This window comes from Vipera berus (assembly GCF_964194415.1).
Source record: "Vipera berus genome assembly, chromosome: 12".
NCBI lineage: Eukaryota > Metazoa > Chordata > Lepidosauria > Squamata > Viperidae > Vipera > Vipera berus.
The window spans coordinates 11,891,160-12,015,037 of NC_138215.1; the positions used below are offsets into that span (position 1 = coordinate 11,891,160).

At 42.0% G+C, this 123,878-nt stretch overlaps 2 protein-coding genes across 3 annotated transcripts; one reads left to right on the top strand and one right to left on the bottom strand.

Moving 5' to 3' along the window:
• Nucleotides 1-52,706: 52,706 nt before the first annotated feature.
• ACAN (aggrecan) lies at nucleotides 52,707-91,682 on the top strand (the record flags this gene model as incomplete). Its single annotated transcript, XM_081337313.1, has 17 exons — nucleotides 52,707-52,776; nucleotides 55,085-55,471; nucleotides 57,650-57,824; nucleotides 59,344-59,471; nucleotides 61,115-61,408; nucleotides 61,679-62,164; nucleotides 63,880-64,054; nucleotides 65,847-65,974; nucleotides 66,775-67,068; nucleotides 67,804-67,983; nucleotides 71,386-73,578; nucleotides 75,373-75,486; nucleotides 84,772-84,930; nucleotides 86,167-86,249; nucleotides 87,023-87,167; nucleotides 88,307-88,489; nucleotides 91,606-91,682. The coding sequence occupies 17 exons, from the start codon at nucleotides 52,707-52,709 to the stop codon at nucleotides 91,680-91,682; spliced, it is 5,271 nt and encodes a 1,756-aa protein (XP_081193439.1).
• Nucleotides 91,683-94,914: 3,232 nt separating this feature from the next.
• Nucleotides 94,915-113,982, bottom strand: HAPLN3 (hyaluronan and proteoglycan link protein 3). 2 transcript variants are annotated; one of them, XM_081337325.1, is made up of 6 exons: nucleotides 113,902-113,982; nucleotides 112,123-112,236; nucleotides 101,053-101,165; nucleotides 99,468-99,836; nucleotides 97,828-98,133; nucleotides 94,915-96,497 (listed from the first exon to the last, which is right to left on the bottom strand). In XM_081337325.1, exons 2-6 carry the CDS (start codon nucleotides 112,158-112,160, stop codon nucleotides 96,217-96,219), a joined length of 1,107 nt encoding a protein of 368 aa, XP_081193451.1. In that variant the 5' UTR covers nucleotides 112,161-112,236; nucleotides 113,902-113,982; the 3' UTR covers nucleotides 94,915-96,216. The 2 variants fall into 2 exon arrangements, with proteins under 2 accessions (XP_081193451.1, XP_081193452.1); XM_081337326.1 differs by lacking the exon at nucleotides 113,902-113,982 and adding an exon at nucleotides 112,597-112,651 and having other exon boundaries at nucleotides 112,123-112,231.
• Nucleotides 113,983-123,878: the final 9,896 nt, after the last annotated feature.

Here is a 123,878-nt window from a genome sequence, read left to right on the forward strand (position 1 = left end):
TCTGTTGCATCCAGTAGCACAGTGAGGAAGGCAGGAGAAGGAAATTGTTTCATCAGCCCAGAATAGGTCTGTTAGCAGAAGAAATGGACGTTTGAGCAGAGGAGTACACGAAATGCACTTTATGAGTCTGTGTTTCTCTTTTAATTTTTGCCAGGAAGGCAAACTGATGCAGAAACTAAACAGAAGGCATGAAAACCGGCAGGATGTGAAAATAAGCTTGGAAGCCATAGTTGCATCACCTTTGTTCCAGCCAAAGGAAAATGCAAAAAAAGATGAAGCAAAGGGCCAGGAATTCTTCTAAACATCTTTTTTCCCCTCTTCATCCTCATTTGCTGCAGATGTCAAGAGAGCCTGCTCAGTCTAGTGCTTAAGGCACCAGGCTAGATAGCAAGAAACCATGAGTTCAAGTCCCACCTGATCCATGAAAGCCATCTGGATGATCTAGGGCCAGTCACTCTCTCTCAGTCCAACTCACCTCACAGGGATGTTGTTGTGGGGAAAATAAAAGGAGGAAGATTTATTGGATATGTTAACTCTTTGAGTTATTTGTGAAAACAATAAAGATGGGATATAAATGAATGAATGAATGGATAGATAGATAGATAGATAGATAGATAGATAGATAGATAGATAGATATAAATGATCATAGATAGATGATGAGAATAGAGTAGAGTAGAATAGAATAGAATATAGAATGGAGAATAGAATATGGAATGGAGAATAGAATAGAATAGAATAGAATAGAATAGAATAGAATAGAATAGAATAGAATAGAATAGAATAGAATAGAATAGAATAGAATAGAATAGAATAGAATAGAATAGAATAAATAGAATAGAATACTGTAGAATAGAATAGAATAGAATAGAATAGAATAGAATAGAATAGAATAGAATAGAATAGAATAGAATAGAATAGAATAGAATAGAATAGAATAGAGAATAGACTACCTGGAATGGAATGGAATGGAATGGAATGGAATGGAATAGAATAGAATAGAATAGAATAGAATAGAATAGAATAGAATAGAATAGAATAGAATAGAATAGAATAGAATAGAATAGAATAGAATAGAATAGAATGGAATGGAATGGAATGGAATGGAATGGAATGGAATGGAATGGAATGGAATGGAATGGAATAGAATAGAATAGAATAGAATAGAACCAAACCTTGTAGGTCATCTAATCCAACCCGTCCACCCAAACAGGAGACCCTAGATAGATAGATGATTGATAGATAGATAGATAGATAGATAGATAGATAGATAGATAGATAGATAGAAGAAAGGAAGATTCTTCCATGGATGGCGCCACTAACTGATATTAATTCCATATGATTAGACTGGTTGTTAAATGGTTGTTTTTGAAGTGTGAATTTGCAGGCTTTAAAGAGCTCTTGGCTTCCTCTGAGGAGACTCTTTCTGCTCATGGAAACAAAGCCCAAGAGTCCATCGTTGATATAGAGACACTTATGAAGCAGCAACTGCTTCCTTGGACAATTGACCTGTTTCGCTAGCCCAGAACGGAACGGAAAGAAAATCATTTTCTCCATAGATGAGGGTGTGCTGAAGGCAACTCTTTTTTTAGATGATGGGGAGAAGGCAGCCTTGCACCTTCTTCAGTGAAGGGGCAATTGAGAGATGCAGAATATTATCAGAGGAACTAGGCTAGGCATTTTGGGTCTTTCATGGGACCAGGATGTACTGTCTAAGGGTTAACCTTATGGTACGGAGAAGTGAAAAAGCCTTCTGTTCCATTTTGACATTTTGCTGTGGAGCAGTTCAAGGATGAGTAGATAGGGTTATGAAGAAGTGGTCTACCCTAATATACCTCCATAGCAACTGAGCCACTACAACTTGTTGAGAACTGCTTCTGCTACCATCAAAAAAATGTGTCTTGGGCTGGACACACCAGAACTCATTCTGCACAGCCTCTTTGGAACCTTGATCTGGGCTTGAGAAGGAAAGAAAATGCCAGGAAAATCTTAATATATTTTTTTTGAATATATTTTTTTATTTTATTGAAATCATCCACAACTACATCATAACAATACATCTTAATATTAATCTTATATGTGTCAGCTTTGCTGGGTGGATTGCTTATGTAATCAGAAAGAATAAATACAAGGATTTCTTGTCATTCAGGGCTTCTCTCTTTTACAGGAGCCCGTCTTTGTTCGGCTGAATAAAAACGTAAAGCTTAAAGGCAGCTTCTGGTTTCCTGTATTTTTTTTAATCAGGCAAAACCTCAGAACCTGCACAGCAATTCCTCCTGGGTCCTATACAGTTGGCCGAGCCTTCTTTTGGAAGCTAACCATGGATACCTTGTGTGCATCCAGAGTGCTCCTCCTGGCCTTTTTGGCACTCCAAGTGCTCCAGTGCCGTGCAGCCTGAATAGTAAGACTCTGTAACTTCTCAAGAGTCTTCCAAAGACTGTCTTGTTCTTTGGAGAAATGAAACAGTGTTCCTCTAGTGCCAGTCTCTTGGGCTTTTTCCTGCAAACATGTGATTATGTCATGCCTTTTGTGAGATGAGGCATGTATTCCTAATGTTAAAGAAACTTCAGCTGTGTCAGCCTCCTCTTCCAAGGTCAGTGTGAGTAGCATACGATGTTACACTTCCCGAATTCCTGAAGGCTGAATGTATGTGTGTGAATCTATCTCCCACTGCCTTTTTTTCCAGGCTGACCTTGAAGTGTATGTACAACCATCAAAAAAATAAAAATAATCCGCTGCCAAATCTATCTCAAATATGATATAACCCCTCATGCTTTTTACATTTTTCGGGCACGGGAAGGAGTGGCAACAAGCTTCCTCTTTTCATAGCGTTTTATTTATAAATAGGAAAGTCTTTGGTAAACATCAGAAATTCTATAAATGCACCAGTGCCAATAATCACTGATAAACAACTTGATTCATACTCCCAAATCGAGAAATCAACCTCTCTTGTTCCCTCACTGTCCGGAGTCAGTTGGAATAGGGTAAGGTCCAAATTAAAATAAGCAAATAAAAAATTCAGAGTGCTTTTAACTTCTTGTTCTTCCTGATACTGACTGGTATAGAGTGGAGATTTAAAGGAAGTTCTGTAACATATTGAAAGCAATTGGAAATATATTCCATCTCACAGCTACTAAGATTGTTGGCCGAGCACATACAAAAACAGCCAGGGAAATGATTGAAGCCTGGGAAATGGACCCTTTGTCAGTTAACAGGACTGCTGATTTACCACCAGCTTATTAGGTACTTAGGAGCTGAGAGCTTGGCAGCACAAGGAACCAACAATCACCAGCCATCAACACATTGATCAACCAATAGGAAGGTACCGCATAAACACAACTCACAGAACAGTCCAAAGCACATATTCCAGTACAGAGAAGTTCCTGAAGATGGGATCCAGCATGAGTCCAAAAGCTCAGAAGAGTAAACCTTGTGACCAACTAGATTTGATTTTTGCAATTGGATATTATTCAGATTCACCAACATGGGGTAGAAATGATTCAACCTGGTTAGGTACCTTTGATAAAGGCATCAATGATACCTTCAAGACTACGAATCAAGTAATTAATCTAAAAACCAAATGCTCTCTTTCAACATCTGTTCATATCCTATCAACCTATTGTTGTGGAGAAAATAGGAGGATGAAGCTGTATTAGATGTAAATAACTGAAGGTAGTGAACAAAAAATAGTAAAGGTGGGATATAAATAAAAACATAAAATTAAAATAAAATAAATATTTCTAATAGAACTGTCTTGTACCAAAGAAGGAAAATACTTGTAGCTCAGGGTTGAAATGAAGAGTCCTTGGTGCTTTCTGAGCTTGGTTGTTTTCTTGCAGATGTTTCATTACCCAAACTAGGTAACATCATCATACCACCCAAACTAGGATAATGTTACCTAGTTAGGGTAATGAAACATCTGCAAGAAAACAGCACCAAGACTCTCTCTCTCCCCCCCCCTCTCTCCCTCTCTCCCTCCCTCCCCCCCTCTCTCTCATACACACACACACACACACACACACACAACTCTCTTGTGCATAGCTGTGTTAGTCTGCCTGCATAAGCCATCCAGGCTTAGAAGCAAAAGGAATAGACAGGGATTATGCTCTCTGGGACCAAATCTACCTCTCTTGCTACCAAATTTTCTTTGAAGGACCACCAATTTTTTTTTAAACTGTTCTTGCTACTGAGATTATGTTTTGGACTTTTCTCTTGGAATTTTCCAGGTGGGGTGAAGGATGAATACCTTGACAGTTTAGTACGAGTGAAACCCAAAATGTCTACTGAGGGAAACCTTACAACTGCCCTGAAAAATATCGTCTGTTCCATTGAAAGAAGAAGAAGAAGAAGAAGAAGAAGAAGAAGAAGAAGAAGAAGAAGAAGAAGAAGAAGAAGAAGAAGAAGAAGAAGAAGAAGAAGAAGAAGAAGATGCTCTGTCCTGTACAGAGGAAGATGCCCAAACCCCAACCCAACATGATTCATTGCTCGCGTTTCTGCTAGGAAGGACAGCATAAATCCTGCAGTGCAGGCAGAATAAGAAAAGAAGAAGGGGAGAGGCTCTTTTATTTCTTCATCTTTCAACAGAAGGTCTCAGCTTACATTTTGAACACGCCAAGCCCAAACTGGAATCCTTTGGCCAGTCAGTGACGTCTGAATTCCTGGTTCTGATTTCCCAACTACAGCACCGCTAAGACTACAGGAGGCCCATCTGAAGGCAGGGACCTGGTTCCTTTGGGCTCTCTGGAGGTTGCTGAAGAGTCCCTTCTGGACAGGGGGGGGGAAATTGTCATTTTTTTAAAGGTACCAAATCTAGTGAAGCAAACAATAACAACAACAATAATAATAATAATAGATACGTAGATGGCAGTGCCTGGAGACAGCAGACTAGACGAGAAAGAACTGGAGAAGATAACAAAATACAAAGACCTACAAATAGAAATAGAAAGACTGTGTCAAAGGCAAGCAAGGGTAGAACCAATAGTAATAGGCGCCTTGGGTGCAATCCCAAAACAACTGGAGCACCACTTGAATACCATCGGCATTGACAAATTCACCATTAGTCAATTGCAAAAGGCGGCCTTACTGGGAACTGTTTCCATCCTGCGATGATGTCTGTAATACCATCAAACATCCACATCTGCCTATCCCAGGTCCTTGGTAAGGACTCGATAAGTAGACAAAAATGCCAAATCCAGTCTGAACATCTGGCTTACTGTGCAATGATCAATAATAGAGTTGGAAGGGACCTTGGAGGTCTTCTAGTCCAACCCCCTGCTCAGGCAGGAAACCCTATACCATTTCAGAAAAATGGCTGTCCAGTCTCTTCTTAAAAACTTCCAGTGTTGGAGCATTGACAACTTCTGGAGGCAGGTTGTTCCACTGGATAATTGTTCTCACTGTCAGGAAATTTCTCCTTAGTTCTAGGTTGCTTCTCTCCTTGGTTAGTTTCCATCCACTGCTTTCCCTCCCCCCCCCCCCATTTTCAGAAGGGCATTTAATAGGCTTCTTGAAGCCGAAGAAAATACAGGAACACCTGAACCACTTTTAGTACAATATTGAATTACATGTGAGTCTTCCAGTTTAAAAGAAAAATATAAACAAACGTTTTTTTCAAGAACTTGCAAGCTTTGGGTTCTAGGTACATGTTGGTGAACGTGTTGCTAAACCTGCTGAGAAACACTCCATTAATTCCTAAGTACCTGCTTTAAGTCACTTAATCAACCAAGCTTGGCAAGCAACTTGCTTGGTAAGTGCCAAAGGGATTGAAGCCATAGCAAGGTCACTTGTGGGAAGTATCAACAGGATTACATTAGTTTCCACCCGTTGCTTCTTGTCCTGCCTTCAAGCGCTTTGGAGAATAGCTTGACTCCCTCTTCTTTGGGGCAGCCCCTGAGATACTGGAACACTGCTATCATGTCTCCCCCTCGTCCTTCTCTTCATTAGACTAGACATTCCCAATTCCAGCAACCGTTCCTTATATGTCTTAGCTTCCAGTCACCTGATCATCTTTGTTGCTCTTCTCTGCCGGATGCATCACGAGGAAACTGCGCCCACTCCATTGCCGGCAATGGGGAAAAAGTTCCGATATGTCACGTGACATCACATAACGTCACGACTTTGACATGTCTGTTCTAGAGTCTCAACATCTTTTTTTCCATCGTGGTGACCAAAATTGGATGCAAAGTTGCATACGTGAATTGTCTATGGAGAGTCACAGCCATCCAGGTCATAGTTCTCCCAAAGGTGCTTTTTCAAGGTGCTTTTTCAAGAGGCAACTGGACTTTCTTGGTTTTCCCTTCAAGACATTTCGCTTCTCATCCAAGACAATTCTTCAGAAAAACGAAGCCCAGTTGCCTTTTGAAAAAGCACCCTTGGGGCCACACATGAACGATTTCTTAATTGCTCATCAAAACCATCCACGTCGTTACCATCATATCATTTCTTACCGAATGCATTTCTAGGATCTAAATATAAATGGTTAACTTAAGTGTGGGATATTAGAATTTTTTTCAAGGGGAATGTATTAGAAAGTCAAGAGAATAACTAGTAGCAGAGGTTCTCTTTTATATAATTATTCTAAAGGTTTAAAATAAATGTATGGTTCTGAACACTGAGGACTGAATTTGAAACAGAAATCCTGTAATTGCCAAATGTATGACATATAATTGCTAAAAACATGTCATTGCTAAAAGGAATAAACGTTTCTTGAAATATAAAATGGAAGAAAAAGTGAAAGAATGTGTAGGAAAATGGAGCAAACATTTTGGATACAATGTACAATGGGAAACTATGTGATTGAAAGGACTGGAATTACATGTTATAACCCTAAAGAGATTTTTTATATATATAAAATGATGTATTATTGGTACATGTCAACAGAAAAATTGTCTTGAATGTATAAAGGTACTTCACATTTCTATGGAAAACGTGAACAACATGAAGGGACATTTTATCATCTTTGGTGAACATGTAAAACAGAAAACCAGAAAATTTAGGCTATAAATGCATATACTGCTTCAAAAAATTTCAAAGATTGACATGCAATTGAAACCGTAGATTTTTCTTTTGGAAATGGATGGGAAAAAGTTGTGGAGCTTTGTATTTACACATAACACCTGTGAGATTATTGTGAGATTCTTATAGACACAAAAATGGAAAGACTCACCACGAAGGAACGGATGGTGTGTATGGAGAGATTTGCAGAGATGGCTAAATTGATTTCTTTGATTAGAGAAAAGTCAGTATCTACATTCATCATGGACTGCAAGCCACTTGTAGACTTTTTTTGCATCAAATTGAAAAAAAGTGAAGTTATCACTTAGGGTTTTGATGATTATAAAAAAATGGATAATGGGGGGAAAATGCAGGGTTTATTGTAGAGAAATTATATACAGCAGGAGGTAATTTTGTATGTAAAGGAAATTGGAAGCCCCTTCTATTTATAGAATAGAATAGAATAGAATAGAATAGAATAGAATAGAATAGAATAGAATAGAATAGAATAGAATAGAATAGAATAGAATAGAATAGAATAGAATATTGGAGGAATAGAATAGAATAGAATAGAATAGAATAGAATAGAATAGAATAGAATAATAGAATAGAATAGAATAGAATAGAATAGAATAGAATAGAATAGAATAGAATAGAATAGAATGGAATGGAATGGAATGGAATGGAATGGAATGGAATGGAATGGAATGGAATGGAATAGAATAGAATAGAATAGAATAGAATAGAATAGAATATGGAGGAATAGAATAGAATAGAATAGAATAGAATAGAATAGAATAGAATAGAATAGAATAGAATAGAATAGAATAGAATAGAATAAATATGGAGGAATAGAATAGAATAGAATAGAATAGAATAGAATAGAATAGAATGGAATGGAATGGAATGGAATGGAATAGAATAGAATAGAATAGAATAGAATAGAATAGAATAGAATAGAATAGAATAGAATAGAATAGAATAGAATAGAATAGAATAGAATAACAGAGCTGGAAGGGACCCTGGAGGTCATCTAGTCCAACCCCCTGCTCAGGCAGGAAACCCTATACCATTTCAGGCAAATGGCTGTCCAGTCTCTTCTTAAAAACCTCCAGTGTTGGAGCATTCACCGCTTCTGGAGGCAGTTGTGAATCATCATTTCTTTTCTTTTCTTTTTTTTTAGACTTCTAGCCTTTTCTCTTTTTTTCCCTTTTTCTCCTTCCTTTTCCCTTCTTCCTTTAAGAGTAGTCCTTTATCATTTTTTTTAATCTTTTGCTTAAAATCCTTAATTTAAAAATAATGCATCTCTCAGTTCTATACATCTACTTTGTATGTGTGCCAGAAAGAATAATGAAATAATAACGCATAATCTTCCTTCCTTCCTTCCCCCTTTTTCTTCCTTTGTCTACGCCTGCCAACAGACCATGTCACATCTGGCTTTAGTAATAAAGGAGAGGATCCAGTGACCACATCTTTATGGCCCGGTTAATTTCAATAAATTTCACTAAACATACTAGTTGTGTGGTTTGAAGCACATGCTCAGAATTCATTGTTAGTAGCCTGAAGTCTGTACGCTTTTTAACTGTGGTCTTGTCAGATTTTCTTTGATGGAACAAGGGCCTGGCAACTGGAAGCCAAAGCTATAACTCAGAAAGCATAATGATTAGGTAAGATTCCATGTTTTTCCCCTTGAATCAGCACTCAGAGATTAAAGTTACAGTTTTCACAAATGTTAGCCTTTGGCAATAGATCTAGAAATCCCAAAAGACAGGTCAATTCAAAGGAGATAAAATTTATGCTGAGTCTTATCCAAAGAATCAAGGGATTCATCTCTGGGCAAAGTTAGAGCATTGGCATCTTTAAAAGGATTTAAAAAAGAAAGAAAGAAAAATTTGCAAAACGTTAAGAAGCAGAGCTCTCATAAACTTCGAAGGCTAATGTAGTTAACATAATATGCCAATTAAATCAATCCGCTCTATATTTAATCTCTATATCTAACCAAAATCCTGTTAGTCAAGTGCTGAGTTTTGACCCAAAGTCAATCAAGTTAGTGGGAAATTTAATTTTCTTTTTAAAAATAGGCCAACTGCTAGTGAAACCTCCTCTTGCAGTCTAAATATAGTTTAAATATCTGAAAATACATGTAACTTTTACATGATGCTTCCTTATTTTCTGCCAATTCATTTTCTACTCTTCTATCTCCTTGCCAAATATGGTACTTTGATGCAGTACATATAATGTCATAAAGAATAAAATCAATAACTGACTATTGGTAGGTATACCCAACATTAACAGTGGGATGGAGAGAGTATTTGTAAAAAGATTTTCTGTCTGTGTATTTTTGTTAATCTCAGACATCACTCATCTAACCTCAGCAATAAACCAGCTTCTACACCAGGTTGAATAAAAAAAAATTGCCTAAGGAAAACAGAGGAGAAGAAAGCCAGATTTCCTTTGGAAGGGAATTTCAGAGTCTAGAAAAAGTGACTAAGAAAGCTTGCAATTCATTTATACAGTTTCTCCGTCATCCAGGTCATGGTTATCCCAAAGGTGACATTCTGATAGTAAGAACGGAAGAAGCTTCTTGGATGAGAAGTGAAACATCTTCAAGGAAAAAGAAAAACAAAGTCCAGTTGCCTTTTAAAAAAGCACTTTGGGACTTTCTTGCCTTCCCTCCAAACAACGCCTATTGGAAATACTGGAAATCTTTGGAAGCTATTCCAATAGTTTTCCAGCTATTGGAAAACAGGATGCTGAAGATAACAATAATAGCAGCCTTTTCCATGTCCATTAAGCCCACCTGAGGCCTGGCTGTACCCTTCCATGCTTTGCTCTTCTGCTTTCTAAAACTAGCATTCTTTGCATCGGACACGTCTGAAAATCTCATGCGCAATTGAAGATTTAGAATCATTGGCATAAGCAAGGCCTCTTTTGTCAGGACTCCCTCCTAAGCAGCAGATTCTGCATGCTGCTGACCGTGAAAGGACTAGCAGTTTTACACTTTGCTAGTAAATGGCTAGCCAGGACACCTGGGCCACTTAGAAGAGCTGAGAGATGTAGTTGAGGGACACTTGTATCCCCAATCCTCATCCTCTCTCATTCCAGTGCACTACTTGTGTTCTGATTATCCCAGAGCATTTCCTGCCCTTGAAAGACAATCATGATGCATAATTTTCAGTGGAAGAGCAGAAGGGCTAAGACGAAAGTCAGGTCTAGAGTAAAAGGGGAGAGAGAAAAGAGAGAGAGAGAGAGAGAGAGAGAGAGAGAGAGAGAGAGAGAGAGAGAGAGAGAGAGAGAGAGAGAGAGAGAGAGAGAGAGAGACTCTCATCATATTTAGCAATAGCAATAGCAGACTTATATACCGCTTCATAGGTTTACAGTGGTTTACAGAGTCAGCACATTGCCCTCACAATCTGGGTCCTCATTTTACCGACCTCAGAAGGATGGAAGGAAGAGTCAACCTTGAGCCAGTGAGGATCAAACTCCTGGCAGTGGGCAGAGTCAGTCTGCAATACTGCATTCTAATCACTGTGCCACAATAGTCCATATTTATAGACTCTTTAAAATTCCTCTGCGCTCTCTCTCTCTCTCTCTCTCTCTCTCTCTCTCTCTCTCTCTCTCTCTCTCTCTCTCTCTCTCTCTCTCTCTCTCTCTCTCTCTCTCTCTCCCTCTTCATAAGCTCTTCTTCCCAAAAAGCTTTTGAAGGGATTTTTTCTTCTCACACGGATATCTATTCCAGCTGGGAAGCCCATTGCCAACACCACAGAAGTTCCATGTGGAGGACAAAAGAGAGGCCGGCTTTCAGCTGCTGACTCCTTTTGATTCATGAAAAACACGATATAGATCCTAATGCTAGACTGACAGTTCAGAAGAAAAATGGCCACATTTCATTGCTACAGGCGGCCTTTCATAGTGGTTGAGGCCAACGGGCCAACAGCCTTCCCAATTAGAATGGTCTTTACAAACAACTCCTAAAATAAACAGTTCCTGCCCAACACGGAGCTCAGAGTATCATTTGGAGTTACCTGAAAAATAAGGATGGCTAATTTTGGATTCTAGAAAACAAAATAGGAGACCTATTAATATAACTGAACATAGGCCTCTTTTTTTGAAATAAATGTGAATGAAATTTTGTGCAAGCGATGTAATAGACATATCTCCAAAGAGTCTCAGTCAAAATAAAGTCATTGACATATCCTATGGTGAAGTCCAGCTAAATTGCTCTGACGGGTTTTGCTCAGACCTTGAATAGCATAGGGAACTACAAGTAGTCCTCAATTCAGGACCATAATTGAGTCCAAAATTTCCATTGCTGGGCCAGACAGTTGTTAAGTGAGTTGTATTCCATTTTATGACCTTTTTTGCTGCAAATCACTGCAGTTGTTAAGCGAACTATACAGTTGTTAAGCTTCCCCTATTGACTTTGACTAGAAGCCCTGGTGTGACAGTGATTAGAATGCAGGCACTATTGCAGGCAAACTCTGCCCACAACCTGAAGGTTGATCCTGACCGACTCAAGGTTGACTCAGCCTTCCATCCTTCTGAGATCGGTAAAATGAAGACTCATATTTTGGGGGGCAATGGGCTGGCATTGTAAACCATCCAGAGAAGGCTGTAAAGTACTATGGGGCAGTATACAAGTCTAAGTGCTATTGCTATTGCTATTTGTTTGTCAAAAACCACCTGGGAAGCTTGTAGGTGGTGATCACGTGGATCCCACCACTGGAGGTTTCCCATTCTAGCTAAAAAGATTAACTGCATTTTTCCTCATCCAAGTCAGGAACACAGGCGTTCCCGGCTTCTGTTACACAATGATTTAACTGATTTTTCCCATTAAGTCATTCCTTGTAAACCTGACAGTTTATCTGAGTCAAACAGCAGGAATCACCCATTTTTTCCCCCACTAATGTTTCACTGATACTTGAGTTATTCAATGTGAGTGCGCACATTTTTAGAACAGAATCAGCATACGCACATCGACCACAACTGAGCCCCAAATTTTTCTCGTGAAGTGAGACGTTTGTAAAGTGAATTCGGCCCCATTTGATGACCTTTCTTGCCACATTTTTTAAGTGAATTACCAGAGTTGTTGTTAAGTTAGTAACACCGCTGAGAAGTCAATCTGGCTTCCCCCCCCCACCCGTTGACTTTGCTTGTCAGAAGGTCACAAAAGGGGATGACGTGACACCCCCTCCCCGGAACACTGCGACCGTCGTAAATAGGAACCAGTTGCCAAGTGTCTGAATTTTGATCATGTGACCCTGGGGATGCTGCAGTGGTCATAAGTGTGAAAAACAGTCATCGGTCACATCTTTCAGTGCCATTGTAACCTTGAACAGTCACTAAACAAGCAGTTGAAAGGGAGGGGATCAAAATAAATATAGATATTTGTAATGAGTGGGAAGGGTGAGTGAATGGATACGATTTATTTTGTTCTCCTGAACTTCTATTATTATTGTTGTTGTTATTTTGTTGTTGTTATTGTCATTGTTGTTGTTGTTGTTATTCACACAGCCAGATGTTCAGACTGGATTTGGCATTTTTGTCTACCTTTCGAGTCCTTACCAAGGACCTGGGATATTATTATTGTTATTGTTATTATTTTATTTACAAAAGGAAAGGGAAGTAACCCAATTAAAGGGACCACCCATGCCACAGATATGTTTATAGCCTTGGAAATCAATGTAGAAAGACCCCTAATATCTTTAAGACAGAATCTGCAGACTATCTTAATCCCTCCATGGTGATAAAATCTATTCCTAACTTGCTAAATTCCTTCTCTTCTCTGCCCACCCCCGCCCCATCTGAGAGAGTCAACTTTACTTCTGCAAAGAAGGTTCACGCCTTGATTGCATTCCAGAGACTCTCCTCAGCCTGAAACTGGAAATGAAAATAAAGTGAAAAAGCAGAGCAATGGAGCATGAATGTTGAACCTGGTCAATGGAGCCGAGTAATGTGCCACAGGGACAACTAATACGCCACAGGGTTTTGATTTAGCTAAATGCCTCCTACCAACACAGACCTTTGTGCATTCCACAAGGGTGAGGAAGGCAAACTCCAGGGCCAATGTTCTTATTTATTACTGTATTTATTGGATACATTACATTTCTATCAGACTTTTCTGCCATAGTAGTTTGTAGTCCAATTTTATTTCCTGTAATAAAAGCCCAGGGTGATAGGTCGGATTTATAAGGGAGAAATTTTCTAGTGAATAGAAGAATTAGGGGAGACATGGTAACAGTGTTCCAATATTTGAAGGGCTGCCATAAAGAAGAGGGCGTCAACTTATTTTTCAAAGCACCAGAAAGCAAAAAAAAAAGAAGCAATGGATGGAAAGTGAACAAAGAGAGAAGCAACCTAGGACTAAGGAGAAATTTCCTGACAGTAAGAACAATCAACCAGTAGAACAACTTGTTTTCAGAAGTTGAGAGTGCTCCAACACCTGAGGCTTTCAAGAAGAGACTGGACAACTACTTGTCTGGAATGGTATACGGTTTCCTGCTTAAGAAGACCTACAAGATCCCTTTCAAGTCTGTTATTCTGTATACTGTATTCTGAAATGACCCAAAGACTATCATTGCTGAGACTGGGTTTTTACCTGTATTTGTCATCCAATGTCTTAACAATTAACCAGTGGAACAACCTGCCTCCAGAAGCTGTGAATGCTCCAACACTGGAAGTTTTTAAGAAGAGACTGGACAGCCATTTGTCTGAAATGATATAGGGTTTCCTGCCTGAGCAGGAGGTTGGACTAGATGACCTCCAAGGTCCCTTCCAACCTTACTATTATGGTTATGATTATGATCTTAACCACACTGTATCTCAACAAAACACAATTCCACCCCATATGCAAATGGTTTTAAGAGAATTCCAGTTCTTTAGAAATGTTTGGCCATTGAAATATCCATATATTTCTGATCTCAGAAGGTACATTTTTTTAATTTAAGCGACTCTATCTAATTTGGAAGTAATTAGATAGATATTAATCCTAATGGTGAGAGCAATCAACCAAGGCAACAGCTTGCCTTCCGAAGTTGTGAGTGTTCCATCACTGGAGGCTTTCAAAAAGAGACTGGACAGCCCCTTGTCTGAAATGGTATAGGGTCACCTGGTCGAGCAGGGGGTTGGACTAGAAGACCTCCTAAGTCCCTTCCAACTCTATTGTTATTCTATTTTAAATATTCAACACACAGGTGATTTGATCAATCACTATACTAACCATATGTTGGCAGAAAAAAAATATAAGGGTCAGAAGGCTTTTGTCTAGTTAGCAATAGTCCTGCTCTTTTATATAGGAAACTCATATGCTTGGGGTCAGATAGTTGGAAGCTCATCTTTAAGCTAAAATGATTGATTGCAATTGGGGAAAAAGTATTGGGAAGAAATAGGCGACGAACAAGAAGTGCAGACAGCAATGTGCAGAGAGCACGTTCTAAGGTCCTACAACAAACATTCATTGTGAAATAAGCATTCCAGAACTTCCAGTACTTCTCCAAAATGTTGTCCTAGGGGGGTTGCTGCTTGCCTGCCAGATTCTTGTGGACACCAACTTCCTGGCTGAAGCACCTAAAACAAGATGTCCCAAAATACGTCTCTCAAAATGAAGAGCTATGGGACCACAGAAGCCATACATTGCTTTACAACCTTCAGAAATTGCCTTAATGGAAACACACGTAGAGTAATGCTTTCCGTGATGACATGAAGCCTTCTGTGACAGTATTTCTCAAGTTTTGGCCTGCAGAAACATAATTCTTTGGGGTTTCTTTAAAAACTCATTTATCCTTACAGCACAAGGAGTTTGCTTTCTGGTTGGGATTGCACAACCTGTCTTAGTGGCACAGTATGGCAAATGCTCTTGTTGTAAAATTCTACCACTTACTCCATAATCCTTAGCATCAGAATGATAGTGGATTTAACATTAATCAAGATAAGTCTCTCTTCACCTGGTCTAACTTTTTTCCTCTCTTGGATAGACTTCTGGAAAATAACAGTTCTGCAAAATTTTATGGCAAAAGCCATCTGCAACCAGTTCTAGTTGTCTACCTCCTGTGCCATCACCAACATACGCCCACGCAGTAGGAAATTGTCATAGCCAACATGCTAAGATATTTTCTGCTTCAGGATTTAGCATATAAGAGCATCATGCATATGGAAAACTACTTACTGCCAGACAAAGTGAGCCTGGGACTAGAGCCCAGGAGAAAATGCTTAATATGAAAATAGATGCTACTGTTATAATGATGGAAGTGGTAATGTGTGGGAAAGATACATATGAACCTAGAGAGAAATTATTTTATGCAAAAACAAATGCAAAGGAAAAGTTTGCTAAAGCAAGAGACAGTGTGAAAAAGATTGGCAGAGGGATCCACAAGGGTCACAAATTATATAATTTGCATGATAGCCTCACATTGTTCATAATAGCATTGTGGTTTCTAGGGTGCATCTGTGGATGAATTTCAGTGCAATCCACTTTGTGGATCAGTAACATGGAGCTGTCCAAAGAGACAAATATACAAAGGATCTCTGAAAGGATAATTCTTATTTTCATTTATATTACAATTTTACATTTGCTTTTTCCTTTCATTTTGTCCAGCTGTGCCTCAAGATGGAAGCAAATGATGCAATTTAGAGAAAGAATTGGGTTTGTCAATACTGCAGCCATTTGAATGTCTGACTTTCAGGCAGGGACAAAGCACACAGTCTCACTTTGCAACCTACCTGGATGGCAAAACATACAATGTGCAAAAGGGTGCTGTTTCTTTTGTTTTTGCTTTCTGCTTTTTCTCCTTCTTCTTTGATTCATCAGAAGTATTAGCAAAGTTGTCTTCTACTTGGCAAATCTGGCTAATCCGAGAAAACTAAGCAGAATTGGATGCGGTCTGCATTTTGAGGAGAAACCACCAGGAAAACGCCACAACTGTTGATTAGACAGGAAAGAAAATTTGAACCAGTGAAGAAAGCAATGTCAAACTATTTTATTTTGTTCCCAGCATGGTTGTATAAGGCCACAGGTCAGGTTTACGGTATTCCATTGGGGCGTGATGGCTCAGCGATTAAAGATGCTCAGCTTGTTAGCTAGAAAGCTGGGTTTGAGACCCAAGACTCGTGTGATGGGGTTGAGCTCCTGTTCCTTGCCCCAGCTCCTGCCCATCTAGCAATTCAAAAGCGTGCAAATGCAAGTAGATAACTAGGTACCATTTTGGTGGGAAAGTAGGGATGTTCCATGCTCCTCACCATACAGTCATGCTGGCCACATGACCATGGAAGTATCTCCAGACAATGCTGGCTCCCTCCACTAGGAAATGGAGGGAATCAGACATGACTGCACAGGAGAACCCTTTACTTTTACCTTTATTTGTTATAAAGAAGCAGATATGAATTTGCACATGTTAGACTAGGCTGTAATCTGTAATTTACTGAACTGTGAAATTCAGCTACATTATCTTAGTGCAGGGGTAGGCAACCTTGGCTCTTTTATGACTCGTGGACTTCAACTCCCAGAATTCCTGAGCCAGCATAAAAGTCATAAAAGAGCCAAGGTTGCCTATCCCTGTCTTAGTGGGTTGCATGAACCAAGATGTCAAGCTGAGCTTTAATTCGATTTGTACTTGTTTGCTTGTTTGGTACAGCACAGGAATTCAAGAAGTACAGCACGGGCCTCCCAGTATTCTGGATTTTTGCAATCCAGGTGTGGGGCTCCACCTACGATGAATAAGAATTGCATATCTTCGCCATGACGCGTACCTTATCCGTGGTTTGTGAGAGCATATTCTCCTCTTACTTTATCAATGATCACACTGCATTTTAAATACATTTTTTTTTAAAAAAATGTAATGTCATTATTTTCCTTCCATTGTCAGGCCTCTTTGAGGCTTGTTCAAGGCCAGCCTGTGGTTCAAAGAAGTCCTCAAGCAAAAGACAAAAGCACTTGACAAAGGCACTTTGCTGAGGTCTACTTGAAATTAGCCTTGAGCAGGTTTCTAGTTTGCTTGACAAGAACAAAAAATTACCTCCTATTCTGTTTTAAGGCAGGGTAGAGACTGATCAAAGCCCAGGGAGGTGGAATTCTCTTTGTAAAGGTTACTGCTCCTCCTTCCCAGCTGGCTTCTCAATGGAGCATCCAGGAAATGTTTCCTATTATTCCCACCTATACAGTTGTCTGTGGAGATTCTCAGTCATCCAGGTTCCATGCTTGTCCCAAAAGTGCTTTCCTTCAAAAAGCAACTGGGCGTTCTTGTTTTGCTTGGGACAAACATGGGCCTGGATGACGGAGAATTTCCTTACATATTTAGCTATGCGCTTTTGGATGAACACCCTTTGAATGTTGCAGGGGTATGAACGGTATTCCAGAAAGAAGAAGAAAAATTGCAGACTACAGGATTCAGGGGGCCCTGAGGGCCCAGCTAAACCTCCAAGTGGCCTCAATGACTCTCAGAAAGAGTGCTAACAACCAGAGGACTGCAAGGAATATAAATCCTTCCAGCCTTCAGCCTTCAGTCAGAACTGAAGACGTTTCTGGCCTGAGAAGTGAAACCTCTTCAAGCAAGACTAGAACGTTCAGTTGCCTTTTGAAAGATTTAGGCCAGGAGATTTTGGAGCTGTGACCAAAGACAATGAGATGTCACCAGGTTGTCTAAGGCTGTTTAAAAGCTGTTACACAAGACATGATACCTCTGTTCCAGCCAGGCTAACAATGAATGATTCCACCTTCAAGGCTGGGGCTAACCAGAGCAGCTGGGTAGCTACTTGCTGAAACAGGCAACCTTGGGTGAATAGGGTCACCCTTTTGAGTTCTTTTGACTCCAAGGGCTGCAGTGGATAAAGAATTGTTGTTGTTAGCTGCGAAGTCATGTCCGACCCATCACGACCCTATGGACAATGTTCCTCCAGGCCTTCCTGTCCTCTACCATCTTCTGGAGTCCATTTAAGCTCACGCCTACTGCTTCAGTGACTCCATCCAGCCACCTCATTCTCTGTTGTCCCCTTCTTCTCTTGCCCTCAATCTTTCCCAGCATTAGGCTCTTCTCCAGTGAGTCCTTCCTTCTCATTAGGTGGCCAAAGTCTTTGAGTTTTAGCTTCAGGATCTGGCCTTCTAAAGAGCAGTCAGGGTTGATCTCCTCTAGGACTGACTGGTTTGATTGCCTTACAGTCCAAGGGACTCGCAGGAGTCTTCTCCAGCACCATAGCTCAAAGGCCTCAATTCTTTGGCGCTCAGCCTTTCTGATGGTCCAACTTTCACTGCCATACATTGCAACTGGGAAGACCATAGCCTTGACTATACACACTTTTGTTGACAGGGTGATGTCTCTGCTTTTTAGTGTGCTGTCTAGATTTGCCATGGCTTTCCTCCCGAGGAGCAAGCGTCTTTTAATTTCTTGGGGATAAAGAATAATGACATACAAGTAGGAAAGGATGGGGTTTCTGGGTTGATCTAAGGAGCTGCAAATCTTTGTTCTGTGTTCTAACCAAGCCACTGGAAAGAAGTAGCTTGTAGGTTTAGTTCAGGTTTGATTTTCAGTGCAAATTAATAGGAAATAATGCCCTTGTTGAGATCCCTCTTGGTGTAGAGAGGGTAGGCATCTATGGCCTCTTTTATGACCTCTGGACCTCTATGGCTGGCTCAGGGATTGTGGGAGTTGAAGTCCACAGGTCATAAAGGAGCCATAGGGCCCACCCCTGGCAAAGAGGTTAAGGCACCAGGCTAGAAGCCAGGAAAACATGAGTCTTATTCCGATCTTAGACACAATGCCAATGGAGCAACCTTGGGCCAGTCACTCTCTCTCAGCTCAAAGGTGGAGGCAATGGCAAACCACTCCCCAAAAAACTGGCCAAAACTGAAACAACCCTTCAGGGTTTTGTCCAGGCATCACCAACAGACTAAGTAAAAAAAAAAAGATCCCCTAGCCAGGGTTACCATTAACCACAGTTACTATGTTGTCCGAACGCATCTGCTAAATCTTCACCAGACCCAGCTAAGCATATTTTGTGAATGGAGTCATAGGGAATGCCAGTTACGTTATAGTGCATCGTATCTGACGAAGGAGCCTACAAAAATGGATAATGCCTCATTTTGTGGTCCAGTACTACACAAAGAGCAGTCTTTTGTTATTCCCACATAAACATTACGGAGGAGTCACCTTGGCAAATGTCGTTCCGTAAACCTGGAAAAACATGTTGTGGTCCATTCTGGCTCAATTTCTCCCAACACCTGGAAGTCCTGCCTTGCTTCTGAAGGAGTTCTTTCTCAAAGCATGAACCTTCCACATTGTCCTATTCCATCACTTGCAGCCTGGGGGCTTTCAACAAATTGCTGAAATTAAAAGACAGTGTTTCCCTTGTTTCTGCTTTAACATTTCCAGTAAGGCCATTTTTTGTGTGTATAATGCGTTCAGGTATTATAATTAGGTGTGAAATAGTTTTCCTCTATAAATGAAGGAAAGTGAGGGGGAAAAAATTAACATACTGGGGTCCTTTCTGTTGACAGATCTTGAGGGATGTGACCAAAAGAAAGAGACAAGATGTATTGTGTCCCAGCCTCCTGTGGACCTTTGCACAATATAACCATAAAGCTGGTTATGCAAGCTGAAGTTCTGGAAAATTACTGCCAAGGGATTCACTATATTCATTTTCTTGCTTTTTATATCTTACTGGTTAACATGTAAGATTCCAAGATTATTTTACGGATCCAAAGAAACATGGTAATTCCTTGCCTTGGATCTGCATCTAAACAGGCATGACATGGAATAATAATAATAATAATAATAATAATAATAATAATAATAATAATAACAACAACAACAACAACAACAACAACAACAACAACAACAACAAGAACAGTAATAATAACAGTAATAACAGTAATAACAATAACAACAACAACAACAACAACAACATAATAATAATAATAATAATAATAATAATAATAATAATAATAATAATAATAATAATAATAATAATAATATAACGTTGGAAGGGACCTTGGAGGTCTTCTAGTCCAAACCCCTGCTCAGGCAGGAAACCCTATACCATTTCAGACAAATGGCCGTCCAATCTCTTCTTAAAAACTTCCAGCGTTGGAGCATTCACAGCTTCTGGTGGCAGGTTGTTCCACTGGTTAATTGTTCTGTCAGAAAATTTCTCCTTAGTTCTCTTTGGTTAGTTTCCATCCGTCACTTCTTGTCCTGTCTTCAGATGCTTTGGAGAATAGCTTGACTCCCTCTTCTTTGGGGCAGCCCCTGAGATATTGGAACACTGCTATCATGTAGAACGACTGATGGATGGACAGACAATAGACACAAAGGTTCCTTGAGGTAGTTAGCTACCACCTAAAGACCCTTGCTGATGATGTTGCCACAGACCCCAACATGTGCCTCTTTTCATGCCTAACTGCTCTAAACCCTTCTCTTTTTATTATGTACATATTTGAATTTATTAGCCACCTAACTCCAGCGGGCTCTCTAAATGGGCAAAAGATTAAGGATGTTGGGGAAACAGAGGGAATCTTCTGAGCAGATCATTCATTTTATAATATTCACCCAAACAAGATTTACTGATGATGCTGTTGGATAAGAACAGAGAAAGAAGTGAAATTAATTCATGGAGGAGATTATTATGTTGCTTACTATTTGCTATAATGGCTAGAGATGAAAACCATCAGTTTAGAAACAAAATATTGATGATTAATTATGTCAGGCAGTCAGGAGAACATCAGAAGGCAACTGCTGCCTGCATGAGTACCAAGATATCTAGAGACTTGCAACGGAAAACAGAGATAATGAGGCAGATCAGTCTTAATCTTATCCACAAGACTTTTGCATTCTTCTAAGGCTATCTATAACCAGTTAGACTGCAGCACTGCTATAAAATTATCCCTTCTGAGTCTGGAAGACACAGGTTAATTGTCCTACTTGGCAGAAGAGAGTCCAATATGAGCGAAGGCTGTCCAGACTCCACTCCAAGACTGGTATAAAAAGAATGAACCACATGAAGATTCTGAAGTTGCTATACTTGGCATCCAAACAGTTGGCTGAATAGGCACACAATTCACGCTAATCTTCCCCATTATGGATAAGAGGGGACTGTATTTATATTTAAATTCCACTAGTTATTTTGGAATGTTCGTCTACCCCTGTAAATCAGCCCACAGTAGATCCATGTAGTCCATCTGTTTGTTTTGCAAAAGTGGACAGCAAGGTGACCTTAGTTGACCTACATGGAGTAGTGGTGAGGGTGGCATTTTTAGGGCAGGGATGAGGGGGTGAGACTAGATACTCTTTTCTAAGCTCCCAGCTGATGATTCAGCATCTCCAGGATTCTCCTGGAGCAGTTCATTTGTATAAGCCCTAGCAGTTAGGACAGCCCATCCCTGTTCACAAATATTGACACAACAGTCGCCATGTCCAGTGCTAGGAATAACATTTCTAGGGTGGCTTCATCAGACCAATCTTTGCAAAAGCAAAAGGAGGTGGAGGGAACTTGTGCTATCAGTCATTTGGACATGTTTTTAGGAACACAATCAAAGAAGGCTTTAAACCAAGTCATGGCAAGTTTTGACTCTGCAAATACTGTTGAAGTACAGTTTGAATATCAGTCATACTTGTCCAGGCTGGTTTTGATAGCTAAGAGTGATAATTTAGTGACACCCCCCCTCCCCAAAAGGCCACAGTTTGCCTAATCTTAGACCAGTTCAATACTGGTGATGCAAGGAAGTTGGAATACAGATATTCCAAGTAGAAGCCATTTCTCCTACGGTGACATCTTCATACCCTCACCCAACCCTCACTGAACTGATACAAAGGCTTTGTAATGGATATAATGGTTTAAATGTGTTTTTACTGTCCCAAAATGCTGGTATATTATCTAGACTAAGGTAAAAATAAAGGCTTCCCCTTCCAGTTGTCTCCATCTCTAGGTGCTCACCTGTTTCTTGGCCAAGGGAGCCAGCATTGTCCGAAGACATTTCTGTGGTCATGGGGCCAGCATGACTATACCCCGAGGTGCACGGAATGCTTTTACCTTCTTACTGAGGTAAAGGTAAAGCTGAGGCAGAAATAAGAGCTCACTTTGTTGTACAGTGCTTGAGTCTCGAACCCAGACTGTCAGCTTTCCAGCTGACAAGCTCAGTGTTTTTAACCACTGACCTATCACAGGAAAATACAGAAGCAAATAAATAAGCTATTTGGGCGTAGCAATGCTTTATGCCTCTCAAAAACCCTGTACGTCACTAGTGGAAAAATAATAGGAGCCGGGGAGCGATGCTGCCTCAAGAGGGAAGAGCGTCGGGCGGGAGCCGGCAGGGCAGTCCTGCACACGCGCGCACTCCCCGGCTGCTAAGGAGTGCTCCTTAACAGCCGGGGAGCGCGCACTGCCGGCTCCCACTAGATGCCAGCCTGCCCTGCTTCCTCCACAGTGAGAGGGGAGGGCGTGCCTTCCCGGGCTCGCTGATTTTCCAGCGTATAAGACGAAAAATCTTGAAAATCATCTCAAAAGTTGGGGGGTCGTCTTATACGCCCAGTCGTCTTATGCGCCGGAAAATACGGTACTCCATGTTGTCCTAAGTAAGATGATTTCTCCACTAACAACTTGAGAGCATCATCTGGAGTCATTAGACCTTTGTTGTGATAAATGAGCAGTGATTTAGCCACTGTGGTGGGATTCAGCCACTTCGCACCACTTCAGCAGAACTGGTAGCTAACGTTTTGTTGCCCAGGCCCAGAGTGGACTTCCGGAAGCAGCATCCACACAGAGAACCAGTTGTTCACATATTTGAATCCCACCACTGTTTAGCCACCCAAAGTTGCCTCGAAATGTGAGATGGGTGGCATATAAATTTAACAAGTAAATAAAAAGAAATAAGGATAAGCTTCATATCATTTCAGCAATGGTTGGAAGATGCTATGAAGACCAGTAGGGAGATGAACTTGGAATGCTTCATGCTTGAAAAACAATTTACAAGTCCAACCCCTGTAAACATAAATAACTTGGCTGATGAAAGATATTTCCTTCCCCTTCTTTCTTTTTTCTTGTTTCCGATGTACCTATTTTCTGATGCTTAAATATATTAAAGGAAACTGTGGTTCTGGGGAGAAGGGAAGGTATATCCCATTACTTACATCATTACTGTTCCCAAATAGCATGTAAGAAAAACAGAAATAACTGCATGAGGCATGCAACGATTTTGAACAGGATCTTTATTTGGAAAACAAACACGTCAACAAGTGGATTCTTCAATCAAAGTTCACCCATCAACTTACTGGCTAATTCCTCATTCGGTTTGTAGGAGGACAACACCCCACCCCCACCCCAGAGAAATAAATACTTTGGGGAATATTAAAAAAGGAGAATATATTTGCCTAAAGGAATAATAGAAAATCTTAGGCAGAAACCACCACCCCCTCCCCAAGTCTCTCTGCCCCAAGCAGAAACCAGGTCTGTAGAAATGCAGATTTGATAATCCTATTCAGAAAGGTTGGAGCCAGGAAGCTAGAAGCTGATGAGATTAGAAAGACAAAGACCCCTAAAATCTACATACCCCACCCAAACTGTAAAAGACATGACCTTTGCGACATAATGCCGCTTGGGTGTGTGTGTGAAAGCCCTAATAAGCAGGCATATACATAGAATGAAGGCTACTGCTAAGCTTGTAAGCCGCCCTGAGTCTTCGGAGAAGGGCGGGATATAAATGGGATTAAAAAAATAAATAAAAAAATAGGATTAACCCACCACCATCAGAAAACCAAAAGGACATGCTCAGAACCTGAGGTCAAAGTTCATGACACCGGAACAGGAAACAACCTCAAAAGCCCCAAAAGGTATAAAAATGCATCACTCCCAGCTACATGTGATCAGCTTTCCCAGAGCCACCTTTCTGTCTGGCTCTCCTCTTCAGTAAACTACAACCTTCTTTCTAAAGCAGTCTCCATTTTGTTTGTTCCCGGCTTGGACTGAACCATGATGAAGACTTTTCCTTCAACAGGTTCTTTGTCCTCAGTTCATCGTCTTGGTTTGGAACAGAGGCATTTGCAGTATTTTCTCTGGATTTCAATTCCAGTTGTCACATGTAAAATTAAGTATATACTTGGTTTGTCAAGCTTTTCTGGCATTATGCCTAATAAAAAAAGTTCAGATTTAAAATCTCCGTGTTTTCCCAACAAACACTTTGATCAAACCATAGGGCTTTAAAAGCAGGGACCAATTTGCTGGGGCAGTCATTTGTGGAGTAAGAGAACATTCGGTGGAACATGTTTACCTCGCCATTTATTTTAAAACAGAAGCTCTAACAAGTCCATCCTCTCTTTCTCTCTGTGTACATTTCATAATATCAAATCAACTCAGATTTTTAAAAATGTCTTCTTTAATCATGATGTGGGAAGAATCCAGAGAAAGAAATATTTTGGGAAATATTAAAAAGGCAGAATATATTTCCCCAAAGGATCTTAAAGGCAGAAACCAACACACACACACCCCAAAGTCCCTCTGCCCCAAACAGAAACCAGGTCTGCAGAAATGCAGATGTGATAATCCTGTCAGAAAGATTGGAGCCAGGAAACTTTCCGCAATACATTGGTCTGACTTTGATACAAAATTCAAAACTAGCAGTAACTTCTACAGCATTTAAATGAAGTGAAAAAGCAGGCTCCGAGTCTTTTGTTGAGCTGGCTTCAGCAGGTTTTGCAAATGCTGTTTTAGAGTGAACGGGGTAAGATGGGAGCCTCTGAATAATAGGAACAATGGTCTGTGTTTCAAGCCTCCTCGCTCTTTTACCTTTGCAGAGGAGAAGAGAAACATTTCATGAGAACCAGCATTGCCATGAAACGTTCATGGGAACCCATAGCACAGCAACCATCACTCACCTGCGGTATTCCCTCTGTCCATCTGCAAGGTCAACAGAGCATTATTTGCAAAGAGCTGAACTCACAAAGTTCTAGCAGAAAAGTCAACCCAGGAGACATTCTATATTCACTCACACAATAGTTACAACATTCTTACATTGCCCAGTTTCATCTAGCATCAGAAGGAACGTACAATTCATTCAGCTTTCATTTATTTGTCCATATTGACACCTTCACTTTTTATTTGTGCTGCATATTTAGCCCTGTGATTAGCAGAGAAGTTAAAATGCGAGGGATGGTCAGCTAGAAAAGAGCGATGTAGTTGGAGCTGGGATGTGTGCATTTTACATAAAACTTCACTTCTTTGTTCTCATTTTTGAAACAATGGCTGTATCCACCTACACTGCATAAACAAGAGACACTAAAGTTAGAGAGTGTTAATCCTGGTTAGCTTTTTGTGGTTTAGGGTGTTGTTTGAACCCAACCTATACAATTCTTTTAAGACTCAATGTATTGTGCATATCCAGAAAATGGGTAAATCCAGCAATCACTTGAAATGTGTTGTATGAATGCAGCCAGTGGTTAAGCTGGCAACTCAAGCATTTCTCAGATAAGGCTTCCAGATGCATTTACAAAGATGAAAGATAAAAAAAAAACTTGGGCTATCCAGGAAGAAAGCAAAGAGATAACTGTATTGAGCAAAGCAAACAAAAATAAGATTAAGCAAGCTTTCTTTAGTCTATAGCAACTCTGCTCAAAACAGTGTCCTCTGAGGTTACTTCCTTTAAATGAAGTGGATCAAATCTAGAGTTTCTGACATTTCCTTATTTGGAATCTGAGTGTGCCATCTTTCAATCAAAGCTGCCAAAGTGGCAGCTGGTATTTACTGTCGTGTGTAGGTTGCTCTACTTCCTGAGATGTCCTTTTTTTAAAATAAAAAGGCCCAAGCATTTCGTGCATCAAATAACAGGGATGCCTAAAGAAAACGTCAATATTATCTAGTAACAGCTTCAGGACTAGAATTATAGTTCAGATTTAACGTTTGTGTAGCATTTTCAAACTCTCAAAGCTGCATTTTGCCAAAAATGTTGTAGCCTTTGTTTAATTGTTATGGCTGATTGGAATGGAGACCCAATTACTTCTTCCTTCCCACTCCCCAGAGAAGGAGGGAATTTCACCAAATGATTTGAAGTAGAATTCTTGCATTAAAAGTTTTAGGAGGCTGGGTCAGCATCCTGCACAGAATACAATTTTTCTTCGCTAGGATTTATTCAGAGAGCTATAAGAGTTACCTCTCCTTCTTTGGGGCTTTGTATTCAGCTAGTGGGCTAAGTAGTGGTGCAATGGTTAAAAGTCACAGGTATCACAGTGATAAGAATGCAGTATTGAAGTCACTTTTTTTCCTCTTCCGTTGTAACTTTAAATGGTCATTAAACAAATAGTTGTAAATTGAGGACTACCTGTAATGATTGATACTATCCACTTCAGTAGAAGGCTGAGAAAGATTCCCCTGTAGCCATCCAATGCATTCACAGAAAAAAAGTTGGAACAAGAAATCAGTTAATTAAATCACAACTGCAGTGGTTTGATTACTGCAGAGCTGTGCTTGGGCATTGGTTAGAATACAGTACTGAAGGCTACTTCTGCTGACTGCTGGCTGCCAGCAGTTCGATCCTGACTGGCTCAAGGCTGACTCAGCCTTCCATTCTTCCAAGGTCAGTAAAATGAGGACCCAGATTGTTGTGGGGGGGGGGAGATACTGACTCTGTAAACCACTTAGAGAAGGCTGTAAAGCACTGTGAAGGGTTATATAAATCTAAGTGCTATTGCAAACTCTGCCCACTGCCAGCAGTTCAATCCTGACAGGCTCAAGGTTGACTCAGCCTTCCATCCTTCTGAGGTTGGTAAAATGAGATTGTTGGGGGGCAAGATGCTGACACTATAAACCACTTAGAGAGGGCTGTAAAGCACTGTGAAGCCGGTATATAAGCCTAAGTGCTATTGCTATTAACAACCAAGGCATAGAAAGGTGCAAAATTGGATATGACTGTAAAATTGGGCGTGATGCATAATGTAGTTGTTATGTAGTTGTTACATGGAAAATCTAGTATTTAACTTTTTAACTTAGTTTCTTAGCCTCATTGGCTCAATGCGTCCTTCTTTCTGGCTGGTCTGATGAGTAACTGGAAAGATACAGAAGGGGTTATAAAGAGAGCTGGGTTGGATAGCATTTCAATAGAGCTCACTTTGTAAGGCAGTCCCGTCCTTTTTGGACATGTCTGCTGCTATTTTTGCCAGTTGATGAATAAGCCACAATGTTTGGGGCTAGGGAGTGTAGAGGAGGGGGAAGAAGGCTTGTGCCTGTTTATGCCTAGCTAAGTAAAGGGCCTAGTCTGCACCATCTGCCTGAGAAGGAGCCTCTTTTACAGCCAACCGCTGCAGGCTCAATAGACACATTGTCCCAGAAGCTACTGGCTAACAGCAAAGTGGTGTTAACAACCTTAAGGCCCAACCCACCTGTGGCTAGCTAAGAGGGACCCATCTGTCCCAAATGTGAGCATAAATCTGTTGAAAGTGTCATGACATGGAGATTTCAGCTCTGAGTTCAGCGCATGCAACCCAAGAAGTTGAGAAGAATCCAATCAGATCGGACCCAAACCCCTGATGGTCTTCTATAAGGACTCGCCAACTCAATTTACAACACCTTTGGCCTCATAAAATATCTGGGAAATACTGGTCTCTTTTTTTTTACATGGGACTACTGTTAGGAGTATGAATTAATTTCTGAGTGTGGCCAAATTCTGCCATAGGTAAAGGAAAGGAGTCTCTGCAGATTTTACTCTGCCAGTCATTGCTGACTATAGACTATAGATGCTCATCTCTACTTCAAGGCCATTGAACCAGCACTGTCCGAAGACATTTCCACAGTCCTGTGGCCAGCATGATGTCACCAAGTGCTGTTACCTTCCCATCCAATTGGTACCTGTTTATCTACTTGCATCTGCATGTTTCCAAACTCCTAGGTTGGCAGAAGCTGGAGCAAGGACGGGAGCTCACCCTGTCGTGTGGGGCTCGGGTCTTGAACCTGGACTGCCAGCTTTCCATCCGACAGGCTCAGCATCTTAACTGCTGAGCCACTGTATCAACCTGGTTCTGCTATTCTGCTGTGCTGCCCGTAAAATTAGGCAAACGTTAACCACCCGCTGTTAATCCACCACCAATTGCAATATATTATTCTGTCTTTTCCTTTTATTTTTTTAGTGTTACTATTGTTCTAATGCTTTTATTTTATTTTATTTTAATTCCATTTATATCCCGCCCTTCTCCGAAGACTCAGGGCAGCTTACAAGCTTAGCAATAGCCTTCATTCTATGTATATGCCTGCTTATTAGGGCTTTCGGCCCCCCCCCAGCGGCATTATTACAAAGTCAGCTTATTGCCCCCAACAATCTGGGTCCTCATTTTCCCTACCTCGGAAGGATGGAAGGCTGAGTCAACCTTGAGCCTGGTGGGACTCGAACCTGCACTAATTGCAGGCAGCTGGTGTTACTTAAGGAGGCATTAGCCCACTGCTCCACCAAGGCTCTGGTCTGCGACTGTAATAAAAAAATTGATTGATTGATTGATTGATTGATTGATTGATTGATTGATTGATTGCTGGCCTACTATCTTGGACCTTTACATGGATGCCTACATATGAGTGACCCACGGCGATAGAAATCTGGTTTTCTCTGGACCACCTTTTTTTTTTCTTTGGGGCACTACCAATAATAAAGATGAGCAGGGCGCCTATCATAAATGAGCTTCATAAACTATCAATGGTGACACCAGGAGGCTGTCAGAATAGGTGGAATAAACTATTTGGCCCCCCACTTTTCCATTTCAGGGAGAGGAAGATGAAACAAAGCAGCTATACAATTTTTGGCTGAATGAAAACAAGACCTAAATTGTGCTGCTGGGAGTTAATTTTCAACGGCACCAAACTGGAGGGTCCTGGAGTCTGCAGAAATAGAGAGATGGGTGTCACGTTGCTCATTCCTGCCCATTCCTGCCCAAGGGACTCTAATATTTAGGAAGCTTATTGACCCTGAACCAAGCAGAGCTAAGCAGCCAGCCGTCATTCACAGAGAGAGCCTGCATGCCACTTTTAGCGTATCTGTCCCCCCTCCCCGCAATTCTCATCTCTGGAATTCATCAAAAAAAAAACAAAAAAATCAAAAGAAAAAAAACTTTCTTAAAACTTCACTGCTTATAAAGGCAGATAGATATTCTTCCTCTGCTCTCTGCTCCCTCCACGGTCATTGCATCATCAACATCTCTGTGTTAGTTTTAACAATTCAGAAAGAAATGAAGCTCTACTCTTGTAGGGCAAATTCCAGATAAGCTTCAGGACTAAGAGTCGCTTAGAGACTTTGTCCCTCTTCCTAAAGTTGTTTTTTTGAAAATTACCCAAGTTGGCATCGCTTTGGAAAACTTACGTGGAAAATTCCATCAATGTCACAGAATGTGCTATGAATCTGTTAAACTTTTCCAAATTATTCCCATTTCCTTGCGAAGCAGGATTCTGGATTTTTTTTTTCAACCTCCATTCTCATCCTGTCTCAGAACACTTTGTCTGATTATTTCATGGCGATTTGGTGGTGATTTCCTCTTACAGAGTGATAGAAGGGACAGATTTGTTTGCCATTTTTTTCTGCTGGGAATTACTTAATAGGTGACTATCGGGGTGAAGGGACAGGTGAGCTAGAGCAAACAATGGGTAGGTAGGATTGTCTGCAGGAGAATTAAAAAAAGAAGTCAGGATGATGGTTGCAAATGTACAGAGTCCCACCCCTTTTAACATGCTTGGTATGACACACATACTGTAAAAAAAAACACAACAGGAAGGATTTCAGACAGCTGCAGATGCCATGTTAACTAAGTACCCCATCTGGGGATGGCCCTGATATGGAACCAATATCTGGAACTCCTCTTCTCTTCTCTTCTCTTCTCTTCTCTTCTCTTCTCTTCTCTTCTCTTCTCTTCTCTTCTCTTCTCTTCTCTTCTCTTCTCTTCTCTTCTCTTCTCTTCTCTTCTCTTCTTTTCTCTTCTCTTCTCTTCTCTTCTCTCCTCTCCTCTCCTCTCCTCTCCTCTCCTCTCCTCTTCTCCTCCCCTCTCTCCTCCCCTCCCTCTTCTCCTCTCCTCTCCTCCCTTCCCTTCTCACAGGTGGTCCTCATTTAATGACTAGCAATTGTCCAGCAACCATTCAAACCTATGACAGCATTGAACTAGAGGTAGTTATAATCAATGCAGTGTCCCATTGCTTTAAAGAGTTGGAGAAGGATATTACATTCAGTGTCCCCACCACCACCATGCACGCTCTGAAGCATCTTTATTGGATCTAATTTAAGTGTTGATCCAGCACCCTAGTGTGTAGTTTAAAGCATACTGTTCAAATACGGCATTGGCCATCAGTCCATAAGGTTTGAAAAGGAGGCTGGATACACTGATGGTGTCTCACACTAGCATGGATACTTGTTTTGGTGCCTGCCTACAACTGTTGAATCACAAATTGCACCCCATAAATAACATCTTAGAGAGAGCAGAAGTGGAGGCTGTTATCTTCCTTTCAATGCTTATGACCTTCTTGGCCACTCTGTCTGTGTGTGCGTGCGTCTGTGCAGGCGTATGTGTGTGCAGGTGTGACAAGATGCCAGATCAGGCAGGCCTTTAGTCTGATCCAGCCTCAAAGTTCTAAAGTTCTTAAAAGAAGAGGCCATAAAAAGATCAAAGAATCAAAATGAAAGTTGCCATCAGCATTAATGTTGTTGTTGTTAATTGCGAAGTCATGTCCGACCCATCATGACCCCATGGACAACGTTCCTCCAGGCCTTCCTGTCCTCTACCATTTTCTGGAGTCCATTTAAGCTCACGCCTACTGCTTCAGTGACTCCATCCAGCCACCTCATTCTCTGTCATCCCCTTCTTCTTTTGCCCTCAACCTTTCCCAGCATTAGGCTCTTCTCCAGTGAGTCCTTCCTTCTCATTAGGTGGCCAAAGTATTTGAGTTTCAGCTTCAGGATCTGGCCTTCTAAAGAGCAGTCAGGGTTGATCTCCTCTAGGACTGACCGGTTTGATCGCCTTGCAGTCCAAGGAACTTGCAGGAGTCTTCTCCAGCACCGTAGTTCAAAGGCCTCAATTCTTTGGCGCTCAGCCTTTCTTACGGTCCAACTTTCACAGCCACACATTGCAACTGGGAAGACCATAGCCTTGACTATACGCACTTTTGTTGGCAGGGTGATGTCTCTGCTTTTTAGTGTGCTGTCTAGATTTGCCATGGCTTTCCTCCCCAGGAGCAAGCGTCTTTTAATTTCTTGGCTACAGTCCCCATCTGCAGTGATCTTGGAGCCCAGGAAAATAAAATCTGTCACTACCTCCATTTCTTCCCCATCTATTTGCCAGGAATTGAGAGGGCCAGATGCCATGATCTTGGTTTTCTTATCAGCATTAATACCAGCTGCTAAATGCATGGCCACTGCACAGGTTACAAACACATAGACGTCCCTAGTTTAACTAGATATATTGTAGTTGTGTTCATATGTACCATTATTTCTATGCTTGCATGCTTTCCTATGTGCAAATTACTGGATGCCTAATGGGATACAACATGGCATCCTTCTTGGGGAGAAATTGTTCTTCAGAAGTGATACCACTTATCCATTCTGAAGTCAACCAAAAGATCTGAAATTCTGCTAACTTTCCTTTAGTCTACCTTTTATCGATCAATCAGAATAGAGCTGAAAGGAACCTTGGAGGTCTTCTAGTCCAACCCTCTGCTCAAGCAGGAGACCCTATACCATTTGAAATAAGTGGCTGTCCAGTCTCTTCTTAAAAATATGCAATGATGAAGCACCTACAACTTCTGGAGGCAAGCAGTTCCACTGGCTCATTGTCCTCGCTGTTGGGAAGTATCTCCTTAATTCCAGGTTGCTTCTCTCCTTGATTCATTTCTATTCATTGTTTCTTGTCTTGCCTTCTGGTGCTTTTGACCTCCTCCTCCTTGTGGCAGCCCCTCAAATATTGGAATACTGCCACCGTTCTTCATATGCTTTTGTCTCCAGGCCCTTAATCATTTCAGTTGCTCTTCTTTGCACTTTGCCCAAAGCCTCAACATCTTTTTTCTTTTTTTTCTTTTTTGTAATGTGGTGACCAAAACTGGATGCAGCATTCCAGGTGTGGTCTTACCAAGGCTTTATAAAGTGATACTAATACCCCATGTGATTTTGATTCTGTGCCTCTGTTTATAGAGCCAAGGATAGTATTAGCTTGCCTGATTTGAGCCACCCCCTATGTAGGATGCGCTGAATATTTATTTCAAAAGCTTATAGCCAGCTTGCAGTAATATCGACTGCATTGCAGACGCTCTCCTTTTCACTCATCCCTTCTTGGTCACAGATTGAGGTGAGATATAGCTACTTTTTTTCTTTTAAATTAACCCGTGGTCCTCTGAGTCTTATTCCTTGGATCGTACCTTCTTTTTTCAGCCACTTGTGATGTAGAATCTGGCTGGTTTTCCCTCCAGAGGATCCCGGTTTTTGGAAAAAAATCCTTCATTTTTTGCCCAAGAGCTTTATTTCTTTCCCTCTTTCTTCCTTCCTCCAAGAGGTTTGGCTCCTACTTTTTCTCCTATTCCTGCCTCCCTCCTTCCCTTCAACCCCCCCCTCCCCCCCACAACTCCAGCCCATGTTTTATTTTTCCTGGATCTTTGCCTACCTGACTCAAAGTTTCATAGGACGATTCCACCAACTATAGCTAGAGGTATCTAAAGAAGGACAGGAGGAGTCTCTGCATCCAGTTGCAGCTCAACGTGGACTGTTACTTCACTCCTTTCCTCATTCATTTCAACTTTCCTTCTAATATTTAACCCTGCTGCTGTTTTTGCTGCTTTCTGACTGAAAAATTTGACACACCAATACCAGGAGCTTCCTTTTGGGTGAGTGTGAGGGGGGATAGAGGGATAGATCAAGATCAAGGTCACACACACACACACACACACACACACAGAGAGAGAGAGAGAGAGAGAGAGAGAGAGAAAAGCAGGACATCTGGAGGCTGTGAAGAAGACTTGGCAGGGCTTGTCAAAAAGTTATCCTGTCTTCCTGAAGTGCCACAGACACAACTGCAAGACTTCTAGCGTTCAGTTGGGCATATGGGACTTAACTTCTCGAAGCACTGATTGGTGAAAGGTAAGGCGCAGCCTGCTCTTCCCGCTTTTAAATGTCAAGGTGTATGCTTGATAAGTGTTTCTGTAATGATCCTGGGAAGTTGGGTGCCTCTTTTCTCCCTGCTAGACAGCCTTGGGATCCTACAGTGGGAGTGAATGTCTTCAGGTCGTGTTGGAGGCGTCCCAGGTGAAATTGCTCCTCTGAAAAGGGGATGCTGGGCTAAACAGAAGACGCCTTAGCCTCCTCCATCTAACCATGCAGAATGTCTTTTAATGCCTACCTTGAAGGGGGGGTGGCATTTTTTTTTCTTTGCCAACTGTTCCAATTAAGCGGCATCCATGAGCCTTCGCCTGCCGCAACAGAAAAAGTTTGTTCATGATGGATGGATGGATGGATGAATGGGTAGAGGGATGCTGATTGTTGCCAGGCAACCAAGTAAAGGAACAAAACTTACATCCAACTTCTTTCATTCATTTTGTTTTGGGGGTAGTAGGGATGGATTTGTATACTGAAAGAAATGGATAATTGGATGATATTGCTTTACAAGCAAAGTGAAGTCCCATTAAACTGTGCTAACAGAGTACCGGGTGGGTGTATGCGTGGGGTGTTGTTGTTGTTGTTGTTGTTCTTTAGCAGCAAACTGATTTGGTCCAGCTCTAGGACCAATCCACCAGGAAGTTATGCTGATTATTGCAGATTCTTATCATTATTATATCGCTATTTCTCCTGCTCCTTTAATCTACTTACAAAGATTTACAAAGGCACCACAAATGGGTCCTTTCCCAAATAATCTACATCTAGACTAGGACCGCACTAAGCACTAGTTGCTTTAACTATGGTTTGCTGGATAAAGTATTCACTGGTTCCACCCAATGCATTAAACCATAGTTTACAAATCTTGGTTTCGCAGACCATCAAACATCATAGCTTAGCGTAATGTAAAGTGGAGAAACAGAGATGGAGCCAGGAATGTTGCTAATTACAACGGATGGTTTGCAATTAGATCTCTCAAGAGAAGGTAAATATTTATTGGAGTAAAGAAGTTAACAAGTTTGCAAATATGCAACTCTGATGCAGGCACACCTGCATTTTTTTTAAAAAAAATGGCTTCGGCAGTGTGATAGCCACTTGCACCATTCACGAGCTAAGGAATCAAAGTAGCCCTAATTTTATGTCATTACCAAGCTTATCAATTGCACAACTACCTCATCTTTACTGTCTTAAAGAATCAGAAATAGATTTTCCCCCTTTTCCTTTATTACAACAACCCTGTGAGGTATGTTAGACTAAGAAATGACTGCCTTGGCATAACAAGCTTATTCAGGTCAAGTGGAAACATCAGAGCTGAATAAGGACATCATATTAAGATGTAGCAGTGTTAATTTTGGTTTTTCTAAGTGCTTTTGGTTTACCTGGTTCTGCAAGTTCACCTCACCTTTTTCATTTATCATGAGAACCTTAAAAATGGGTTAATCCACCAGCTGGGTCAAGGAGTCGTGCGAATATAGGCAGCAATGTCTGATCACCTAGGGGAAGCTGCTATTAACAAATGAGGATTTAAATAATCTTCCCAATTCAGTGTCAAAGTGCTTGGTTGTTATTCGTTACTAAGGCTGGGTATTAAAAAATTGTGAAATTACAGATTTATATCTGCAAACCAAGAGTTCTACTGTCCCTTATGCTATGGCCCTGTAATATTTAGAGATTTGTTCTTAGAATGTCGTTATTCGATCTTACTTCGGCCTGTAAACTGTCTGGAAAGATGGTATATTTGGCAAATGTAAAAAAAAAAACATATACAAATGATGAATGAAAGCATTAAGGGCTGGGGGAGAACATTGGCCTTAGATCCTGCTTTTTTTTAAAAAAAAGTTTCTGGCTGTGAAACATTGATCCTAAATCCCCAGTGAAATCTTACAAGGGTAAAAGTGACTAGGGCTTTCTTTTTTTTTTTAAATCCAACAGATCAGCTTAGAATGGCTAAAGACCTACTTTCTTTTTGAATGAATGCACAGAACTCTTTTTTTTTTTTCGTCAATGTGGTTTCATTTTAAAAGAGAATGTGTCATTTCTTCATGGAGTCGGCTTTTTCAAACCCTCCATTAATCCTGAATGCTTGTATTTTCTGCCTGATGCCAAACCCCTGAACTTTAGCCTTAACCAATTAGAACTATGCTTTGCCCAAAGAGAAAAATGTGACCACATATTTTTTTTAAAAAGAAAGAAAGAAGAGTGGACATGCATGGATTTGTTCCTTTATTCTGAATTAGCCTGATTCTTTATGTGTTCTTTAAACTTTTTAAAAATTGCTAATGGGTAAGATCCAGGATACATGTAATCGTTTATTTATAGTTAAAGGAGATTACTTTTCTTCAGAAATAAATCAGTTCGCACCAACCATATTTTTATGGTTTTAAAAATAAGAAATGCTGCCACAGTTTCAGGAAAAGTTTGACAAGCTTTTTAGAAGTAGCCCAAACCACCCACAGGGCACAGTTTCATAGAAATCAGCATTTATATGAATAAAACAACAACAGCAAAGGTTTACACCTCTGGCATAATCACATTTTGGTTCAGTAGATATTCAAAATGTGTATCCTTCTCATGAAAAGAATACCATAGTTCTCACACAAGTCTCAGACTAAAGTATAGGGACACTTCCTCATTTGTTAAAAAAACCACCCTCTTACAAAAGGGCTTAAAATGTTTGCTGATTTCCTATAATCTGATTTTACAAAGAAAAATACCCACATCCAGGTGTGTATAATCTAACACACTTCTAAAAGTTGCTGCTGTATTGGGATTTTTCAATTTGCTGGGGGGGGAGGTAATTGTTCAAATTGCTGTTGAACATTTTTGTGTGTGAGTGTATTTGTCCCTGTTGGCTCCTCGTAACTGCCTTGACAAGTCCTTGCGGTTTTCTTGGCAAGCTTTTTCAGAGGTGCTTTGCCATTGCTTCCCTCCCAGGGCTGAAAGAAAATGGCTGGCACAAACTCACCTGGATGGCTTTGTGCCTATGGTGAGACTAGAACTCACAGTCTCCTGCTTTCTCACCTGGTGCTGTAACCACTACACCACATACGAAAGCAAAGAAGCTCTTGAATCTGATGACTTCAAGCATGGATTCATTCGTGCAAAAAAATACAGAAATAGTTTGCCCTGCCCTTCTCAGTTCTGCCTAGAGCCCTGGATTTCTCCAGTGATCTCCCATCCAAAGACTGGCCAGGCACAGCCCTGCTTAGCTTACAAACTCAAAGTCAGCACTGCCACATCCAGAGTTGGTCAGCTGATTTTGTCAATTTTAATGAATTGATGTTTAAATGAATTGACTTTTTTTTTGTCCTTATTTGACTTCTCTTATTAGTATTCCACACAAGGCTCGGTATTCCCTTCAATTGCAAATTGTGCCTCTCAGTTTTAAATAAAAGTCTCCCAAGTCCATCTGTTACTGTAGACTTATCTCCTGCATATCCTTTAGGGACACACCTCCATTTTTTTTCTCTGCACCTATTGAAAACCTACCAAGCCTTTTAACATCATAATGTCTTGCATCCCATTCCAACTTCTGATATTGGAAGGCGCCATTCTTACTGTCCCAGCATGGCAGGTGATGACCTGGCCTCAAACTGAAGTATCCTGAACCCAAAACAGCAGCGGAAATGGTCTGAGGGTAGATTTGAACCAGGATCTTCCTTTTTACAGGCCTCCGAAACACTGCATCATGCTGCCTTGATCTAAAGGCCTGTTACAGTTAGTCCATTTAACTGTAAAACGTCCTAAGAGATTAGGAAAGGAAGGGCTTTGTCCTTTGGGATGTAGGGACCGAATTATAGGCGATAAACCAGTAATTTTATCAATCCTGACGAAAAGCATTGGAAGCCGGGGGATATTTAAACCCTCAACTCTAAACATGCGAGACACTGCGCAAATTTACAAGTTTTTTTTATGCTGTAGCTAGGGTCACAGTCTAGCTGGTGGATAAGGACAAAGTGCTGCTGATGAAATGACATTGAATGGCTGAAGGGTTTGTAGCGGTTGCCTTTTCATTGTCGCTGAGATGAGAAAGACTGAGATAGCCTGTTCATTCTGGCAGGACTCCAGACAGTGTTTTCAGTACAGAAGGCTTATTTCCACTGTTACATCCAAAACGAAACAGCAAAAATTATTCAAGGAAAAATTTTTGCACTGTCATCTGAGGCGAGCCTCATAAGGTCTTGGATTCCTCTACAATCTGCAACCCTTGCATTAATGTGAGGATCCCAAGCTCATTTGCATCGTCCACAAAATGCTCCTAAACAGGCATGCAAACCTCAGCAGCAAAATGACCTAGAGAAGAGAAGAGAAGAGAAGAGAAGAGAAGAGAAGAGAAGAGAAGAGAAGAGAAGAGAAGAGAAGAGAAGAGAAGAGAAGAGAAGAGAAGAGAAGAGAAGAGAAGAGAAGAGAAGAGACGGGATAGTATAGTATAGGATAGGATAGTATAGGATAGGATAGGATAGGATAGGATAGGATAGGATAGGATAGGATAGGATATTGTCATTGTCATTTTTTACTATGAGCACACTGGCACACATTAAAAATGAAATTCTGTTGCCTGCTCTTAAAAGAAAGTATATATCTACCTATACACATACATAACACACACATATATGTGCTATATAGATATATTTATGTGTTTGTGTATGTATATGTACCTTCACACACACACACACACACACACACACATATGTGTGTGTGTGTGTGTATATATATATATATATATATATATATATATATATATATATATATATATATATATATATATATAAAGGTAAAGGTTCCCCCGCACATGCGTGCTAGTCGTTTCCAACTCTAGGGGCCGGTGCTCATCTCTGTTTCAAAGCCAAAGAGCCAGCGCTTGTCGTAGTGGTCCCTATTTTTCTACTTGCATTTTTACGTGCTTTGGAACTGCTAGGTTGGCAGAAGCTGGGACGAGTAACAGGCGCTCACTCTGCTACGCGGCACTCGGGATTCGACCCACCAAACTGCCTGCCCTTTCTAGTTATTTTTCTTTGCTTGCTTGCCTGCCTGCTGACTCTCAATCTGGCCTGAAATAAAAGACAGCAGAATTGGAGCCCCCCCCTCCCCCCAAGGTTTAAAATCCATTTCGACTCCACTAAGTACAACCCCTTGGCTGGAAACAGTTGAGTTGCCCAGCCCTGTTTTAAGGGAACAGAAAGCTCTGATTTAAGAAGGAACCGTAAAGCTTTGAGACTTTGCATTGGCTGTGCCAATAGAGCATGAATGAGCCAAACGGGCAGGTTTCCAGCTCTTTATGTCTCTAGGAAATTAAGTGACAAATTGCACCTGCTGAAGCTCCTCTTTCTACACATCTGGAAAAAGAAATATGAACGGATTCTTCTCTAGTAGCTTCCTTTCCCACAATTGGATCTCCCATTTTTGTTTGTTCCAACACCGTCTTGTTCCAGCGCCACCTTCATCGGGGGTTCCAAGCCTAATTCATGACCTTCTGGGGATTCATTTTATCTAGATCCACTCATGGGGTTCACCTATATCATCGTTTTATGTTTTTATATTCTGCAAGCCCCTGCAAGTTGCATCATATGTGAGCACAGGATTGTGTTGACATGCATATACCTGTAACTCCTTTTCTTCACCTGCATGTCCCTCTCATGCATTTCTCTTCTACCCTAATGTTGCTCTTGCATACAGGTAGTCCTCGACTTACGGCCACAACTGAGCCCAAAATTTCTGCTGCTAAGGGAGACATTTGTTAAGTGAGTTTGGCCCCAATTTGATGACTTTCCTTGCTACGTTTGTTAAGTGAACCGTTGCAGTCCTTCAGCTAGTAACTCGGCTGTGAAGTGGATCGGGATCCCCGCCTTGACTTTGCTGATCAGAAGGTCACAAAAGGGGGATCCCATGACCCCAGGGCACCGCCGTAAATATGAGTCAGTTGCCAAGCATCTCAATTTTGATCAGGTGGCCATGGGGCTGCTGCAACGGTCGTAAGTGTGAAAAATGGTCACAGATCACTCTTCCCAGTGGCCATTGTAACTTTGAACAGTCACTAAATGACCTGTTGTAAGTAGAGGACTACCTGTATTAACCTTGATCAGGCAGGGAAAGCGACAAAGCTTTATCTCCCTTATCGTAGAGGAGTTGGTTTTATACTGCCATTTGATGTGAAAGATCAGCAGTTTTTTTCAACGTAGCTTTCCAATTAAGCCCTGTAGAATTGGCTAACCTGGTTGTGATTCCTTATCTGGTTTAACTTAGGTAGGGCCAACCTCAGTCTTGCAAGTTTAAAAGTTCCTCTTACCTGTCTCCTTTACAGCCTGAGAAATAAGGAAGGTTTCCACCCACCCACTATACAATTGCAGGCTACGGTGTCTCTTAGCTGACCGTTCCCTTGGCAGCAGCATTTTGCCCTGTCTCTCATGGTCCGTCCTACATAACATTACAGAAATAAAGACAGGATTCAATTATATCTCTTGGGGGGGGAAGAACAGGTAAAATAGCAGGTGAAATATTCCATCCTACCACGACAGATTAAAAAAGAAATGTTTAAAAAATTCCACAACCCTGCAGGATGTAACATCCATCGAGAGCTCTGGTGGCACAGTGGTGAGAATGCAGTATTGCAAGCTAGCTCTGCCCACAGCCAGGAGCTTGATCCTGACTAACTCAAGGTTCACTCAGCCTTCCGTCCTTCCGAGGTCGGTAAAATGAGGACCCAGATTGTTTTTGCAGCAACATACTGACACTGTAAGCGCTATCATCTCAGCCACCTGCAGCCAATTTTGGTCACCATATCACAAAAAAAATGTTGAGAGTCTGGAAAAAAAAGTTCAGAGAAGAGCAACTAAGATGATCCAAGGCCTGGAGACTAAAACATACAAAGAACGACTGCGGGACTTGAGTTTGGCTAGTCTAAAGAAAAGAGGAAATAGGGGAGACATGATAGCAGTGTTCCAGTATTTGAGGGGCTGCCACAAAAAAGAGGGGGGGTCACGTTATTCACCAAAGCACCAGAGGGCAGGACAAGAAATAATGGTTGGAAACTGACCAAAGAGAGAAGCAACCTGGAATTAAGGAGAAACTTCCTGATAGCGAAGACAACTAACCAGTGGAAAAAGCTTGCTTCCAGAAATCATGAGTGTTCTATCACTGGAACTTTTTTAAAAAAATAGTCACTTGTCTGAGATGGTATAGTTTCTCCTGCTTGTGCAGGGGGCTGGACTAGAAGATCTTCAAGGTCCCTTCCATCTGTATTCTATTCTACTTCTACTTCTACTTCTACTTCTACTTCTATTCTATTCTATTCTATTCTATTCTATTCTATTCTATTCTATTCTATTCTATTCTATTCTATTCTATTCTATTCTATTCTATTCTATTCTATTCTTACAATGGATGAGAGTAAGAGAATAGAATAACAGAGTTGAAAGGGACCTTGGAGGTCTTCTGGTTCAACCCCCTGCCCAAACAGAAGACCATATGCCAATCTGACTGGCACAAAAGGGATAAATCTTTACCACCCAAGGAGGTACTTACAACTACTGTATGTTATACCACCATAATCTGAAAATCTGCCCTATTCGTACATTGGCTGAATTTTCACATAAAATAGGACAGAGTCATCAATGTGTTATTGAAATGGGCACTACGGCCTAGTTCATCCAGTTTTGGTCACCATAATGTAAAAAAAGATGTTGAGACTCTAGAAAGAGTGGAGAGAAAAGCAACAAAGAGCATTAGGGGACTGGAGGCTAAAACATACAAAGAACGGTTGCTGGAATTGGGGATGTCTAGTCTAATGAAGAGAAGGACGAGGGGGGACATGATAGCAGTGTTTCAGTATCTCAGGGGCTGCCCCAAAGAAGAGCAGGTCAAGCTATTCTCCAAAGCACCTCAAGGCAGGACAAGAAGCAACAGATGGAAACTAACCAAGGAGAGAAGCAACCTAGAACTAAGGAGAAACTTCCTGACAGTTAGAACAATTAACCAGTGGAACAACCTGCCTCCAGAAGCAGTGAATGCTCCAATACTGGATGTTTTTAAGAAGAGATTAGGCAGCTATTTGTCTGAAATGATATAGGGCTTCCTGCCTGAGCAGAGGCTTGGACTAGAAACCTCCAAGGTCCCTTCCGATGATGATGATGATGATGATGATGATGATGATGATGATGATGATGATGATGATGATATCATTATTTTAACATATTGGATGTTTTACGCCATCATGCCCTTTTTCTTCATTTAGCTATCCCATTTTCTGTGAATGGAGTCGTCCTGTTTTGTTCATCCAGATTTAGAATTTAGCATGTTGCTTCAACTGAGCTCCTGGGAGCTTTTCTAATTGATTCCTAACTTTCCAGTACTGCCAGTCCTAAAAAAAAATCTGGCACATTTCAGACACAATAATTCTGTCTCTGCAACAGTGCAAATGTTCATGGGCACAATGCTTGCTGATGTTATTTTTCAAGACCTTTGAATAAGCAAACTTAGTTTCTCACACACCAAACCAAGACAATGCACTGCACGGAGCAGACAAAGAACTGGGGCCAAAACAACAGGATGCACTTTTATGCTCTAATTTATGTAACACCACCCATGGACTTTTATAGAAACATCATTCAATTCAGGGTTCCTCCTGCCGAATTTATAGGCTGTGTTTTAAAATTGGGGTTACTATTAATCCAGCCTCCTATTCCCGTGCTTGTTTTGTCCCAATCCAGGAGAAATTCAAATACAGCCAGACAAATGGAACAGGGTGATTTGCATCTATCCCAGCCTCCATTATTTGCTCACTTTATGTGGGAAGCACTGCATAAGTTTCTTTGGTGCTTGGCTTAAAAATAATAATAATAATATTGGCACAGCCTAGCCTTTTTTTTTTTACAAGGTGGCACATTGGTATGCAGCTAGAATTCACCCTCCAAGCGTCTTCAGCGTCTTCATCTCATTTTAGAGGTCAACGGGCAGGTTCATTGGCTTTAAATAAGACATTTCTTGATTCTCCAAATCTGTCTGTTGCTGCTGCGTCTTTTTCTTTCCCAGAGTTGCATTGGGGGTGAGTGTTTGGCTGTTGCAAAGTTTCCCCTTCTCACAATTTGGTCGTCTCCTCAAAGGCCTCCACCACAACAGCCGTGTTGCCCATCATGCCAGAAGACATGATGAAAACTCTTTAATTTCACAACATATGGACAGACTTAACCATAGCTCTAATTGTGACCATCCTAGATCAAGTCAAGTCCAAAAACCTCAGGGAATATCTAGAAACCTGGCACTCTTGACAAATTAGCCATCAACAGACACATAAAAACAATGATGACAACTTTCCTTAATGATCTTAAAGTGGAAACTATCACAGAATGAGGTGTACGGCAAGACGATACAATATCACCTATCCCTTTTTCTCAGCCTGTCTTGAAGACATATTTCACAAACTAGACTGGGCAAAAGATGGACTAAAAATCAATGGCGCCTATTTAAATCACTTCAGATTTGCAGATGATGCTGTTCTCTTCTCACAAGACCCAGAAGAGCTACAAAGACACATACAAGGGCTCCACGAAACAGGAGAATCATTTGGCTTAAATATAAACCTGAAAAAGAGCCCTAATAATAAATTTACTAAATAAAGAATATATGTATATATATTTGGCTAACGGATCTCAATGGCATATTAAATGTGGTTGGGAGGCATTTGACAAGCTAAGCATAATTTTCAAGAAAAACCTCCCCTGATGCCCAAAGAGAAAGATTTTCGATCTAACATATGCTGGTGAAACATGGTCACTAACCTCACAATTGATACAAAAGCTAGGAATGGCGCAAAGAACCATGGAACGCTACATGTTTGGCATTGCAAAATAAGATAGAAAGACTCGCACATGGATTAGAGAACAAACGAAAGTATACGATATCACCAAGAGAGTAAAAGAATTGCATTGGAAATGGCCTGGTCACATAGCAAGAACTGAGGGCAGGTGGACCAAGGCAGTCATACGTAGAATGGATCCCACTTGATCAAAAGCATCTGTGAAAGTGATCTAAAACAAGATGGACTGATGACATCAGCAAGTATTGCAGGCCCAATTGGCAAAAGAAAGCTCAGAACTGCAAGGGTTGGAAACATGTGGAAGAGGCCTTCATCCTGCAGTGGATAGAGAATGGCTAAAATGATGATGATGATGATGATGATGATGATGATGATGATGGTGATGATGATGGCGATGATGATGATGATGGCGATGATGATGATACATGTAGACATTAACAACCTCTATAGACTATGCAAAAGAGACAATCAACCAGCCCAAAAGGGAACAAAAGACCCAAGCACTTCTCCACCAGCAATCAGCATAGATTTACTCCAAGAACAATATCAGACCAACCATCAAGTAAACAAAACCCCAATCAAGGAATTGCCAAACAAGCCAGCAGTAAAGAGAACCTCTAAGACCACCCCCACCAACACTGACAGGGCAAGCCACTAGAACAGGGGTCCCCAACCCCCGGTCTGTGGACCAGTACCGGGCCACAGCATGCCAGCAACCAGGCCACACAAACAAGCAAAACCCCATCCGTGGGATGCAATCAGCACACAAAACCACATACCCTCCGGTCCATGGAAAAACCTCTCTCCACGGAACTGGTCCCTGGTGCCCAAAAGGTTGGGGACCTCTGCACGAGAATATAAAGAGAGGGTGAACCCCACTCCTTACTAGCACTGATGGTGTTACCTAGTTTGGGTAAGGAAAGATCTGCAAGGAAACAAGCAAGTTCAGAAAACAGCGAGGACCCCTCATGTTGTGCTTTCCACAGCCAACGTCTCTGCAACAGCAACAAACGTTGTGTTCATCTCATGGTCCATACACTGCCAGCTTTTGGCTGCTGTGGAGAAGCAAAGACCCTTTAAAAATTCTTTTTAAAAAGTTTCACTCTCTTTCTGAAGAAGGCAAGAGAGAAGGGTGGCAGGCTGGCTGGGACGGTGTTGAAGTGGAGTGAGCGAGTCCTTACATATGAAATTAACCCAAGCAAGATGCAACAGCGTGGAAATCGTAGCATTTGCTTTTGAAATAACTCCCTGTTCACCTTGGAAGGGAGAAGAACAGTTCACCCTATGTGTGCATAACGAGAACTACTCCGGCCTCCATCCATCTGTGTGTGCAAAAGGAACGGGTGTGAGCAGCTGTTTCTGCCCATCTTCCCTCAATAGACTTACAGTGCAGACATATAGAAGCTTTTTTGTTGAGCCATGGAATACATGGGGCCTTTTTTAAACTCCATAATAGGGATCATCCAGCTTTTTTTTACAAAAAAAACCCTGTTCATAGCAGCTGCGCATGCACACACAAACTTCTGTGTTTGAGAGTGTGTCTCATGGAAATTCCCTCCTGTTCTGCACAAATGGGTGAATTGTGTCTTCTTTAGATTGTGTGCTGTTATACATTAAAGAAATTCAAGAGGTAGTTCCTGTGCTTGCCATAGGCCAGCTATCTTCACATGGAACACCAGGTTGTGTTCCAATGGGACTGGGTTGCTTGGGGTTTAGTACACTGTGAGATCCTTGCCATGGTCTAAGAAGGAATAGGTGGAAGATCATGAAAAAGAGGTCCAACTTGGAACCAAAGAGAAGTTTCCTGAGAGTGAGAACAATTAATCAGTGGAATGGCTTGCGTCTGAAATTGTGGATGCTCCCTCACTAGAGATTGTCAAGAAGAATTGGAAGCCATTGCTCTGGAATGGTATAGAGCAGTGGTCTTCAAACTTGGCCCTTTTACGACTTGTGGGCTTCAACTCCCAGAAGTCCTCAGCTAGCGTGCCCGGCTGAGGAATTCTGGAAGTGGAAGTCCACAAGTCATAAAAGGGCCAAGTTTGAAGACCTCTGGTATATAGTGTCCTGCTTGAGCAGGGAGTTGGACCAGAAGACCTCCAAGGTCCCTTCCAACTCTGTTATTCTATGTTCTATGGTCTTAGCTTTATGGGTGAAATAGGTAAACATAATGTTTGCTAGTCTAGTTTTTATTTCAGTTTCCTGACGCTGGACTCAATCTTAGGCTCTGATTTCCTTCGAGTATCTATCCTGTTGTTTGGAGTTTATCTCTGACCTAGGTCTGCCTTCTAATTGAGTATTCAGCTAATTGTGAGCTTATTTATCTCTCTTCACTTACTATAGGTGCAACAGGACATTTTCCTCCTTGACCCAATGATTGGCATCAGAAGCATTGGAAAAGATAATTTTCTGAGTGGCCTTGATGGCTGTTAGGGCACTGGAAAAACTATATTTCCTCTAGTAACAGAAAAGTGATTACCTCCAGACTCTGGAGAGCTGGAAAGAAACACACACACACACACACACACACACACACACACACACACACACACACACACACACACCAGTAAAATGAAAGGAAGAAGAGCAGCTGAGCTAAGGAGTGAAATTCCAGGAGAACAGACATTTCAAAGCAAGTGTTGTCTTTTGACAAATTTTAGGAATGACGTTTAGAGAAATACGATATTACAACTGAAATCCTATTGGTTCTAGTAGTCTGATGCCAGAACATCACAGAAGTCCACTTTCTACTTGTATATACTTCCATGGAAAAGCATCTAAAAACATTTTCACAGAGGATAACAGAATAACAGAATTTTTTTAAAAAAATCCCATTTATATCCTGCCCTTCTCTGAAGACTCAGGGCGGCTTACAATCTAAAAAGCACAAATCAATGTGCTTAGCAATAGCCTTCATTCTATGTATATGCCTGCTTATTAGGGCTTTCGAGGGGCCCCAAGTGGCATTATTACAAAGTCAGCTTATTGCCCCCAACAATCTGGGTCCTCATTTTACCTACCTCGGAAGGATGGAAGGCTGAGTCAACCTTGAGCCTGGTGGGACTCGAACCTGCACTAATTGCAGGCAGCTGGTGTTACTTAAGGAGGCATTAGCCCACTGCTCCACCAAGGAAGGGACCTCAGAGGTCTTCTAGTCCAACCTCCTGCTCAGGCAGGAAACCCTATTTCAGACAAATGGTTGTCCAATCTCTTCTTAATAACCTCCAGTGTTGGAATACCCACAACATCTGGAAGCACGAAATGGCCAGAGAAAATATTTCTAGTGATACCAAATATGTATAAATTATGTGCTCGCTGGACAATTTGTACAAATTGTTACTCTTTGGTTTAAGATGTGTGGGAAGGGTGGCCAGGAAAGGGTGTGACTTTATCTAAAATTTGATAAATGTGATGCCTTTCAAGGCACATGGAAGAGCTAAAGTTGTCGTAAAAAACAAGGAGTCAGACAAGTATCTGCAAGATGAGAAATGCAGAGAGGTGTGAAATTTCTACGACAAAGGGGTCTTTAGAAAGAGTACCCAGGGCAGGGCGCTTTGGGATCCACCCAAACCACAGCCTGGACTGGGCAAGCAGACAGAAGCTTCTTTATGAAGCAGAAAACCTTCGTGTCTGTCTCCCTGTTAAGCCACGAAAAAGTCAAGTTGGGTTTTAATTCTAGGCGTGGCCATCTCCAGCCATTTCGTTCATCTGTGGTCTTGTTTAAATGCAGTTGTGACTCATTCCACTTTTTATCCAGAAGTCTTACCACTGGAAAATAATTTATTCTTAAAAAAAAACAAAAACTCTGTAATGAGAAGGTTGTTCCATCCACTTTCAGTGTTGTACAAAATGGTTCTTCTAAGCATCTCTATGAGTCATTTGACATAACAATGGCCATCTTGTTTTTGGAAATGGTGAAGCTGTCCATGGTGCTCTTCTTCATCCTGGAGACTCCCAGATAGATAAATTTCATCTCCCATAATTCTCAGCCCTTTGGGGCAGCGTTAAACATTCTGGAATTAAATTCTCCACAAACTCTACACATTCAGAGGTGTCCTAGTTGAGAAAAGCTATTCAGGAGAAAAGGTTTCAGCCTAGTTCAAGGCAATAGATCCAGATCTAGACTGCAGTCTAGATAATAAATTAGCCAAGTAACAAACATAGTTTCAAGTATCAGAAGCTTAGAGCTCAGGGTAGTTAGTTTGGAATTTTTGTGTTTGTAAAAGTGTAGAGGGACGCGGTGGCTCAGTGGGTTAGGACGCTGAGCTTGTCGATCGGAAGGTCGGCAGTTTGGCGGGTCAAATCCCGAGTGCCGCGTAACAGAGTGAGCGCCTGTTACTCGTCCCAGCTTCTGCCAACCTAGCAGTTCGAAAGCACGTAAAAATGCAAGTAGAAAAATAGGGACCACTATGGTGGGAAGGTAACAGCGTTCCGTGCACCTTTGGCGTCCAGTCATGCCGGCCACATGACCACGGAGACGTCCTCGGACAAGCACTGGCTCTTCGGCTTTGAAACAGAGATGAGCACCGGCCCCTAGAGTCAGAAACGACTAGCACCCATGTGCGGGGGAACCTTTACCTTTACCTTTAAGAGTGTACTTATTCAGTATTAGTTATGGAAAGGTTAGTGATATTGTAAGTAATAATTTAAATATCAGAATTACAGACCTCAGTGATTTATGATTAGTTCCTTTGTAGCAGGCAAAGGATGTCATGCTTCAACTAATTAATAATTAAATTTACATTGCCTTGAACTCTTCGTTATTAGTGTTGTGTTTGAATAAGAATGCACTCATTCAGTGTTAGTTATGGAAAGATTGGTGATATTGTGCTGAAATGATATTCACATTGACTGGCGCAGCTGTGTTTTTATTGTTTGCCTTCCATAATGACTGGTTGCTGCTGTTTTTATATTACTATTGCTTTTGACATGGTTGTTTTGCTCGTAATCATGTTCCTAGACTGCTTTGGTAGTAACCATAGAAGCTGAAATAAAACGGAACAAAATGAATGAAGATCTCACTGGAAGCGAGGGTGATTTAATTATTTTTTTTTAAAAAAGAAGGTCTAATGAACATTTGCAAATGGCTTAAGAATGCGCAGTTAACACAATTCAAATGCGAAAGCAACAGATTCACAGCTAGGAAAAAAAACCCCTCAGTGCTTAGTTTATTTGTAAAATGTCACTCTTTTGCATATCTCCCTTTAAGAAACGGAATGTAAGAAAAAAGTTGGCTTCCCCAAGCTGCAAGTTAATTTACTGAGTGAACTCTAGCCAGACTGGTGGCACTTTTCAAGGCAATGCTTCATTCTGGGCCTTAGCTGACAGATCAGTAAGGAAGGACATCCCCCAAATAATTGAGGCACCTGATGTACTTTTCCTTCCATGACCCAGAACAAACAGCTGTCAACTTTCTTAGTTTTGACTTTGGCTGTTTTTGTGCTCTAACAGTTTGATTGATTCCAAGAAGGCCCAGTAAAGAATAGTAGCAAAACAAGGAAAGATTTCCCCCCCCAACCCGCCAACTCCACCTCCCCACCCCACCCCATGCCCCTCCTCCAAAAAAAGAACAGGCTTAATCCAAAGTAATTATTTATGTCCTGGGTCCATGGATAGAAAGAGGCAGGACTAGCTGGAATACACTGAGTTCAGCAGACCTGCACAAATTTTGACTTGCTAAGTGGGACATATGGAGGCAGCCTTTGGGGAACACACTAAACCTGTTTCTTGACTAACTCCTGTTCTTCTGGGTTTGTAAAATACACTGAGCTGTAAATTAACCGACTGAGCAGGAGCTTTCTAAAAAAAGCTCTAAGCAACAAGCTGAAGAAATCAAGTTTAAGTCTGGCTAGACATGCCATGATGCTGTAAATGGTCTTCCCAGTTGCAATGTATGGCAGTGAAAGCTGGACCATAAGAAAGGCTGAGCGCCAAAGAATTGAAGCCTTTGAACTATGGTGCTGGAGAAGACTCCTGCGAGTCCCTTGGACTGCAAGGCGATCAAACCGGTCAGTCCTAGAGGAGATCAACCCTGACTTTGTAATAATAATAATAATAATAATAATAATAATAATAATAATAATAATAATAATAATAATAATAATAATAATAATAATAATAATGCCGCTTGGGGTGTGTGTGAAAGCCCTAAAAAGCTTGCATATACATAGAATGAAGGCTACTGCTAAGCTTGTAAGCCGCCCTGAGTCTTCGGAGAAGGGCGGGATATAAATGGAATTAAAAAAAAAATACTTTGGCCATCTAATGAGAAGGAAGGACTCACTGGAGAAGAGCCTAATGCTGGGAAAGATTGAGGGCAAGAGAAGAAGGGGACGACAGAGAATGAGGTGGCTGGATGGAGTCACTGAAGCAGTAGGCGTGAGCTTAAATGGACTCCAGAAGATGGTAGAGGACAGGAAGGCCTGGAGGAACATTGTCCATAGGGTCGCGATGGGTCGGACACGACTTCGCAGTTAACAACAACAACAAGAAGACATGCCATGTCATTAGGAATGAACCAATTATCTGATTTTGTTATATTGTGCTGCAAAATATAAAATATAAGGTGTTTTCCATGCATTTATCTTATCACAATGTGCAGCCAAAATGGGCCAACTTGCCACACCCAACTTGCTGTGGGACAACTCGCCTGGGACAATTCAACAAATACAAAAGCTAAATTAATTTCAGCAGAACTGTGGCCTATAATAATAAAATAAAGACTGATTAGTGATTGATGGTGTGCCATCAAGTAGATGTTGAATCTTAGCCAATGTATAGATAGATCTTCTCCAGGATGTTGTCAACCTCCTCCTTCTGGGAGGAGGTTTTGAAGTATTTCTAGCAGGACTACTAGATTCTGCAACAGCTTTGTTCCTTATGCAATCCAACTTGTAAATTTGCAGATTCTTCTTCTCTCTTTTTTTTTTGGCCATGTATATCTATATATCCAAACTAAACTGTGCTGTTTCTCTATGTCGTGTGTGTGTGTGTGTGTGTGTGTGTGTGTGTGTGTGTGTGTGTGTGTGTGTGCATGGGTATATCCATAATCTTTTGTCATGTTTATCAAGTATATACTGGAGGTAGTTACTTTTTGAGAGCTGAATGCAACAAAATTTCATCATTTTAATGTATGGTGATTAGTGTACATTTAAAGTGACAATGAAGTTGTTGTTCTGTTCTATTCCTATTCCTATTCTTACTTCTATTCTATTCCTTTCTATTCCATTCCATTCTATTTCCTATTGCCCATTCTATTCCATTCCATTCCATTCCATTCCATTCTATTCTATTCTATTCCCTAACCTGGCACTTCAAGTCCAATGGTGCAACAAATCATCTTGTGGCTGGTTGGCTTCTTCGTTTTTTTCATTCCACCTTTCTCAGACTAGCATCTCTAGACAGTGGATAGAATAGAATATGAACTGGAAGGGACAGGATGCCTAATCAGATACAACATGGCAACCTTCTTGGGGAGAAATTGTTCTTTAGAAGTGATACAATTTATCCATATCAGTAGAGTCTAAACCCAACCAAAAGATCTGAAATTGTGCTAACTTTCCTTTAACCTATCTTTAACCAATCAATGAGAATAGAACTGAAAGGGACTTTGGAGATCTTCTAGTCCAGCCCCCTGCTCAAGCAGGAGAACCTGTACCATTTCAGACAAGTGACTGTCCAGTCTCTTCTTAAAAACCTCCAGTGATGAAGCACCTACAACTTCTGGAGGCAAGCAGTTCCACTGGTTAATTGTCCTCACTGTTAGGAAGTTTCTCCTTAATTCCAGGTCTTTCTATAATTCATCCAGGTTTGGTCATTTGTGCTGGATTAAATTGAGGATTAGTTTATTCTATGATCCATTCATTTTCTCTGTGATCAAGAAACTGATTGTGGTGGATATAACAGGCTTGGCAGAAGAAGAAAAAATCTCAGTGGTAAAATGTTTGGAGAATTTCATTTGTATTTGGGGGAAAAAAATCATGCAATTGCTTCTACCTTCTCCGCCTTCATTCCCCATCTGACCAGAACTAAATTGGAGAATTTTGAAAGTTGATTTCTATATTTTTTATGGGCCTTCCTAGAAATCCAATAATGTATGATTTGGTATTTTAAATATACTTTATTGTCTGGTTCAGGTTGACCTCCATTCTATTCTCCACTTATGCTCTTAAGCCAATTCTACTTTAATATCAACTTATGCCTCATTAGGTAACTGGATATGAAGCCAGCTGAGCTCCTGCTGGTTTTTATAGTGAAATTTCAGCTCACTGGGAAGAAAATGTTTTTTTCTGAATCACTTTTGATTTTCTGATCTAATGGGATGCTTTCTTGTGGACATAATCAGAATAGAGCTGGAAGGGATCTTGAAGGTCTTCTAGTCCAACCCCCTGCTCAGACAGGAATCCCTATACCAGACATGTCAAACACAAGGCCCGGGGGCCAGATCCGGCCCGCGAAGTGGTTTCATGCGGCCCGTGAAGCCATCCTGGAAACAGTGAGGGAACGGCCCCCCCTGCCTTGGCCCTGGCCCAGAGACCCTCCTCCTGCCAGAGACCCTCACATCTGTCCCACTCCTGCCCAGGCCCCCATAGGCACCCTTGATGCGAACGATGTAGAGCTGGCCACGCCCACCCAGTAGGCCATACGCACTCTAGCCACGCCCACCCAGTAGGCCACGCCCACCCAGGCCACACCCACCCGGCCCCCTGAGGGCAACCGCAATGCTGATGCGGCCCTCAATGAAGTTGAGTTTGACACCCCTGCCCTATACCATTTCAGACAAACAGCTTTCCAATCTCTTCTTAAAAGCCTCCAGTGATGGAGCACCCACAACTTCTGAAGGCAAGTCGTTCCACTGGTTAACCGTGTTAGGAAGTTTCTCCTTAATTCCAGGTTGCTTCTCTCTTTGGTCAGTTTCCAACCCTTGTTTCTTGCCCTGCTTTCTGATCCCTTCCAGTGCTGTTATTCTGTTAAGATGTTTCACTTCTCATCCAAGAAGCTTCGTTGGTTCCAGCAGGATGGAAAAAAACCACAACAAAGCTTCTTGGATGAGAAGCGAAACGTCTTCTTTTTCTTCCTCAAGGAAAACAAACAGTCCAGTTGCCTTTTGAAAAGGCACCTTTCAGACAACTATGACCTGGATGACTGAGAATCTCCACGGGCATTTTATATAACCTGGCTCATCTTATTAAGTTATAATATCATTTGCTTGGGCATAGCACGTTATCGTTATGTGAATCAAGCAATTATATCTTGGCAGCCTGGTCTTTAGATTTATTGTATTGTGTGAACCCAACCAATAAGTACCACTTGTGGCCTCATTATTTCCCCTTTTCCCACATCTCGCTCACTTTATTGTTATGCTTCCATGATGGATTAAAACACAGTTTCCATTCTATCTGAACTGGATAAATGTTCTGACTAAACCATGGTTGCAAGTATAGTTTGTGCCACCCATAAGCCAATCTCCTTGTTCAGATGCATCAGGAAACTGTGATTTAATAAACTTTAGCAGCAATAGGCATCTGCTAATCAGGAGGTGACGATGTCCAGTTTACAGCTGTGACCAAACACCCAATTTTGAACATTGTCACCTCTTAATTTAAAGTCCGTATTGACTGTAATAGGCAGCACATCCAAAATATTGAAACGCAAAGTATTTTTCTTCCTTGCCAGCTAGAGAATGTGAAATCCTAAAGACGCTGTTGTAAAATATTGTTGTCTGTCTAGGTGCTTGATATGGACTGAACCACCTCCTGCTAAATTGACATTAGTTATCGTTTTGCTCATCCTAGCAAAAATACTAATTCACTATCCTCTATTTGTATTTCAGGAAAAGCATGACCACTTTACTACTAGCATTTGTGTGTTTGCATGTCATCGCTGCAGCCACCTCTGTGGAGGTTTTAGGTACGTCACACCAGGGGTTCACCTTTAGTATGAATTGTAAAGTAAAAAAAAAAACAGAAGCAATTCTGTTGCTTGTCTGGGAAGTAATTGACAATGTAAAAGAATTCTCATGCTGCTTCTTCTACGTTCTAAGTCAGGGGTCTTCAAACTTGGCCCTTTTATGACTCATGGACTTCAACTCCCAGAATTCCTCAGCCAGGCACGCTGGCTGAGGAATTATGGGAGTTGAAGTCCATGAGTCATAAAAGGGCCGAGTTTGAAGACCCCTGTTCTAAGTTATCAGAGTTTCCATCTTCGGATATTGAACGGCTTCTGAAGCAAGAAGGAATGTCATATGATCTTCCACATGTTGGCAGCTGCAGTCTCCATCATCCTATACTATTAAGCACATTGGTTGAGTTTATGGAAGTTGTGGTTTAGCTACTAATGTGCATCCAGAAGATCCCATGTCCTCTGCCCTTTTCTTAAGAACTCTCTCAGCATTTTACAGATGGTTAAAATCACCGCAGTAGAAACTAAAGAAGAAGGATAAAATATAGTAAAGAAACAATAAGCAAAGTAACAATAAGTGGGCTCAGTCCCCAAATGCTCTACAAAAGAGCTCTGTTTTAAGTCTTCTTTTTTTTTTGCTGAAGGCCATTAGAGAGAGAGAGCCAAACTAATGTCAACTGGGAGGCCTTTCTAAAGGGGCGGCACGACCACAAAGAAGTGACTTCCCAGAATTGAAGAACCACAATCCCTTTTGCCTCCTGGAAAGAGAGAGAGCCAAACTAATGTCAACTGGGAGGCCTTTCTAAAGGGGCGGCACGACCACAAAGAAGTGACTTCCCAGAATTGAAGAACCACAATCCCTTTTGCCTCCTGGAAGTGAGGAACCACAAGCTGCTTCTTCTGGAATAATTGTGTAGCTCCAGCTGATTCTAACTGGAGAAAGCCGCCTTGAAAGCAACCAAGTGCCAAGCCATAGAGGGCTATATTGATTGAAACCAGTACTTTAAATGGAACCTAGAAGCTTATTGGCAACTAATGTAGGGTTGTAGCACATGCATAATGTGCTCCCAATGACACAAATTAGGCTGCTGCAATCTGGACCTGCTGCGGCTTCCAAGTAGGTTTTTTAAACAGTCCCAAGTAGAGCAAGCTAGAGAGGGCTAGTAAGGATAATGGGAAGGGCGTGAGCCATTTTAGCAAAGTTCTCTCACCCCAGGTAGAGCCATTGCTAATGTACCAACCAAAGCCAAGCCAAGCCTCCATGGCCATAGTCTCCACCTTCTCCTTGAGAAGAAGTCCGAGGGGACCCTTAAGTTGCAAACCTGCTTCTTCGTGGGTAGCAGATTCCCACTAAAAGACAACGATGGATTAGACAAAGAGCTCTGGTGGACAATAATCATTCTGTATTGTTTGGATTCAACTGAACCCGTTCTGACTATTCAGATCCTCACTTTATCCAGGCAGTAAGACAAGACTTTGATGGCATCTCCAGCACTATGAAATCACATAGACTGCTACGGTGCATTTAAACTTTTTTTCCTCAGAATAGAATAGAATAGAATAGAATAGAATAGAATAGAATAGAATAGAATAGAATAGAATAGAATAGAATAGAATAGAATAGAATAGAATAGAATAGAATAGAATAGAATAGAATAGAATAGAATAGAATAGAATAGAATAGAATAGAATAGAATAGACCTTGGAGGTCTTCTAGTCCAGCCCCCTGCTCAAGCAGGAGAACCTGTATGGTCACAGACAGGTGAATGTCTAGTCTCTTCTTAAAAATCTCCAGGGATGGAGCTCCCATGATTTCTGGAGGCAAGCTGTTCCATGGGTTCTTTTTAAAAGTTGGGTTAATGTTTGAAGAAGAAGGGGACGACAGAGAATGAGGTGGCTGGATGGAGTCACTGAAGCAGTAGGCGTGAGCTTAAATGGACTCCAGAAGATGGTAGAGGACAGGAAGGCCTGGAGGAACATTGTCCATAGGGTCGCGATGGGTCGGACACGACTTCGCAACTAACAACAACTAATGTTTGACAAATTGAGGAAAGCTGCATATTTCTGCTGAGTAGCCCCACCGAGAGCTTGGGCAGCAAACAAATTTAACAAACAAGCATTCCACTTGTTTTCTGCTTCAGACGGATCAAAAATCCTACTGCTCTGAGTTACGTCCAAGGGCTGGCCACCTTTTCCAGAAGGACACAGGCAGTTCTTCAAAGGGGCCTGGTTTGGAAATGATTCTGTCCGTTCAACAGGGATGATCCTGTGGTACTGATATTTCCTTCTTCTTTTCTCTTTTCCTTTTGGGCATCAGTAGACCACAGCGGCACGCTCAGTGTGAGCATACCTTTACGTTCTCCCCTGCGTGTTCCCTTGGGAAGAACGCTGACCATTCCCTGCTACTTTATCGACACTTTGGGGCCAGTCACCACAGCTCCCAACACCCCTCCGGTGTCTCCAAGAATCAAATGGAGTAAACTATCAGAAGACAAAGAAATTACCCTTCTAGTGGCCATGGATGGGCAGGTACGGATCAACACTGCCTACCAGGAGTCTATCTCTCTACCCAATTATCCTTCCATACCAACTGATGCTACTTTGGAAATCAAGACACTCCGGTCCAATGATACTGGGATCTACCGCTGTGAAGTAATTCATGGTATTGAGGACAGCCAGGACACGGTGGAGGTGAAAGTTAAAGGTAAGAAAGCAAATCTTCTTTACTGTTTTGGAGCTGAATTTTGATTGGGGATGTCCTGCAAATTTCCCCTCCATTTTTATGAGGGGTCCTTGGTGCTGACATTGGTTGTTTTCATCAGTGCTAGCCCTGATGACATTACCTAGTTTGGCGAATGAAACATTTGCAAAAACACAACCAGACTCAGAGAGCAGCAAGGACCTCTCACGTCAACCTTGTGCTACAGCTGTTCTTCTTTATTGGTACCTCCCTGCTTATTCCTACTTGTGCTCGTTGATTTTTGAAGAAAGGGTATATGCTTAATTGTGAATCAGAAGATTAAGTTATATGTCAGAAAGTATGAACCAGTGTCATTTAGAATGCTCCGAGTGAACATCCAAAAGTTGGTGGCTGTTATGTGTTATGCTTTAGTGATAATAAAAGATGTACAAAGCTACCATATTCTCTGATCCAGCATGAGAAAATATTCTGCCAAATAGCCTGAATGGATGGGTGGGAATGAGATGAGGTAGTACAGAGAACAATGAGTCATGAACAAGTATAGTAACTGGGGGATATCGGCATTGAGTTGTTTACAGTGAACATGTCTTCGTTTGAATGTGTGACAAAGAAGCAAATATAAATCTAAAGGCATTACTAATGTATTGTTTATGATGAAGGTTAGAAAGTTACAGTTCTTGTTTGGCAAGATTCTGTCTATTGGGTATAAGGATCAGATTCAATTGGATCTCACTGTCTTGTCTCTTGACTTGGGCCTGACATCAATCTTGCCAAATTAAAGTATAACTAGATATATCCTGAAAGATTCTAGAGTGTATTTACCCTGGACCTCTTTCCCCTCCTGCTTCCATCTTGGGATTGCACAGTCCCGGGTCTCTATCTGGGGATGCTGTATGTGTGTGTTGCCCAAATCCTCCCCCTCTGTTGCTGCAAGTCCACAGTCTATTACAACCATATTCATTAGTCCAAAAGGAATTAGCATATGCACAGTCAAAGGATAACGCGACTGCTTTTGGTATAAATTAGATGTACTTTTAATGGGTTTCCCTTCCTTTGGCTTCTGAGGTCACAATGCTCTTTGGGTGATCTGATTTCATTGAGTGAAGCCAAAACTATTCATCTTTTTTTGTGGGGCATTAAATGTCAAACTCGAGGTGCTAAATGAAGATCACATTTTTCTCATAGGAAGATGGCAGTGCTAAGAAGTCAGCCATTTGACCATTTTTACCTGAAAAGGATTTTAGATTTTGTCATTCATCTCTATGGATATGAATGGCTGAACTACAAGCACACATTATACACAGTTAGGCTAGTTTTGGGGAAACTAGCACCTTGTAGACACCCAATCCTTTTATTAACCTAGGCATTAAAACATTGCACCAATCCATAAGGTGGGTGTTCTGACCCGACTCCCCGAACACAAAAGACACACCGATAAATTTCCAATGTTCCTTTTATTCAGGAATGCCAGCAGTTTCACACAGCCGTCTGTTACAAGTCTTTAGTTGCCTCCAAACAACGGAGCTTGCTCCCTTTTCCCCTGCAGGGGTCTCCCAAAACCGAGAGTTAATCTCAGTCTCTCATACACTTGCCAGCAACAGTCCTTCAGGCAAGCTGGCTCTTTTCCAACATGCACACGCTCAGAAGGCACTCCCAGTGCCACAGGATCTGAGGAAAACTCCGGCAAGTTTACAAACCAGAGTCAGAAATTCCAAATAGAAGTGGCTGACCGGTTGTCTGCCACATCTATTCGTCTCTGCCCCTGCCTTTTATCCACAGCTGAGGGTGGGGGTCCGTTAGCAGTGGTGATTCTTCTGCCCCGAAGACCGGCCCATACATAGCCTCTCGCTGTTCTCCTCTTCTCAGCCTCCACCATGCCCATGCATCAATCACTGGCCTCATGCGATCCTTCTCTCCTGAATCACTTGCCTCAAGGCATGGAGGTCTCCAGCCTTTCCATCTGGGGGCTGGCGGACGGCCCAGGCTCCACCTCTGTCCCTGCCTGCGACAGTTCCATTCCTTCATCCCCATCGGAGCTTTCAGATGGCCCCGATGCCCACTCCCGTGCTTCCTCCTCTGAGTCAGCCGCGGAGTTGTCCGGCGGCCAACAGACCACAACAGTGGGTTAGTTCATTAGCCAAGTGAAGCCTGTTGTGTAAACTGAACCAATGTGTTTTCCAGGGATCGTGTTCCATTACAGAGCCATCTCTACCCGCTACACTTTAAACTTTGAGAAGGCAAAGCAGGCCTGCATCCAAAACAGTGCAGTCATTGCAACTCCTGAACAGCTCCAAGCTGCCTATGATGATGGTTTTGACCAGTGTGATGCTGGTTGGTTGTCTGATCAAACAGTCAGGTGAGCAATTGCCAAGGGGGTTTGTATACCATTTCCTCCAACTCATCTGTCAGATGCAAAGAACTGGGACCACACATTAAGTTCCAGCTAAAATGATTTATTGCTCATGTCTATACACAAGAATCTAGTCAACAAACAGTCATCACTATGTTGGTGCTAGATAAAGAGTCTGTGGAATTCAAGAGGGGATGGACTTAGAACCATTTGTGGGAACATAATGACTCTAGGCTGATTCCATTCTTGACGCCACCCGCTGGCTCTTCCTGCTCTTCTGCTACACCATCTGGGTAAACTAAAATTTGTTTCCATGTTCCCCAGCCAGAGTGGTCAGTGTGGAGAGACCAATCATGGTATAATATTAAGTGGTGCTGCAGATCAGCAATTAGAGAAAGGGTAGGAAATTACGTGACTCGGCTATCTCCCTCCTGCTCATTTAATGAGAATTGAAGGCTTTATAGCTGGCAAGGAATCAGGTTTGTCTCTCCACACAATTCTGTTGGCCTGGATAATATTAGTGGAAATTCAGGAAAGAAAAGTAAAATTTTTAAAAACATGGGTGCACACCTTCAGGGCAGGTGTCACTGAACTACTTCTCCCAGCTTCCCTCACAGATTGGCTTGCTTGCTGTGAGTTGCAGTTAAGTGACTTCCAGATGGTTAAGTTTTGTACAACTACGCAGCAAGGCAGAGATGAGCAACTTGAGGTCTCATCACTGGGTTTTACAGCTCCAGAATCCAGTTGTCATGGTTTCCTATCCATTGAATGATGGTAAAAGCCCTAGGAAAGGCTTAACTGTTGAAAAAAAATATCTAAAAGTCTCTCCCTCTCAAATAAATAAATAAAATCTGGTCCTACCCACACGACTCAATCATCGCTGTCCTAGGCACCTTGACATGCTACATACAGCACCTGGCAGTGAAAATGTCCCCCATTTGTAAGCCTGGTCCCACTTGTCATCTTCAGGCTGGTGTCTTCAGCTTCATGCTTGTGCAAGCACGAAGCCGAAGACACCAGCCTGAAAATGACAAGTGGAACCTTGTCGAAACGTCGCCAAGACACTCTCAATCTTACACGGGAAAAGACCTGAATACGCCAAGACCTACATACCTGTACCTTTGAAAATCTACGAAACACACACACACACACACACACACACACACACACACGAGAGAAAAATTTCTATCAGAGCTTGGGTCAAGAGCTTCCCTGAGGGAGAAATTTCTTATTTTTGTGAGCAAAAATTTATGGGATGGACAATTAAAAAAAAGAAAAAGAAAATGAAGATTGAAAACAGTGAGAAGAAGCCAGAGAACTGAGTGGTGGAACTCAGTGGTCCACAAGTGGAGGTTCTCCATGTTAGTTTTCCAGTTAACGTAAAAGCTATAGTTCTGAATGCTCGATCATCTTTTTGATTTTTCTAGAAATTATTCCTATCCTATCCCAGAATATACTGTTTCCCTTCTCCATCCTTTTCCCTTGAAGATACATTTTCCTTTCCCTAATTCTTTTATTAAACTAGGTACCCAATGCACCATCCTCGAGAAGGTTGTTATGGTGACAAGGATGGATTTCCTGGAGTGAGAACATATGGCGTTCGAGATACAGATGAGACATATGATGTCTATTGTTATGCAGAGGAAATGGAAGGTAATAGTTTCTTGTTATACTTAACACACTTCTATTCTTCAGCTAGAAGGCATTAATGATACTTGTGCGGGGTTTAAAACATTGCTCAGTGATTTAAGCAGAAAAATAAACACATGGATTTGATGTGCTTTGAGATGCTTTTTAGGGTTATGCGATCTCAACCCAACGTGTACAAAGATTATTAAATGGGAATTCTTGTCCTCTTAAAATATTGGAAAAATCCACAATACTCAGGAAGAGTACTGTGGATATTTTAATCAGCACAGTTAAAGGCAATAACAAAAATTAAGCTGTTCAAGGTCAATCAATGTGAGTACTGAGAAGACTACTTGAAGTAGTGGCAGAGCAGCTGTTAAAATCAACCAGTTTGATCCACCAACAAAGCAAAGATTCATCTTGTTCCCCTTATCCATCCACAAACGCCTTTTGAAGAGTTCCACAGAAACTCTTCAGTTCAAAACTAGGGTCACGTCTTAACTTGATAATAATGATATCAAAACCTAATTTCTGGATGACTTCTCCAAAGAGCGATATGGTTTGCCTTCAGAAGTTGTGGGTATTTCCAACACTGGAGGTTTTCAAGAAGAGATTTGACAACTATTTGTCCAAAATGGTAGAGGAATTCCTGTTTGAGCAGAGGGTTGGACTAGAAGACCTCCAAGGTCCCTTCCAACTCTGTTATTCTGTTCTGTTTCTTTGCCAGAGGGGGAAGGAGCACAGGGAATTTTTGAAGCAACTGACCACCCTTTTCTGAATTCTGAAATTATTTTGGACAATGAGCTGCCTCTAAAGTTAAAGAAAACGCTCTTTAATAAGCATTTGGGGGGGGTCCATTAATATAGATTTTACAAGTAAATTTGTTTTGTAGTAACTGTACCATCAATCCTATTCAAAGCATTTTCTAGATTTATCAAAACTCTTATTTTCTGACTTTTTTTAAATCCTGCACTCAAGAATCTGAAAATAGCAGATCTGGTACCCTGCTTCTAATTTAATCCTCTCAGCACCCCATGGAGATAAATTATGCCGAAATTGTAGTGGGTGGCTGGTGGATTTGATAGCTTAATATTCTGGATTCATCTTTAGGACTGAATGAAAAGGTTGAACTTGCAGGGAGCAAGGGTGGGGAGGAGGAAGCAATTTGCAGACTATTCCCAGGGGTGACATAATTCTCTTCTACGATGTAGCGTCTGAGTAGTTAATGAAGCTGTATTATAAGCGAAAGAAGGAACAAGCTGAGGAAGGAAAATCTTAAAGAGAAAAAGATAGAGGATGCCTGTTATTCTTTTTAAATGAATCCAACAGGGAGTAACCTCCATCCTTATACACATTTTTCATGGTGCACCTGACTGATAAAATGGGTGGGGTTGTCTTAAAATGATAGGGGCTGTAATTTTTCCATGGTCCAGTTCTTAAGAAATCAAGAGTTCAAATTTCGATTCGTTCATTCTCAGAAATGTGTTTTCTAATCCATTTTCACACACACACACACACACACACACACAAGTGTTTTCCTCTGGACTTTTCAGTCCCTGTGCGTAAACAAAGATAATGGATGGAAAAGTCTAATGAAGCTTCTCAATGAACGGAAGGGGCATCCTTCGGGAGCTAATCAGTGGCATGATTGTGCATTGTGATTGCAGGCAAAGTCTTCTACGCCACCTCCGCTGAGAAGTTCACTTTCTCAGAAGCAGCGGAGAAATGCCATAGTCTCGGTGGACGTTTGGCAACAACGGGAGAGTTATATCTGGCCTGGAAGGATGGGATGGATGTCTGCAGTGCTGGCTGGCTGGCAGACCGCAGCGTCCGCTATCCCATCAACAAACCAACTCCCATCTGTGGTGGCAACCTGGTGGGAGTACGTACGGTGTATCTTTATGTCAACCAGACAGGGTATCCTTACCCTCACTCTCGCTATGATGCCATTTGCTACACCGGTGAGTAGAAACAGAGACACTGCGCTATTTTTATTTTTATTTTTCATTCTGTCTCAGTTTTGGCGGTTCTTCCTTCCAATGTTTCGTGGTATTTTCTGCTTCCCGCCTTTTTTAAAAAAAAACAAAAACAAAAATCACAGATGTGTATTTCTCTTCCTCTCAAATAAGCATTTGATGACAGTCCTGGAACAGCCTGAAAAAGGCGAGTTCCCTATTGTGATTTGCTTTACCAAAGCCAATAACTTTACAGTTACCTTCTTTGTGCTTTAGGCGCTGACTTTCATGTCCTCCGTGAGAATGTCACAGATGACTCTGTCGATGAGCTGGGCAGTGGCTTCACCATCCAGACATTCACGGAGTCAGATATTGAGCTGGAGCTTCCACGCAACACAACCGAAGAAGAAGCTCGAGGAAGCATTGCCACCTTGGAACCGATAGACCTGACCACCACCTCCTTAGAGGTGGATGAAGGCATCACAGAAAGTCCAGGTCTCTTTCCAACAGGTTTCACTGATGAGGCAGAGAACAGGACTGAGGTCGGGATCTGGGAGGAGCTAGGAAATTGCACTGCCTCAAGCCTGGATGCGCTCTTCCCCACGGCTATCCCAGAAACCACCTCAGAGGAATACAGTTCATGGCCCACTGCCGCCACAGAATCCGAATCAGCCTCAACATTTACGGCAGAAGAGCAGATTGTGCCAGGGACAGCTGCTCCTGATGTGGATCAAGTCCCTCAGAAACCCACATCTCCCACAGGTAGAGAGCCAAGGGTATCCTCTGTTTTTCAATGAACAGTGCACCTTCCTATATGTTAAGGTGAAGTATCAAGCTAATTAATAGACAAAAACGATAGAGAATTCAAAAACTATCAGCAAAAGCACTGAAGTAATTAGTAGCTTGTTGTTGTTGTTTTGTTGTTTGTTGTGTTGTTGTTGTGGTTGTGGTTGTTATCCTGCATGGCTTGGCATCAGGTTATTTTTTTTTTATTTTTTTTTAATTCCATTTATATCCCGCTCATCTCCGAAGACTCAGGGCGGCTTACAAACTTAGCAGTAGCCTTCATCCTATGTATATGCCTGCTTATTAGGGCTTTCACACACCCCCAAGTGGCATTATTACAAAGTCAGCTTATTGCCCCCAACAATCTGGGTCCTCATTTTACCTACCTCGGAAGGATGGAAGGCTGAGTCAACCTTGAGCCTGGTGGGACTCGAACCTGCACTAATTGCAGGCAGCTGGTGTTACTTAAGGAGGCATTAGCCCACTGCTCCACCAAGGCTCAAAAACTATTTGAAGGATAGTTTTTTCCCAGTCACATCTACCTGGCCCACCAGAGTAGGGAAGCAGGGGATGTTGCGTGCCCCCTTCCCTAATGAGGTATATCTGGTGAGACCCAGAAGAAGGACCTTCTCCATTATCCCCAGGGAAATTAGTTTGCCCCCCCCCCATTTTGACACTCTTTTGCAATGTCTTGAAGACCTGGCTTGGACAACGGACCTAAGGAACCAAGAGTGGCATAGAGCCCATCAAGTGGCTGGTTTGATTGGTTGTAGCCAGGGAGGTGAGAGGGGGTTATTTTTATCTATATATTGTTTGTTGGATTTTTTATTTCTGTACGCTGCCCAGAGTCACTGAGAGTGAGTGAGCAGCCCAGTGATGGGATTCAAATATGTGAAAAAACCGGTTTTCTGTGTGGATGCCGCTTCCGGAAATCCATTCTGGGCCTGGGAAACAAAAACTTAGCTACCGGTTCTGCCGAAGTGGTATGAACCGGCTGAATCCCACCACTGGGGCAGCCATATAAATTCTGTTTAACAAACAAACAAACATTATTCAAAAGCATGGCCAGAGAGAAAGATTTGGGGGCTTTGCTTGAAGGTTCAGACTGGGTGCAATGTCCGTGAGAATGCATTTCATGATTGGAAGAGAGATAGGAGATGATCCTGCCATGTGCATGGCAGAGAGAGCATTTCTGAGGCAGATTTTTAACAAATATGAAACCCCTGCACTAAGCCATGGAAACAGCTTTCCCAAACTGCATCACCTCCTTGAGAACCATGTTGTGTGAACATGATTTCTGGGCTGTCTTCCTCACCTCCAGAGCATCTTCTAACTTTCTCTGTGCTTTTTCCCTTCTTCTCTGATACCTTTTCTCTCTTCAGCTTTTCAACATAGGTGGGCACACTGTAGGGCACACATACAATCTTCTCGATCCTTTCATGAGACACGATCTCTGCTGAGTTTGGGAGGAGCATGATTTTAAACAAAACTTTTCCGAGTGTTTGCACCACACTGGAACTCTACCCTCATCCCGTGGGTCATGTGAATCAGATACCAAGAACTGTATGGAGTACGGGAATAACTCCCAGCAAAAAATATTTTATCTTGTTTTTCTTTCCTTAACTACCACCCGTGCATCCTATTTCTTTTTCAACCTACTTCCTACTTGTGTTGTGTTGATTTCTCTGCAGGTGTCGTTTTTCATTACCGGCCATCCACCAACAGATATTCCCTGACTTTTGTCGAAGCTCAGCAAGCTTGCCTAGATAATCATGCTGTTATTGCTACTCCAGAGCAACTACAGGCTGCCTATGAAGAAGGCTATGAGCAGTGTGATGCTGGCTGGCTAAGTGACCAGACGGTTAGGTAAGAAGGCTCTGGGCTGATGGCTAAGGAAGGAACATACCATGCAGAGGAATTTTCCTGTCTGCAGAACAGATTTTCCTGTCTATTTTAATCAGCCTCTGGGGATCCCCATTAAGCAGGAGTACCACTAATTTCTATAGATTCTGTTATTGGGATGCCCAATTTTTTCCCCTTACATTATCTACTGAGTATAAAAACAGGGGCTGCATGCAACACACATCACCCAGATGCTAAACTAATCCATTTTTGCTAGGTCCTCATGATGTCTTGGACTTTAGACTAGCCAAATTGGTTGAGCTTGCAGAAACAGGCAAGCTGTCCAAAAGACTAAACAGCATTTAAAATATATGGTGTTGTGTATAAGCGACCAATGTGATCTTTAGTGCCCCTGGTATTCCTGTTATGGGAGCCCAATCAAGGCTTAATTGACTGTGTCTAGTTGATCTGACTATAATTCAAAGGTAATTAATCACATTTAATTTTGTCCTGGCATCCCCAAATACATTTCTTGTATCTCACTTAAAAACCAAAGCCAGTCCTGAGTTTGGAAAGGTTTGTGCACACCTGGATCTGTCTTCTGTGATCCTAGAAAATGAGAAGGTTTAGCCTTCTGTCTTATTTGCCATTTTTCTAGGCACAGAGATTGATTTCAATGGAAATTTCCATCAGGAGAGTTTCCACTGCAGATTAAAATAATACAATTGAAATTCAAGTTTATAAATTGAGTTGGATTTACTCCAAGAGGTTCTTCCTGGAAAATGATGCTTGAAATTCTAAGTAAACCCCTAATACTTCTAAAGCCTAAAACAAAGCTTTGAAGCACAGATCTGGGTCTCTGTTCACCTCAGAGTTATCAACTCACCCTTTTTTTTCTCCAGAAAAATATTTACACTGAACTTGTCAGCTCACAGGAGTGTTTCAAATTCTTCAAACTGCAGTGCAGAAACTGCCAATGACGTAGTTTGCAAAGCTGAGAGGAAATGTGTTGTTCTAACTTAAACATTTTCTTGATTACGAACTACATTTTCTCTCCCCCACAAATTTGGAAGCCTGCTTTTATTTATTTTATGTGTTGTGTTAAATTTATAAGGCTGTTTAATGAATGGCAAACAACTCAAGGTAGTTCACAATGGGTTTAAAGACATATTATAGAACAAAATAGAAATCAGGAATCATGACAACAGCACACACGGAAGAATACAAAGCTTAAAATTAAGGAGCAATGCAAATTTTGAAATCATGCAGAGTTGTTGTCGCATTCTTTTTCATTTTGTTCAGTGAAGAGATTATTAATACCACGGTGTGCCAGCTGAGGAACCTAGTTCAGATCTGCCCATTGTGACCTCACCAAGTACACAGAGCTGAAAGCTTTGGGTGGTCTCTGAAGTATTTCCAAAGGTTATCAGCAAAACTACAGCTTTTAACATTTTCTCCATTAAGTACACATGCAGTGGTCGTAAAATTTATTCAGTTAATTAAATATAAATTCATGAAATAGTTTTAGCCTGAGCTACTTTGGGAATATAGCTTCCAACACATTTCCAAAAACCTAAGTGCAATCCTTACATTGAAAACAATTACATGATCCTAGTCCAGGGGTCTGCCAGACTTGTGGACTTCAGCTTCCAGAATTCCTCAGACAGCATAGCTGGCTGAGGAATTGTGGGAGCTGAGGTCCATAAGTCTTAAAGTTGTCAAGATGGCAGACCCCTGCCCTAGCCTACCTAAAGCATTCTTCAGCTATTAGTGAAAAATTCTGAGATCTTTGATGAGATCCATCCTTGTCGGGCAGGTATCCCATTGTTGTTCCACGCAGTAAATGTGCAGGAGACAAGGAGAGCTTCCCTGGAGTGCGATCATATGGTATGCGCCCAGCATCGGAAAAGTTTGATGCCTACTGTTACATTGAAAGACTGAAAGGTATGTTTACATTTATGGGATCTTCTGGAGAAGTGCTTTATTTATATCTGGGGTAGTCATGGAAATACGGCTAGATGACATTTTAGTTTCAATCTCCAAAGGTGAAGATTGTAGGTGTCTGCCACATCTTAAGATGCTGAAGGCTGAAGTGCTCTTGTGTGAGACACACACACACAAAAAAAACATTCTACAGAGCAGGAATCTGACCTGAGCAAAGATTGGTCAAGCAAGCTTCATTGCAGAGAGAATATTTATTTACAGGAAAAGCATTGTACAGATAGACACAGCCTAGACTCTAGCTAACCACAGCCCACTAGGAGGAGAATCAAAAGCATGAGCTTTGTGGTACATGTGTCCTGGAAGAAAGAAAGACTGAAGTAAGTGACTTCAGATCAGCAATCACGTAGACCAGCATTTTCTAATCTTGGCAACTTCAAAACATGTGGACTTCAATTCCCAAAATTCTCCAACCAGAATCCTAAGAGTTGAAGTCCAGCTATTTTAAAAGTTGGCCAAGAAACACTGACTAAGAGCAAACGAAAGGTGAGATAAAGAGGAAATACATAATCCATACACCCCGTTGTTGTCAGTAGGTCAGGAAGTGTTCATAAATCAGGGCCATTGGATCTGGACCTCCAGCAAAAGCAGCTACATCCACTTATGGGATTTTTCAGTTGCTTGGAGGGGTTACAGATAGGTGCTAGATCCATGCTCCGTAGGGTTTGGGAGAAATTGAAACCCAATTGCTGCATAGCTCTAATGGAGGTAGGACCTCACCACCGTTCATCATTTTTCTATAGGCGAGGTCTTCTTTGCAACTCAGACAGCACAATTCACCTTCCTGGAAGCCCAGAGATACTGTGAGAGTCAAAACGCAACCATGGCTTCCACTGGACAACTCTATGCTGCCTGGAGGTTGGGCCAAGATATCTGCCAGGCCGGCTGGTTGGCTGATGGCAGCCTCCGATATCCCATAGTTAATCCCCGCCCTACCTGTGGTGGAGAGAAGCCTGGTGTGAGAACGATTTACTTGTACTCCAATCAGACAGGATTCCCTGACCCCCAATCCAGGCATCATGTCTTTTGCTTCAGAGGTAAGGAACTGCTCATCTTTCTGAACTGGAGGGAGCAATCTTTTCCACTCAGAATTCAACTTTTTTTTCTTCATTCCTTTGTATCAGGGGGTCTCCAAACGTGGCAACTTTAAGACTTGTGGACCTCAACTCTCACAATTTCCTAGCCAGGATGAAGTTTGGAGATCCCTGCTTTATATCATGTGTTAGGAATTGTTGTGCAGAGGTCTCCTTGTGCTACCAAGGAGTTGCACAGACAAGGAAGGGTACTGAGAGCAGTAAGAGTCACACAGTAACCACAAGAGTACACTGAGTTGTGAAAGCAAAAAATACTTTACTTTTGAGGTGGTGTAAAGAACAAAACTGCACGGTCAAAAATAAACAGTCCAGGTCATACACAATAGCAACAGTCCAAGGAGTATTCCAAATGCAAAGTCTTCTTACCGGTCCAGAGGTCAATAAACAGTTCAGGTTTATCACAGTAGTAAACCAACAGTACAGCAAAAACAATAATAGTAGAGAGAGCAGTGAATTCAGAGAGAAAGAAGCTACGTTCCTAGCTCCCTCTTATGGCCATGAGAACACTTACACATCCATTGGCCAATTAACATCTTAAAGTCACAACATCATAGTTTATATATTTTCAACCCAACTATGTAGGCTATCACCATATGCCTAACATCATGGAAACTTCATTCTATATCTACCTCGAATTTCCCTATTTGGGTATTCTCAACAATGATTTCTGTCTTTTAGCAACACCGTCTTTGCATGGGGAAATAGAAGAAGACTTCATTACAGTCCAGATGGTCCCCGGTGTAGAAGAAGTTCCTTCTGGGGAAGAAACAACTGTGGAAGTAGAGTTTGCCACTGATTCTGATAATCAAACTGAGTGGGGAACAGAAGTATTTCCAACTGACACATCACTGTTATCTGGTAAATAACTTCCATTGGTTCAACTCCAGAATAAACTGTTGCAACTGCAACATTTTTCAGATGTGCTCGTGTAGGAAACTGTATGAGTATATATGTAACGGTAAGAATATAGTAAAACCTCATCTTAATATTTTATTCATATTTCATTTTAATGTATGCCAATTAGCGTACATTCAAAGTGCCAATAAAATTATTGTTCTATTCTTCTCTTCTCTTCTCTTCTCTATTCTATTCTTCTATTCTACTCTACATTATTCTATTCTATTCTATTCTATTCTATTCTATTCTATTCTATTCTATTCTATTCTATTCTATTCTATTCTATTCTATTCTATTCTATTCTATTCTATCTATTCTATTGCTTCCACTCTTCTCTTCTCTTCTCTTCTCTTCTCTTCTCTTCTCTTCTCTTCTCCTCTCCTCTCCTCTCCTCTCCTCTCCTCTCCTCTCCTCTCCTCTCCTCTCCTCTCCTCTCCTCTCCTCTTCTCTTCTCTTCTCTTCTCTTCTCTTCTCTTCTCCTCTCCTCTCCTCTCCTCTCCTCTCCTCTCCTCTCCTCTTCATTCCACTATTCTATTCTATTCTATTCTATTCTATTCTATTCTTCTAATTCTCTCTTCTCTTCTCTTCTCTTCTCTTCTATTTCTCTTCTCTTCTATTCTATTGCTTCCACTCTTCTCTTCTCTTCTCTTCTCTTCTCTTCTCTTCTCTTCTCTTCTCTTCTCTTCTCTTCTCTCTTCTCCTCTCCTCTCCTCTTCATTCCACTATTCTATTCTATTCTATTCTATTCTATTCTATTCTATTCTATTCTATTCTATTCTATTCTATTCTATTCTATTCTATTCTATTCTATTCTATTCTATTCTACTCTTCATTTCACTATTCTATTCTATTCTATTCTATTCTATTCTATTCTATTCTATTCTATTCTACTCTTCATTTCACTATTCTATTCTATTCTATTCTATTCTATTCTATTCTATTCTATTCTATTCTATTCTATTCTATTCTATTCTATTCTATCTATTCTATTGCTTCCACTCTTCTCTTCTCTTCTCTTCTCTTCTCTTCTCTTCTCTTCTCTTCTCCTCTCCTCTCCTCTCCTCTCCTCTCCTCTCCTCTCCTCTCCTCTCCTCTCCTCTTCTCTTCTCTTCTCTTCTCCTCTCCTCTCCTCTCCTCTCCTCTCCTCTCCTCTTCATTCCACTATTCTATTCTATTCTATTCTATTCTATTCTTCTAATTCTCTCTTCTCTTCTCTTCTCTTCTCTTCTATTTCTCTTCTCTTCTATTCTATTGCTTCCACTCTTCTCTTCTCTTCTCTTCTCTTCTCTTCTCTTCTCTTCTCTTCTCTTCTCTCTTCTCCTCTCCTCTCCTCTTCATTCCACTATTCTATTCTATTCTATTCTATTCTATTCTATTCTATTCTATTCTATTCTATTCTATTCTATTCTATTCTATTCTATTCTATTCTATTCTACTCTTCATTTCACTATTCTATTCTATTCTATTCTATTCTATTCTATTCTATTCTATTCTATTCTATTCTATTCTATTCTACAACTCAACTCTAGTAGACTTTAAGGGAATTCCCATTTAGCAGATTTTAAATTTCATGAATGAAATCTAGATCCAGGCTATTCTCCCCTCTCCCCGAAGATAGCCAGAGATCAGATAATCTCAAAAAGTGTTTTTTGCCCATCTGTAAAAAATTATTTGCATTGTTAGCATATATCTACTACCTTTGTTTCATTAAGTCACGGACTTTATTCACCTGTAACTATGTAGTGATACAAATGACACACATTTATGCTACGTAACTCTAGATTTAGAGTTTAGCATGTGACATGAACCCAGCTCCAGGCTCTTTTTGGTGCCAGTTTTATATTTAAACTAAATGGCAAACCACTTTAGAAAAACCGTGCCAGGAAAACTGCAGGGATTTTCTAGGCAAACTAGATAAAGAGAGAATTAGATAAATTAGATAAAATTGAAGAAAATTCCCTAATTATAACTTATTGATATCTGCAGCTTTCTGAAACAGGTCAAATACTTTGCCTAAAAACCTCTCTATGCTATGTTTATGCAAATTGGCAAGGCAAACCAAAAAACCATAGAGGATTGTTAATGGAATAAATACAGCAATATGGCCTAATTTCAGGTTATCAGATCAATAACAAAAATCCCCCAAATGTTGGCATAGACTTTAGCAGAGAAAGAAAAGCCATATCTGCATCAAGTAATGGGCATTAACACCACCACCAAAAAGTTAAACTCTTGGAAATCTATTTGTCAGAAATAATAAGAATTTGGTTTAAAATACTTATTTACACAGTTGCAGAAATATTATAGCAGATGTTTTCAGATGCGAAAAATTAAACCTTTTCTGGTTAGGAAGAATTGCCGCTATCAAAATGAATATTTTACCAAGACTTAATTTGCTTTTCTGTATGATTCCAATACATATTGAAAAGGTATTAAGCAACTAGCATAAATGAGTAATGAAGTGCATATGCTCCAATAAAAAATCAAGGATTAAATTCAAGATGTTGCAGGATTCAAAAGAGTAAAACAGATTAAAAAGAATAAGGACGGCATTCATAACAGTTGATATTTCTGGGCTGATACAAACAGAAACACTGCAGAATACATTATTACAGTAATAAGTAATATATTAAATTTCTGGGATAAATACAAGAAAATAATAAGTCCTGATTATTCCCCTGTTGTTTTGTTATTAACTGTTTATTTTTATGATGAGCCAAACACTGAAGTTCATTCAGTGGAGAAAGAACAATCTGTTTAGATTGCAATATTTGATTACTAACACGACAAAGATAAAATCTTTTGAGACTCTTCACAATGGTCTAGTACACTTGACTGAGTTTATCTTTGTATAAATAGCATAGTACAAAAATAGCTGCAGAAACAAAGGGGAAAACAAAGAGATTCAACTGAATTTAAACATTTTATAATGTATCACTCAGAATACCTGTGTGGCCTTGTTTATAAACTGATGAAGTATGATTCAGAAACAATCTGAAGATTATGCAGTAGAATTAAAAGGATCTGGAACTTATAGATCAGTAACAGGTGTGCGGCAATGAAAACTTCAATGAAAGAATATGAAATTTACTCTGAATATTACATTTAGAGAAGAATTATAAATTTCACTCTTGGTATATTACTCCAGTTTTGATCACCAAAATGGAGATACCATTTTCTTAAGATATGAAATACATCCTTGCTCCGTAGCCTGATATCTGCATGCTAATATATACTTCATGCATTGCAGGATAGTGTTTTTTTTTAAGGAAGGAGTTTTGAACATAGGCTAAAGTTGATCTTTTTTGCATTGCTTGAGAATTCACCCTTGCATCTCTGCTCTTTATTTCTCTTTCACGCAAGTGAGTCCACCAGCTGTGAGTCCATCAACTGCTCTTCCCATTGATGCAATACCAAAGGAAACAAGTTCAGACACTCCAATCACAGAAACATCTGCTTCTGGCTGGACCTCTGGAGCTCCAGAGATAACTGGAACAGTTGAGCCTAGTGAAAAGCCTTCAGGATTTGGGGAATTTCCCTCTGGAGTCCCTGAAATAAGTGGGCTGCCTTCTGGAGAGAGCGGGCTACCCTCCGGAGACATAAGTGGCCTGTCTTCTGGCGTTATTGAAGTCAGCACCTTACCTTCTGGAGAAGAAGAACTATCAGGGATTAGTTCAGGAACCCAAGAACAAATACCTGGGCCCCACGAAGGCAAAAGGGTCCCAGAATTTAGTGGGTTGCCTTCTGGATTTAGTGGAGACCATTCTGGTCCTGATCTCAGTGGATCACCCTCTGGAGAGTATGATTATAGTGGTCTCACATCTGGATTTCCTACCGTGTCACTGGTGAATGCCACTTTGACGGAAGTTGTGACCACAGCAACAGAAAGGGAAATGGAAGGGAAAGGGACAATTGGAGTCAGTGGAGATGGAGATGTGTCAGGTTTCCCCTCGGCCGATTGGGATGTGAGCGGCACAACCAGTGGATTGCCCTCTGGAGTTGATGTGTATGGAACCAGTGACATTAGTGGGTTTTCTTCAGGAATCGATAGCAGTGGAGAACTATCTAGCACACCTGATATCAGTGAATTACCATCAGGACTTGATGTTAGTGGACAGTCATCTGGCCTGTTAGATATCAGTGGATTGTCCTCAGGAATTGACATCAGTGGAACATCTGTTGGGCCATCTGATCTCAGTGGCTATGTGGACTTAAGTGGCCAACCTTCAGGTACTGATGGGAGTGGTGAACCTTCAGGGGTTACCTTCGTTGATGTTAACTTGTTTGAAGTGACAACTCCTTCATCTAAAGAAGAAGAAGGGAAAGGATTTGTAGAAATAAGTGGATTACCTTCAGGAGATGAAGATCTATCAGGCACAACACCAGGAATTTTAGATGTGAGTGGCCAGCCTTCTTCTGGACAAGTAGACTTCAGTGGGTGGGCTTCAGGAGTTACTGAAGTCAGTGGGCTTCCAAGTGGACAAACAGACATTAGTGGAGGAAGCTCTGGTGTTGATCTTGTCAGTGGCACTTCATCCGGAACGTATGATTATAGTGGTCTCACATCAGGGTTTCCTACAGTTTCCCTTGTGGATACAACTTTAGTGGAAGTAGTAACACAGCCATCTGTTCCGCAAGAATTAGGAGAAGGGACATCTGGGATATTAGAAATAAGTGGGCTTCCTTCAGGACAGGAACAAACATCAGGAGCATTATATGATGTGACAACATCTAGTGGAGTATCATCTGAGAAAGTTGACTTCAGCGGGACCTCCTCAGGCATTCCATATTTTGGTAGAGAAACTGATGATGTAAGTGGTGCATCTTCAACCACAGCCAGTGCTAGTGGCGATGTCTCTGGAATCTCAGAAATTGTCTTAGTAACTGATTCCATAGAAACAGTGACAAGACCAACAGTTTTACAGCAACTGATTGGAGGAACAGAGGTAACACATTTCCATTTTCCTGAACCAAGTGGAGAAGGACCCACATCTGATGCAGAAATTTCCATATATCCTGAAAGTACCATAGCATCCCCAGAATATCCTGAAATCAGTAGTAAGGCATCCACATTTCATGAAACTAGTGTAGGAACACCTTTTATTAATGAAACAAGTGATGAAACCTCAGTCTCAACAAAAAGCCACCTAGAAACGTCAACCCATTATGAACCAGGTGGAGAAACATCTTCATCATCTGAAAGCTACTCAGAAACATCTGGGGTACCATTCATCACTGGCTTTCCCTCTGGGACTTTTGATGAAAGGAGTCAGGTTAATGGAGATAGTTCAGGTCCAGCACCTCGGACAGTGTCAGATACACCAGAGAAAGTCTTTTTGCCAGGTGTCCTACTTAGTACCAGCAGTCCAGATGTTGAATTAACTGAACACTCAAGGCATCTAACAGAGACTCAGCCTGAAACAGAGGCCAGTGCATATCCAACACCAGAGTTGGAAACAGGAGATGCTGCTGCTCCAGGGATTCCACGACCATCACCAACAGCTACCGATCTCCTCCCATCAGAGATGACTGATGGGATACAGCTTATTACACAAGGTAAATTCAGAAATACATGTATGCAATGGAACTTCCAATAGACACTCTCCTGAATTTTCACACTGGCTGATCTTTGCCTCATTTCTCCCATGGCATAGTGACTTTCAAAAGTAGAATCTCAGGAAGGTTAATCTGACTGGTTGATTAGCTAAAGATTGTGAATGTTCATTTGGACAAATTTGTCCCTCTCTCGTATTGTTTAATAATGTTTTAAAGTATATTTTTATCAATTTTTTAACAAACAACATCAGGTAACTCCATTAATATAAATTTATAATACCAGGGAAGGGGGAGGGCAGAAAAATAGACAAAATGCCAAAGAGATTTACTACAATGAGAACAGACTGGTACTGCACATTTAAAAACTTGCCAGGTGCTGTATATATGAAGTATTCCAGATTATAGTCTATTGCCATTGAGATAAACCATAAATAGAATGAAATTGTGGTTCCTGCCTCTGATGTCTCATTCATTCAATTTTTTTATTTTTTTTTCTAATGCAGTAATTGAAGAGGCCTTATTAATTCAGAATTCAATTGTTACATTATCTAGAGTTTTTGAACGTGGCACAATTACCAATCTGTCTGCTAAAATTAAATATATAATAAGTTATTTATTTTAAACTTATGGTTTGGTCCCATAAATGAATGCAGTAAGCCTATCTCTGAGCAGCATTCAATTATTCAATTAGTAGTTATCTCCCCAAAGATTTTATACATTTTGCTTTTAGTATTTTACTTAAGGAGCCCTGGTGGCACAGTGGTTAGAATGCAGTATTGTAGGCTAATTCTGCCCCCTGTCAGGAGTTCGATCCTGACAGGCTCAAGGTTGACTCAGCCTTCCATTCTTCCGAGGTCGGTAAAATGAGGATCCAGATTGTTGGGGGGGGGGCCAAGATGCTGACTGTAAACTGCTTAGAGAGAGCTGTAAAGCACTTTGAAGTAGTATATAAGTCTAAGTACTATTGCTATTGCTACTCAGCATAGATTTTATAATAGTGGGTGGATGAATACTAATAGTTATTAAAAAGTTACCTCTATTTTGATATCTTGTTATTACCTCATCTCTTTTGCCACAGCAGGGAGATAAAAGAAGTTAGATCATTGTAATGTCAGGGTGACTCATAAATTCTATAACTTTCCAAATAGAAGAGAGCAAAAACAATATAACTATATATCTGTCCCTTATACCAGATGGGGTTTTTAAAAAAAAAATGTTTTTACCTATCTAGAAAATAAAAAGCTCAGCTTTCTCTAAAGTATTGATGAAAAATCCAGAGTTCTTTGAAACCTACTACATGGTATTCTCAGAAAGGACTTGCATATCGATCAAGAAAAGCTCATGGTTATATACCATTATATTTGTCTCACCCAAAACCATGAATTATTTATTCCCATGTGATCTCACATGGGGTAGCTGTGCAAATGTCATAAGCAGTCAAAGCATTTTCTGCCCAAAGCTTTGGACCCAATATAATCCTTAATTTACTTTTACAAACCTTAAAGTCTACAGGGGCTACAAGAGTGAGTGAAGTAGACTTCACAGGTGTGGACAAACAATGTTGCCTTACTAGAGAAAAGGAAGTTTGTTTCAGGAGTCTGCTAAGAGGCAAATAAAATAAAATATATAAAATAGAAAAGAAAAGAAAAGTGGTTTTATTTCATCAACCCTGGAACAGACCCTTATTTGGGGGCAAGAAAGTCTGTCTGTGCTGCAATAGAAAAGGCGCATGTCTTTCAGCTTGATGATTCTGAAGAATAATTCAAGAAAAAAAATATATTTTTTGGGTTGCAGCTACGCCTAAGAGTTGCGAGGAGAAGCTATGTGGAACTGGGACCTGCCATGAACAAGAAGGAAACATCACCTGTTTATGCCCACCTGGATTTAAGGGTGATAACTGTGAGATAGGTGAGACTGGATTTTTTCTTGAGGATGTAATCCACTCAATTGTGTCTGACTCTTGGTGATTCTGTGGGCCAGGTCTCTCCATGTCTCCCAAACTTCTTGGACTTTATCTATGCCAGGGGTCTTCAAACATGGCCCTTTTATGACTTGTGGACTTCAACTCCCAGAATTCCTCAGCCTGGCTGAGGAATTCTGGGAGTTGAAGTCCACAAGTCATAAAAGGGCCAAGTTTGAAGACCCCTGATCTGTGCTCTGGCTGCTGTCAGCTTTGATGGTGTCCAGCCACCCTAGCTCTCTTTTACCACTAACTCTTCCAAACCTCATTGCTTTCTCCAGCGAATTCCCCCATGTGACATGACCCAAATAAGTGAGATGCAGTTTTGTGATTTTTTTGCCTTCCAGTGACATGTCTGGTATTATGAGCTCCAATAGTTCCTTGTTAGTCGCCTATGCTGTCTAAGGAATAGGCAGGAGTTTTTCCCAGCGCCACGGCTCAAACAAGTCAATTTTCTTCCCGTCTTGTTTTTTTTTTTTAAGATCCAGCTTTCACAATCACAGGTTGCTACAGGGAACACAACAGGGCGAACTAACCTGTTTTCGGCTGTCTTTGCTTTTTCCGTATTTCCATATTCCCTCATGTTCATCATTGCCTTGCAGCCTAGCGCAACCCAACATTTAATTCCTGGGCTGCATTCACCGCTTTGAGCAATTTGCGATCCTAGTAAAGTGATTTTTTTCCCCACACACACATTCTATCTCTTCTGCTGCTTGGTTTCATTACACAATAGCAGTGTGGGAAAACTGGCTGTTGCTTTGATTACTTCAGCTTCTGTTGGGTTTGGGTTGTTGTTGTTGTTGTTGTTGTTGTTTTGCAATTTATTAGTGTTATAGCCATGGGAAAGGAGGACGAAGACATATATTTAAAAAAAGGATATAATGGAATCCCAATAAAATAATGGCTGTTTTGTTCTATGTATTTCCCATCCATTTTAAGGGCTTCATGTCAGAGTTGGGACTAACCCTATAGAAGCACATTCACATTAGCAAAGATAATAATAATAATAATAATAATAATAATAATAATAATAATAATAATAATAATAATAATAATAATAATAAGAAGAAGAAGAAGAAGAAGAAGAAGAAGAAGAAGAAGAAGAAGAAGAAGAAGAAGTAGAAGTAGTTGGAAGGGACCTTGGAGGTCATCTAGTCCAACCCCCTGCTCAGGCAGGAAACCCTATACCATTTCAGACAAATGGCTGTCCAGTCTCTTCTTAAAAACTTCCAGTGTTGGAGCATTCACCACTTCTGGAGGGAGGTTGTTCCACTGGTTAATTGTGCTAACTGTCAGGAAGTTTCTCCTTAGTTCTAGGTTGCTTCTCTCCTTGACTAGTTTCCATCCTGCTTGTCCTGCTTTCAGGTGCTTTGGAGAATAGCTTGGCTCCATCTTCTTTGTGGCAGCCCCTGAGATATTGGAACACTGCTATCCTGTCACCCCTCACCCTTCTCTTCATCAAACTACACATACCCAATTCCAGCCCCCCAATCATCTTTGTTGCTCTTCTCTGTACCCTTTCTAGAGTCTCGACATCTTTTTTACATCGTGGTGACCAAAACTGGATGCCGTTTTCCAGGTGTGGCCTTACCAAGTTCAGCGTCTTGCCCTCAGTCTAACAAAGGGGAGTTTCACCACATCCCTCACACCAAACTTTTCTGCTTCTTTTACAACTCTGCATTCATTGCCTTCTCTGTTGTGCTTGGTGAGCTCATAACCCACGCCTTACCCACCAGGCTGCCTGTTTTTTAATTCAAGCTATCTACGTTTTACTTGCTGATTTCTTCACTTGAATTTTCAATCCCGAAACAAAGGTTCACTCAATTGCAATCACTACTAGGTAGTTCAAAAACATGTTTACTTACGCACACTAGATTAACATGGCAGGTTACGGTCCTTGACCTTTAATAAAGAAACCTTTATCCTGCAGTGGGTAAATTAAAGTTTCTCCTGCTGCTGCTGATTTCTGACTTTTGTTATATTTTTATTTTATTCTACTTCACTCTCCTTCAGTGACCTTACTTCTTGGAGATGGGGGGAAATTGCCTGTTTTGGGCATGGGCCTATAAATGAATAAAGTCGATTGTTCTCTTCTTATTATGATCATTGTTAACCACTGGGATGCAAAGTGGCTAAAAATATTGATCATGACAGGTTAGCTTTCCGAATGCATGTTTGAATTCCAGCTATTGATCTGATCTCAAATCCATTACATCTTCTAGAAAATGAAAAGCACTGTCAGAAAAGGCAAATAGGAACAGAACTACATCCCCAGAATTCTGGCTCTGTCTCTCTTACTGAACAATTGTAAAGCTCTTGTCAATAGTAGGAATTTGAAAATGCGATGGCAGTCTGGAGAACAGGGCTAACTTTTCCCTCAGCTGCTATATTTTCAACCTTCATCTTCACTCCTCCACACTCATGTTGTTATAGCATAAGAGGGAAGCAGAATAGTAAATTTTAGGAGAGAATTGGGGAGAAGAAGGGGGAAACAGAAACATGGGGGACAAGAATGTGGTGACCTAGTACAAGGAGTAAAGGTTGATCTAGAGCAGACATGTCAAACACAAGGCCCGGGGGCAAGATCTGGCCCGTGAAGTGGTTTCATGCGGCCCGCGAAGCCATCCTGGAAACAGTGAGGGAACGTCCCCCATTGCCTTGGCCCTGGCCCAGAGACCCTCCTTCTGCCGGAGACCCTCAGATCTGTCCTACTCCTGCCCAGGCCCCCATAGGCACTCTTGAAGCGAACGATGTAGAGCTGGTCATGCCCACCCAGTAGGCCATACGCACTCTAGCCACACCCACCCAGTAGGCCACACCCACCCAGGCCATACCCACCCGGCCCCCTGAGGGCAACCGCAAAGCTGATGCGGCCCTCAATGAAATTGAGTTTGACACCCCTGATCTAGAGGTAGCAGGCAACCAACACGACGAATTAAGGATAACAGGTTGGAAGGAGGAATAAAATTTCAGGTCTAACTTTGTGATCTGGCAAATCTAGGATGGGATTCTGTTAAGTGAGATGTTTGTTAAGAGAGCTTTGCCCCACTTAATCTGGCTTCCCCATTGACTCTGCTTGTCAGAAGGATTCAAAAGCTGTTCACATGACCCTAGGTGCGACCGTCATAAACATGAACCAGTGGCCAAGCATCCAAATTTTGATCACATGACCACAGGAATGCTGCAACAGTCATACACGTGAAAAATGGCACTTTGAAAGTACCATAACTTTGAACAGTCATAAATGAACTGTTATAAGTTGAGGACTACCTGTAATTGATAACCCTTCATCTCTGCAGTCTTGGGCAAAAGCACAAATTTTCTAGAATTGCTCTTTGTTATAGAAGCCTTCCCAAGCTCAGGTAGCCCTCAGATGTGTGAACATCACTGATACACACACTCACAATTCCATAGGTATTGTTGATAATTCTGGGAAATGAGTTCACAGATCTGGAGGTTTCCAGATTGATGATTTTCCCAGGAAACAAAATTGTAGCCTCCAGTGATTATTGCTATGTCTCAGGGAAGCAGAATTTATAGAAGAGAAATAGCACAGCCAGCTGATAAAGAAAGTGAGATCTTGTACTGCATTCAAAATTCAAACATTAGATACCAGAACAAAAATGTCAACATAGGCCAGAATCTTGGTCAAGAATATATATCCAATGGGAAGTATTTTCAGCACCCTGGACAGATCATTACGAGGAATGACTTGCAACAACAAAGCTTTCCATAGTGTAAATATGGTCCCTACCTTGTGCCTTGCCAGAATGAATGAATATAAATATATAGATATATATGTTTATTTTTCTTTTCTGAAAAACATTTTCCTTATCTAGGTCACCACCTTTGTACTTTTGCAGCAAACACTAGCCCTATTGCGGGGGAAATTTCTAGATTATCAGTATTTCAGGATCAACATTTCTAAAGCTTTTCACTCCCTCAAAAACTGAAGGACAAAGCTTTCAAGGATAAAAGTACAGTTGCATTAACAAAGATAAACGAGAGCCAACTCCATTTGATAGCCTTGAGTATTTTTTCTTCTTACAATTAAAATTGTTTCCAGGCATGTTTTTTTTTCCTGAACTAAGAAAACATCATCAGGCAACTTTTACTGTTTTTTTTTCATCAATCCAAAAAGCAACAGAAAAGTACACTTCTAATGGACTCAAGCCTTCAGACTCATGAAACACTGATCTTACCACAATCTAACTTGATATTTTGAAGGCAATTCTGGTTTACTTGTACAAAATTCTTGGCCTAAGAGACAAATTTAGCTCTCTCTCAAGATGGGCAGTCATCAGTGACCATTCATTCAGCCCAGCTCTCCTGTCAAAAGGTTGAGTCTTTTCAGGGAACTGTGCTGGGAGGTTTCACTTATTGGTCCTTATGCTGCATGAGCAGAAGATAATTTATTTGTATTTGGGTTAAATTCATTTAGAATAGAGAATAGAGAATGGAACAGAACAGAATAACAGAAAATGGAATGGAATGGAACGGAACATTAAACTATTGGACTATTAGACTATTAATTGGAATATTAGAATATTCTTTATTGGCCAAGTGTGATTGGACATACAAGGAATTTGTCTCTGGTGCATAAGATGAGCTCTAAGAAAATTAGATCCCTCAATGGACCAAGCATAAGAAAGTGGTCATTATCCATGTTTTTGTTACTTTTACTAATTAAGGATATCCCACTCTTCCCATAATTTAGTGTGATTGAATTCCATCTGGGCTTGGCTGTCATTCTGGTGGTCATTGAAACATTAGGGTAGCCAGCGAGTTACCAAGCTTTTTTTTTTATGGTTGGGAAATTCTTTCTTTCCATTTCCCTCTCATTTCCCTCCACTTTACTAGCTGCAGTTTCACTTCGCCCCAATCTCCAAATGTGTCTCATTGCCTCTACATTGCCTTTAGTTCACTGCCTCCTTCTACATTCTGGTTAAATCAAGAAAACCAAGTCTCCTGTTGTGGACTTTCTGCCCAGCCAAAGTCCTAACGGCAGCCCTTGATTTCTTCCAGACATTGATGAGTGCCACTCCAGCCCTTGTCTGAATGGAGCTACTTGTGTCGATGGCATCCACGCTTTCACATGCTTATGCCTTCCCAGCTACGGAGGGAACCGCTGTGACGTTGGTATGGCCTGCTTACCTTACCCAGCTTCAGCTAACCGTACTAACTATATCCCTTCTTTTTTTTCTGGGGGGTCTGAGGAAAAAAAGCAACCTAAAACATATACAATACTATTGTATTGCAGCCTTTTCTCATTTCATCACAATTAACTCCTAAAATATCAGTTACCAGGGGTGGGGGAGTACTCTTACAGGAGTAGCAGACTTACATACTGCCCCATAGTGCTTTACAGCCCCCTCTAAGCAGTTTACAATGTCAGCATATTGCCCCCCAACAATCTGGATCCTCATTTTACCAACCTCAAAGGATGGATGTCTTGAGCCCCGACAGGATCGAACTCCTGGCTGTGGGCATAGTTAGCCTGCAATATTGCATTCTAACCACTATGCCACTATGGTCTCTTATCATGATCTACCATTGGCTTCAATCAAACACATGCAGGCTTGGCAGTTAAACAGAGTCAGGCCTGGTTAAGGGCGACCGTAGGAAGCCATCAGGAAATGTGGAGAGTTTTTCCTAAGCTCATAGAAAGGAGACCCCTATAGCTTCTGGAGTTTTTCCAATCCCTTCACTAGTAAAGGCCACAGAGAAGGTCTGCATTTTCTTCTTGGTAATGAATGAGCATCTCGTGTTTGTATGCTCTTTGTCTCCATGGACCAATTGGAGCATGCATTGCACCTTGTGTGTCTGTCTGTGTTGGGGTATAAAAGAAGATTCTAATCAGATGGATGGATGCTTGTTGCTTCTGTTTGAATGCCATGGGTCCAATAAGGGGCACAGGCGTAAGTTTGGGTTTCTATGGCTGCTATCACATCTGCTCTGAATCACCTGGCGATAATGGCTGGAACTTAGGATGGAGGAGTTGGTAGCTTTCTGAGCCTCTGGCCAACTGTCTTTCCTATGAGGAGGGTGTGAGTGGGGGAATTTGAGAACTGTTCTTTTCCCCCCACAGTCCTCAGCCTCATTCCGCTTATTTCTAACTTTGATCTTTCTTTTGCCAGCTTCTCCCCCCCCCATAACGCATTCTGTTTTCCAAGTTATCCTGCTGCAGGAGGACAGAGTCCCTAACCTGTTCCAAAATCATCACAGAAGAAGGCAATCCATTTCTATATTATTGCCAGTAAATAAAGAACAGGGATGTCTTTGTGAAATCCCGAGGAATACAGCTTAACTTAGGACAATCTTTACCACTTGATGCTGGGGGTCTTCACTTACGAACACTGACTTTTCAATGTCAAAGGGGCAATGAAGAAGATTGGCAATTGGTCCTGAAAGGTGCGGTCATCTCAGCATCCTTGCTGATTGTGATTCAGTCACGTGATTGCCATCGCTGACCTAACAAAGTCAATGGGGAAACAGGCTGAGGAATTCTAGGAGTTGAAGTCCACTGATCTTAAAGTTGCCAAGGCTGGTCAGTCATGATATATAGCATGTTCCCCGCATACCTGGGTCCATTTTGATGGACAGAGGGGCACACTTCCAAACATAGCAATGGAGTGCCATCATCTACCATATTTGTGTTCTAAGAATGTCTCTGTAGCCAGGATGCAAATAACCACTGCTGGAAATAAACACTGACCTTCCCATTTTTTTATTTAGTTCAAAGGTTTGTTTAAAAAGGTTGAAGGCCGATAGGATAGGGAACCTGGGAGAGAGCAAGGCAGATGTTTGTTATCACACTGTTATGCAAAAGCAGTCCCCACTCTAGTGTTCTCTCTCTCTCTCTCTCTCTCTCTCTCTCTCTCTCTCTCTCTCTCTCTCTCTCTCTCTCTCTCTCTCTCTCTCTCTCTCTCTCGCTCTAAGATACCTGGTTGTTTGTGTTATCAATTTTTGTAAGCAAAGAAAACCTTTTAGCTAAATCTATATGCTAGTCTCCCTCAACCTCAATTACAACTGCCACTTGAAAAATCACATCCTTTGTTATAGGCAATTTTCCCTGGAAAAAATATGCATTTTATTCAAGTACTGCTGCTTCTTTTGGTACCTTCATTCCCTAAGCATTTATTTCCTTATGCATTCCTTGATCAAAGCTGTATGGTGGAATCTGAAAGCTGGGAGAGAAAACAGAAGGATAATTGCATTCCACTTTGCCTTTCAAAATAGACTTGGTTTGTATTCAAATACAAGCCACAACAATGTATGGATGCTTCATTGCGTGTTTGGCTAACCAACAGCTTTTGGAAGCCTTCCCACAGAAAAAGGAAAGCTGAATTACAGGTTTCTCGACTTAGGACCACAATGAAGCCCAGACTTTCTGTTGCTAAGGGAGACAGTGAGTTTTGCCCCATTTTATGACCTTTCTTAACAGTTGTTAAGTGAATAACTGCAGTTGTTCAATTAGTTAACAGGGTTGTTAAGTGAATCTGGCTTCCCCATTGACTCTGCTTGTCAGAAGGTCACAAAAAGGGGATCACATGACCCCGGGACACCGCAACTGTCATAAATACGAGTCAGCTGCAAAGTGTCTGAATTTTGATCATGTGACTAGGGGGAGGCCGCAATGGTTTTAAGTATGGAAAAAAGGTCATAAGTCTTTTTTTTTAGTGACATTTTAACTTTGGTCAATAAAGGAATTGTTGTAAGTCAAGGACTACCTGTATTCAAGCTTTTATTTGCACCATGGTGAATTTGGAAGGGCAAAATTGCCTCACACCTCAATATGGGGGAAAGTTGTACAGAGGCAGAGTCAAAAAATACCTCCCTGTGTGTCATATGTACTTAAGACTTATATATAAGGTCCTTCAGTTGGTTTACTAAAAAAGGGCACTTATTTTTAGAAGTAGAACATAAGGAAAGAGAAAATATGTGCTTATTCTGTTCTACTTTTATGGTTGTGCTCCTCTTTCATTTCTCCTCACAAAATGTTCCTATTCATTTGTCTCCCTCATAGAAAATATAAACTCATCTCTGACTAATGAGATGTTTGGAGACAAAATCAGATACACTGAGATCTCTCCATTTAACTTTTCAGAACAAAATTAGGTTTATTTATTAAAAATGACAAGAATGCTGTCTATCTCTATGCAACCCAAAGTACATAAGTATGAAATAGTATATGTTTGATAGTAGGCATAATCCAGGTCCCGCAATGAAACATTGCCATCAGAGGGCAGGTCTTCTCTGCCCTATGGCATAACATGCCCCCTGATATTCAAATGGACCTGACCTTGATGGCCTTCATAAGGCCTTAGAAATCTGGGTCTTTCCTGGCATTGGGGTACGATGTTAGATCAGCTCATTTTCATGGTTTAAGAGAATGACCTTAGATACATACAACAGAATAACAGAGTTGGAAGGGACAGTAGCAGTAACAACAGTTGGAAGGAATCTTGGAGGTCTTCTAGTCCAACCCTCTGCTCAAGCAGGTAATCCTATCTATCATTTTATACAACTGGTTGTCCAATGTCTTCTTAAAAACCTCCAGTGATAGAGCACCCACAATTTCTGACAGCAAGCTGTTTCTTACTATGTTCTTACTGTTCATTTTATGTTTTTATTACTTTGTTATGTTTATCTGTTACAGACAAGCATAGATCCCACAGTCACAGTTTGCAAGGTGGGCAGTCACATAAATTGATAAAATGCATACATATACAGTATAAAAACTTTAGGTGCCCTTTTTGTATGAGGAAATACATAGGAGGGCACAACAATGAAATCTGCAAGCACATGGAACTGATCTTTCAAATTTCATATTCCCTCTTAAGCAAACCGTATGGATTAATTTCTCCATAACGTATGAAGTTGTACACAACTAAAGAACATCCTGCATGATTTTTTCACTTATTCATAATCTGAATGTTTCCTTACAATGTAGATAGAAGCTCTAAATTTTAAATGACTGTAAAACACTTGTACCATCCATTTTGGCAGCTCTAATAAGCTCTGTCAATCTGCAGTACCCTTTACCTTAAAGTGATGGCATTTACTGGCAAAAAATAAATAAATAATCAGTAATTGTTTTTGAAGAAACAAGTAAGTTTTACCCAACTTCTCTATCAAGTACCATCAAATGTTCTACAAAGAGATTTTGAAGAGTTAGATGTCCCTCTGTGCTTTGATTCTTGTTCATGTTGTCTTCCTGTATCCATGTCTAGATCTGGCAGAATGTGAAACAGGCTGGGCCAAATTTCAAGGTAACTGCTACAAGCATTTTGAAGAGAAACTCACCTGGATGGAGGCAGAGAAACTGTGCCGAAAACATCAGTCCCACCTGAGCAGTATCATCACACCTGAAGAGCAAGAATTTGTGAACAGTGAGTATGGCAACTTGACATTTCTTTAAAAAAAATAAAATACCCCCTCCCCAAACCAATGGACTTAACAGCACTGATACTGCTGTAGGCTCAGATAATCTCAATGTACACATGTTGTACATTGACAATAAAGGTTTTATTATTATTATTATATTCTGAATTTCATTTAGGAGAATTGAGTTGCCTTAGGTAGCTTGACTTTTCATGGCTCAGCTTTAATTGGTATATTTTAATAGACTGCACCTACAGTGCTACTGTATATTATGATCGTGAGCTGTAGTGCACAAAAGATGTGTTAAATCCAAAGCTGGCAATGTTTCAGCTGACAGAACCACAGGTTAATCTATCAACCTTCAAAACACCATTAGAATCCATAGAAATGTCAAATGATTTAGCCCTGATCCAACTTTATATTCCTTCCTTTATTCAGTCGTGTTGAAGGACTTGGTCTTTCAGCATTCTTTGATATTCCAAAACTTTTTCCATATGTTTTATCAAGCTTCTTTGTGAATCCAACAAAGAGGCATTGTCCAGGATTCCCTGTTGCAAGTGCTCCTTGTCCAAATCTTTTTCTTGATTTATCTCTTTGTTTCCATTTTGCTAATCTTTTCAGTTGTATCATATTCCATATTTTCATGTTCTCTTTCAAGTAGAAGTTTAATATTTTATTCATGTTCTAATCCACCCAAAGAATTTCAGTAAATAATTGGGTGCGTTGTAAATGTGTTAAATATATTACCATTCAGGTGATGATTCAGTAGCGATTGTGGGACAAGCTAGACTAGATTATAATATAGGTTCTCAAACTGTGATTTGTGAATTGCTGCCAGTCTCTGCTGAGGTGTTTGAGATTTTTTTAATCTAAATATTGAATGTCCTTTGAATATCCAAGCAACTTGAAACTATAAAAGTTATTAATTTTATTTGTACATGGAAAATTGAAGCAAGTTCATCTTTTTGGGAAAAATCATAAATTCATCATTAATAACAAATCTGCATTCATTTCATCAATTTTTGCCCTGCTTTTTTCCATCTATTTGAATGTTGATTATTGAATTCATATATTTTTCCTTTAAAATTAAAAACTGCCTTTGACAGATCTCTAAAATAGACATAATACTTGGATCTGTTCATTCTACATTAACACCAATCAAGCAGCAAAACGTGCATTTTAGCCTCTGCCTCCAAATAAACCAGCATTCATTGTTAATTTCTCTGTCTCTGCGTGTTATCTAGGCAATGCACAGAACTACCAGTGGATTGGGCTAAGTGACCGAGCAGTGGAAGAGGACTTTCGCTGGTCTGATGGACATTCTCTTGTAAGTTAGATTCTGGAGGATATCAAATATAGAGATATTTCTGGACTGTTGCGAAATCAGTGCTTCCAAGATCCAAGAATCCTACAGGACAACTACTTGGGGAGTGCCCATAGGAAAAACACTACACGTACAGGAGGAAGTATGGAAAGCAGCTATGTTTGTAGCATGGACACAAATCATCCTTCTTACTCTATATTATCCAAGTCCTCAGATGTTCCTAGAGCAACCCAAAGTCTTAGAGAGAATTTCCAGAATCCACCAAATAATCATTTTTAATGTTACAGGAGGGGAACGATTAAATATGCAGGGAGTAATCTTACTCATGGTGTCTTTCCATTTTGACTAATATTGAGAGGGCGACCAAATTAAATCCATATTGGTCTTGGCTTCATCCTTAATCTTAGAAATGCCCCCTTTAGAATGTAGCCCTCAGCAGCCAAGATAGTCCATCATCCCAAAACAGGTTGGGCGTCTCTAAGGCAGAATGGATTAGGTGCTTTCCTTAATTAAAATTCCTTCCTTCCTCAAAGGTGCTTGTGATTCATAATGGAAAATGAAGGTTTGATGGGAAAAGTACAATCTTACCTAGGTGATGAGCCTCAAATTCCAGCATTATAGAGCAAGACCTCTTTATAGGAAAGCTGCAACTGCCCCTCACTTTGAAAATATGGAAAGCTGTGAAAGATCTGACGACTTTGTCCCTCCTCCTTTTGCCCCCCCCCACTTCATCTGACTCTCTGTTTTACCCCAGATCTCTTTCTCTCTTTCTTTAGCAATATGAGAACTGGCGACCTAACCAGCCCGATAACTTTTTTGCCAAAGATGAAGACTGTGTAGTAATGATCTGGCATGAGAAGGGTGAATGGAATGATGTCCCTTGCAATTATTACCTGCCCTTCACTTGCAAAAAAGGAACAGGTGAGGCTCAATGTCCTGCTCAAAAGCGCTCACAGCCCAATCAGGCAGTCCAAGATCATGACTGCAAAAGGCTTACATCTCAGCCATCAAGATCCAGAGGGTAGAGTAGTAAGCCACTGTCAGGACTCAGCAATGATTAAGGGTGGCCAGGCAATGAAGCAAGACTTGAGGAAAGACATGCCAGATCCAAGGCTGTCCCACCAGTTGAAAAATGAAATATTGAAAGCTATTGGCCCTGTTCCAAGTGCAACACATGCTAATCATAACCAGGGGTAGAAAACAAGCTTCTTGGAAGCAATGATTCACACTAAGGATACTGCTACATTCATGAGGCTGTTCCAGGTGACATGTCTTCATTTGGACTTCTCCTGGGTACACAATCCTCTGCACCTCTTTAAGCCCGTTTAGTGCCTTGTGTGACCTTTGTTCTTCTTTCTGGGAGGACAGCTTGAGAAGATCATAATAGATATATTGTGGAGATAATAAAGTCTTTACTTATATATCCTGCAATGCTTCCATGCCACATTGGACTATGACACTATGGGGAATTTAAGCATAAGCACTTGCTGCAGTACTACTAGTCCTTAGGCAATGTTTCCCCAAGTCTCTCTCAAGCCACTCCTGATGTCCTTCACATATTATTTGTAATATCTAAGGAGCTTCTTAATGTCTCCTGTAACAAAGTTACATTGCTCTTACCACTGACTCAATTCCCACTAGAGTACCTTATCACTCCAAAGTTGCCCTGATATTTTGGCATACAGCTAAATATTATCCTGTTTACCTTCAGGTAGCAAGATGAGATCAAAAACCAGCACAATGCTCTTGTGGTAAGATCAGTGGGCCAAACCAGAGGTTGAAGCATAAACATGACAAATTAACAGTTCTCAGGATTAAGCAGCCAGGTGTTATCCAGTCGAAGTAAAATTCAGAAGTTCCAGGAAACTAAGGATGGTCTATAGTCCAGACACAAGGTCATATTGATACTCAACGTTTTCAAGCCCTTGGCTGTGTTTAGATGTTCTGGTGCCTTCTGGTGATCAGAAATTATAACTATGGTAGCAGCTAGGAGCATCCTGTTGGCTGAATGCTGCTTTGAGCAGAAAGCAATTTGAAAAAAATGTCCTTTTCTCCCCCAGTTGCCTGTGGAGACCCTCCTGCGGTTGAGAATGCCAGGCACTTTGGCAAAAAGAAAGACCGCTATGAGATCAATGCTCTGCTGCGCTACCAGTGCAATCACGGTTACATGCAGCGGCATGTGCCCATCATCCGATGCCAATCAAATGGGCAATGGGAAGAGCCTCGGATAGCCTGTATAGACCGTACGTAAGGTTTTCAGCATTTGTACCCACAACCCTTTCCCTTATAACCAACAGAGGGAGGGCATTGCGGCTCAAATGGAAATTGACAATAATATATCCATGGTGTTATATTGATGCCTTTAATTGTCTGGGTTTGCATTCCCATGGTTTACAAACCAAACTGGCTAGTTTGACTACGTAGCTGGTATGCAAAAACTATATTAAGTATTTCTGGATTTTAGAAGGGGGGAAAAGAGGAGGGGGTAAGGTTTGGGTAGAATTTGCCTGGGGTGACTAAGTGAAGTAGACAACTGGGGGGTGGGGATAAAGTAGAAGAAGAGACGTTGCCTTTTCTCTTGATAGAATTAGAGCTGCTTCTCTCTATCCTGTTCACACTTTTTCTATGAACCACCTACTCATTTGCAGTGTTCTTTTAATTAGCAGGGAAATCCCTGAAAGTCTTTCCACAAATGAGGTTTAAACCTGCTTTCAATTAAGACAATGCCTGCGCTGCTGCAGAAGCGTCCCTGGTGTCCTGCATTTCTCTTCTAGCTTTCCTTTCCTTGCGAGCAGCAATCAGATGATTTGAGTCTAACATGCAAGCTGCTCCCTTGGACCTCTCCATACGTGGGGAAATGCTCTTGACAGTTGCTTTAGCACGACAGAGATTACGAGTTTAAGCCTCCCCTAAAAAAGCTGGACTGCAGGGGCTGGCTGGTAATGGAGCACTGAGTCTTTTAATTAACTGAAGGAATGCCGATAGTTGGCAAGGTCCTCTTGGACAACATGTGTTCCTCAGCAAACTTCTATAAATCTTGGGTTTCTCAGAACTGCACAAGAACAGAGGAGGAAGTAGAGGAACTGGTAAGACAGGATGAGTATAAATTAAAGAGGGGTAAAAGTAGTGGCCTCCAGGGGTTTGGAATTCAACCTTTCAGCCCAGCCAACTGGTCAGCGGTAGAAGAATGTGAAGTTCCAGGGCAGGCTCTCTTGTTCTCCCTCCGTAGCCTCAACATTTCCTGGAATGGTCATGTAAGCACATCCTGCACATCGCATGACTCCGAAAAAGATGGGTGTAGGGAACAGACTCCAAACTGAAGCAAGCATTGGTTTGCTAACACATGCAACATGGCATTTTGGAGAAGGTTCCTATCCCACAAGATAAAAGCCTGATCTTTTGATGCATGGATTTGTTTTGGGCAAGCCAAGAGGCAAGGAAATAAAACAGTCCTACGTTGCAGGACGTGGTCATTTCCCTGCCCAACTCATGTAGTTTTTCCTTCTTCAAAAGTTGCACGCTCTGGGGTACAACGTAAGATCGCTGCGGAAGGTGTGCGTGAGAATGCATATGCACCCTTGAATGACTGTTGACTCCAGACAATATGCCTGGACAAGTCCCTGCATTATTCTGGGCAAGATTTTGTGGAGTGCTTTGCTATTGCCTTCTCCTTCCTAGACCTGAGAGAGGAGGACTGGCCCAAGGTCACCCAGCTAGCTTTGTGTCTATAGCGAGACCCATTCACAGACTCCTGGTCTCTACCCTGGTGTCTTAACCACTACACCAAACTGGCTTTCTATTCAAACAGTATTCTAACCCAGCTGGCGAGTTTGAGCTACACCACAGAACTGCCTAATCTGTGTGTATCTGTGTAGTTCATCTGAGCTGGCTCTTTGATTAGAAATGGTAGCATAACTTTCTTCATAGAACAAAGAGCCAAAAGGCTGGAGGGGACCTTGGAGGTTTCCTAGTCCAACCCCCCCCCCCACTGCTCAAGATAGGGGACCTTATACCACCCCAGTCCGGTGATGGTGCACCCACAACTCCAGGAGGCGTGTTTTGGATTGATTGTTCTGTCAGAAAATTTACCCTTACTTCTAGTTTGGAACAGCTTGGCATCAGAAATCGTGGGTGCTCCATCACTGGAGGTTTTTAAGAAGAGACTGGACAGTCACTTGTCTGAAATGGCACCGGTTCTCCTGCTCGAGCAGTGGGCTGGACTAGAAGACCTCCAAGGTCCCTTCCAGCTCTATTCTATTCTAATTGGATCTCTCTTTAACAGGTTTCCACCTGCTACTTCTTGTCCTGCCCTCTAGTATTGTGGAGAATAAGCCAATCCCCTCTCTCTTCACAAGTCCTGGAAGACAGTTATCATATCACCCTAATCCTTCTTTTTGATAGGCTAGCCCAGGGGGTCTGCCACCTTGACAACTTTAAGACCTGTGGACCTTTGTTCTTCTTTCTGGGAGGACAACTTGAGAAGATCATAATAGATATCTTGTGGAGATAATAAAGTCTTTACTTATATATCCTGCAATGCTTCCATGCCACATTGGACTATGACACTATGGGGAATTTAAGCATAAGCACTTGCTGCAGTACTACTAGTCCTTAGGCAGTGTTTCCCCAAGTCTCTCTCAAGCCACTCCTGATGTCCTTCACATATTATTTGTAATATCTAAGGAGCTTCTTAATTCTGGGCGCTGAAGTCGACAAGTCTTAAAGTTGTCAAGGTTGCAGACCCCTGGGCTAGACATACCTTAAGAAAGTCTTGGACCATTTTCTACCTTCATCATTAAAAAAAAAGGTGGGGGTGAGCTCCTGTTTCATTTTAAACCACCTATTCGAAAGATTAAACTTTCCTAACCCTTCATGCTAACAAGGCTTTCATTTACGCACAGCTCCCCCTTCTCCATCTGGGTCCCTCCAAAGAGTTATCTTGCTCACCCGTGGGACAGGAATGGAATTCTCTCTGGCAATGCCTGATCTCCGTTTGTGGGAAGGAGGAGTAGAGGGACAGGGGGAAGGCAGGACAGGACCTGCCTGCCCCCCCCCCCCCCCGGCTCCCAATGCATCAAGAAATCCCCACCCAACTCATACATCAACTCCCCAGGGAGGGGTGCAAAAGTAAGAAAAAGCACAATTGTGCAAGAGGTTGAAATCTGGCGCCGTCTCACACTTGCCACGGGCAGCCAGAGGAACAACATGCTGCGGCCTCCGTGGTGTTTTTCCACAAGGAGAGAGCGCAAGCCAGCGGGAAGGAAAAACCTCACTCAATCCAGCTCAGGACAAGCCGGGCCTTTGTAGCCATCATTCTTGAATTAACAAGGTCTCTTTTCTTCTCCCCCTCCTCCCACAGCCTCCACCTATAAACGCAGACTACACAAGAGAAGTTCACGGTCCCGATCAACGGCCAATGGAAAGATGACGGCATGATCCACCCTTTCAAGAGAGCAACCGGGGAGCAAGAGAGAGACACAGACAGATAGAAAGAGAGAGAGAGAATTTATGGAACAGTTATATTAACAAAATTGATATATTTTTCATTGTTGTTGCTTTTTAAGGGGGGGGAAGTCTCATTATATAAGGATCAATGTGTGTGTATATATATATAAAGAAAAAGAACAAAAAAATTGTGCCTTTGTGGGGAAGGGACAGGGAAGGCTACATAAGGTTAAGTTAAATAATAGATTATCTGGAGGGAGAGGAGGAGGAGGAGGAGGAGGAGCAGGAAGACAGGGGGAATCCTGATTTTTTATCTCACAAGAAGTGTAATTTAAAAATTGCAGAGTGCACAAGTACTTTTTAACAGCCACCCCCTCCTTCCCGATCCATCTTTCCATGTTGCAGCAAACATCCTGGGATTCAGTGGGAGCTACAGAGAGGAAGTGAGCATATCGAAAAACATGCAAAAGGGGTCAAAGTATTGTAAGGGGAAACAGGTCAGGAAACCTCTCTTTCAACTCTTCTGAACACCTCGTCCTCAGTGCAAACGGCGATTGCTTGTTTTGGGATATGTTCATTCCTTTAAATAAATGCCAAATGTCAAATCGCTTGTGGAAGTTGAAATTGGCCAGAGCATCCGATCCGCTCAGATGCAAACAGGTAAGAAGGGGGCAGAACAAAACTACACACCTTACTGCCCTTTTTCAGCTCCTTTGCGGTCAGATTCTGGCGGTCCTAGCTGAACCTGACCCTGCATCTCCTCTGACTCGTTTCCCCCCACCCCACCCCACCCCCATTTTTATTTTGTGGGCATGGGCTGGGGCAAATGGTCACGGAAGTTTCACATGCCTACATTTCTTCTTGCTGCAGTTTTATTCCCCAGGACACGTGGCAGGCAAAGCAGCTCCCATCCTGAGATGGTGTATTCTCTCTCACAGGGAATGGTGCAGGGCACTTGGGATTCCCTGCACCTATTTATATATATTTTTAAAAATACATGTGTTATATTAACTGAAAACAGAGAGGAAATCAAGAGGAAGTCATTTTTTACAGTAACTTAAATGGACTTGCCAATGTCTCTGCAATGCTGGTAGGAGCCCAGCTTTGAGTATGTGCTCTATAATTCAATGGGGAATGGGGAAAATGTCTGGGGCAGAGGAAGAGTGGGAGGGGCAAACAAAACCAGGAAGAGCTTTTCATTTTGCAAAAGGAAAAGAAAAAAAAAGACATCAAGGAAAAGAGCCCCAGAATTTTTATTTTTCTTCTTTTAAAGTCCTGTGCACAAAAAGGCAACTCTGGAATGGGGGGGGGGGAAGCCAAGCCTATTGTTGTTAGTGCTGTGGTGAATCCTGTACAATAAAAGTTGTTGTAATTTATCCTGGCTGAGGTGCTCTTTGCATGCACATGGGGAGGAGGGAGGGGCACCCGGATACATGAATGTATTTGATCATCAGGCTACGTGCAGCGTTTGTGGGTGCTGTAGGGCAGACCAAATGACCCACTTGGTCATGTCCAAAAAGGAGGGACAGCTAAGACCCCCGTAGCCCAGAAGACCCACAAGGAGGAGATGGTGACAGGGCCTTCAAAAGGTACACCTAACATCAGTCTTGAAGAGCTGACATTGCTGAAGCATCCTCCTGTGTTGCACATCCTTTTATGGGTGGTTTGTTAACACTTACAAATGCTCATCCCGTTGTGCTTGCTTACTTTTCTTACAGTCACATGGTTCTTATCCTCAAATCATTGGTTTTTTCTCTTTAACAGGAGGGTGGTAGAAACCTCCATTTTATAGTCATAACAGCACTAGCATCCAAGTGGGTGGGAAGAAGGTAGCCGAGGGCTTCATGACCAAAGTGTAATGACAAAGCTATTAGGAATCCTTGGTGTTCTTCGAGCTTGCTTGTTTTCTTGCAGGCGTTTCATTACCCGAACTAGGTAACATCATCAGTGCGAGGAGGAGGAGGAGGAGGAGGAGGAGGAGGAGCAGGAGGACAAATGTGGGGTTCTTGGTCCTCTCCAAGCTTGCTTGTTTTCTTGCAGGCGTTTCATTACCCGAACTAGGTAACATCATCAGTGCTAGGAGGAGGAGGAGGAGGAGGACGATGACGACTGTGGGGTTCTTGGTTCTCTCCAAGCTTGCTTGTTTTCTTGCAGGCGTTTCATTACCCAAACTAGGTAACATCATCGGCGCTACTAATAACATCAGATAGCATCATCAGGACTAGCACTGATGGCGTCACCTAGTTAGGGTAATGAAACGCCTGCAAGAAAACAAGCAAGCTGCGAGAGCACCAAGGACCTCTCAGTTCAACCCTGAGCCACAAATATGCTCCTTTATTGGTACAAAGCTATTAGGAAAGTAAGCAGGAAAGAGTTGTTGTTGTTGTTGTTAGCTGCGAACTCGTGTCTGACCCCTCGCGACCCCATGGACAATGTTCCTCCAGGCCTTCCTGTCCTCTACCATCTGCTGGAGTCCATTTAAGCTCACGCCTACTGCTTCAGTGACTCCATCCAGCCACCTCCTTCTCTGTCGTCCCCTTCTTTTATTGCCCTCAACTTTTCCCAGCATTAGGCTCTTCTCCAGTGAGTCCTTCCTTCTCATTAGGTGGCCAAAGGATTTGAGTTTCAACTTCAGGATCTGGCCTTCTAAAGAGCAGTCAGGGTGGATCTCCTCTAGGACTGACCGGTTTGTGTGCTGTCCTACACACAGCAAAGGGGTCAACACCACCTGAGCCCAAACTTGGCAACGTCCCCCTGCAGTCTTAATCTGCCTTTAACTGCAAGACCAGTAGAGCAACCTCTGCAAACGATTTAGACTCTGTACATACAGAGGGAGTTTAATTTGATTTCAATATTTAGGCAGAGAGTTTCAATCTGTGCTCTAAACAGCAGAGACCTTTCATTAGTCATTATGAATGTAGTTCATTCAAAGTTCCTTCCATCAGCCTTCCAGTTTTTCCTTTGGCCCCTCCGCTCCCCTACCATATTTCCTTCCCACCCACAATGCATCTCACTTTTCAACCCTTTCGTTCCGTTCTGCTCCAAAATGCTTCGAATTAATCTTGGTATCCCACTACCCAGCTCAGTGCTATTTCTGTTCCAGTAGAATCTGGTAGGAAAAAAAAAGACATCTGGAGAAATTGAGGATTGGTTGATGGCCAGCTTCTGTAATCGGGATGGAGTATGTGATTGATATCCAAGTTACCTCTTTGTGTGGTTTCTTTCCAGTTTTATTAGCAGACATCCCAGAGACCCCCATCTTTAGACCCCCACAAGACAATGTTCAAGTCACATTTGACAATACAAAAGGTATGGAAGCAACTGTTGCCCAGAATAATGGTTTGGCTGAGAGTCCTAACGGACCTTCGCTTGTTCTGCATACAAAAAGTGACAAAACAATATGGCTTAGTCAGATGTGTTGATCCAGGCCCAGATTTGCCTGCCCTTATAGCAAGCTGAACATCAGATTGTAAATGACTCTTTGATTTCTCCTCAAACTGGTCTAACTCTAAATTAGAGGAGGTTTATGTGTATGGCTGTGCAAAGATAGAAACCTTGATTCATACATTATTCCAAGCCATTGTTTAACTATGGTTTACTGAATGGTTGAGGTTGCACAACTATCAAAGCCGACACCATAAAAAATACAAGTCAGCAGAGCCTATTGCGTTAATTCCGTCCAGCCATTCCACTTTCTTGTCACTTTATAAAAAGATATGAGGAAGGGATTAGTTCGTGACCTAACAGGTGCTACTCAATATGAATCTAGGTCCAATTCATCACTTATCAGAAGGAATTACATTTTCCCCAGTTCATACTGACATCCTGAAGAACAGGAGAAAAGATATTGAGAAACAGCCTCTTCTGCATCCATTTTTGCCCGGAGATTCTTGCCAATCAGCCAGAAGGCAAACAGATCTTATTTCTGATCCTTCGATGCCTTTTAAGTAATAATGTAGTCACTTATCATACAGTGTCCTGAGCCATTAAAATAGCCACTTCGGTTTAAAAGTTGTAAATATTGGATCACTTAAGATGAGCTCATATGCTACTAAGAGTTGGGAACATTGCACTGGAGCAGGAATTCCTTTCTCAAGAGAGTTAGGATAACAGCTGCCTAACTGGTACTTCAGACGGCTTCCTAATCTGACTGACAGGTGTTGTCAGGAGCCCATTGCGAAAGAACATCATAAAAAGATGAGCCTCTTCTCACTTGCACGTGCCCCATCGCTAAGCTCAGGTTTTCTGACCGCATGATTCAATGGGCAACGAAGCCGGAAGTTCTTCCGATCAGCACCAAGGCAACTCAATTTCCAACTCACAGCTTGTATGGCATTTTTGGTTTCACTACAAAAGTGTTTTTTTTAAAAAAACAAAATAACAAAAAAAACCACAGAAGAAAACAGAAACTTGAAAACATAGAGTTAAAACAGACCTTCCCCCCCCCCAAGAGACTGGCCCTTTAAATAATAAACTCTAGTGGTGATAAAAAGGACGCCCGTCCACTGATGAAGGAAGCTTTTCCTTAGCTCATTTTGTAACAGTAGACTCCAAATTTCCCAGTTTGGGGAAAGCCGAAACTTCGGACGCCTGGTTCCGGCGGACCACAGTTGGGTCGGGGAGAAGTGATGGGGTACCGCACGCTGCCATCTGCCAGCCAGCCAGAATCACAGCGATCCAAGTCCAGGAATTTCCACGCTGAGTAGAGCTGACCCACCTTGGCAATTTCGGCTTGGTCATCCTGGCATGCTTGCTTGGCTTCTTCTAAGGTGAATTTCTTCTTGTGCTCAAGATAGTAGACAGTCCCTATTCGGGTGGTCAAAGAATATTTTACTGATATTCATGTATTTTATATATATATATATATATATATATATATATATATATATATATATATATATATATATAATAAAAAGTCAGAATGGCTAAATAGAAAAGAGAATGAATGTATTGCATATACCAGTTGAGCTTCTTATAATCAAACAAGCCAATTGTTGGCTAACATAGTTTATGCTAAACATGATTTGTTAGACCAGTCAGAGGGGTAGAGATGACACAATGCTAAGCCATAAACAGTGGTTCGCAAGACTTGTTGGATGAGTTTCTGCGCTGCACTAACCTAAAGTTTAAAGTGATAAGCAAGTGATATGTGAGTTGAATCCCTGTTAAAAAAAAAGTGTCGTCTTATTTGTACACAATGACAGCTGTTAATAGAACATTGGCTGAGGGTGTTGGGAATCGCAGTTCAACAAATATCAAGGGCACTCACTAGGTGATGGGAGATTAAGGGACTACCAAAACCAGCAAAATTGTAGTTGAGGTTGATTTCAGCTCAAGCCGAAAGCCAAACAAAATAAGTAAAATGATGCGACATTTAAAGTTTTCAAGACAGGAAACCAGCGACCTTTCTCTAGGGCAGGGGTAGGCAACCTCGGCTCTTTTATGACTCATGGATTTCAACTCCCAGAATTCCTGAATCAGCTATGCTGACTCAGGAATTCTGGGAGTTGAAGTCTATGAGTCATAAAAGAGCCGAGGTTGCCTACCCCTGCTCTAGGGAGACACTTTCTCAGCCTAGCTCCTGTGTTATGTATGTATCCAAAAGTGAAGTTCTATTATGTTGAGCTACAAAATACAACTCAATGCAAGAACCCCTTTTGGTTTCTCATGAAAAAGTTATTCCATCCTTGATCTCTTTAAGCTAACAGGTCCAACAATGAACCCATAGTCCAGAGGTCTTCAAACTCGGCCCTTTTATGACTCATGGACTTCAACTCCCAGAATTTCTCAGCCAGGCATGCTGGCTGAGGAATTCTGGGAGTTGAAGTCCATGAGTCATAAAAGGGCCGAATTTGAAGACCCCTGCCATAGTCTATCTTTGAAGATAGCTCCCTATGTTCCCATCAGTTGGGAACAGTCCATACTGTAGTCATTTGGTAGTTTTCCTTTGATTAATTGCTGTTTCCAAAGCTCCTTCCAAGGCAGACATGTGTACGGGACATGCTATCACTGGATCACCCATGATATCAGAACACGGACATCACCAAAAGAAGAGAAAAGATCCCCAGCCTATTACTTCTTTCTCAATACATCTACTTCTAAAACTAGTCGCTGTCCCTAAGATAACTGCACTCACCTTTCAGAGCAGAAGAGAAACAAAAGACATCAAAGAGATGGAGGTTCTTGTGACGTTCTCCGTAGCTTCGGATACCAGGTTGTAAGTGAGGCCCACCACAAGGTTCCCGTGGTACCGTGATAGGGTACTGGACTGTGCCATCAATCAGCCAGCCAGCATTGCACCAGTCTAAGCCTTCGTCTAACCAGGACTTGAAGAGCTGGTCAAAGGAAGCTATTACTGCATCCTGATCTTCACAGATCTTCTTGGCTTCGTGGAAGTTAAGCTTATAGCGTCCATGGGGTGGCTGGTAAGGAAAGACCACTCCTTAATTGGGAAAAGTGAATGAATGTACAGTAAATGAAAAAGATTACTGAATCTGTGCATTTCATAACGGGATAACGCAACGTTCAAAACAAATTAGACAATCACATTGATGTCCGGAATTTGGAGGAGTGAATCAAGCCCAACTTAAATGACTTTAACTTGGGGGGGAAAATGTGTAAAACAGAGGTGGGCATCTTGTAGCAATCTAGACACTGGAACACACATAGCATCCCTCGCCGCTAGCCCTACTGATAGGAACAGCTGGAATTTTTAGTCAGCAAGAAATGTTTTTTTAAAATGCTTTTTAAAATAGATCTCCAGATTGCAGAGGGCATATCTTTGCTTTAGATCTGGATTATATCAAAGCAATCACACAATAGACTGCTTACATCAAAATGATACCAATAAATGACAGATTGCTAGTGACATCTAGTGGCCAGAAAGAAGACGACACTCTAATGTTATCTGGTCACTTACCAAAATAAATATGATTGATTGATCCATCCATCCATCTAGCTATCGAGCTATCATCTTTGTTGATCTTACTAAGTTTCTAAATAAAACAGCAAAATACCTTCTTGCTACCCAGAAGCTAATGCATCAATTTAAATGTCTCATTTTTGCATTTTGCATTCATATCTTCACTCCATACACATACTTTTAAAAGCCTCACATACATTTTTGCATCTCTTTCTCCAATGCACATTTCTCCTTACTGTTTTGTCTAGTGTACATAGCTGTCCCATACATTATACCCTTTAATTTGTTTTTCAAGAATATATTCATCGCTATGCAATGTTATCTTAATATAATTACGATTTGGAGACATCTCGTTCTGTGGCTGTGTTGTACATTTTTTATATATTTTTGGATCTGCCTGAAAGGTATCTGAAGGCTCAAGAGAGCATATATGGAAATTGCCCTCTATTTTATTACTACAATAACCTAGTGAGGAAAATGTATCTTTAGAAGAGCAGGCAGAACCTGTGGGTGGGGTCAAGAGAGTAATCAGTCTAGAATCATTACATTGCCATAAGCAATCCAAGTCCAGCCCCCTTGAATTCTGTGGATTTTTATCTAGTGCCATTTTAGTGCTGACCATTAGTTGCCTTGATTCTTGTGAAAAAACATGACCATCTTAACTGGGTGATCAACAGAATCATCCTAACTGGAACTTAATGTGCAGTTCTGATTCTTCCTGCCTGACAGCATCGGTCTCTCTCAATATCATCCAGAAGCTCTGGGATCAACTGGGTCTCCCCAGTTCAAGGCCAACTTCTTAATCACGTCATAATACCTCAGGCTATTGGTCACATCAGCTCCATTCTACCCACCTTGCAGTTCTAGGTCCACGGTTCCACTTTCATCTTCCAGACCATCAATGACTTCACAGCGGTACTTCCCAGCATCATTCAAGCGCAAGTCGTTGATCACCAGGGAAACTTCGTCAGGAGAATCTTGCTGCAGATGAGTCCGTCCACGGAACTCGCCAAAGCTGCGGTGATTTCGCCCAGATGCCACCAATACGTCTCGATCTTTAGAGTTGTCTTCCCGAAGCTTGGACCATTTGATGCGGATCCTGCGAGGGGCATCCAGTTTAGGTGCGTAGTGATAATGGCAGGGCAGTGTAATGTTGGCACCACGCTGGGTAAAAATGGCATCTTCGGAGGTCTCCACCAACAGTCGAACACCATTGAGCAGAGCTGAGAAAGGAAGAAGCCAAGGTCAGATGTCAGGCAAGACCATTCAAAATCCCAAGTTAGGTGAACAACAGTGGGAGAAGGTGTGTCCCAAGTGAACAACAGTGAGAGAAGGTGCATCTCAGATGAACTACCGTGGGAGAAGGTGTTATCTCAGGTGAACCACAGTGGGAGAAGATGTGTCTCAGGTGAACCACAGTGGGAGAAGGTGTGTCTCAGGTGAACAAGAGTGGGACAAGGTGTGTCTCAGGTGAACTACAGTGGGATAAGGTGTGTCTCAGGTGAACTACAGTGGGATAAGGTGTGTCTCAGGTGAACAACAGTGGGAGAAGGTGCCTCTCAGGTGAACTGCAGTGGGAGGTGATGTGTCTCAGGTGAACAATAGTGGGAAAAGGTATGTCTCAGGTGAACTACAGTGGGATAAGGTGTGTCTCAGGTGAACTACAGTGGGAGAAGGTGCATCTCAGGTGAACTGCAGTGGGAGAAGGTGTTATCTCAGGTGAACCACAGTGGGAGAAGATGTGTCTCAGGTGAACCACAGTGGGAGAAGTTGTGTCTCAGGTGAACCACAAGTGGGAGAAGGTGCATCTCAGGTGAACTGCAGTGGGAGAAGGCGTGTCTCCAGCTCCTGTTTGCAGACACCCTAAAGCAGGGCCAGGCAATAGATTTTCCCAAGGGGCGACATAAGAAACTAGACCATTGTGGAGGGCTGAACCAATAGGGAAGTGAGGGTACATGGCATGCACACACTCACATAGATACATTGAAAAATAATAGCAGTTGCCTTCAAAATATAAGCAAACCCTGTGGGCCAGACAGGGACAACCAAAGGACCAGATGTGGCCCAGGGGTCATCAACTGCCCCAAGGGCAAACAAAAGACTGGACTAAGATGGACCTTGGACTAACTCAGTAGAGCTATTTTTGCCATTTAATGTAATTTGCACATAACTGCAGTGCTATAAAATGTGCACATTTCGTGTTAGGTTAAATAGTTCTCTGACCCAGTTGTCCATAAATCATATCAAAGTTAAATGGAAAATTATGAAGGCCCAACTACAGTTTTTATTCCTCTCCCGTACGCTCTAATATTCTCATTTTGGAGCCCTGATTTTTCTATAAATTTTCAGTGAATCAACTGTTTTTCTCTGCCCCCCCCCCAAGCCAGGTGCACATTTTCCTGTCCCAAACGCTACCATCTCCGTCCCCTTTATCATCACCTTTATCATTCATGTCTCGGTCATAGTAGAAGCCATTGTAGAAAGGGAGGCTGCCATGAGTACTTCCAATCTGTAGCAGCATCACCACCAGGAGGAAGAACTGGAAGGAAAACCTGTCGAGTGAAGGTAGAAACCATCCAGGTTAGACCATGTAGTAGGACCACCAGATTCTGTAACAGCTTTGTTCCTCAGGCCACTGGTCTGGTAAACTCTCAAGGTTCATTTTTCTTGCCACGTATATGTATACATCTGAACTAGACTGTGTTGTTTCTCTAGGCCACATGTGTGTGTGCATGTGGGTATAGGCATAATTTATTTTATTTATTTTTGTTACGTTTATGCAGTGTATTACCCTTTGAGAGCTATATGCAATGAAATCTCATGTTAATGTATGCTGATTAGTGTACATTTAAAGTGAAAATAAAGTTATTATTCTATTCTATTCTATTCTATTCTATTCTATTCTATTCTATTCTATTCTATTCTATTCTATTCTATTCTATTCCCTATTGCTTATTCTATTCTATTCTATTCCCTATTGCTTATTCTATTCTATTCTATTCTATTCTACTCTACTCTACTCTACTCTACTCTACTCTACTCTACTCTACTCTACTCTACTCTACTCCATCCTATCCTATCCTATCCTATCCTATCCTATCCTGTTCTATTCTAATTCTATTCTACCATCTGTCCATTCCATTCCAAGGAAAATAAATGTCTCGGTACAAAATAGGGTTTTTAAACGGCCTTCTTAAGGACCCGAGTTCATCCATGCTTTTTCTTCCCACCTTTGAATTTCTGCCTGGTTTCCAAACTTCAAATGATGCTTGGACCTTTTTTTATAGTCTATTAGAAACTCATATCCTGTTTGGGAAGAGGGTTTGGTTTGGTTTCTTTGCATTTAGAATCTGACTTTTATCTGCATCTCCTGAAAAAAGTGTTCAAAAGCTGGAGCTTGACAGTCCTTTCCAAGCGTCATGACTTCATGAAATCATCCTTTTTTTTCACCCTGTGAGATGGGTGGTCTCTACATTTGATACATAAAATGAACATATTTAGAAGGTTGTTCCTCTTCCCTCAGAATTCATGGATTCCTCCATAAGCCACTTTTCGTGGTTTTTCTCTGCTGTGTTTCATCACTTTTTAAAAATTTAAATGATGCAAGTATCCTTGAGTGCATAACAGCACAGAAGTCTACAGTTAAAGGATAAAGATTCCTTTAACTTGAGTTCAATTCCCGGTGACAACACAAAGATGGCCAGTTCCTTGGCAGCAGTCCTGAAGTGGCTTATAATTTCCTTCTTCAAGGACGTTTTACTAACTTTTCCACCTAGCCTATAATTCCGGAATTTCCTACGGATGTCTCCTCCTTACTTAGCCTTTTTTATGATCAGCCAAGGTCAGCTAAGTACTGTTACCTATCTGGGCAAAACTATTTCGGAATGCTTTTATGGTTCTCCAAGTACCATAAAACATTTTAATTCCAAAGTTTCCAAAACCTGGGGGGGGGGTTGTTGTTGTTTTTTAAAAAAACCACTGGGAAAACCACTTCTCGGTACATCTTTGTTCTTTTCTATTCTTTGAATCTAAGATATTTTATGATGCTGCATTTTTGTACTCATGGTTTTCTGCCTGCCTTGGGCTCACTTAGCCCAGAAAAGTATAAATATATGGTTGTGTCTCTTAGAGACTGGTAAAAAGTAACTGCTTTCTTCAACTGAGTTCAAATCTTGGTAATTATGTAGATACCGCCATGGAAACTGGGGGGGAGGGCAAAAATATGGAAGGAATTTGGGATTCCCTTCTTCTAGATTCTCAGTCAACCAGGTCATGGTTGTCCCAAAGAGGCTTTTTCAAAAGGGAACCGGACTTTGTTTTTTCTCTTGAAGATGTTTCGCTTCTCATCCAAGGAGCTTCCTCAGTTCTGATTTAAAATAGGTCATGGTCAGGCAGAGGACCAGCATGGGATATATGTGGTCTGGGGCTGGGCTGAAGTTAGTTCTGTCACCTAATATGCTGGCTTGTAGCATTTGCTTCTTCCCTCCCATGACAACCTCACTTGTTGGAATGGGGAAGTTTTAACTGGATGCAGTTTTGCTTTCCAAACCTTGCTGACAAAGTCTGAAGAACTGAAGATGTTTCTTGGATGAGAAAGGAAACGTTCTTCAAGAGAAAAAAAACAACAAAAAAATTCCAGCTGCCTTTTGAAAAAGCACCTTTGGACTCTTCTAGAATTTTTTCTTCTTCCATATAGCTTACAAGCCAAGATTTCCTGAAGGAACTCTCATTCCATTACTAGCCAGCCCAAATCAGATCAGACAGTTGCTTCCACCTCCTGAGACCTGGATTAAATAATGAAAAAGAAATCAAATCTTAAGGACCATCCACCCTTCGGAGGACGTTCCCTAGCAGGCTATCTGGGACCACCTAACTGTGGCTGTCAGCCTCAAAAATATAAGCTCTCAAATAAAAATCAGCTCTGGTGAAACACATATAAATCCCATGCCCAATCCTCTCAAAAAAAATTAATTTGATAGAAAAGAGCTTCATCGTGGTATCTTACAGATGGTGCAGCTGATTAAGGTAACATCATGAATGGGTCTTCCAAAGTCAGTAAAATGAGAACCCAGATTGTTGGAGGCAATATGCAAATAATGCTTCTGCATTGTAAGTTGCCCAGAGAGAATCCTGTAAAGTGCTATTTGTGTGGGGGGGGAGGGGGTTGTTATATAAGTCTAAATGCTATTGCTCTTTCTCCTCTAATGCAAGAATGGATCTCTCTCTCTATTGCAGGGCAAAATTGCTGCAAATTGCTTTGCACCGTAGATGGGATCTCAAAATACTCTTTCTTTCTGCCAACAGAGGGCGCTTTGCACCCATCACTAATTTTTTTTCCCCTGTAAGCATCTTCTGCTCAGACATTTGACATTTTGGCCTCTGGGCTAGGCAAAGATTGGCAGAATGGGACAACTCGCCGTAGCCAACTCACCACAGCCAATTCGCCACGGTCAACTCATTGAACCTCCTTTCAAAACTGCCATCTTCCTGTCTGCACCTTTATAAAGAAGATTCCCCCCCCCCACCCTCCAATCTTCTTATCGAAGTCCTTAAATGGCCTTCCTCGTCACAGCCACATATTGCAGAAATTCACACTCGTGGCTTCTTGCTTACGGAACCCAATAATGAGTGCCTTTCTCAGCCCTGTGAACCCTGGAAAGATGTAAAAGGCAGTCATTATGGTAAGTGCAAGCTGATGTGCCAAATCACGGCAAAATACAGCCAAAGTATCAGAGAAGGCTTGCTGTTGGGAGTGGGTGGCAGAACCCCAGGAGCATGGAAAAGCAGGTATCAGGAAAACAGCTGGCTGATAGGAGCATTCCAAAGCAACCTGGAACTAAGGAGAAACTTCCTGACAGTGAGAACAATTAACCAGTGGAACAACCTGCCTCCAGAAGCGGTGAATGCTCCAACACTGGAAGTTTTTAAGAAGAGACTGGACAGCCATTTGCCTGAAATGGTATAGGGTTTCCTGCCTGAGCAGGGGGTTGGACTAGATGACCTCCAAGGTCCCTTCCAAATTATTATTATTATTATTATTATTATTATTATTATTATTATTATTATTATTATTACTATTATTATTATTATTATTATTATTATTTATTATTATTATTATTATTATTATTATTATTATTATTATTATTATTATTATTATTATTATTATTATTATTAGAGGTATTTTGTAGACCTCATTTATCAATATTCTGGAATCAAGGGACAGGATACCCTGGCAAACTGCGCTATCCTCCGATTTGCTTACATTTCTTGAATAAGCCACATTTAAGCAGCAGAGGGCAGGAAAAGAAGTGATGAGTGGAAGCTTGTTCAAGAGAGACCCAAGGAGAAATTTCCTGAGTGAAAACAATTAACCCATGGAACAGCATGCCTCCTGGAGTTGTGGATGCTCCATCGCTGGAGGTTTTCAAAAATAGACTGGACAACCTTTTGAGTGGGATGCTAAGGTCTCCTGCTTGGGTGTTGGATTAGGAGACCCCTGTGGCCCTGTGATTCTGTGTTCTATTTCTTGAATAAGCCGGCTCAGGTTCTTGAATTCAGGTCCTTGGCCCTGGTTTAACAACCCACAGTGATTGAGTCTGCATATGAAGTCCAAACCCAGCCAACCACATATTGGTTTTATGCAAGGCACATTTGTTTAAAAGCAAAATGCCTGGCGTTAAGTCCAAGTGTGCCTAAACGCAGGGCAATTGTCCTTTTTACTATCGAGATGCGCTGGAGACATATTTCACTTTTACAGCAAAAGGATTTCCTTGCTTGCTTGCGCATCCGTCTGTCTGCCCGTGTTTCTGGGCTAACAGCTCAATCCTATGCAAGTTAAGTACCGCTGATTCCAATGTGCTGTCATGGAACTGAGCCAGACTTAGGCTGCTGCCTAGCGGAGCATCTGTACACATCTTTATATAGACACAGCCCTATGGAGCGCATCAAGATTTAGGATTTCAGCCAAATCTCTGTTTATTTAGTCCCTTGAATGCAAGATGCAAAATAAGGTGAGGAAGCAAAGGAGAGAGACCCTGTCAACGAGGCTGTAAAAGCAAAGATCCAACTTATGGCCAACTTATCATTTTAAATTCAGAACTTCCCAAGCAGCAGCCACGTCTATGGCATTAGTGAATGCGTTCAAAATTGGCTTTCTTTTGACATTTAAATCATGCCAGTCTTCTGTTGCGTTTACAGGCAGTCCTCAACTTACATCAGTTCAAAGTTACGACGTCACTGAAAATAGTGACTTATCGCCCTTTTTTTTCACATTATGACCACTGCAGCATCCCCAGGGTCAGGTGATCAAAATTCAGACGCTTGGCAACTGACTCATATTTATTACGGTCGCAGTGTCCCAGGGTCATGTGATCCCCTTTTGCGACCTGATTCACTCAACAACCTTGTTACTAATTTAACAACTGCAGGGATTCACTCAACAACTGTGGCAAGAAAGGTCGTAAAAAGGGGGCAGAACTCATCAAATTTCTCACTTAGCAAGATAGATTTTGGGCTTAATTGGGCTCGTAAGTTGAGGACTACCCAGTGGTGGGATTCAAATATGTGAACAACCGGTTCTCTGCATGGATGCCGCTTCCGGAAGTCCATTCTGGGCCTGGGCAACAAAAAATTAGCTACTGGTTCTGCCAAAGTGGCTGAATCCCACCACTGGGGCTACCTGTATTTATTACATTTGCAGCCCAATTTTTCTTCCAAAAATTCACAGTTGTGAGTGTGTTCTCTCCACTCCTGTAACACTTTATCCTCACAACTACTAGGAGACATCAATTAGTTTCAAAGTCCAACTGACCCAAGGTTAGGTAAGGTAAAGGTTCCCCCGCACATGCGTGCTAGTCGTTTCCAACTCTAGGGGCCAGTGCTCATCTCCGTTTCAAAGCCGAAGAGCCAGTCACTCTCAGCCCTAGGAAGGAGGCAATGGCAAACCACGTCTGAAAAACCTGGCTGAGAAAACTGCAAGGACTTGTCCAGGCAGACTCCGAGAATTGAATGGAAGGTGGGTCAAAAATAGAGCAGTAGCTGTGCTTAAATTTCTTGCCCCAAACTGCATAACTCCTTTACAAATCTGACATAAGATAGACCTAAGTGGGTGCCACTGGGCGGAAAATAACGTAAATATGCTTAATATTACAAATTGTCCATGTCTTAGTTGGAGCTGTTATCACTTGTCTTTAAACAGAACCAATGGTTCTGGAAAGAGTTCAGGGAAGAGCAACAAGAATGATTAGGGGGCTGGAGGCTAAAACATAGAAAGAACAGTTACAGGAATTAGATATGTCTAGTCTAATAAAATAGGGATGCGGTGGCTCAATAGGGACGTGGTGGCTCAGTGGGTTAGGACGCTGAGCTTGTCCATCAGAAGGTCGGCAGTTTGGCGGGTTGAATCCCGAGTGCCGCGTAGCAGAGTGAGCGCCTGTTACTCGTCCCAGCTTCTGCCAACCTAGCAGTTCGAAAGCACGTAAAAACGCAAGTAGAAAAATAGGGAACACTACGGTGGGAAGGTAACAGCGTTCCGTGCGCCTTTGGCGTCTAGTCATGCCGGCCACATGACCACGGAGACGTCCTCGGACAAGCGCTGGCTTTTCGGCTTTGAAACGGAGATGAGCACCGGCCCCTAGAGTTGGAAACGACTAGCACGCATGTGCGGGGGAACCTTTACCTTTACCTTTAGTCTAATAAAAAGAAAGACTAGGGGAGACCTGATAGCACTGTTCCAATATTTGAGGGGCTCCTACAAAGAAAAGGGTGTCAAACTATTTTCCAAAGCACCAAAAGGCAAGACAAGAAGCAACGGATGGAAACTGAACAAAGAGAGAAGCAACCTAGAACTTAGGAGAAACTTCCTGACAGTGAGAACAATTAATCAGGGGAACAGCTTACCTTTAAGAGTTGTGGGTGCTCCATCACTGGAGGCTTTCAAAAAAAAAAAAAGACTGGACAACCATTGGTCTGCAATGGTATAGGGTCTCCTGCTCCAGCAGGAGGTTGGACTAGAAGACCTCCAAGGTCCCTTCCAACTCTGTCATTCTGTGTTCTGTGTTCACCTTTTGTGCAGCTAACCATATCTTCTCTTCCCCCAAACCCTTTATTTCTCTCAAAACTGTCCACTATAAATTGTGATTACGATCTTTGGAAGGATTTTTATTTGAAAAAACACCATCACAGTGCCTCTACAAAGCCCCACCATTATTTATCATATAATAATAGCACTGACAAGGGTAAATTACATGTTGCCATTCTTTTTAGATTTCCCACAGAGAAGAAGAAAAAAAGACATCCTTGTACATTCTACACTCTTTTTTTTAAAAAAAAAAGAAAGTTAACTTACAGGAATGACGAAATAAAACAGAAGTGGATAGGGATCACCAATCTATCAAATTTGGGCTTAACGTAGGAAGAAGTGTAAATGCTACACACAATCCAAACAAGATAATCTTTTTTATCTGGCAAGTGGGAAGTAAAACGATTAACCTGATGCTTTTGCTATTAGTCTTTACCTATTCACGCCACCCAATTCAGGGGTGCCGAGAAGATTCATTCAGATTTTTAACAGCCAAGTGTAAACTAACATCGGAGGCAAGTCCCATACATTTCAAAGAGCTACTTCTTCAGGACATAGTTAATCTTCCTTGATCTACAAAATCTAAGGAGGACTAGTGGTTGCAAAGGAATTCACCAAGGAATCCCAAGGCTATAAGTTAAAACAACCATGTCCAAGGGGTTGCCAGAAATGCAGCTTGACTCTAGTGAGACCACACCTGGAATTCTGCAGCCAATTTTGGTCCCCCTATCACAAAAAAGATGTGGATCTTTTGGGGATCCGGTGAACAAGGAATAGTTATTTGCTGGTTCAAAAAAAGTGCCATCAGATTCCTTTTGGTTTATAGTCAATTTATGGAATTGACGGGAGTCAAGAAAGCTCTACCTTCTCACTAGGAGATAAACAAGTTTCTAGTCCCTAAGATTGGGCATGATTTTTTTTTCCCCATTTGCTACAAAACAATTTTCTGTTCACAGTAGCAAAGTTTGAGTGGACTGTATAAAGAGCCTCCATTCAAATCTAATAAATTCTTGGACTGAGTACTTCTTCCAGACATTCTAGTTCTTCAAGCCAAGCTAGTTAACTTCCAGATTTATTAACTCGCACAGGGAAGACTTGGGATTTCAAATAAAAATAAAGTAGATCCCATAATGATCTACTTTAACTGACTTTTAACTACAATCCTGACCAAATTTATTTGGAAGGAAGCGTTGGTGAAAAGGGCCACACTAATACGTCTAAGGAGTAGGTTGGCCATCATGGGCAACGGAATACATCTTAACAAAATTAGCACACCGTTAAGCAAACTGAATTGGGAAGTCAAGTTAGTTGATAGTACAGGAATGTCCTTGACTTACAACAATTCATTTAGTGACCGATCAAAGTTACAACGGGGTCACTTGATCCCCTTTTGCGACCTTCTGACAAGCAAACTCAGTGGGGAAGCCAGGTCCATTTAACAACCGTGCTACTAACTTCACAACCACAGCGATTCACTTCACAACTGTGGCAAGAAAGATCATAAATGGGGCAAAACTCACTTAACAAGTATCTCACTTAACGTAAATGTTGGTCTCAGTCGTGGCCCTAAGATGAGGATTACCTGTCTCCCAAAGTCAATTTCTCTTCTGAAGAAGCAAAGGGGTAAAAGTAATCAGTTACAGAATTAGATTTTAAAAAAAGCTATCGCAAGAACAGGATTCATTTGCCAACACAAAAGAGCTAGATAGAAGAATCCCTTTATCCTTCTTCGGCTGGGATCCGTTACAAGCCTGATAGTAAAAGGATCGCCAGAGTAGCAGAAAATACATGGCCAACATTAGGATTTGGGTTCCAAAGGCGTACTTGAATCAAAGATGAGTCGTGAATTTCCAAAAGCTTGGTGAATTCAGAATAGTTTCCCTGGCATCATTAATAAGAGGTGCCAAGTCAGAGTGGAACTTTGGAAAAAAAAATCAAACACGTCTCTCAGCTGATGATGACTTAATTAGTTGGTGGAGCAGTGGGCTAATGCCTCCTTAAGTAACACCAGCTGCCTGCAATTAGTGCAGGTTCGGGTCCCACCAGGCTCAAGGTTGACTCAGCCTTCCATCCTTCCGAGGTAGGTAAAATGAGGACCCAGATTGTTGGGGGCAATTAAGCTGACTTTGTAATAATGCCGCTTGGGGGTGTGTGTGAAAGCCCTAATAAGCAGGCATATACATAGAATGAAGGCTACTGCTAAGCTTGTAAGCCGCCCTGAGTCTTTGGAGAAGGGCGGGATATAAATGGAATTAAAATAAAATAAATAAATAAATAAATAGTTTGCAACATATCTGTCTACTGCCTTTCTTTATCAAGAGGAGGCTAGAAGCAACTCCTCCAACTCACAACTTTATTAAAAAGCACAAGTTTTCGTGACTTGCACCCACTTCGTCAGAGCCATAGAGTTACTCTGAAAAGATGCTAAGGACTCCTGGTGTTTTGGGTTTTTTTTCCCATCGATTAACAGGGCTCTCCTCTTACAATGCCTGTCAAACATAGAATAATAGAGCTGGAGGGGACCCTGGAGGTCTTCTAGTCCAACCCCTTGCTCAAGCAGGAAATCCTATACCTAATGGAGTATAATAGGATTGATAAAGTTATCATACAGGGATGTATCATAATCTGGGATGGTTTGAGTTTTAGATAAGAAGGTTGGAGATTTCCTATTTTTCAGGTGAAATGTGTATTATTATTATTTTTTTACAAAAAAAAAAGACTTTGGCATCTCCCCAAAAGAAAGGAAACGGACACTTGATGTAAAGCAGGTTTAAGACATCAGCGTTTCAGCATTATCAACAGATCCCCAAACTCATCTTGAAGGAACCAATGCTGCAATCCGACACACGTTTACACGAAGGGGAGGAAATTAAGAAAATTTGCAAGCTCAGGGGGACAGGTTTCCAAGTATATGCAGAAATGCAAAGCTGCTCTCATAGATTCCAGGAGACGAGCAGTGCAAAACACCCAGCTGTGTATTTCCTTAGTTCGTCCCAACCCATAGGCCAGATGGAAAGAGTTCATCACATCGGCGTAGTCATACACAATGCATAGAATTCCCCAGCCTGAAGTGAAGTCATGGTGTCTTGCAAATACTTCATCAGCAGTAGGTAAAAGTGAATGGGTCAAATAATCATGCAATTTCACAATTCTTGGGTGGCAATCTGACAGTTCATCTCATTCAGCTAGAACACACAGTTAAGAGGCTATTCCTTTTCTAGGAGAATGATTTTTATTTACATTGGCCTGGTTATCGGTTTATCAGTTTGGTCTAGTAGTTAAGGCACCAGACTATAAACTAGGAGACTGTAAGTTATAGTTTCCACCTTAGGCATGAAAGCTGGCTGGTGACTTTGGGCCAATCACCAGGACCCGTTGAGTTCTAGTCCCACCTTAGGCATGAAAGCCAGTTGGGTGGCTCTGGGCCAATCACCAAGAGCTGGTGAGTTCTAGTCCCGCCTTAGGCATGAAAGCCAGTTGGGTAGCTTTGGGCCAATCACCAGGAGCTGGTGAGTTCTAGTCCCGCCTTAGGCATGAAAGCCAGTTGGGTAGCTTTGGGCCAATCACCAGGACCCATTGAGTTCTAGTCCCACCTTAGGCATGAAAGCCAGTTGGGTGGCTCTGGGCCAATCACCAGGAGCCGGTGAGTTCTAGTCCCGCCTTAGGCATGAAAGCCAGTTGGGTGGCTCTGGGCCAATCACCAAGAGCTGGTGAGTTCTAGTCCTGCCTTAGGCATGAAAGCTAGTTGGGTAGCTTTGGGCCAATCACCAGGAGCCGGTGAGTTCTAGTCCTGCCTTAGGCATGAAAGCCAGTTGGGTGGCTTTGAGCCAATCACCAGGACCCATTGAGTTCTAGTCCAGCCTTAGGCATGAAAGCCAGTTGGGTAGCTTTGGGCCAATCACCAGGAGCGGTTGAGTTCTAGTCCCACCTTAGGCACAGATGAATTTGGGGCAGTCCCTCTCTCAGCCCAACCCACATCACAGATTATTGTTGTTGTACGGAAGATAGGAGGAGGAAGAAGTATATTGGCTGCCTTGAGTTATTTATATATAAAAAATAAGGTGGGATGCAATAAAATAAAATTACTTTGGGCAAATTTTCCCCACCCCTTTCCTTATTCACTTCAACTTTATCCTGGATCCATCCAGGGATTGCTGTAATTGGATATCAATTTTATGCCTGCTAAAACTTTCTTTCCTATCAGCAGTTCTCTGCCTGCTGGGCTGAGAATGGATTCCCATCCTCCTTTTTCTTCCCTGCCTTCAGGTAGTGTCGTGGCCCAGGCAATTTCATACGTACGCACAGGTTGGCTCACTCTTTCATATTCTTTTTTTTAAGATGTCACTGGCCATTAAGTGCAAAAGGACATTTCCCAACCATGCCACAAGATCAGACCGTACATTTCAGTTCTCTTCGGCAGCAAAGCCCACCTGGACAATATGAGAGGCATCTCCATGCTTGCAGGCATCGGTCCTGTCGCCTCGTTCTCAGGATCCAGGCGCCGTTGGGATGAACTTCAATGCAGCTGGATCCCCTCCGCTGCTCTCCAACACAAATGTGAAAAAGATCAAATAAAATCAACTTGTACTGCAATTGCTCTGTGCAACCTGACAACACGCCAATAAGATGCGGGGATGTTCCAAAGTGTCTTTCCCCCCTCTTAATGGTAGGGAATCTTCCCCTTGGTAGATTTAGCAGGATAGCAGAGTTGGAAGGGACCTTGGAGGTCTTCTAGTCCAACCCCCTGCTCAAGCAGGAGATCGTATACCATTTCGGGACAAGAGTTCCCGCAAGGTGCAGAATTACCAAATTAACACATATTCTGGGTTGCACAATACACTTAATCACACACACACACACACCCGACCAAACCAGCTGAGAAAAGGATGGGTGGGGAAACAAACCTTAAACTGAGATAAACCCTAAAATAAGGCTCTGTCCATGCAAGGTCTATTGCCGACCTGATTATAGGTGTGTGGCATCCTCAATAACCCCAGCAAATTTCCTCCCTTCTTCTCCCATTCTGCAAATTTCTCCTTAGCGTCTCTCTCACCTTCCGCCTCCCACCCGCTGATCAGGTTCTCTAGCAGCTGGACCGCAAAGGGGCTTAAAATTGGGCGAGGACACGTTGGTGCCTCCCTCCCACACTCTGGTCCTGCCTCCTCCTGGTTCAGCCCCCACAGGGATGAAAGTCAGAGCCTCTTCCTCTCCCTCTTTCTCTCTCTCCCTTTCCCTCTCTCCTTCCCTCTCCTCTCTCTCTCTCCCTCTTTCTCTCTCTCTCCCCCTCTCTCACCCTCCTTCCCTCTCTCTCTTTCTCTCTCCCTCCCTCCTTTTCTCCCTCTTTCTCTCTCCCTCCCTCTCTTCCTCTGTCCCTCTTTCTCTCTCTCCCTCCCTCTCTCCCTCTGTCCCTCTCTTTCTCTCTCTCTCTCTTTCTCTCTCTCTCCCCCTCTCTCACCCTCCTTCCCTCTCTCTCTTTCTCTCTCCCTCCCTCCTTTTCTCCCTCTTTCTCTCTCCCTCCCTCTCTTCCTCTGTCCCTCTTTCTCTCTCTCCCTCCCTCTCTCCCTCTGTCCCTCTCTTTCTCTCTCTCTCTCTTTCTCTCTCTCTCCCCCTCTCTCTCCCTCCTTCCCTCTCTCTCTTTCTCTCTCCCTCCCTCCTTTTCTCCCTCTTTCTCTCTCCCTCCCTCTCTTCCTCTGTCCATCTTTCTCTCTCTCCCTCCCTCTCTCCCTCTGTCCCTCTCTCTCTCTCACTCTCTCTCTCCCTCTTTCTCTCTCTCCCTCCCTCCCCCTCCCTCTCTCTTTCTCCCTCCCTCCCTCTCTCCCTCTGTCCCTCTCTCTGTCCCTCTCTCCCCCTCCCTCTCTCTCTGTCCCTCTTTCTCTCTCTCCCTCCCTCTCTCCCTCTGTCCCTCTCTTTCTCTCTCTCACTCCCTCTTTCTCTCTCTCCCTCCCTCCCCCTCCCTTTCTCTTTCTCTCTCTCTCCCTCTCTCCCTCTCTCTCCCCCTCTTTCTCTCTTTCTCTCTCTCCCTCTCTCCCTCTCTCCCCCTCCCTCTCCCCCTCTGTCCCTCTTTTTCTCTCTCTTTCTCTCTCTCCCCCCCTCTTTTTCTCTCTCTCCCTCCCTCCCTCTCTCTTTCTCTCTCTCTTTCCCTCTGTCCCTGTCTCTCTCTCCCTCCCCCTCTTTCTCTCTCTCTCCCCCTCCCTCTGTCCCTCTCCTACTTACGGAGCAAGAGGGCATAACCAGCCCGCAGCGTCCTGAACCGACTCTAGCAGCAGCAGCCGAAAAAGTTGAAACTTCCCTCCGCGTCGGGCAAAAACCAAGTGAGCCTCCTGCAGCTTTAGCGAAGTGGGTTGGAGAGCCGCAGGGCGGGGCGGCGGCGACCCAAAAGGAAACCGCGGCAGGACCAGCCCCCTTAAAGGAACACGCCAGCCCTCCCCCCCACCCACCCACCCCCAGCAGCCCCCCCCCTCCCTCACCCAGAGCCGGGGACCCCGGGAAGGTCTCCGTGGGCTTCCTTCTCTCTCTTTTTCCTCGCGCTGTGATTTTCGGCAACACCCGTCTCGTCTGAAAGTTGGGAAAAGTTCCCCCGAGGCAGGGGCAGAGTTTAGCCTTCCCTAATTCGTATTCACGCCTTTTGCTCCAGAGGCAGCCTTTCTTATTCACGGCTTGGCTTCGGCGCTTTCAATATTTCTCGGCTGCTTCCCGTTAGAAACGTGCCAAAGGATTTTTTTTTTAATTTTGGTAACAGCTACTGCAAGAGTTTGCAATAATTACTGCAAAATATGACTTTTGCCGGGATTGTCCTTTTGTTATTTATTTATTTATTTATTTATCAATGTGCTACAGCAGGAGGAGTAGCTTGAATGAAAAAAGCAAGGCACAATATTTTGATCTTTTAAGCATGTGTGTGTGTGTCGGGTTAACCCCTGATCCATAAGAAGATCTTGAGCTGATCTTCATAATCATAAGGGAATCGTGCTAGATTGAAGGGGGAAACGGGTGAGCAAAGGCTTATTCTTTAAAAAAAACATGATCAGCTTCCCCTTATGCTGAAAACATCACTTTAGTTCGGACAATTCACCTTTCTGTCATTAAACGTGAAATATGCATTCCTTAAAAAAACCGGATAGATGGCATCCAATTTTCTACCAGGGAAAACCGCGCTTTGTTTTCTCAATCAATTTACACCAAAATGTATTATTGAGCAATGGCCAAGAAATATGGCTTGGGTTTTACATTCTTGGGCTCTAGCCATGGTTAAAAGCCACATGTGTTGGGCCACAGTTCCTGTTATCCCAGCCAACCTGGTTATGCCAGCTGGGAATAATAAAAATTGCAGTCTGCTGGAATGGGGTTGCCTAAGGTTATCTTGAAGCCATTTCCACGATTTTCTTACTCTCCATTGGTGTATAGTATCAGTATAGGCATGTAGTAGATTTTTGGGCGGTTTTTAAGGCATGACATCTTCCTTTTCCATGGAATTCCTATCTTTAATCATCACGGAGCATTTAGGATTGCACAAAGACAGGAAAGATCCAGAATCAAGTTCCCATTCTCCCCAGGAAGTTTCTCTGCTGATTCTGCATTAATCATTATCTCTCAGGCAGTTTTCCTTACCTGAGCAATGCAGATGACTAGGTAGATCATCGTGCCTGATCCCTTGAGCAAAAGTGTGGGGGGGGGGAATGAAATGTAAATAAGCAATAAAAAAATGTTGGGCTTAGCTGCAGGTGCTGTCTGAGGTCCATATACAAATCTGCAGATCTTCCAAGAAAGATGCCTCAAATGTTGAGTTATGGCTCTTAGGACCTCAGGGAATGGATGATGGATAAATCATAAAACTCTGGGAAAGCGAATTCCTTTGAGTGTGGCTGATTCTGGGCAGATAGAATGAAGGTTCCGCTGCAAAAAAAAATCCCTTTTTTTTAGATGTTCTTCAACTTCTGAGATCCTTGATAGGAAGTAGAAAAATAAGGAACCAAGAGTTTGCCCATTTCAGCCTTCCATTTCTGAAAGTGGTTTCCTGCTTAGATTTCGAATGTTAATCTTATGTTAACAGCATGAGAAAAGAGTCTGTTGAAATGAAACATTCAGGAAGGATGACCTATTGTCTGAGTTATCTTCTGCCTCATCAGTCATCTCTTTAGATGCCTTGATCTGATGATGGCCCCAGTAGCTTTCCACTCATGTGCCCAAGGCTTTTTTATTTTTTCCCCTCAGGTCTTGTCACATTACTCTGAGCCATAATTCCATATCGCTCTGAGCCATAATTCCATTGTCATTTGGTTTGGCTTAGCACATTTATTTCATGTCAATGCTGCGCCTTCCGTTTTATCACAACTTGCATGGAATTTGAATGTAACCTATTGTTTCCTCAAGTGCTTCAGTCAATAAAGGCATCCCCTGATCAAAGAACATCCAGTTTTGGTCACCACGATGAAAAAAAGATGTTGAGACTCTGGAAAGAGTGCAGAGAAGAGCAACAAAGATGATCAGGGGGCTGGAGTCTAAAACATATAAGGAACGGCTACTGGAATTGGGTATGTCTAGTTTAATGAAGAGAAGGACGAGGGGAGACATGATAGCAGGGTTCCAGTATCTCACGGGCTACCCCAAAGAAGAGGGAGTCAAGCTATTCTCCAAAGCGCCTGAAGGCAGGACAAGAAGCAACGGATGGAAACTAGTCAAGGAGAGAAGCAACCTGGAACTAAGGACAAACTTCCTGACTGTGAGGACAATTAACCAGTGGAACAACCTGCCTCCAGAAGTGGTGAATGCTCCAACACTGTTGGAGTTTTTAAGAAGAGACTGGACAGCCATTTGTCTGAAATGGTATAGGGTTTCCTGCCTGAGCAGGGGGTTGGACTAGATGACCTCCAAGGTCCCTTCCAACTTTACTATTATGATATGATTATGATAACATGTCAATTAATCCATTAACAGTCCGAATCACCCATATGACCTCAACTAGCTTCAGTTCTTTAACTTTAAGATGTGTGGACCAACTCTCCCAGTATGTTGGCTGGGGAATTCTGGGAGTTGAAGTCAGTCTTTCCATCCTGCCCATCACCACCATCCTGTCTGAATCTATAATTTCCCCCTCCCACCAACTAATCTCAACTGTCAATAACTGTCTTTCCATCTCCCACGCCATCCAACAGAAGCGATGAAGCTTCCAGGATAGGAAGCGAAATGTCTTTTTCTTCTTCCTCCTCAAAAAAAAAATCAGTCCAGTTGCCTTTTCCAAAATAAAAACCACTTTTGATGCAACTGTGACCTGGATAACTGAGAATCTTCACTGACACCCATCTTAAAGTTGCCAAGTTTGATGAGCCCTGCTCTGATACAATTTTTGGTAATGTTATTTGTCACCTTGACAAGCAGCTTGTTACGGGAAGACGGGAAGAAAATGGATGCAAGAGAAAGGTGTTCAGATCTGCAGCAAAATGTTGCAACGAGATGCCTTATGCCCTGATATTATCAAGGGCAATTTTTTTTTATCCCATTTATATCCCGCCTTTCTCCGAAGACTCAGGGCGGCTTACAATCTAAGAAGCACAAATCAATGTGATTTTGTGATTTCACTTGTGCTAGTTAGAATGCTGAATTTATCGGGGAGATAAAGTTCCAGAAAAGTTCAATTTAGTCTGCTAAATTGGGACTCTCGAAGAAAGAAGATAACCAATATCCAATCTCAGGCTGGTTAAGATGAGTTAAGCTTGGATGGTGGGAATTTTAGCTGAACACATCTGTAAGGACCCTGACTGGGGGGAGACGACTGCCGTTCCTTTTGCCTCCCAGGCACAAATTCCTCACTTCTGCCTGTCATTGCTAGCTGCTGGACTGTTGCACCGAAAGGAATTGGAAAATTGTGTGCACTGTGACCCATTGGCCTCTCGGCCCTCCGGGCTGCGGCTTAGAAGGGCAACTTTGTTATTCTAGGATGAGGAAATGGGGTTTGGATCCAATCAGGAACTGCTCAAAGTAGAATGAAAACAGCCTTTGATATATATATTTTTTAATAATAATAAAACATCTGCCTGACTTGGAGCACCACGTGTGGATGGCACCCTAAATCTGGGGATCTTTGCAAGCAAAGACTGTGGTCTAGCGTTCAGCTATGGAGCATCTTTTGACCAGACAGCTGTTTCTGCTTACTTAATTAACATGGACATGCTAGCAAGTCTCTGGTGGCTTCCCCAGACCTCCCTTCCTGGCTCACTTGCTCTGCACGGGGTGGTGGTGGGGCAGGGGGGGCAGCCCTAGCCATCTAGCTATCTCTCACCCAGATGCTGCTCCTTCTCAGACTCCTTCTTTGATCTTGGGGGCCCAAGTAGCCTGGCTAAGGGTGACAACTATTTTCTTTCTGTCTCTCTGATAAACAGCGAGCGGCTTTATCAGGAAAAACCAGCCTGTCTCCTGGTCCCCAAACAAGGAAGCCTTGTCTAGAAAGGAGGAGGGTAAAATGTATTTGCCTCTGAAGTTACCTTTTCAAGGTATCCTGTGCTGGATAGGCAAAGTCTGAGATCCACACACTTCTTATTTCAGCAGGCTTCTCTCTTGCACCCGAGACCTGTTCCTTGCTATTTGCAGTCTGGCCTCACTGAACAGTATTATGTTCCCGAAGAAGGAGCTGCCGTTGTCTGTAAATGTTTCTTTGTATTTGTATTTACAGACTGAGCACATGGGGAATTCAGATTTATTAAAAGTAAAAGCGAGAAACAATGGGGGGGAAAGTAATCAAGGAGAGAAGCAACCTAGAACTAAGGAGAAATTCCCAGACACTTAGAACAATTAACCAGTGGAACAACTTGCCTCCAGAAGTTGTGGATGCTCCAACACTGGAAGTTTTTAAGAAGAGACTGGACAGCCATTTGTCTGGAATGGCATAGGGTCTCCTGCCTGAGCAGGGGGTCGGACTAGATGACCTCCAAGTTCCCTTCCAACTCTGTTATTCTGTTAAACGTCTTCTCCTGCCTTCCTTCTAGGATTCTAGGTAGCTCCTGCAGGGATCTGTCTTTATTCAGCAAAAAAAAAATCCAGAAAAAAATCAATGGCAAACAACTTCCACATCTTTGTCAAAGAAAGAACATGAAGGTATCTACCAACAGTCATCTATCAACAGAGATCTATCAACAGCTATCCACAGATCCTGAGAATGCAGAGAAGGGAGAAAGGTCATCATTATAGGAGCTGTCACAGAAAACATTCCTGAGTCCAAAGGAGAGGGGAAAATGGAAAGAAAAAGACTCAGACCAACTCCACCTTATTTCGGCTTGGTATAAATTGAGCTAAAGAATCGCTTTCAAGATATTGTTGCATTACACTGCCAAGCAGGAAGATCTAGCAAGGAAATCCAAGTCTTTCTTCTTTCCTGAGTTTTCCTGCTTAAGGCATCTAACTCCCAGGAGCTAAGCTCAACAACACAAAGGGTTTTTTACTTTTTATCCAGCCCAGACACTACTTTTTGGAATGCAGGCTTGGCTCACCAAGTCAAAGGTCAAACTTTGACCTGGGGAAAAAATTGCACACATTTACTTTAAACTACACCTTGGGGCCTTCAATCCATAAGATTTAGGGTTCGCATCAGAGTTACGATTTGTTACTTATATACATTACCCACATTGGGTAATGGTGGAGCAGTGGGCTAATGCCTCCTTAAGTAACACCAGCTGCCTGCAATTAGTGCAGGTTCGCATCCCACCAGGCTCAAGGTTGACTCAGCCTTCCATCCTTCCGAGGTAGGTAAAATGAGGACCCAGATTGTTGGGGGCAATTAAGCTGACTTTGTAATAATGCCGCTTGGGGGTGTGTGTGAAAGCCCTAATGAGCAGGCATATACACAGAATGAAGGCTACTGCTAAGCTTGTAAGCTGCCCTGAGTCTTCGGAGAAGGGCGGGATATAAATGGAATTAAAATTAAAAAATATATATATATTTTATATGCATCCCAAGACGATTCCTCTTCACTCAGTGTGTGAAGCCAAAAGGTTGAGCAACCGTGCCTGAGTGATGGAAAGACCCCCATAGCAATACTTACCACTGCTCTTTGGTTGTTAAAAGTCGAGTGTGTGCATTAACACCCTCCCGGACCTCTGACACAAATTTATCTCCAGTCCATCCAGCCCCATTTCTACATGCCTGTAGGGGACAAATATAGGATCTCTGTTTAATCAAATGCAAGAATACAGATGTGATTCCCCAGTGTTGCATTTGGTGATTAGTTATCAATGGTCTAGTCTAGCCAACCACTCTGGAATCTCTCTGTGTAATCTCTCATCCCAAAATTTATTCAACCGTGCTTAACATGCGCTGAAATAATTCCCTACCACCCGTTGAGGCTCTGGAGGAAAACACATTTATTTGCTTCAGGTTTGGATTAGGTGTTTTGTTTTTTTTAATCTCTGAGCACTTATGTCTGTCATTATTTTCATACGCTCTGGAGTCCTTGTGGATTATTCTCCGTCATGTAGAAACATTATCAGTTTGGGTTGCTGTGTTGCAGCCATAGACCTTGTCGTATCTAGATCTGCTGAGGGGAACAGTATGCTATCAGGAGCATAATAAAAATATGTTGTTCTTAAAATAAAATGGAAAGCTCTAAAAACCTAGGCATTTCCTAGCACAAGACTTCTCGTTATACGGCAAAATATGTTGTACATCCAAGAACTGTTCCATAGACTCTTCCTCTCTTTCTTGCTCCCACGTGGCTTAATAAAAATAGCTTGGCAACGGATGAGTACAAGAAATGCTGAAACATTTAATAGAGGTTAAAAATCTGATTGAAGTGCAGGAGGGGGAACCTGGCTACACAGAAGGAAGAGGAGATTGAAGGTTTCATGTATCACACAGTGCTGTTGATTTTGGATTAGAATTTTTCTAATCAGGCGCCAGAATGTGAGCGATGGTGCCGGGAAAAGAACATTGGTTCAGATGAAACCCCAGTTGAGCAGGTTATCCCCCAACTTCCACGAAGCGCTTTTGTTGTTTCTTGGAATGAACTCCCTCCATTCAATACCGATGATGGTCATTTTGCAAAACCCAACATTGGGATTATTATTTTTTTAGTGCTAGCTTGAGAAATGTCCTTGCATTCCCCACCCCATCCATTCACACTTGGTTTGATGGAAGGGAATTTGCCTCTGAAACAAACCGTAAAGTGGGTGTGTGGGGTCCCTAACAATGCTTCGAGCTCTAAGCATAGTGCTTATGAGCAGCATCCTGAATACCAGGCAGCGAGCTTCCTATGATCTTCTCGGCTCTTAAAAAGGTAAAAGGTCTCGTATGCACCGTTGGCATAAACATTGGGTTAACCGTCTAAAAAACATGTTTGTTTTTTAGAGTGTTTGCTCTTGTTCCTCTGCTGTTTTCGGAAGTGTTGCCCTCTCTAACACCTCCACAATCATGGGATGCACAATTTCCAATGCCAAAGATGCTGAGTCACCTACTCCATTGTTTCAGGTAAAGGAAAATGCCGCCTGCTGTCTTGCGTGTGGCAAGGGAGCACAAATGGCTCCCAGGAGGTTTCAGGAATGTACAGAGGTGTGCACGGCCCGTTCCTGGAAACAGAGCTGATTGAAGATTCAAGGTCTTGATTGCAGTTCCTTGCCAAGGATTACAAATCTCTACAAAGGTACTAGGACCAATTTCTTCAGTGTTACAGAAAATAGCTTGGGCTTCCGTTGACTGACTCGGTGTAACTCCAAGGAACAAGACAGCTCAACGCTCTGCCCCAGGGTTTTCTGGCCTCCCCTTACATCACCGAAGGGGGAAATGGCCACTGATTGCTACCGCATGAATTATGCTTAGCCAAGAGCAGGGGTCTTCCAACTTGGCCCTTTTATGACTTGAGGAATTCTGGGAGTTGAAGTCCACAAGTCATAAAAGAGCCAAGTTTGAAGACCCTTGGCCAAGAGAGTGGGGTGCTAAGGCAAAGCCCAGCGATCTTGGGTAGGAAAGGAGTGTTGAAAGGAATACTGCAGAGAAATAACTTCAAATTGCAACTAAACTGAGGGAGGATTGTGTTTAACAGAATAACAGAGTTGGAAGGGACCTTAGAGGTCTCAAGCTGGAGACCCTACAGTGTATCATTCCAGACAAGTGGCTGTCCAGTCTCTTCTGAAAAATCTCCAGTGATGTAGCACCCACAACTTATGAAGGGAAGATGTTCCACCAGTTCAGACATGTCAAACACAAGGCCTGGGGGGTGGATCCGGCCTGCGAAGTGGTTTCATGCGGCCCGCGAAGCCATCCTGGAAACAGTGAGGGAACGGCCCCCACTGCCTTGGCCCTGGCCCAGAGACCCTCCTTCTGCCAGAGACCCTCAGATCTGTCCCACTCCTGCCCAGGCCCCCATAGGCACCCTTGATGCGAACGATGCAGAGCTGGCCACGCCCACCCAGTAGGCCATACGCACTCTAGCCACGCCCACCCAGTAGGCCACGCCCACCCGGCCCCTTGAGGGCAACCTCAACGCTGATGTGGCCCTCAATGAAATTGAATTTGACACCCCTGCGCTAGTTAATTATTCTTACTGTCAGAAAATTTCTCCTCAGTTCTAGGATGCTGCTTCCCTTCATTAATTTCTATCCATTGTTTCTTGTCTTGCCTTCTAGTACTTTGGAAAACAGATTGACACCCTCTTCTTTGCGGCAGCCCCTCAGATGTTAGAGCATTGCTTATCCTGTCACTCCTGGTCCTTCTTTTCACTAGACTGGCCATACGCAATTTCTGCAACCGTTCTTCGTATGCTTTAGCCTCTAGTCTAGGCCCCTAATCATCTTTGTTGTTCTTTTCTGTTTCCAAATTTTGTTCTGCATTTCCTTGAAAAGATATTTCATGGCATTAAAATTATTCCAGGGGAGCATAAACGGGGAGGCATGCATTTAAAAGTCCACGCATTATGAAGCTGCAAATGCTGCAAGACTCTGTGCTGCACTAAACACAAAACAAATTAAAAATTAAACACCTGTGTGCACAAATGGCTAAGGTTGGTTAGACTGAGTTTTGGTTAGGATTTTTTTTTATGGCTAAAAGCCTTTGCAGGCTCTCCCTGCTTTCATTAGAGGGACACAAACATGCTGTAGTTGTGCCTTCAGTCCATTACAATGCATACAGAAGAGGGACAGGAATTATGTTGTGAGACTATTTTCAACACTGTCCCTCTCCCCTTGCCCCTTCCGCAGTTATGGCTAGAATGAACTAACTCAGTTGATTATTTTGAACAATAAAAGTCAGTCACCATGTAAAGTATGCTGGGTTAACCAAGCTTGTAAACCTCCACTATATATATCTGTTCTAAATCATAATGTCTCACTGAAGATTTTCTGTGGCTACCTATGGAATCCAGAAACACTCCTGCAAGTAAAAGACAAACGCATTGTTTAATGACCCGGGTGCCATTCTTTCTTTTTTTTTTCTTCCTTCCTTTAAAAGCACATCTTAGAAAATTAAGTCCTTTCTGAGAGACTGGAAAGTCCCAGCCAAGGTAACCCATGAGCAGACCAGGGGGTGTGGGTGCAACATTGCTTGCTCCTTCAGAAGGGGTGCATCCCCGGTGGTAATTGTTCCTGGGGATAACTCCAGGGTAATCATTCAGCTGTCACAGATTGGCAAAAGCCTCTGGGTCACCATGACCCAACACATCATATTCAAAGCTGGAGGTGGATGCCTACAGGAGGAAAAGTAGAGCTTAGTTCTCTTTGGAGGCACCCATGGCCCAAATCTGCAAGGACCTCCCTTATTCATGTCCAGCAATAATTCAGCAAGATCGAGAAGCTTTATGTCTCGATTCTGTACGGTCAACCATTCTTACTGTGTTTATTGGGCACAGTCACATGACCTCTTCTCCTACCTACTGCCAGCGTCAACACCCCTCCGTCCTGTGCGCTCCCACAGAGAGGGCCTCCTCAGGGTGCCACCGGTCAGAGAATGCCGGCTGGTGGCCCCCAGGGGGAGAGCATTCTCAGTGGGTGCGCCAACCCTTTGGAATTGCTTGCCTGCCGAAATCCGGATGGCCCCCGACCTTCGCACCTTCCGACGTGACTTAAAAACCTACCTATTCCAGCAAGCCGGCCTGGCCTGATAGATTTTGGGGTTTCATTTATCTTACTATTGTTTCTACTGTATACTTACCTTGCTCTGTACACCGCCCCGAGTCCTTCGGGAGAAGGGCGGTATATAAAAACAAACAAAC

Bases quoted from the DNA above. Each gene is read 5' to 3' on its own strand.
- HAPLN3 (XM_081337325.1), bottom strand. From the start codon at position 112,160: ATGCCTGCAAGCATGGAGATGCCTCTCATATTGTCCAG. The intron at 99,837-101,052 runs GTGATGATAAAG...TTCCTTTCTCAG, and splicing joins CCGAGACATGAATGATAAAG to CTCTGCTCAATGGTGTTCGA. The intron at 98,134-99,467 runs GTGGGTAGAATG...TTCCCAATTAAG, and splicing joins CGTGGACCTAGAACTGCAAG to GAGTGGTCTTTCCTTACCAG.